This window comes from Trichomycterus rosablanca, chromosome 26, assembly GCF_030014385.1.
Source record: "Trichomycterus rosablanca isolate fTriRos1 chromosome 26, fTriRos1.hap1, whole genome shotgun sequence".
In the NCBI taxonomy this organism is placed as follows: domain Eukaryota; kingdom Metazoa; phylum Chordata; class Actinopteri; order Siluriformes; family Trichomycteridae; genus Trichomycterus; species Trichomycterus rosablanca.
The window spans coordinates 11755845-11872406 of NC_086013.1; the positions used below are offsets into that span (position 1 = coordinate 11755845).

The following is a 116562-nucleotide window of genomic DNA, read 5'->3' on the forward strand; positions in this document are numbered from 1 at the left end:
CTTGGTAGACCTTAGTGGACCTTGGTAGACCTAAGTGGACCTTGGTAGACTTAACTGGACCTTGGTAGACCTCGGTGACGTCACCACGCTAAACACGTGACTGCCAAAGACCAATGAGTAGTGGTGGAAAATTCGGTTCACTCAGTAATATGATCCGGTTCATTCGAGTCACTTGATTCCCCTCCCCATCCGTCCAATAAATAAAATAAACTACCACATAACAAACACCAGTGTGTTTAACCGCTTGTTTATTAGAATATTTATACCGTATATAACTTATTACTTAGATTCACGGACCGCAGTGTTTTTAGTGAGTCGGCTCACTCGCCTTGTGTACTTAGCAGCAGCCAATCAGAACTATTGAATCACTAAACCGACACATCAGCGTATTATAATATTGCTTATTTACATTTAAATGATACATTTATAGCAGTTTCATATATGAAAATAATAATTTGTACTCGTTATTTATGACAGTTTTGATAACAAAGGGAAATTTGACCAAATGAAGCGTTTTCAGAATGTTTGTGATGTTTCTGCGCCATCATGTGGATCTTGAATCGTTTCCATGTTGTTTGAGCACTGATGAATATCGAGTGATTTATGAGAGTAAAAAACAGCGTTTTACTGTCAAACTGAACAGTAAATGTTAGCGCAAGAAACGGGGTGGTTTTATACGAGCTGAACGTGTTTTTACTTCATAAATATGATGTATAAATCACACATTTTGATAGAAACCGCTGAGAGTGCAGTGCTAAAATACTCCTACATGAATGATAAACGTGAATTTGTTATCGACCTAAGTTCCACTTTTCTGGCTTTCTGTAAAATAAACAAAATAAACAAAATTATTAAATAATTTCAATAACTTAATTCATTTTCAGTTAGAGGTTTTTCATACAATCATACACAATAATATAATAACAAAATTAAATTTTCACTGCACTTCTGTGGCTTACAAAAAAATTAAGTAAACAAAAGAATTACTGGAGAAAAAATGTTTTAAACTAAATTATTTTTTATTGTATTTATTTAAAGCGAGGTGATCATGTAAGATGTGAGAGGAGCGGCTCTGTACATACATGGTTTCTACTGGTTTCTACTTTCTTATAAACCCGGAGAAACGTACCGAATGTAGCGGAGAAAAAGTAAAAAGTATTGATATTATCGATATTTGGATCGATCCGCCCATCACTAGTAATAAAGTTAGAATAGCCGTGTGGTGTCAATACCTAACCTAGCCAACCATAACTGTTATTATTATGAAAGATATACAATAAAGACTTGTGCACTGTGTGCAGTACACTAAATATACGAAAGACATTACAGCTGTGAGTTAATATACAAGATATAATATACAGCACCGGTACTTGTTAGCTTAGTCGCTAGTGTTAGCTGCTGAGCTAATTGCAGTGGTTCTGTTTCTATTAACACTCTGTATTTATAATTCTGTCATGGTAATATTGTAATTCATATATTTTTTGTAAGTAGCTGCTTTCAGTGGGGTTGTAAATAAATTCAGATGTTTAAAGCGGTCCGATTTCTTGTTTCTGGTGCTTTATTTTCTCACGTTACTGACCAGTACCATGTAGTTGTGTTTGCTATGTGAATAAATATGTACATTTTAATAGTGACTGAGGACGTGTGTCCTTGTTATAAATAAAAATAGATGCTACTCTGTTTACATTTATAAGCACAAAGTCAAAAGAAAAGAGCTCTTATTCATCAACACACAAACACAGAATAAGAGCCTCACTACGCATGCTCCGTAGGTTGCGCCAGGCACGTAAGGTGCGTTCCGTACTTTACGTAAGTATATTTTACACTATTATTTCCATAAAATTGCCCTTATTTCTGTATGTGCAAAGTAAAGTATTCTAAAACTTACAATCTTTCAATGCCTACCAATGTACTGATGTCTGTTAGGATTGTAACAACATAACAACGTGACGGTCAGGGTTGCCAGATTGGTACAGTGGGATAAGAGGTTTCAAAATCCGCCTAAATGCATGGAAAACCGCTCAAACATACTCATGAAAAACAGCCGATGTTCAGCATTTCAACAATTTTAAACCAGTTAAACACGCCCTACTACTGCTGATATCTTACAAATCAGTGATAATAAATTGTGAGTGGCATTTGACATCTTTTTATTCGCAATGTCTTGAGACTTTAAAACCCGGCAACTATCCTGCCACTTTTAAATAAAATCTGGCAACACTGGTGACGGTACCACAACAAAACACAGCAGAGCAGGAGGGGCGGGGCGAGGTGAGCATGTAAGATGTGAGAGGAGCCGCTGCTGTCTGTACACACATGGTCTTTACTTTCTTATGAAACGGGAGAAACGTGCTGAATGTTGCGCAGAAAAAGTAAAACTGAAGTATCGATCTGATTCCAATACCAACGTTGGTATCGATAATATCGATATTTGATAGATCTTAACTACTAACCCACAACTATTTACAACCACAGCGGCAACGTTGATTCTTTATAGCTGGTTATTCTTTTATTCATTTTACTATCTTAAATGTGTGTTACGCACAAAATAAACTAAATAAGAAACTAAATGCAAAGCACATTTTTGTATTAATTTAACAGCTACACAATTTTATTTAATTAAGGAACAATCCATATAGCAATACATAAGAAGATAGCACATCTGTATATCTATACATATCATGTAGCACTGTTGCCTCACAGCAAGAAGGTCCTGGGTTCGATCCCCAGGTGGGGCGGTCCAGGTCCTTTCTGTGTGGAGTTTGTATGTTCTCCCCATGTCTGTGGGTTTTTTTGTCCGGGTGCTCCGGTTTCCTCCCACAGTCCAAAGACATGCAAGTGAGGTGAATTGGAGATACTAAATTGTCCATGACTGTGTTTGATATAACGTTGTGAACTGATGAATGTTGTGTGATGAGTAACTAACGTTCCCGTATGTAACCAAAAGTGTAAAAACATGACGCTAAAATCCTAATAAACAAACAAACATATCATATAGCAACATATAATATGAATGTGAGATCCTACAACATTCAGAGGGGTGTACAAATTCCAGAAACGGTACATGAAATTCAACTTTAATCAAAGTAACTGATTAATAACTTCAAACACAGATGTACAGCAAGACTTTAGTTACTTGATATTAACAGTGTGGAACAGCTATAAAACTCTAAATACTAGAATTTTAAGATGTGACTTTAGTCACACATGTGACTAAAGTTGGGTGCACAAATTGCAGGAGATCAGTCAGAAAAAGAATCAGTCAAAGCAGCATAATGGTAGCATCTGTCAAACATGGACAAACGGCATCAGCAAATGAAAACAGTGATCACAATTTAAAGCTTATTTAGGGATACTTGGCATTTAGTGCTCTAAAATTACAACCTCAAAAATACACTATTAAATCATCATGTTTACAACCTACTTACAGCTGTGTGTTGTAAGCTTTTATTCCCAGATAATGGTGCCCCCAAATGATGCTAAAAATATTTAAAATGGTTTTAATAAACCACAAGCCATTCAGGACATGTATGCAAACATGATCACCAAGATCATCAGTCCTAAAGTAATTCGAAAGAACTGCTTGTTATTTTTCCGTTATGTTATTCTAAAGGTTATACATGTTTGGGGGGTTTTTTGTTCGTCAATTACATTTCTGTGAAAATACTAACAACTGAACCATGAAATCAAGGTTTCACTGCCTCTTTTTACCATTTCTCTTGAAAGCTTATACTTCTCCTTTCCACCTAATCTGACCGCATTAAAGCCTGGTGAGGCCAGTCTAAAAGAGGAACAGGTTCAGTGGGAGGATTAGCGAGGAGGAGGTCTAACAACACACCTGTACCGAACAAGCCAACACCACCATTATCCCTGTTTAACCAGAGATTTCAATAGAATTCCAGATATCAGTTAATGTTGAAGAGTAGAGTTTTATATCTACATACCTACAATAACTAAGCAGTTTTGTGTAAAATAAATACAAGCGATAGTTTAAGAAGTCTTTTCTGGGGCTTTATTTTGCTTAGTATTAGACTAAATAAGTCTGTATATAAAAGTGGTGGACAAATGAAAGGAAACATCACATTACAAGAACTTAATACAAAACAGGGCAAGTCTAGAATGGTTGATGCTGAGATGTTGGACCACTCATGAAGAACTTCTTTCCCAATTCTTTGAGGGATGAAGAAGATCCACTTCACAGTCTGTGCTCCAGAACTTCCCATAAAATAATACTTCTATTTAAATCCAGTAAATAAGGAGACCATAAAAGACAACTGGTTTTATTCTTGTGCACATTAAAACACCCTGGTTCAGCCTTTTCTTCACTCAGACACAAACCCTTGTGTCTGTAAAGCACCGGTTGGTCTAAGGTGCTTTCCCACCATTTCAGAAACTAGGTTTTAACTTTCAGTGATGGTGGGTTAGCACATTAGACGGCTGCACCAGCCAAACACACCCAAAATGAACATTTTAAACGCTCATAGACAAAAAGCTGTTAGAGCTAATGTTATAACCTGCTTTGTAAGTGTAAATGAGCATTTTAAGAATATTCAGCCTTTTAAAAGTTAAATTGTGCTGTTCTTGTGAATACTCTTGTATTCTAGGAGTTCCATGTGATTTAACCTGAGATAATTATTAACACCAGATAAACAGAAGTAATATTGGAGAGAGAGAGGTTATTAGGAGCCAGGTATGTATTTTAAGTGGGTGTTGGCTCCACATGGGAGATTACTGCAGAAGCCAGGCACCATGAAATTGCATACAAAGTTTTAAGTTGAAAAATTCCTAGATTTTTGTTGTTTACTGAGTAAATCTGACAAGAAAACTACAGGTTTTAACAAATTAACATTAGTTTATTGTATCTGTGTGTCTGCCTGGTGCTATGTTTGCTTTTTGACCTGGCACGCCTGTTTCACTGCACATAACCTGGCACAGAGTCAACAATGCCAGGAGTACGTGGCACCATGAGCACCACCACGTACACTTGGAGTCAAAAGGTTATGTACAATTTTAAGGGATGTACACTTTATGGTTGTGTCAAGTCATATTTTGGGATTATAATTTCTGCAGCAGTTCTTTTTCTGTGGCTGAAGGACATTCAACTATATTAACATTTATAATGTTGCATGACCTCTTAATTTCTTGTTAATGATTACAACAACAAGGCTAGTTTGATTACACCCATCAAACCCTTTTTCACATACATGATACTATATTTGCAAGAAACAAAAAACTCAATGTGCATATGTAGTTCACCTATTAACATATAAATTTAACCCCCCTATTTTTTATTTACCCTACCATGTGCAACATGTTAGCCAATATAAGATTCAATAACTGGAATGTCAGCAATTACAGACAGTAGTCTGACATTTATATTTCCTTACAGACATTTATACGTAGGAAGCTATTTTGGCCCATTTCTTATTACCTCTAAACCTCTGTTGTCATTAAAGATGTTTGATGGGTATAGGGACACTGTGCCACTCGGCAGTGTGTTTTTTGTCATTGTCCTTTAATTTTCTTTGCAGTTTATATCTTATATTACATATTAAAATATGTGTTTCTGAATTTAATGTATTAAATTGTTAAATAATTTAATTGTGGTATTGGGCAGCATAGTGGCTCAGTGCACTGAGTGCACTCAGCACTGTTGCCCCACATCAAGAAGGTCCTGGGTTTGATTCACAGGTGGAGTGGCCTAGGGCCTTTCTGTGTGGAGTTTGCTTGTTTTCCCCACGTCCATTCGGGTTTATTCTGGGAGATCTGGTTTCCTTCCACAGCCCAAAAATTGTGAGGTTACAGAGCATCTACTGATTTTACTTAGGGTAGTGGTAGCCTAGTCGTTAAGGTACTGTTCTAGTGATCGGAAGGCTGCTGATTAAAGCCTGGTTACTGCCAGGTTGCCACTGTTGGGCCCTTGAGTAAGGCCCTAATCTTCAATTGCTTAGACTGCTTAATGTCTTTGGATAATTGTGGCTACTCGTTTTGTTTGATTATTTTTAGATTCTATTTTACAGTCGAATATAACTCTTGTTTGACATTGTTTTAGAAATTTTATTTCCAAATAGAGTTAACAGTAAAGATCAATACAATATTGACCATTACACCTTTAAATCCTCCAGTTATCCTCACCCTCAGCCACCAGCCAAGTCACGTGACCCCAGAGTGCCGCGCTGTGAGTTTTGATTGGTCTGTCTCTTGAAAAGGCGGTACGGTTCGATTGGCGCCCAGGTGGGTGTGTTAGCTGCGAGAGCAACAGCGGCTTGCGCTGTGTTCTAAACCGCGCTACACTTACTACTCACTATTTCAGACAAACGCAATATGAATTAGAGGTAACATATAAGCACACGCCAATGTTTTTTTTATTTGCAGTGCATCCTTGGACATCATGAGTGAGACAAAGCTTGTATATCAGGCTTATGGGCACAAGTTTGCTAAAAATGCAGCATGAAGTGCACTACATAGTGTGTATGGTGCGGATTCGGATACAGCGCAGAAGTCGTAGAAGCTGGTTGGTCTATGAGCTTGGAGTAATGACGTCATAAGGGTGAACTCGGAGGGGATTGGTTGCCGGATGATTTCATGGCGAGTGAATGCGGAAGTCGTGTGGGCATCCTGAGTCACCGTCGGTCAGCTGATTGTTTCTGAGTGAGTAACTGAACTAAATCTTAATTTCTGTGGTATTTGCATGTACCGATCAGCCGCGTGTTTACCCCCGACTTTACCATCCACCCACCCCTCACACCCCACTGCTTTAACTTTGCGTTTGGTTTCATTGTTTTAACAATAAAGGTTTGATCTGCACATCACGGCTGTGTGAATCACATTGTGTTGTAATGAACAGTATTTTAAGATCTTGGGTGGCATTTTTGGTGAGACTTGTTGCATTGTTTGGATTTTAGACTGGCAGAGCAGTTCCAGTACATCAGTCCTTCATGCATCACGTGAACCGGCTTGTGTTGTGCAGTCAGGTGCAGCTGATCACTTGATAGAAATGGTATTTCACTGATTTAGGGCTGGGCACAATCACACACTGTGTGTCCTCGTTTGTTGCAATTACAGACATCCCAAGTTGCAAAAACTCATTTCAGGGAGGTACCCCCGGACCTCGACCCCGACCCCTTAAGCTTAAAAAAAAAAACACACCAAAGGATTATGGGTGATAACAGAACTTTTAGGAGCTGCTGACTGAGCTACTAAGCTAACTGTTCGCGTCACAAACACATTAATGTGTACTACATAGTGCACTAGTTAGTGTGAAAGATAATAGATTTATGTTCCCTACATAGTGCACTAAATTGTATATTAGAAAATAATTTATGTTCCCTACATAGTGCACTAGATAGTGTATTAGATAACGCATTCATGTTCACTACATAGAGCACTAGAAAGTATAACTAGATGATGATTTGTGTTCCTTACATAGTGCACTAGATAGTGTATTACATTAATTATGTGTATCAATATAGTGTATCAATTAATTATGTTCCCTACATAGGGAACTATGCACTAAATTGTATATCAGATAAAGGATTTATGTTGCCTACATAGTGCACTAGATAGTGTATTAGATAACACATTCATGTTCCCTACATAGTGCACTAGATTGTATATTAGAAAATAATTTATGTTCCTTAGTGCACTAGATAGTGTACTAGATAATAGACTTCTGTTTCTTACATAATGCTTTAGGTAGCGTGTTGGTTAACGGATTTAGGTTCCCTACATAGTGCACTAGATAGTATTTTAGATATGAATTTATGTTCCCTACGTAGTGCATTAGATAGTGAATTAGACAATTGGTTTATGTTCCCTACACAGTGCACTAAATTGTATATCAGATAACGGATTTATGTTCCCTACATAGTGCACTAGATAGTATTTTAAATATGAATTTATGTTCCCTACATAGTGCACTAGACAGTATATTAGACAATTGATTTATGTTCCCTACACAGTGCGCTAGATTGTATATCAGATAACGGATTTAATACGTGCGTGCGTGTGTGTGCGCGCTCTTGGCCGCTCGTTCTAGATTCCGGGAGATTTTATCTGACTTGCGGGCATCATGGAGCCGCTATGTATATGCGGAAGACTCCCGGAACTTCCGGGAGACTTGGGATGTCTGCAATAACAGCCTCCACTCTTCTCTGAAGGCTTTCCTGTCCACTGTTTTGTAACATTGCATAATATCACAATGAATGTCTGGCTAAATACTTCTGGTCCAGCAGGTTGGAGAAGAGCTCTACTTAATCCCAGCCTCAGTTAACCTACCACACATAGTATTAAATCCAACCCAACAAAACTCAACACACAAACGGTAGCTTGATTATGACCTACACACATGATCCCTTGCTTAAACTAAGTGAGCATGGTGTTACCATGCCAGTGTCGGAGTATTTCAGAAGATACCCAGCAAACACAACTATCTGGTCACTACAGTGTCACATTCTCTAATTTTAACATTTATATTGTAATGATTTACTTCAAAAGTTGAAATTAAACTATTAGATGTTGGAAGAACACTGTGAAATGTTAAATAGTAACCATCGGAAAACTGTCTTGTTAACTATAACATATGTTGACTTGTTGTTTATCATTTTAATAGAGCCATTGTGTTAATTAATAAATCGAGTTTTAAATTGTGACATTGCGTTTCTAAAGCGTTCAGCTTCTGACCTTTCAGAAAAAGCATTTCATTTTTCACATATTAAAAACATTTTCTGTAGGTTCATGGTGGCTAGGTGGGTAGCACTGTTGCCTCACAGCAAGAAGGTCCTGGGTTCGGTTCCCTTTCTGTGTGGCAGTTGCATGTTATCCCCATGCAACTGTGGGTTTTCTTTGGGAAGTTTGATTTCCTCCTACAGTCCAAAGCCGTGTAAGTTATGCCTAGTTCACACTACACGATTTTTGCCCCGATTTTCGCTCGGCGACTGGTCGGCGCTAGATTTGCCGTCTCGGGAGCAACTCGGTGTTTGCTGAGACCGGATCGAGATTTTTAGCAGGTCAGATATCTGATCTGAGTTGTGCGACTGGCAGTGAGTGCTATGTCCAACAGCCAATGAGAATGCAGGATACAGTGTGAGGGGAAACGCAGGAGAGGAGTGTAAACAGGTGGGACAGGGGTGTAATATAGTTTATATCAGAATACACCAGCACACACACACGTTTTACAGTATTTCTGACCTGATCGTTCTCTACAAAACATAACAACAACACTGCATTGCAAAAATTTTAATTAACCTCCAACTTACTATAGAACAATCCATACTGTTCGTGTTGCCAAATCCACTCAGATTCATTTATTTTTCCTTCTTGATTTTTTTGCTGCACATCAGCATACAAACTTTGAACACTCGCTACTTGTTGACGTGCATTTTTTGACGTGGTATCATTAAACCTTTTGTCAAATCTCACGTTTGTTTTTGTAAAAAAACAAAAAACAAAACGTAGTTTGGGAGACCAGAGAAGCTCGCCTGTGATTCCAATTGGTGATAGATCGTGTAGTGTGAAACCCCCTATCACCGATCAGTCATGTAGTGTGAAATACACACCGACCTGAAAGACTCCCGAGTGCAAAAGATTCAGTCGTGTAGTGTGAACTGTACAGCGACCTGACAACTCAGAAAGTCGTGTAGTGTGAACTTGGCATTAGGTGAATAGGAAATACAAAATTGGCTTGATGAATCTTGTGTAACCTGTAACCTGTTCTGTTAAGTATTGTATCCAGAGTGTTTAACAATGATGTTTAAATGCAAACAAGCTATGCAGTTGATATATACAGTAGTGTTCAAAAAAATAGCAGTGATTTTAAAAAAGTGAATAAAGCACAAAATCATTATAATAACTTTTATTTCCATAAATGCACTGAAAATACTACACTTTTAATTCTAAATCAAAACATTAACAACATTTAGCCAGTTTGTGTTAATCCTTTACAGAAAGTTAAGAAAAATGAATATTAGGCTGTTCAAAAAAAATAGCAGTGCCAGCAATTTTCTTTAAAAACTCAAAAAATGTATCTATAAACTGAAAATGTTTGAGGTTTCACTTTACTTTAAATTACTGAACTAATATTTAGTGGCATAACAATTGTTTCCGAGATCTGTGTTGCATGGAGTCGACCAACTTCTGGCACCTCTGAACAGGTATTCCAGTCCAGGATGATTAGACGACATTCCACAGTTCTTCTGCAATTTTGGCTTTTGCCTAAAAAAAAACGTGTTTCAGACGTCAGCCCACAAGTTCTCTATGGGATTGAAGTCAGGGGACTGGGCTGGCCACTCTATTACCTCAATCTTGTTTGTCTGTAACCAAGATGTTTTGGGTCATTGTCGTGTTGAAACACCCATTTTAAGGGCATTTCTTCTTCGACATAGGGCGACATGATCTGCTCTAGTATTCTGATATATTTAAACTGATCCATGATCCCTCGTATGTGATAAATAGACGTAACACCATGGTATGAAAAACATCCCCATATCATCATTTTGTACCACCATGCTTTACTGTCTTCACAGTGAACTTTGGCTCGAATTCAGTGCTCGAGGGTCGTCTGACATACTGTCTACGGCCACTAGACCCAAAAAGAACAATTTTGCCTTCACCAGTCCACAAAATGTTGAGCCATTTCTCTTTGGACCAGTCAATGTGTTCTTTGGGAAATTTGAACCCATTCAGGACACGTCTTTTTCTTAACAACGGGACTTTGCAAGGAGTTTTTGCTGGTAAATTGGCTTCACTTAATCATCTTCTGTACTCACTGCTAACTTCAGATGTTTCTTGATCTTTCTGGAGGTGATCATTGACTGAGTATTTGCTATTTTGGCTATTCTTTGATCCATTCAAACAGTAGTTCCACGCTTCCTTCTGCATCTTTCAGGTTTTGGTTGTCACTTTAAGGCATTTGAGATCATTTTAGCTGAGCAGCCTATCATTGCTGCACTTATCTGTATGTTTTTTCCCTCTAAAATCAACTTTTTAATCAAAGTACGCTGTTCATCAGAACAATGTCTGGAACAACCCATTTTACCCAGTATTTCAGAAGGAAATGTGCTTTGACCAACATGTGCAACATTTGCCACCCTCCTAAATTAAATAAGGGCCAAAATTGACACCCATTCTTCTGCAGAATGAATGACTTCACCAATTGAACTCCTCACTGCTATTATTTTGAACAACCCCCTTTCAATCAATGCTTTGATTACTCAATGAACGGCATGCATGTCCTAATTGTTGGGTTTGTTTTGTTTTCATTACTCTACTACACTTTCAAGTAAATTTTTTGCAATGTAGAAATAGCATTTCTACTAAAAACATTGATTTATCAAGTTAATGGTGTTAGACTGCTATTTTTTTGAACACCACTGTAGCTGGATACAAATGTAAAAAATAGAGGAAAAGTTCAAAACATCATTTGTTATTTATAATGGCACCAACACACAATCCAAAACTGCAACTATTCTCCACAAGTTTATATGAAGTACACACAATGTTATGTTGTGACCAACCAGAACATTATATGTTGTGGATTCAAGTGGATGTTGTGTGTTGTTGGTACCAACCTAATAAAGTTGCATGGAGGTTGTGTGTTTGCTGATTTAATGCTAGGATTTGCAGTCCCCCTCACCCTGTCAACCTTTCCTCCCTCAGACACGATCAACTCGCACTCGATTTCAAGCTCTCCATGGTGGTGGGCTAGGGTATGAGACCGCTGTGCCACCTGAGCATCCAACAGCTGTTATTTGTTTTCAGACAGTAGTTACAGGTTGTACATAGTTTTATAAAAGTTTGTCATGTAAATGAAAGAATACAGTTATACCACAAGTGGCTTGTTGCAATGCAAAAAATAATGTAATGAAGCCACATTATATTTGTATATAAACTAATCCTGGAAGCCTGTAGCCTGCACTGTAGGGCACACATTGGCATAAACAGGTTTCACTTTATTTGTGGCGTGTTTAACAAACTGCGTCAGATGATAAGGGAACACAGTCATGCCCTCCAAGCTGCAGGACTGCCCTGGCCTAAATATCTAATTGATAGGGAATGATCATGTTACAGGTCAGAGTTCCACTTTAAATAGCCATATGACTCACTCAGCAAGCACACCGAACCATGGGGACTCTGAGTAACCGACACTGTATTGCTCCCCCATAGTAATTACCAAGCTGTGCTTTTTGTTTTTCTGCAGTGTGTGATTACTGGTTGTGGTGTGATGATATCAGTCATGTTCTTTGGTTGGTAGCTTTTGAAAGCTTGCTGAATTAGGTAAACCCTTGTGATGCAATAAAGTCAATACTGTGACTGGTTCCTGAAGTTAATTATCGTAAGCAGCAACTTGCAGTGTTATGAAAAAGTCTAGACACACTTGTTAAAACTCTTTGAAATATTATAAAGACACAATGCTTGGATGGGTGCTTACGCGCCACAGTGGCCTATTAAGCTAACTCGCCACTGGCCATCGGTTGGTTGGTTGTCAGACATGATTGGCTGTGTCTTATGGCAGGACGCTGGAATGGCGGAAGCCCTGATACGGATTGGTATTTTGTTCATTTCTGCTCTGGTCCAGTGTTTTCCAGTTGAACCAGATCTACCGTGATCCTGTTTAAAATAAAGCGCTTGATTAAAATGAAATGAAAGTAAAAGCAAAGCTCAGGTGCCGCAGCAGTATAATGTGTTAGCTCACCACTGTGGCGATCTGAGCTTGAGATTCTAGCCATTCTTCAGGCTGATTTTGTCCTTTACAGAAGTAATAGGCTGTCGGGATGGAAGGCCTGATGGGGTGGGGGGTCTTTTTGCTGATATTTAGATGTCTTGACCATCTTAGGATGTAGTAAATTGCAAATTGAATCACTTATATTACAAATACTGGAGAAGTGCTGCAGATTTAATGGAAACTAAACTTTGTATGTTGGCTTGTGTACCCCCATATGGTGGTCACACTCAAGCCTGTAAAAATGGATGACCTTTGCCCAAAACTCACCAGTGTAATCTGTTATTGAAGGGGAACTTGTGTGTTGTTGTGTGTATTAGGTTGCATTGAAGGCATTTGTAAAATAGACATTAGTTTGGCTCTTAGACACTGTATGGTCAAAATCTATGGACACTCAACCATGAGCTTGTTTAAGAAAACTGTGGTTTTGGAATGGGTTTCTAAGTTGACCCCTATTTGCAGCTATAACTGTCGTCTTCTGGGCAAATGTTTACAAATATTTGAAATGTGTCCGTGCAAAGTTAGTACTTATTTAAGCAGAAGAGCAGCTGTGAAGTCAGGCACTGATTCAGTATGAGAAAGCATGGCTCGCAATTGATGTGTCAATCATCTCAAAGGTGTTCATTGAGTTTGAGGTCTGGCCTCTATGCAGGCCAGTGGACGGGGCAAAATGATGAAACAGGAATGGACTCTCAAATAGAATTTTTGTGAATAGAGTTTGATGTGTAGAGGAGGACTGCTGTGCTTGCCTACATGGCAGTGTAAGAGCAGCAAGAAGTGACAAGTTGGAGCAGGCAGATAATGTTTGTGTAGTAAAATTCCTGTCAATTTTCCTTGGAAATGAAGCAACAGAAAATCCTTCTATATCCTATTCATACTGTAACACCTCATCTGAATGCCACCTTGCAACACTTGTTTTTGGGCGTCTCTAAAACTAAAGCTTAGCACTTATCCTCAGGATGAGTTGGCCCTAGCCTCGACTGGCATGCTGGACATTACTTAGATCATGGGTTATCCAACATGGCTTCTAAATTTAGAGCTAAGTGTTTTTCAATATGTGTCTTCATTAATAGCTTTCGAAAAGCTGACCGACATTAGATGTCTAACCATTGACCAGCTTTTAAAATATTCAACACATCACTCAGTTTCATGTCAGCATGGCTTCACATGGCGGTAATTCAGAACAACAACAGAAGTAGCTTAACAACAGAAGTAGCTTGACCACAGCTGGTTCAGCAAAATAAGTAGCTAACACTTAGTGTTTCATTTTTTTTTGTCATTGTTTTACCACCACTGTATCCACTGATGTCAGTTACTCTAATCTGACCACATTTTTCAGTAACAAGTAATCTAACGCGTTACTATTTCCAATCCAGTAATCAGATTAAAGTTACTTATCCAAGTTACTGTGTGTTACTATTTTTGCAACTCGGAGAGTGAAGTCTGGCCTATGCGACAATTAAGTCACGAGCTGCGTCCGAAATCGCATACTTACAGAGTATGCACTAGATTGGAGGAAGTATGCACTACTCGGCCGGTAAAGAAGTACATACTTTCAGTACAGAAGTGTGCAGTATGCACACAACACCGCTACGTATTACACGAGGGGACGTGATGCCGTAATATCACCATAGTTACGGACTCATTACAAACCCCACTCACCAAAATTTTGGATATTTATCGTCTTTTTGTTATTTATTTGTTTTCCGCGTCTTTCTTGTTTCTTATTCCGCTTCAATCGCCTACGCAGCTCCAGTTGCATTACGGCAGCTGCTGAATGTAACTAATAAAGTAACTTGTAATCTAACTTAGTTACTTTTAAAATCAAGTAATCAATAAAGTAACTAAGTTACTTTTTAAAGGTAACTATGCCATCACTGACTATCCTATTTAGGGTCAGTGTAGGTCTAATTCACTGGGCGAAAGGTAGGAAACACCCCAGCCAGGTCACCAGTCCATCACTGTGTCAGCGTCAGCGTTTCAGTCCAATCTGCTGCCGCTTCTTATCACCTGCCAGCGTTGGGTTCCCAACACAGAGCAGTATCATGTACAGAGAGCCACGCTAAGCTCTGTGCGACCCCCTCACCACACACACACATGCTCAGACAGACCCTCAAACCAATTCAGTCAGGATGTTGTTGGCTTTATCTTTTGGTGTTCCAAAATCTCAACAACAATGCTGCACCTTATGCATTAGTGCCAATACAACGGCATTACAAAGCCATTATAATGTTTGTAATTGCAATGCTGAGAATGATCCACTACTTAAATATCATCTGATCTGTGAGATTGCATTGACGGTCTGTTTCTAGGATGGGGTAGGCGAAGTTGACAAAGTACAGTGTAAAAGACTACAGTCAGTAATTGTACACTCAAGTGGATCTATATGGTTAGTTCAGCTTATAGAATGGCCAATTAAAGTAAGTACAAATGGGTAAACCTGATTACATGTAGTAAATAACTTAACAACACAACGTGAGAAAGGTGAGAATGTTTTATATGTTTGACAATACAGACTTCTACAGTACAATAATGGCCAGGTGCTGTTTGTATAAGGGGCAGTTGTAGCCTAGTTGGTTAAGGTACTGGAATAGTAATCAAAAGGCCTCGTTACAGCCCTAGTATACAGTGATATAAAGATGTATCAAATGGAAAATCTACCATCCAGTTATATTCAATATCACATTTACTGCATGTCTGTTTAAAATTAATCAATGGAACAATGCCGTCTCTGCTGCTGCTTTTATCACCAAGGCCAAGAACCGGCTCTGTGTGCATGCAGCATCCAGTCACATGTACTCACTTCCTCTGTAAATGCTTCAAATGTAACTGGTTATAACAGTTTATATTCCAGATAAGCCTGAATTCTATCAGCGAATGCAGCCAGACTGTTAAAAAATGGCTACACTTGGCATTTTTATTGTGCTTTGAACTTTGAGATCTGACCGCTGCTATGCACAAGTGATTATGGGTGTTTGTAAACAGTAACCAATGGTCGATTTAACCCGTGAAGCATTAAACCGCCCTCACATCAGTGGTGCATTTAAAGAAATCAGAGCTGAAACTTTTCTTACGTAGGGAAGTGAAATTGACCTGGTCGCCCTGTTTGCTTTTCGTTACAGAAAGGCAATTCACAAAGTGTGCATGTGTGTATAAAGTACAGCTTTATGATCATGCTTGCTGTTTCATTTTATGCTAATGTAACTTGTGTGATATGTAACTTGCATGACTAGTGGACCTTGTATTGTGCACTTGAACTAAGTAAGGCTGGGTGTGTTTTTATGTTATTTGGTTTGGCTGCATGCACCATTAATGAATGTGTGACCTTGTGTTGGAAAACAAGTATTCCACCACTACAAGTGCAGAATGGCAGACATCGTGTGGAAACTTAAACAAAACTACTGTGGTACCTGGGTTTTCATCGATAATCCGTTCGAAAGTCGAAACATACGAAAAACGAAACAATAATTCCCATAAGGAATAAAGTAAATACAATTAATGCGTTCCTGAAAGGCAAAAATATTAACAAAAAATACATTTTATAGAGAATAAATGTAGTTTTAAATACAGAAAATAAGTAATGAAATGGATAAATGAACATTTAACATCACATTTACCTTTATTGAGGAGTCCTGTTGGTGTATGGAAGGTGGCGAGGAAGGCAGAGGGATACCCCGATATGGCCACGCGAGTCTTTGTTCACGTTGGCCCGTACTGAGTCACGTGGGAAATGGCCGAACGCGATCGGTACGGTTCAACGAAAACCGAGTCAGCGTTCGAAACTCGAGGTAGAAAAAACCTGATGAAACTCGACGAAAACCGAATCATACGAAAATAGGGGTTTGACTGTATTTAAAGGCATGAATAAAGATGTATATACAGCTGATCCAGGAGCATTTAGACCCCTTGACCTTGTTTTTGGGGTTTGATTTTAAATGGATGTAAATGCTACTTATACTGATCAATCCATACTTCCAAATCAAATAGTGAGATCTCTTATTCACAAAAATATTCAGACCCTTTATTCAGGACTTTGAATGAAGGGTCAAGGGCAGTTGTAACCTATCGGTTATGGTACTAGACTAGTAATCCAAAGATCAATGGTTCAAGCCCAGCCACTGCCAGGTTGTCACTGTTGGGCCCTTAACCCTTACTTGCTTAGACAAAATACTGTCAGGACAGCACGGTGGGTAGCACTGTTGTCTCACAGCAAGAAGGTCCTGGGTTCGATCCCCAGGCGGGGCGGTCCGGATCCTTTCTGTGTGGAGTTTGCATGTTCTCCAGGAGCTCCGGTTTCCTCCCACAGACATGCAAGTGAGGTGAATTGGATATACTAAATTGTCCATGACTGTGTTTGACATTAAACTTGTGAACTGAAGAACCTTGTGTAAATGAGTGACTACCGATTCTGTCATGAATGTAACCAAAATGAGCAAAACATGATGTTAAAATCCAAATAAACAAACAAACAAAATACTGTCACTGTACTGTAAGTAACTATGGATAAAAGCATCTGCTAAATGCTGAAAATGCAAAATACTTGATAGGAGCCTTGGCAAGTCTTGTTGGATACGTCTCTACAAACGTTGCGTATCTAGATTTTATACAAGCATCTGTGAACTGCTGTCTCAAAGTATTCCACAGATGTTTCCATATACATGCTCTGCCATACAGACTTGATTACTGAAGTGCTGCAGAAATTATTTTCCATCTAACAGGTTCTCCTATCTCAGCACTGGACTTTTAAAGATCTTTTAGAGCGAGTGACTGTTGGGTTCTTTCTTTTCTCCCTGGGCAAGGTTCTTCTTGCCTGGATGCCCAATTAGGCCAGATGGCCAACTCTAGGACAGTTCAAGGTTGTGCTGAGCTTTTCTTCATTTCAAAATTATACTTATATGCCTTGCTACAATTTGATTGTGGATCCACTTTTTTAGTCCTACAATGCAGTGTGTATCGAGAATACCAGAACCAAGATCTGTGTGTGATACACTTTGCTCTAGCTTGGATTCTACCCAGTCGAGTAAGGTGTGGGTGGGGTTTTTTTTTTCAGCGCTATTTCCTTCTTGACAGGTGTTCATGTGACCATCCAGAAATCAGTGATCTGCTGATATTGGTAAAGAAAAATCAGCAAGCCGTGTTTACTTTAAACACAGATTGTTCATCTTTTTTCATTGGTTAGTTAGTGTTCTTACTATTGCAGTTAAAGTAAGATTATTTAGTGAACCTTTAAAAAACCTCTTAAATCTGTTTGTGCCTCTTACAGGAACAGATTTAAGCATACAGTCAGTGAGGAGGAGTAAAAGCTGGAAAGAGAAATAAACAGGACAAGCTAGGGAAGAGAGTAAATAAATGTGAGAGTAAATGTGTGTCACCGATGGTAGGAGTGTACAGAGTAGGAGGAGTGAGCTCACTAGTACTTCGGAAAGGCAGCGCTACTGCTCCGCCGAGAGCAAGTGTTCAGAGTTCAGTCCAACTTTTCTTAAAAAAAAAATCCTTTCCTCAGAACCGAACCCTTTCTCCGATTCATCATCATCAACCAGGTAAGAAATCAAATGTAAATAAAGAGGAGTGTGAGTGTTTGATAACAACGTTAGTAACATGTTAGTGAGAAAGTGAACTGGATTTCCAGCCATTGAGCAAGTTTGCTGTTGAAGGGGGGTGTGTCGTAAGGGGTGTGTGTTGGTGTGCGTTCAAGCCAAGTTTTATCGCAGATGCCAACCAAATGACGCCTACTGCTTCTGCTACGTATTACAGATTGGATCTCCACATTATAGAAAAAACATATTTTAATTATAATGTTAAAGGATGACGTAATCAAACTAGGGTTTAATTTATAATGTTATGTGTGGTAAGGCTTTTAAAGAATCAGTAATGCAGAAGGTAACATTGTAAATTTCCAAAAATGAATAAATGTAGTATGTTTTTTTGTTTAAAAAGAATAAAAAATGGCATAGACTATTTATACCTTACGTTTTGATCCTTAGTATACTTGGTATATATATTAAAGCTGGGCGGTATGACGGTACATTCGGTATACCATCTTTGATTCCTCATACCGTACGGATTTCTCAAATGCCTCCATACCATAGCACAGTTAATACAACAGCTGCAAGCTACAGGCAGCAGATCATATGTTTGCTGCTTTTGAACTGTTTGCTGCTAAAAGTGCTATGGAGCGCTGTGCAGATTAGATACAGCTAACAAGTTAGCCAAGTTGTTAACCAAGCATGACCGTGTTAACAAGTGAGAGAGGCTGCCTCGATGTGGTGGGGGGAAAAAACAGATGGAGGATGAAGAGAGGAAGACCAAATATGCATAGAAAAAACCTGCCAAAGAAATGAGGAGTGTCGGCAGTTTAGAACAGACTAAAACACTATATACTGCATGGTTTGTCGAGCCACAACTGTTTCAAATTTTGAACGCAGTAACAATCCACATATGCAAGGACACGATTCCTCTATAGACAGTCAAGAAATAAGCGTTCAGAGCACTAATTAAAACAGTGGATTCCAGGTACAGTGTATCACAAAAGTGAGTACACCCCTAACATTTCTGCAGATATTTAAGTATATCTTTTCATGGGACAACACTGACAAAATGACACTTTGACACAATGAAAAGTAGTCTGTGTGCAGCTTATATAACAGTGTAAATTTATTCTTCCCTCAAAATAACTCAATATACAGCCATTAATGTCTAAACCACCGGCAACAAAAGTGAGTACACCCCTAAGAGACTACACCCCTAAATGTCCAAATTGAGCACTGCTTGTCATTTTCCCTCCAAAATGTCATGTGATTTGTTAGTGTTACTAGGTCTCAGGTGTGCATAGGGAGCAGGTGTGTTCAATTTAGTAGTACAGCTCTCACACTCTCTCATACTGGTCACTGAAAGTTCCAACATGGCACCTCATGGCAAAGAACTCTCTGAGGAGCTTAAAAGACGAATTGTTGCGCTACATGAAGATGGCCAAGGCTACAAGAAGATTGCCAACACCCTGAAACTGAGCTGCAGCACAGTGGCCAAGATCATCCAGCGTTTTAAAAGAGCAGGGTCCACTCAGAACAGACCTCGCGTTGGTCGTCCAAAGAAGCTGAGTGCACGTGCTCAGCGTCACATCCAACTGCTGTCTTTGAAAGATAGGCGCAGGAGTGCTGTCAGCATTGCTGCAGAGATTGAAAAGGTGGGGGGTCAGCCTGTCAGTGCTCAGACCATACGCCGCACACTACATCAAATTGGTCTGCATGGCTGTCACCCCAGAAGGAAGCCTCTTCTGAAGTCTCTACACAAGAAAGCCCGCAAACAGTTTACTGAAGACATGTCAACAAAGGACATGGATTACTGGAACCATGTCCTATGGTCTGATGAGACCAAGATTAATTTGTTTGGTTCAGATGGTCTCAAGCATGTGTGGCGGCAATCAGGTGAGGAGTACAAAGATAAGTGTGTCATGCCTACAGTCAAGCATGGTGGTGGGAATGCCATGGTCTGGGGCTGCATGAGTGCAGCAGGTGTTGGGGAGTTACATTTCATTGAGGGACACATGAACTCCAATATGTACTGTGAAATACTGAAGCAGAGCATGATCCCCTCCCTCCGGAAACTGGGTCGCAGGGCAGTGTTCCAGCATGATAATGACCCCAAACACAACTCTAAGACGACCACTGCTTTATTGAAGAGGCTGAGGGTAAAGGTGATGGACTGGTCAAGCATGTCTCCAGACCTAAACCCAATAGAACATATTTGGGGCATCCTCAAACGGAAGGTGGAGGAGCGCAAAGTCTCGAATATCCGCCAGCTCCGTGATGTCGTCATGGAGGAGTGGAAAAGCATTCCAGTGGCAACCTGTGAAGCTCTGGTAAACTCCATGCCCAGGAGAGTTAAGGCAGTTCTGGGAAATAATGGTGGCCACACAAAATATTGACACTTCAGGAACTTTCACTAAGGGGTGTACTCACTTTTGTTGTCAGTGGTTTAGACATTAATGGCTGTATATTGAGTTATTTTGAGGGAAGAATAAATTTACACTGTTATATAAGCTGCACACAGACTACTTTTCATTGTGTCAAAGTGTCATTTTGTCAGTGTTGTCCCATGAAAAGATATACTTAAATATCTGCAGAAATGTGAGGGGTGTACTCACTTTTGTGATACACTGTATGTATTACGGGACGAAAATACTTTTTCAGTTGCTAAACCAACGTTATAAGCGAACTGGAAGCGTCCACTTTTCTACAACAGACCTGTTGTCAAGATATGCAACGTCATTTTATTTGTTCGAGGGAAAGATAACGGTAATTGTCTAATTAATAAATATTATATTATATTCATAATTTTAATAAGAAACTTAATATATATTCCACCTGTTTCATGCGTACCGATTCCATCATATATCATTTTGTGTTTTATATATGACGATTTTCTTTGCTTGCCTTGTGACCTTAAGCTAATCTTTTCGTATTCTAATTTCTATGTAGTGCGCTTTGATAAAGAGTAACACTGTTTGTAATACAGACAAGGTATTGTGTTGTATAGTAAGTCATATGATCTGGAAACTTTCAGTTTGAGGAATTTAGAGGGGAATTTGAGTTAAGTACCACTTCCTTCCTTTAGCATTGTGTTGCATTCTGTGATGTTCACACCTCCTACTACTTCTTTCACCCAAAGTGAACTGGATTATCATCTGAGTTCATTTACTGCACTAATGAATGAAAGACTGTGTTGCTTTTCCTCTTTCTTGTCGTGTGCTCGATGTGAATTGAGTCTTTACATGGTGGTGACTTGGAGGGTGGTTGGCAAAGCCCCCATTGTTTCTTTGAGGGTCTTCTGGAGACAGATAGCTGTGCCTTCCAGCTAAATGCTGCTGGAGATCAGCACGTACACCACGCAGTCCACTCCCAAGGCCAACAGGGTCAATGTTTTTTTTCTTTTCTACCAATCAGGTGCAAGTATCTAAATACACAGCATATGTGTGTGTGTGTGTATATATATATAATATATGGCTCCTGCCTGGATGCTATGAAAACCTACAGCTACAACAGTTTTTGAGGGTAAATTAGACCTCACATCTAAATGTTTGGACATGTATTTTAAAAGTTTTCACATTAGTTTGTTAAGAATAATTACCTTAGGAAAGTTGTGAGCTGGTAGTCAATATCAATGCATTGGTGCAAAAATGCCATTACACAAGGTTGTCGTACACGTGTGCCATGGAAAAGTGCATGCATGTTTAGGGGGTGAATTAAGGTATTTACATAAACATGATGGGGGGGGGGGGGTCTGAACAACTTAACCATTGGGAGGTGTACTTGTCAGTGCGCTCTAACTGCTGGTCCCAAGTCCTGATAAATTACGTAGGGCTGTGTTAGGAAGGGCATCAGAAGGGCATCAGAATGTTTCACTATGGTGACTAAAAATACGGGAGCAGCCGAAAGAGAGAAAACAAAACCGAAACTTTCATTGCTATATGGTGTTGATGTGTAATAACGACAGCCTTAGTTTTGCTTTTAATTCAAATATCAACTCTTATTGGTTGAGGCATTTTATAAAAACATATTCATTTGTTATTAAGCAAACATTTAAATATTTATCAGCTAAATGGTTTAAACCTTTAATACATGCCAGTCATTACATTGATTAACACAACAATGTAGTGCTTTTTGAAGATTATATTCAGATAGAGGCGTTTCAAATAAAATTTAAGCAAGTTGCATTATGCATAAAGTTTCATGTGGCTACCATTATTGTCTTTTAAACAAGAAAAACACAAAGTTTGCGGTCAAGTGTTATTTACTGAATTTGCATAATATACTCCATTCCAGATTTCTGGCCAACCAAAGACTCATTTGACTACTAGTTTAAATACATGTGGTTAAGTCATACTAGGATAAAATGCATATATAAGGCTCTGTTTACACCTGGATATAAGATAATCACTGGTCAGTGTTTATTACAAGTACAAAGTGAGCCATGTCTAAGTAATTAATTATTTTTTTTTTTTGTCATATTTTCCTTTTGCATTCTTTGTTTTAATGAAATATAAATCATGTGCTAGTGGCTTCTCTGGACTGGCTTCTTATTTAGTGTATTTGCCCAAAATAGTTAAGGTAAAAATAGAAAACTTATGTTAATATTTCAGATGGTACTTTTCTGTAATCACCTGTTTCTATTTTGTGGGAGAAGCTGAGGTGAAAATTAAAACATTAAAAATGTGAATGTTATACATTAAATGAATAATCAATAGTAATTAAGAAGTAGACCTTTTGTCGCATTATAAATAGACGTTAATGGATCGTGCAATCAAACTAGGATTCAAATGACGATTATTGTTGTCTTAATACTTTCCCACTTTCAGTTTCTTTTTGTTTTTTCTTTCAAACTATTTTTTTTAATTATACTTACAAGGTTGTGCTTTTTGTTCACATTTACAACACATTGTTTTTAGATTTTACGTGGCTTGATACAATGGCAGTATGCTAAATAACTAAAACAAAAACGCACTAAAAACTTGTTTTGCCCGGTGTGTGGAGTTCTTGGCTTTCCACAGCATGTGGCTCTCTGGTGAGGCAGCACGTGTCTGGTGTGTGTGTATACACACAGCGCGCGCGGTGAGTGACCACGTGATGAGATTTGTGGATGTAATGAATCAGGTCGCGCTGCTTTTTATATTTATACTTTTTTTAGTGTACTAATTAATACTTTGTTAATGTAGTTAACAAAAAAAGGATAATTTTCAGCGGTAACAATTGATATTTGTGTTAAATTATTTAGATATTTTTTGTACATGTGAACTATGCTAACTCGGCTAACAGGTTTTTAATTTTCCTGCTGTGTTTACAGACTGTGGAATCTGTTTACCAGTTCATATAAGTGCTTATGATTTGTTGATATTTGTTTAACCCTTGTTGCTTTTGTAAGCACGTTATAGCAGATCTTTAAAGAACATACTTTCTGTTTTGGGTTTGTATTTGGGTTAAGGATGTGTTTTTAAATGGTAAATCTTATTATGAAATGAATACACTATGTGCAATGACATCATCTGTGTTTTGCTCGTGTCGTGGCCTTTAAAGTTGTATAAATGTATTTATTTATTAGGATTTAAACGTCATGTTTTACACACTTTGGTTACATCCATGATACAAGATTCATCAGTTCACAAGTTTTTAATATCAAACACAGTCATGGACATTTTTGCATCTCCAGTTCACCTGACTTGCATGTCTTTGGATTGTGGGAGGAAACCGAAGCTCCAGGAGGAAATCCACGTGGAGAACATGCAAACTCCACACAGAAAGGACCTGGACCGAACCACCTGGGGATCGAACCCAGGACCACCTTGCTGTGAGGCGACAGTGTTACTCACCAAGCCATGTGCTGGGGTTTTCATTTAAATGATCATAAAATACTATATAGTACGTACCACATACACTTGATACCACAGGCATTAGTAACAAATTTAAGCTACAAAATGGTACACGAAGATCTTTCAATCAGGATTAAAATATAATGCAGAGTAACTGGCGTTTTATTTATTATCAATCTGATGTTTGCCAAGACATGAATACTGAAATATCTAAAATCATTCTGTTTAAAATACACTAGCACAACAGAGCTGGCATCTTGAACTTGCAAATTCGAATCTTAGCTGTGCTATCGGCAGGCCAGGCGTCCATACGGACAATGATTGGCTCATCTGAGGGTAACTATTGGAATTATGACCTGTGCTTGACTCTCTGTGCGCGATACGGATCTCCATATGAACCCACCTTGTGCAGGCGAAAAAGAAACGATCGGACACTAACACTCGCTCCCTCTGACAAGTATCCAGTCATGGCTCTCTTGGTCAGGAGTGGAGGTCAGCAGCAGTAGAGAAAGCTAAATGCAATTGGGGAATTGGATATGACTAGATTCGAAAGACTGCATGTAATATACATACGTATATACATATATATTAGCTCATTGTGAGCTAGTCATGATTAGCTGCATTTATGGTTTAATAGCTGGTCTACCTGACATTATAGTCTATATGGTTTTGGAATGGACATTGTGTGCTGCAGTATTAGATTAAACTTGCCATGTTTACAGTGCCAGTTGGTTTGGTTACATTAGACTTTACTAACTTATTAATTTATGTATTTGCTTAAAGATCTTGTGTTTGGCATAATTCAGTTTTAAAGCTTTGCTGACTCAAGGATCTCATGTAATATCTGCAAGTAAATGGGTACAGGAAGGATGTGCAAATAGACGAACCACCCAGCTGTGATAAAACAGATCTGCGATGAGATTATATCTCTTTTTTTCTAAATTGCTGTGTTTTACATGAGCATAATGACCTTAATCAGAAGGAAGCAAATGTTGAAAATAAACCCGACCTTACTTGCTGTTGACTTATTTTTATTCGAGGATCCCCTTCTAATTTGAGATGCTTGTTTTAGGCATCATGTGTGTATTTGTAGAAACAAATAGCGACTATGGGGAAGTCCCCAGGTTTCTGTGCAGAGTTTTGGTTTCACTCTTGTCTGCACTGTGGATGTACACTTCTTTCAGACCGGTTCCTTTTGTCAAATCAAGGTCTGCTTTATTGAAATGAAAAGCGCAGAACCGGAGGCAGCATTCTAGTAAAACATGTTACTTGTAAGGTTTGCTGGTGCCCCCTGAGACCTGTTCTCCTGTGGAGTTTTCAGTTTCTCTTTCCTGTAAATTGTGCTCGTTATACAAGAGTTATTAGTGACTGTGTTTTTGAAGATTAATGTGGACCCAGCGGTGCAGAGCTGCGGGTGTTTCCATGTGTCTGTCTGATCCTAGGAAAGGCCCATGCGCCCACTGGCACACATTAACGTGTGTTGTTTATAGATCAGGCAGAGAAGTTAATTTGACATTTATACCAATACTATATGGCAAAAGTATTTGGACACCTGACCATGAGCTTGTTGGACATCCCATTTTAAAAACAAAACAAATTAAAACAGAGTGACCTCTGTGTGATCTCTTCAGCTTTAAAAACATCCAATCCTCTGAGAAGGCTTTTTAAAGACTTTAAAGCGTGTCTATGGTAATTTGTGCCCTTGGCAGTGCCTGCAGCAGACAAAAATTGGCCATCTGTTTGCTTGGTGGGAAAAGACTGGACTAATAACTGGGTGCGGTCTTCAAAACGCTGTGTAAGGACCCTGAATAGTAGTCCGAGGCGCCTGTGCAGAAGTGGAGGAGCGTGGAGATCGGTGTGTGGCTCTCTGTGTGCGATATCTGGCCTCCTATGGGAACCACCCATCAAAGCATGGGTGAATAAAAAGCGGTTGAAAGACTGCACACGCATCGGAGGGGGAGTGGGACAGGCAAATATACCCTCCTTGGACGCCACCGGGGGCAGCTGAGTATTAATTGGCTATACTAAAAATCGGAAGAAAAAGTGAAAAAATACCGATATTATGGACGAATGTAATCTATGAACTGCCAAAAAAACAGGTCTGCCATGCATTGGGACTCAGACTTATATCTTTTATTCTACTCAGTGGTTCAACTCCTTATGTTAACATAGCCCAGCAGGCAACTTAGTGGAATGCTATGGACCATTTCTCATTAGTTTTTTTAAACTTTGCACTACATTAAAGAATTACAGATATGTGTTTTAGCTGGAAATGGGGTTATCAGGATTGGCTCATCACAACTGGGAATCTGGAATTAAAAATAAAACATGAAACTATGAATCACATGATTCTTAAATGTTTTTCACTCTTCAGTCATAATCCTGTTGTTTTTATGTGCTCTGTAGAAGCAAACTCAGCTTAACGTGTGATACTTAGCACATAACAGCCTTGAGTTGTGTGTGCTTCACGCAAGTATTTTGTCTCATGCTGATTTCTCTTTGCTGTTTCAGCAGAAGCTGTAGTGGAGTCCAGAAGACAGAAGAAGGAAAAAGGAGCACTGGAGGAACCAGAGCGGAGCCCCACTTAACACAGCACCTGCAGAAAACATGGTAGGACTTGATTTGTGTGTGTTGATTGATGTGTGTTCAGATAAGTGAGCAGATGTGTACATGCACACACACAACAAAGGTCTGAAAGTGAAAGTGTTTGTTCTAACTCTAATGTAAAAGAAAAACGGACTAACCACATTTTAAAGTGTATTTAACAGGCAATATGGAATGGTAATTAGGATTAGGATTCACTCTGTAGTGGTGAGCTAGTGTACTTGACCACTGTGACACCTGAACCATGTGGTTTATGTAAGTACATGCATTATGAAAGTCTAGTAGAATTGGTTACATTTTGCTAAACAAGCCTCCTTGAAAACACCAGCTTTGGACATGGCAGTGTATACATACTGTCCACCCCTCCAGCAAAATGGCTAATATACCTGTTATTAGGTCCCTCACTCCCGCATTACTCAAAGTGTGACTGCCCTGACGGCACTCAGCTCGACTGTTCCGGGCGAGTTGACACAAAGAATGACACTCTGGGGCCTTGGTGAGGGCACATTCCTGTTCGGTAGCACAACAACGTGCCCAGAATGGACTATTAATCCTATGAATGAAGTTACGATTTAACACACCCACTGATTAATACAGTGAAGTTTCATTAACTCAATTCCTTTCTTTTTATGTCTACAAATGACGACCATTGTTACAGCTTTGTGACAGCTTGTTATACAATAAAAACATTTTTATACAAACTGCATGTGAATAGACTGTCGATACGGTCAATCAGTATTGCCGACACTTTGCATTGATTTCAAGCTTGCCACTCAGCAGAACAGCCAGCAAAAAGCAGATTTGTATTGCCAAGTATCATGTGAAATGTATTAACGCCATGGTAGGCAGCAACATGCACCCAGCCTCCTGGTGAAACTGTGCCAAATGAGGTACGTGTACCAGAATGATTTGCTGTGCTGACCCGTAGATACAGGACCAGCCAACAAGAGAAAATAATAGTCTGCACAGAATACATCAGGATAAAGTCAAGCTCCTTCCTTGGCCTCCCTATTCTTGAGAAGTATTCTTGTGCGGAGTTTGCATGTTCACCCCGTGTCCGTGTGAGTTACCTCCGGGAGCTCCGGTTTCCTCCCACAGTCCAAAAACGTGCAGTCGTTGCAGTTAATTGGAGACATTAAATTGCCCTATAGATGAATGTGTGTGTGCGTGTGTCTCTGTCTGCGATGGACTGGCGCTCCGTCCAGGGTGTTACTGTGTGCCTTGCGCCCATTAAAAAGCTGTGATAGGCTCCAACACCCTCCCCCCAACCCTAATTGATAAGCGGTTAAGAAAGTGGGTGAATGTACTAAGACTAATAAAGCACTGACGATTCTTGATGGATGCACAAAATGCTTGTGTGACAGCTGCCTAAGGCTGTATGCTTGAATTTGGCATAAAATAGCCATAACCACTTGTCTTTTATAACCGAATGTTTGTCCAGTCTTAAAATCCTGAAGGATTAAGCAAAGTAATACATTGTACGTTGTTGGTGTGGGTGCATGTGTGTGTGTTTACATTTTGCAGATGTGCAGCAAGATGATGTAAATAAGTGTTAATGCTTTAAGTAGAATATAACAGACAAGTCTGCCATGTCATCGTCTCTATTACATAATCTCTGACACAGCAAGTTTTTCACTTCACCTGAACTCATACAGAGCTTCAGACTGAGCTTCAAACACGCCGGTCATTGACATCAGCATTCTTACTTCAATGAGCAGGATTTGTTTTGCACCAAGGAATGATGTAACCTAGAGACGACCCAACTGAAATAGGTTTACCCTCTAGCCCAAAGGTCATGTTTTTCACTCCCGATCATATGTGCATGAGTAACCAGCGGCTGAGTTTGCTGCTAATGGTAGCCTGCTGTTCTCTTAACTTGGTGGCAGCAGTTTTAAAAACGTCTGTTTAACACGTTTGGTAATTAATGTTCAACGTAAAATAGTGTGTCACGAAGAACAGTTGTCTCATGTCGAATGCTCACCAAAGGATTTTACATGTACATTTGTTCAAAGTGACTTACAAATATGACCATATACAGTAGTTCAAGCAATTAGGTGGTAATGGCCTCACCTAAGGCGCCAACAATGACAACATGAACCAATGACATTTTGATTACTAGTTCATTACCCTAACCGCTGAGCTACCACCGGCCATTTACTGGGTATATTTGGTACATATTGAGAATACTGTAGTTAGTAAATGATCTAAATGTGCAGCCACAGAATTTAAATGAGCACTTGAAATTTGAATGAGTATGACCCAGTATTAACAACAGCTGTATGTAATGAGCCTATGAAGCTGCTATTCAGAAATTATTTGGATCAAGAACCAGTGCACACAGACCTATAACATGGTGTAAGGAGCTGTTAATGATTGCCTGCTATTCCCTTAACTTAGTGACAGCAGTTTTTAAAAACCTTTAACAGGTTTTGTAGTTATTGTTAAAATGATTTCAATCCCGAGGTCTCATGTCAAATGCTCGCTCACTAAAGGGTTTTCATGTACATTTGTGGCACATTTGTGGTACATTACATTACCATATAGTTCAAACAATTAAGGGTTGGGTTGGGGGGGGGGGTAATAAAATCTGTATTACATTGATCATCCTGCATTGTAAATACAGTGGGGATCCAAAATGTTATGGGCAGCAATCAGGTAGAACTCAATAGATCTAACTGTTTGTTTTGCTTGGTTGTATTACAGCTAACAAATAATAAGAGAATTTAACAGAAAGAAGTATATTCATCATAGGGTGCACCTGGTCCTTTTAATGTTCCCATCTCAAGGATGATATATCCCCGGTATATTCTGATCGAAATGGGTGCTTGGGTGGCGCACTGTTAAAATACAGTATAGGTTGGTAGTAAAATATAGTTTACTACCAAAGAGATTTGAACCCTGGATCTCTCTTGGCTGGTCAGGCGTCTACACAGACATGAATAGCCATGTTTGGGAGATCAGGCTGATGGCACTTGTCAGTGCTCTCTCAGTACCAGCCAGGTCCAAGCCCAGATTAGAAAAAGAGGGTTGTGTCATGAGCCAAATGAGGTACGTGTACCAGAATGATCCGCTGTGGTGACCCGTAAATATGGGAGCTGCCAAAAAGAGAAAAAGCATTCTGCACAAAATACATCAGAGTAAAGTTAAACTTGTTTCATGGCCTCCATATTAATGAGAACAAAACTAATAAAGCATCAAAGTAAAAAAACACTGAAGATTTTTTTTGATGAAGGCTTTAACATCCCACCACCATACATTCAGGACTTTTATGATAGAGTTCAAAGTGTTGCATTTGTATGATTGGATAGAAAGTGATGGACTGAAATCATATTGCTAGATAATTCTGTGATGCTCTCATGTTGGGTATTTTACAACTCATTAAAATGTTAAGCAGTGTAAAGGTCCCTTAGCTCCAGTGATGAGAAATCGTAGTGCTTCAGCATACCAAGACATTTTAGCTCTTCTTTTTACCAACCAGCAGCAGATTTTATTTTGACCTTTTTAAAATTCAATTTGTACCAATAGTACCAATAATTCTGAAGCAAACGTTAGTGATGTTTGCATAAAGTGTGACGCATACGTAGTGGAACTTTCTGTACGTAATAGGACCAGACATTGCAGAGGATCACGATGATGTACTCCACACCAGGTCACGATCAGCACGAGCGGACACGTGTCTAAATGGGGATTACAGAGGGTCTGAGAAAGTCGTACGGGTACGCATTGTCCTTTGAGAGGACTGTGGCTAATGATGCGCTGTTGCCGTGGAAAGAAAGCTTGTGAGCTAGCTGCAGCATCCAGTGGAGTGAGAGACATGGAGAGGATTGTAGAGAGTGGTTTAAAATGATTCGTTGAGGTGTGGGGGGGGGGGGGGGGGGGGGGGGTTCGCTGCTGAAGATTGCTGTGTCATTGGTGCACTCTGCATGCTCTCTCTCTCTCTTGTGATACCTCTCTATGTGGCTCGCTCTCCTGTTATTACTTTACCTCTCTCGACCATCGTGACTGTATGCTGATGCATCCCTCCTCCTCCCTCTGCTACCCAGACGTGCAGCAAGGAGACTGTCTGTTGCAGTGTGTGTGTGCGCTCCATTGTGATGAAGGGTAATCAGTAGACATTGTTGGATGAAAACGTGCATCACCTATTTATACACAGATAGACGAACAGCACAGTGCGAGTTTGCTGCAGTGTTCCCAAAGCCGCTCGGCTCTGATGCTGAGGTGGCAGACCGGCGCAGATGAAATCTCGGTGAAGGGTGAACCCAGGGGGGCGGGGGGGATGAAAGAGGGAGGGACGCGTGAGTAAAAGGGATGCGATTCTTAGGGGCGGAGCTTAGCATCAGGCACTACCCGGTTTCTTCCGCTTTCCGTCTCTCTGTTCACGTCCACCTGCCGCTGCTTTCTTCTTTCCATCTTGCTGTATTACGTTCCTACCAGGCAGTAAAATCAACTGGGCTTGAAGTGTGTATGAATGGGTTCATGCGCATGTTCTTCTTACCAGTTCTTTAGTAGCATCTAGCTGGATCTTCTGACCCTGATGTATTCGTAGATACAGGCATACAGGGGACCGAGGCGTATCTGCGACGGACACTGTGTGTATATGAGAGAGAGAGGAGGAAGGCGTCAGAGAAGGAGAAGGAAGGATGATTTTGCCGATTTCGCTGCCTCTGCCGGTGTGTGTCTCCAGGGCGACCGAGCCCTGCCCCCTCTCGCCATGAGCCGGACCAACCGCGTCTCTTGCTCCATGCTCAACTGCTTCGTAAGTGCTGCGTGTGGGTAGAAGTGACGATTTAAGATGTGAACGAGTGATACATTCTGGAAGTGATGTACTAATGTAGGCAAAGGGCAGTGTCTGTTCTTCAGTCTCCGCTAAAGAGGACACTGACACGTGAGGTTGGCGTATCAGCAGGACTTTCTCTCTCTGTCTTTCAGAGCAGAACGTTCTGAGAGAGAGAGTCCTGTCCCAGTTCTTGATTAATCAGTTTGTTTATCATAGATTTTCAGAATGGGATTTGAACAGGATGCAGCAGCTCACACACTAACCGAAAGCTACATAAATAATATGCAGCATTCAGAACATCACACACAAACCTTTTTGTTTTATTCTTACTATTTTTATCTTTTTTGTCTGCTTTCTTGTTTTTCCTCTTGTTGTTGGTTGTTCTTGACGTTGCCTCTTGTTGGCCTGTGGCCTTGCTTCACTCTTTGCATTTTTTTTTTTAAAGTAGGCATTTTGTAGCCTACTTTTAAATACATTTCTTGATTGCTTTGCACATTTGTGGTCCTATTTCAACTTTAATTACTTTGTTGCAGTTGTTGCTACTGTTTGAGTTTTTGAATTTATTTATTTTAATCTATTTGAATTTTTTTCCTTTGCGTTTTCATTTGTTTTATTTTTTTGTCATTTAACCCAGCCAACAGTCCATCAATCGATTCCTTTTGCTGGTCTTTATCATCATTTAAGATAAATGATCATTTAGTCGTATTAAATGTGTAGTTTTATTAATTTAAAGTTGCACTTTTTAATCACATTGTTCTTCCCTGGGAGTGAAATGCCTAGTCTGCAGCTCCAGCTTTCCTTCCTAAATTCATCCCTTTAAAAATGGAAGAAGGGATGAGTGGAGGGTTGAAACAGAAATGACATTTGTAGCATATTCAATTCAAGCATTAGCTGTGTACACTGTTAGTGGCTCACCTCTTGGGATTTACCTAAACATGCCGCTTTTGGCTTGTGCCCTTATTGGTGGAGTAAGATAATTTTGCGTAATAATATAAAATCAATTATTGCTTCCAATCAAGCTTGGAGAAGATCCTTATTTGTGACACAAAAATTCCCACAGACACACTCCAAATTCTTATAAAAGAGCAATTTTATATTAATGTTATGTCCATGTGTAATGAAATGGTTTTTCCTCACAAATAAAACTAAGCCTTTTACTGGTTGGAAAACTTCTTGGCCAAGTAATTTAACCCTAACACATGTAATCATATCACAATATCATTTGAAGTATTCACGTCATATCACTTATACCGTCAGCGCTTTGCAATGGTTGGCTGCACAGATGGATCAGTTTTCTCCAATGCACTCTGTCTCATGGTGCTTGTAGCAGACTATCTTATGATAATGCGATTCACGTCGTCATGTCAATCCAGCTTATTATTTCTGCTCCTTGTCTTCTGAGTCCCTTCACAAGTCTTGAGTCATAGCACTGAATAAAATACAGAATGAATAAACCATGTGGATGCTGGATTCACGAGTTATTGTAAATGAGCTTGCTTAAGTTTAAGTATTCATGCCAATCGCTAGGGGGTAAATAGCTGAATTTTTTTTATTTACAAGTTAGGATTATTTGAGGAAGCCACTCATTTTGTGGTTTGAGAATTGCATTTACTTAAGGAAAGATGCTTTCTGGTGTGAATTAAAAGGATCATCAGGCATTGTGTTTTGTTTAAGCAATAATGATTTCTCAATGGAAATGTATCTACGACTTCACACACTACCAGTGGCACTCAGCTGAACTCATCAAAGCGGTTGGGGTGATAAGTATATACAACAGAAATCCAGCACAGGTTTGTGTTGGGATTACAGTTGGTATATTGCTCTCTAATAACAACTAAATTGAGGCTCCCTTGATCGTGTAATTAGATTATTTCCCACGGCTGCACGTGGGAAATGAGCAAAGGGCCTGCCTGTCAATTGGTGTCATGGTATTAGTTTTACTGGTAATAGTAAGACTGCTCTTGAGTGCCAGTATCTGTGTCTATGCTGTTATGATAATATATTATTGTGTCAGGCACAAAAAACAACTATAATACTGTATAACAACTATTATAATGTAACTTATAAGAAAAGCATAGGAAATGCTGTAATAGGCTACAGTGAACATGTTTCACTATTTACCTTTCAGTCATGGTAAAAACAACTAATACTGTGGTGCAGGTTGATTGATAAAGTAACTTCATGTTTTTTCTTCGGTGGGTAGCGCTGTTGCCTGACAGCAAGAAGGTCCTGCGTTTGAATATTCACTCCTAATAGGGATGCAAAATTAAAATTTTATAGCAACTCATTGACATTTCTTGAAGCCAATTTCTACAGTATTGGTTTATATATCAAAGTCAGCAGGGTCACCTTCATATTAGGCAAAATATCAGAATCCTCTTTAAAAATACACACACATCCACATTTGTACAATTTACTCAATTGCTATCACAGCGTGTAATAGCATGAGTGCAGATTTCAGCATGACACCACTGTTGGATTTCCCTAGTCCTCAAGCTGTAACATTAATAAAGCTTCATAGACCAGTAGCCACATCCATTATGACTCCATACCCCCTATCTAGTGTGCTAAATTTAGGGTTTGGGATAAGCTTTCCCAGCCTTTAGTGTGCACTGTGTATTGTATTGAACCATTGTGGATTAACTCCAGTAGTAAGATTGAAATGTCATGATGTGTCCTAGTCTGAAAAACTTAATGTAGGTTCTTATTAAAAGAAACAATCATTAACTGCAAAGTGCACAAACACACACATCTTGTTTTTTGTATTTTAGCACTGCTGACCTGAAATTAAAACATTGCAAGTATAACCAATTAGTTCTGCAGTGATTCTTTGTCTGTGTTCTGTGAAAAATGAATATACAGAGACACTAGCAGAGGATCAGCAAGTTTTATGTTGCATTATAAAAGTAGAATGGCATTGTGAAGATGAGATTGTTGCCTCTGTCCCCTGCTGAGATGGATGCTTGTTTTTTTAGGGCTTTAAATAATGGCTGTTTGATCCTCAGGGAGAACTGTATAACACACTTATTGATTAGTGAAAGCTTTCTTTATCTCTCTGATGCCATTACACCAATCGGCTAATCAAATCAAGCTAGCAACACACACTGTGGACCTTCTTTCACATTCACAACAGCTTTTAGATCTGTGTGTCTGTGTATCCTGCTGCTCTAACGCCTGTGGTGGGGGCCCACGGGTGGTTCAGTGGTCTGTTACGCTAACCTTCCATCACTGGCCGGCTTATTTCTAAAGAGACACTAATGTCTGAGAGGGAGGGGGGGAGAGGGGTGGATGGCCCAAGTCCTGCAATGAATTGGTGCCCTGTCGTGGGTGTTCCTGCTTTGTGCCCAGTGTTTCCTGGTGGAACTGAACCTGCCGTGACCCTGACTAGGACAAAGCAGTTGCTGGAAAACAGCTTTTGACTTATTTACATTCCTTCTAAACCACTAATTGTTTGTTAATTATTTTTATGTAAATTATATTTGTTGTGTTGCATATTAGTGCTTCTTCTGCTTGTCACTGATCCAACTCAATCAGTCTTTTTGTGAGTGATCTGTCTGTCTTGTCTTTTTATAATCAAGAAATTGTTACATTTTACTGGTTATGAGTTATTGTAACTGGTTTACTGGTTTGCTCTTGTAAACCTGATTGAATGTGCCATGGGACTTTATGTTTAAGCACCTTTTTGCCACTTTAGGAGTTTTTCCATAGTCGTGTTCAACCAAGTGGTGGTAATGCAAAGCCTAGACCCATTTTTCAGCCAGACCAGAGATTAAGCTCACACCCAGCAGTAAAAACTCCAAATGGATTCTGGTCTAACCATAAAGTGGGAGAAAATGGGTGGCCTAGTGGCTCTGTGGGTAGCACTGTCGCCTCACAGCAAGAAGGTCGTGGGTTCAGTTCCCAGGTGGAGTTAGCATGTTCTCCCAGTGTCTGCGTGGGTTTCCTCCGGGAGCTCCGGTTTCCTCCCACAGTCCAAACACATACAAGTGCGGTGACTGTGACATTGTACAGTCTGAGCAGTTAAGGGTTAAGGGCCTTGCTCAAGGACCCAACAGCAGCAACCTGGCCGTGATGGGGCTTGAACCAGCGACCTTTTGATTACTAGTCCAGTACCTTAACTGCTAGGCTACAACTGCCCTTTTTCAGGCTTCAGTTTGAAAATATTTCATCTTGTTATTTACACTTGTACTGCTACGCGATTGACATGACGGTGGTGTTCAGAGGTGTGAATTGGTGTAAATGTTGTGTGGTAAAAGTGCCGAGTAGGTGTTGTGAGCAGTTAATTGGTGTTGCAGACCCCTGCCTTTGTTCAGACATAAACGTACATGTTTACACACAGCCTAACAATCCTTAATTAATTTGATTGACGGCAAACATTTCTACTATTAAACAAGATCTACACACTTCAATAATTAATTACAATTAAGAATAAGCTTCATGTGATTAATGCTTTCAGACTAAACTTCAGCCAAACACTGCATAAACATTTGGAAACCAGATAAAGGAAAGGGTTCTCGACGTCAGCACGATGAAGATGTTTTTAAATGTTTTAGATTCCTGCGTGTACTTTGTTGACTTGAGCATTGGACTGAAGGACATAGGACTCTGTGCAGTTAGACGCACCAGATTGATTGCTGGACATCAATAAACCATTTTTAGTCAGGACACAGCATCTTTCAGAGTGAATGATCAACACTTAACCTAAACTAGATGGTTTGTCACTCTTCAGAATATGCTGTTTAGGAAGCAGACACGAGAAACTGGTTTACTTGCATCTACTGCACACACACACACACACACACACACACACACACACACACACACACACACACTAATTTTTTTAGCTCATATTTAGTGTGTTTATATAATTTCCACAGCAAAAGAAGCTGGACACTAATACTTGTGCTCACTATTCTGTGCGGTGTGGTGGCTTCCTTATTACAAATTAGACTTTATTAACTGTACCACACTTGGTCTCAACCATCTCATGATGGTTATGATCTTGTGCGCTCAAGAGAGAAATAGAAATATAAGCGTAATAATACATGGTCACACTGTTACATTACACTGTAATAATATCTACCATAATTACCATACGTATCACAGACTTGATTAGCTCAAACGGCTCCAATCAGGTGATTATTGAAGAAATTGAATTTAACTTGCGACTGTTCCTTGATATTGTGATATTGTTTGCTAGTAAACCGTAACCTTTGCCGTATTTGCCGTGACTGTGTGTGTGTGTGTGTGTGTGTTTTGAGCTGCCTGTGATCCCAGACAGATAATCTAATTCTGAGCAAAGCACTTTATCAGATTAAGTTTCTTCCCTCTGGCAGCTCCACGTGGCAGTTTAGGATGAAAGCAAAGCAATAGCAGACTGGAGGATGTGCGAGGAAACCAATAGAAGTGTGAACCTGTTTGAGAAAGGGGCCCAGAAAACTTGAGGCGTTACCATAGAAACAGGACTGCGATTACTATGTGTGTGGTAGTCTGAACGTCCTCCTCACTGAAAATGAATGATATGAATACAGAATGGTCATTTCTCTGGCGTTTTTAGGTTATGCCGGTCTGTAATATGACTTGAGACTGACTTTAAATAGAATTCTTATTCTCTCACGGTTAATGAACCTCTTGCTTTTCTCTTACCATATGTGCAACAGTAATCTCTGACAGTAGACACGCTATGGTATGGATTCATGCTGGGCGAGTGTCTTTGCACTCCTTGTTGTAGTTATGGCTTGTAGAGGGTTCTTTATTATCACTGCTACACCTGATACACTACCATGTCATCATTGGGGTCCCTTTTGATTGGTAAATGAGGTATAGAAAGGGCGACAAAGTGTACAAAAGAACAAATAGGCTACAGTCAGTAAATGTATACCCACAGTTATTACATGTAGGGTCCTAATATGATATTAACATGTGCTGTGATTAGATTAAAGTTAGTAAAAACATGTGGTAAATGCAATAGCTGATTGATTATGCAAAGACAGTCGAGGTTCCTTAAAAGGCTTTTAATCTCCCGCTGGATGTTTTTGAGCCATTTTTAAACACTTAGCACTCTTGGAAGAATTCACTGATGATTAGTCTGTGTTGGGCAGCTGGAAAGTGTGAAGCGTGTTCAATTATGGTTTAAAGCTTACAATAAGTTGAGGAATGTGTTTTAAATTAAGGAAAAGCTTGTGTGTGTGCTGCCGCTTCTCACTATCAAATTAGTGTGAATGTTTGCCTTGTTTTTTAATGATAAGGCTGTTTTCTGGTCACAGATGGACCCAGATTGCCTTGAGCCATGATACCCCTTTTCCACCGACGCAGCACGGAGCCCGTTCCGGTTCCCGAACTGTGTTTCCACCGGAATAAAGAGGTTCCAGACAGTGAACTAGCGGGCCAATCTGGCACCACAGAATACTTGGTTTTTCAGCGCGAACCGTGACGTCCGTCCGTGGGCGTGTCATGTTATACAGCATAGCGCGTTAAAAAGGTGAATTGTGTGATATAACGTGATAAAAGTGACCCGGACAGAACGAAACACGCTTAACGTGAATAATAAAGCGTGAAGCTTTTTCAACTCCCCGAGCTGCATAAACACCACACGTGATGTCAATCCAGTTAAACACAGATACATGTGGTATTTTAGAGTGGATTTGATGGTTACTTCACACAGATGTTTGTTCGTGTTGTGGAACGTTAATGATGTTTTATCGCTCAAGTCGAGCGATGAGTAAACCGGCTATCTGCGCTGAGAGTCGCAGTGAAAACGAAGCGTAAAATGCTTCTCACGTCAATAAAGTAAAGAAAACAACAACTGAGACAAACGCAGATAAATGTTCGTGATGTGGAACTTTAATGATGTTTTATCGCTCGAGTCGAGCGCTGAGTAAATCCGCTATTTGCGCCGAGAGTCGCGGTGAAAGCGAAGCACAAAGCGCTTCTCACATCAGTGAACTAAAGAAAACAACAACTGATACAAACACGTCACGTCTTCTTATCACCGATTGTTAGATCGCTGCTTTTTACATAAAAACAAACATCTGTAACAGCAGCACAAATGCTCGCACATAATCCACACACTTCGCCATGATATTACTTCTCTTAACTCTTAGTAAGTAACGCCCACCGATGATGACGCTGCTTGGTTCTCAAAAACTGGTGGAAACGCGCGTCGGTTCTCTACAGAACACCAAGGTTCAGAGAAACCTGAACAGAACCGGTTCTAGAACCATGTTTTTTTTGGTGGAAAAGGGGTATTAGTGTTTCTGGGTGAGAATGAGCTTGGTGTCGGCTTTTCGGAACGGTTCTGAACCTCCTTTGCTGGCATTCATGAATGGGGGTTTCCATGCTCAGTTTGAATGGATGCCGTCACCATCATTCCTGATCCAACCTGCTTTACTGAAACTAAGTGTGGTTGGGGCGTAATGAAATTTGAGTAGCGTAGTAACTAGCATAGCACAGTTTTTGAGGTCTTTGTTGACTGTCAAGTGTTGTGTGTGTGTGTGTGTGTGTGTGTGTGTGTGTGTAGGGTGGGGGGTGTTTGCTTTTATGCTGTGTCTTTGTTGTGTCTTGAAAATTAAGTTTTAGATGATAAAAATGGCACCTTAAAAGCACCTTAAATGTTTTTTGGTACTCATCGTTATGTGTATGCGCGAACAGGTCAGAATGGTGCAGATATGCTCATAGTGTCCTGTATTTTGTGTTTATAGAAATTGGCGCTATGGTAGATCCTGGGAAAACCAGGAGGTTAATGCTAATGTACATTTGTCCTTTACACTGAGCATAAAACTCCCATTTAACTCTGAAGTTTGGAACTTTGTAGTGATGCTTTTAATTTTGCAAGCATGTGTGGCTTACTGCTTTGTGGTTGGGCTGTTCTTTTTATGTTACAAGTAACCTGAGAGCTCTTGCTGGAATTGGTGCATTTTTGACATTATTAGATAGACAGAATCCCAAAGGAAATTGTTTAAATTTAGATTGCATAGCTGTAACTGAACCATTCATGATTGGGTTTCGGAGTATATCTAATCGATCATATGATGTAGTTAGTATGATGTATCTAGTTAGCAGAGTGGAAATCATCACACTGGCCAGGACTCTAACCCAAGTCTGACTAACAGGCAGTTTGGTGTCCGTTGCCAAAACATATAAATAAAATAAGTTAAAAAATGGTAATGCTGGAGATTTTTTTCCAGACACATTTGAAATCATTAATTTGCTTAAGTAAGCACTTGGGATTCTGCCATCCCTCCGAAAATGGCCTCATTCCAAGCCTAAATGGAAGGACTGGAATTCCATTCATCAGCCTAATGGACCCCTTGTAAGTAGGCGGGTTGTTTATCAATGAGAGGAGGAGCGTGAGCTGAAAATAAAAAGATTGTATGCTGAATGTATTAAGGAGGAAGTTTAACAGTGTGTCCAATAATAGACTTTACCAGAATGGCTCATCATGGTCTTGAGGACATTTGTCAGCTTTTCTGACTAATCGGGAGACTTTGATATACTTAGTGAAGTAGCATCAGCTCAACCAGAGAGAGCTTGACCAGCTTGATTATTTGTTTAAAATATTCTATGTTAAATACCTCTGTATTGCCCCCTAGTGGTGGACAGATACAGTTTTCATTAGTAACATGCCACCAGACACTGACCCCACTTTTGTTACAAAACCTTGGCCTTATTACAGTATAAGTATTTTGAAGTGAAATTGTATCATTATCAGTAATTATGGAGGAATTTTAGATGTTTCATACAGTTAGTATTGATATTAATCCTCAGTTTTGACTGTTACATGACCATATAACAGAATTTGAAGACGAAAATAGCATCATGCCCAAAGTAGCTGTTGTCCAATTTCCAATTTTGATTGATTGCACTGTCCGCAACATGCACAAAACCCTTGCTGCCCTCAAGACACCAGTAAAGCCATCTAGCTGTCCTCTCCACCAGTCAGCTCTGAACTCCTGTATAGGCATAACATGCCTGGAGGAACGTGCTTTTCTTAGCCTCTTGTGCTGGTGCCTCTACTAGACAGTAGGGGTCACTGTAGCTGCCACAGGTGATACATAACTGATCGTGTTTGAGGAAGGTAAGGCCAGATTGGGTCTCCCTATCTAGTCATATCCAATTACCCGATTGCATTACGCGTCCTCTCTACTGATGTTGACCTCCACTTCTGACTGAGGAGAGCCGTGACTAACACCCCCCTCCGACACGTGTGCAGTAGCCGACTGCTTCCTTTCATCTGCACGAGACGAGTTCATATGTGGATCCGCTTTGTGTATGGAGAGTCACACCCTGACCATTATCCCATATCTCTGTGCAGGCACCATCAATCAGCCAGCAGATGTCGTAATTGCATCAGTTATGAGGAAACCCCCCTCCGGCACCCTCCTTGCAAATCAGTCAATCATTGTTCATGTACGAGACCAGACGGCTGGTAGCAGAGGTGAGATCTGAACTGACAAGTTCGAGATATCAGCTCTGGTGTGCTAGCATGTTTTACCACCGTGCCACCGGAGCGCCTTAGTTGACACTACTGAGACTGTTTAGGTTTATATAATCCTTAATTTAACTTAATTACAGTCTGCATCAATAAGTTAACAATGATCTCACTGCTCATTTTGTGTAGAAAGGACTGTATTGATATTCACTTTTAGTCTTGCTGTGCTTCACAGACACTTGGTTCTGCTCGTTCCTATGACCCGTACGTAATAAAGCTGGTCGATCTCATTCTCTGAGCTCAGTAGGTTATGTCTGGCAGGTCAGAGCTATCTGTTGCTAGACGGTCTCCGGGCTGTCTGGATGCTGGCACTGATGGATGCGCAGAGCTCTGCAGCAGCCTGAGAATAGAAGTGATCTTCTAGGTTGGGTTGTACAATCAGATGCTGTTAAAAATGGGCCAGCATTTTGATTTTAGAAGGTTAGAGTAGGTCATTCAAGAATGTTAAGTCATTTATGTCATTTTTAAGGCAGCAGAGACCTGTAGGTGTTTAAGGTTTTATAAATTAAATCCAGATCTTGTAATCGGAGACGGAGGATATCATATGAATTATAAATCCAGTGTAGTTAAAGTTTAATGAAATGGCTCTTTTTTTGTACTATAGCAGAGTGTGCTATGGTACGGCACGTTTTCGAATCTGTGCTCCCACATTTAGGGCAGTTGTAGCCTAGAGGTTAAGGTACTGGGCCAGTAATCGGATGGTTGCCGGTTCAAGCCTCACCACTGCCAGGTTGCCACTGTTGGGCTCTTGAGCAAGGCCCTTAACCCTCAATTGCTTAGATTGTATGCTGTCATAACTGTAAGTCGCTTTGGATAAAAGCGTCTGCTAAATGCTGAAAATGTAAATGGCTTCATTGCTAGGTGACCTGTACTGCCATTAAGTACCCACGCTTTATTTGGTTACCCTTCTTTGCCAGGGACCAAGTATACTGGAGCAGTCTGTATGGGTGGACTGAGAAACAGTGCAGGTTGTTAAAGGATCAAATGCAGTACTTACAGAATCGCCAGTGATTTATGCATTTTCTCCTGACTGTTTTGTGTATCCTATTACCCGATTGCATTACGCTTCTTCTCTACTGATGTTGACCTCCACTCTGATTGAGGAGAGCCGCGACTAAAACATGCCCCCTCCGACACGTGTGCAGTAGCCGACTGCATCTTTTTAGGTGAGTTCATATGCGGATCAGCTCTGTGTACGGAGAGCCACACCCTGATCAACACATTATCCCTTGTCCCTGTGCAGGTGCCATCAACCAGCCAGCAGAGGCCATAATTATATCAGTTATGAGGAATCCCCAACCCCCGTATAAACAACAAGCCAATTGTTGTTCGTGTGGGCGCCCAGCCCGCCGGTAACAGAGCTGAGATTCGAAATGACAAGTTTTGAGTTGTCAGCTCTGGTGTGCTAGCTTGTTTTACAGCTGCGCCACCTGAGCACCCCAATACTTCTGCAGTACTTCTAAGTGATAATGGGATTAAAAAAAACAAACTCCAACACAGCAGGCACAACAGGGCAGACCCATAATTTTTCCTGTTGCTGCTATTGGAATTGTTTACAGTTAGCGTGGTGTATTTGCTCTCAGCATCTGATGGAGAATGCCATCACAGCCTCACCTTAAGCAAACTCCTCTTATTTTCAGGAGTACCCTTGTGCAATTGGAAATGCACAACAGCGCATCAGACTTGGCAAGTTCATGTTGGACCATAGGGCACTGTGCATTGGAAAAGAAGCGTTAAGAGAATTACTTCTAACCTTATTAAACCCTTTTAATTCTAGAGAAACACATACTTATAGAATGCCCCAAGTACACCGGTGAAAGACTAAAAGTACACATGCCTGGAACTGTAAAGAAACTCTTACACAAGACAACACAAAAATAAAATGAAAATATATAATAGCTTAAATTATAAAGACAAGATAAAAGACAGAAACATAATATCTATCTTGCCATAACAAGACACACATGTTAAACATGGCCTTAAAATCCAAATAAATTAAATAAAATAATCCAGAGATCATTAGTTGCAGAAGTAGTTCTTGGTCAACGTAACAGAATTGTACAATTCAAATCAATGACAGCTGAATAATTTGTAATCCGGCAAAGTGTAAAACATGTTGTTAAAACCCTAATAAACAAACAAAGCAACACATCAATGAGACACCAAGTGTTAAGATAGATGTCATTGATTTGTCAAGGATCATCCTTAAAAGATCAATTCCTATTATGCCATAAGGTTTCGCAAGGGTGCACATCACACACTATGATTCTGCCAATGAGTTACAATGATTGTGGCACCCAAGATCTTGTGAAGTTACATGGAATCTGTAATAGTTTGAGATAGTGTGTGTAAAAATGCTATTCAACATTTTGATTAGTCACTGAATGGAATTCAGGGTCTGCAAGACTTGTATTCAGTAGAATTAAAACAGGCATTGTTCACATAGATCTACCTACGTGTTTATTATCCATTGCCAAACCGTTTTATTGTAATGCACTCTACTGTTTGCAGTTTGTCTCGTATGACACTGTCGAACAAGCTCAGTTCTCATAAGTTAGTGGTCATTAATGCATAACAGATTTCTTTCACGAGACATTGGGTTTCTCTGCTGCAGTTTGAGTCGTGTGTTTAATATTTACGATTTTAAATCTCAAGGACCCAGACTGGCCTTAGTTATTTGAAAAGATTATTGATTAGAAGCCAAGCAAAAGAAAAGGCCACTGCAAAGTCGTATCCTCTTCACATCTGTTCACGCCGTCTACCGCCATCTGGATCACTCTGTTTGGGTGTCTGGCACCATCATAACCTGCTGCTTGGGTGTGTCTGATAAAGAATATCTATTTTGTCTCTTGAGTATGTTTGTGGAGTGCAAATGGAACGCATACAATCTGGTATTTGAGGGAATCAGAACACATGAATGGTCTTGGACAAATTAGGAGCCGTTATCAGACATCCGCCTTTCACTTATTGTCTCAGTAATAACGCAAACAGCAGAGGAGTGCAGACACAAACTGTCCCAAAGTTAGCAAGTTTGGTTTCAGATGTCTTATTACATTGGTTGTTTTTTTTACCGCTGGTCAGGAGTCGATCTCGGCATAGCTTGCTTAGTTTTTAGCGTAGCCAATCCGCTTCTAAGGACCCCGATGGCATCCAAGAAGGGTGTATAATTGCCCGAGACACACTCCCTCTGACGTGTGCACAGTCCACCAATCCCTTCTTGTTCTCCCATACTTTGGTGGATTTGCACGTGAGGTCCGCTTCGCATACTCAGAGCCACTCCCCGATTTCTGCGGTCTTCCACTTTCTGTACAGGTGCCCTGGGCAACCAAGGTCCTTAGAGTGTTGATAAATAGATAGTCCGGTCTTTCCCACCCTGCTGACTGGAAGCCAATTTTGTCTGCTGCAGGCATTAGCCAACTGAGAGCCGAGATTCGAACGCTGGTGCGTATTATCCCATTGTGCCACCTGGGCGCCCCAGCTTGCTTAGATTTAAAGCTGTTCTTCAACTACACACGTTTTTAGTTTGAACTACTTACCTTGTTTGTTTGTCCAGCCAGTGCATGTCATTCGCATCATTACCCCTCCATACTGGCATTAGACCCCTTGCTGGTCCTCTCTGACCTTTAACTTCTGTGCTGACATACACACAGCACTTATACTGGGTGCCCAGGGAGTCCTGAAAAATGTGTTGTGTCTAAATTTGGCTGCCACATCTGGTCATTAAATTACATCGTCCAGTCCTAAAGTGATCACACACGCCCATCGCGAGAGCAATGGCACCGTTTTCTGGTTATAGTTAGCATGACGCTTTCTGATTTATGGGTTCCGATACCTGAATGCCTGCACGTATGCAATTGAGAATAGGAACATGTTAAACTGACTGGCCTGATATTCTAATTAAAATAAACTCCCCATGAGATTAGAAATGAGGGTTGTTTTATTTTTATTTTGCCAGTTCTTGAATTGATTTGACTTAGCATACCAGTCTTATAGAAAAGCAGTTTCCTCTTTTTTTATAATTGTTTTAATAAAAAAATTTTTTTTTTGCTGTTTAGAGTGATTGTTTTGCTTTTCTGGCCTCGTTATTCTCTCTTCCCCTTTTTCTCTTGCAAGTAAAAGGCCTTTGACTTCATCCTCTATTGCACTATTGCTCAAGGTCTTTTTTGGTCAATTTTTAATCTGCCACATGATGATTGCTGCTGGGTTACGTGCAGATTAGCACAGGACTTGGATGGCAGTGGCATGAGGAAAAATCTGCAAAATTTGCCATATCTGCAAAACAAACTTTTACATGTACGTCTTTAACTGTTAGTGAAACGTACTTGTTATAAAGTAGGCTTGAAAATTATGCAGTCATTAAGGTTAATTGCACTACAATATTAAAAAAAAAAAATCTACCTTTTATTTAAAGTAAGTATTTTAAAATAAATTAGAAACTGAGGGCATATTAAATGTGTGGATTATGATAAAGCATTGGATTATTATCGACACCCCTGCATCTAGAACATGTATGATGCAAGTATGATGGTTGAAGGGCCGGCGCGGTAGCTCGGGTAGCACTGTCGCCTTACAACAAGAAGGTCCTGGGTTTGGTTCCCAGATGGAGCGCTCCTGGTCCTTTCTTTGTGTAGTTTGCATGTTCTCCCTGTGTCTGTGTGGGTTTGTTCCTGGAGCTTTTTGCATTTTTTTCCTAATTTAGCGTAGTCAATTTGTCTTCCGCTGCTGGGCATATATTGCTGCTCACCCCCACCCTGACCCATGCACAGCCCTTAGCGGAACCCTTTCTCACCTATGCACTTTGCACAGGCGCCTCTCTATCTGCCAATCAGGGTCCTTACACAGCGTTTGAAGACCCCACCCACATAGTTCGGTCATCCTGCCCTAGCAGAAACATGTCTGCTAAAGGCACTACCAGTTATGCCCGCTAGATGGCGCCCAGCCGTCTGGTGGCAACGCCGAGTTTCAAACCGAGGAGTCCAGAATCTCGGCGCTGGTGTGCTAGTGGAATATCCCGTTTGCCACCTGGGCACCAACATTAAACTTAAACTGATGAACCTTGTGTAACCAGTAACTACAGTTTCTGTCATGAATGTAACCAAAGTGTGTAAAACATGATGTTAAAATCCTGATAAAATAAAATAAATAAAATGGTTGAAGTAAATCTAGGGGAAGGAAATCTCTTCAGAATTTCCTGACTTCTAATGTGGGTGTTGCACAACCTTTTTTTTTTTTTTCTTAGAATAAAAAGATTTTTTTTAAATGTTCCACATGTTCTTGTATTACACTTTGTTTTAGGAACTGATACTAGTTACCATGACAGAAAAAAACAGAGGGGGAATATTTTAAAAACTGAAAGAAAAAAGCTGTACAGCTCTCAGTTTATTAGAAGTTCAATTCAGTTTGTGTTTTTATTGTAATTATTAAATAAAAGTAATGCTTTACTAGTAACACTACATTAATACAGTTTCTGTTGTGTTGCAGGGTGAGGAGGGGCCTCCCAGTCTGGAGTACATCCAGGCCAAGGATCTGTTCCCCCAGAAAGATCTGGTTAAAGAAGACGACAGCCTTCAGGTGAACATTTTCTCCTTTTCTTTTTCTTTCTTTTTTGGTAGTATGCCTTGTGTGGTGTGGTGTGGTGTGGTGTGGTGTGGTGTGGTGTGTGTGTGTGGTGTGGTGTGGTGTGGTGTGGTGTGGTGTGGTGTGGTGGTGGAGAAGCTTGAAAGAACACACGTACAGGAAGCTTACATACAGTGAAAAGCTAACCTTTGGGTGTGCTGAGTCTTACATGGAAAGTATAAGAACATGTATTATTTAACTGAAGGTCAGGTTTGTCGCAGGTCTGGTTCCACCGGGGATTACTGGATGGAAGGCAGGAATATCTAATCGAATCAGAGCCAATCGAATCCTTTATCCCTTTCCTAAAAAAAAAAAAAAGAAGAAGAAAATCCTGGAAACACCCTTCTGTTGCATATGTTTTTCATTTACAAGAAAATATGAATCATTTCTTTCAGCTTTTTAAAAAAATCATGTCTGTGTAATTGGCTTCTTAGTTACAGTCTGTTTTTCCTTCCCTCAGTCAGTAATTCATGTTTTCTGTAAATTTGCGCTCCTGCATTAATATTCATATTCTTCAAAGAATTAATGTCCTTTGGTGATAGCTGTCATACATTTTTTCTGTCCAAGAAATAGCTGTCATACATGGTTTATTTTCAAAGGCTGATTGGCTGTTTGAAGTGGCAAAATGAGCAGCCCTGCTGTCAGAATACAAGCGGTTTGAAGCCGCAGGAATCTTTTACCTTTGTGTGCTTAAGGTTTCCTGCACACGCTTACACAGCAGTAGCCGTCTGCTTGTCATACCTTAGTGCCTCTCAAGTTGTCTAATTAGACACAAACTCAAAGCTGCTAGTGGGGTTTTGCTTAGAGACCGAATCATGTGTTAGTCAGCAGAGCTTTATTTATATGGGCACAGAAAAATCACCAGGTTTAGTTGATCATACTTGAATTTTTTGGGCAGTTGTAGCCTAGTGGCTAAGGTACTGGACTAGTAATCAAAAGGTCACTGGTTTCAACCCCACCTTTGCCAGGTTGTTGGGCCCTTAAGCAAAACCCTTAACCCTCAATTGCTTAGACAGTATACTGTCACAGTACTGTAAGTCGCTTTGGATAAAAGCATCTGATAAATGCAGAAAATGTAAAAGTAAATGAATGTTAGACATTAGAACCATCCTAAAAATGTGCATGGCAATGAATATTTATTAACAAGGACACTGTGGCTCCGCTACACTTCCCCGCTCCAACAGTGTCCTTACCCACCATCTGATCTTGGACCAGCCATAAAAGCATACACCACAGAAGCTTGGCAAAAAAGTAATGGAACCATGGGAACGTTTACCACCAACTGACTTGGATGAAAAGGTACAGTGTATCACAAAAGTGAGTACACCCCTCACATTTCTGCAAATATTTCATTATATCTTTTCATGGGACAACACTATAGAAATAAAACTTGGATATAACTTAGAGTAGTCAGTGTACAGCTTGTATAGCAGTGTAGATTTACTGTCTTCTGAAAATAACTCAACACACAGCCATTAATGTCTAAATAGCTGCAACATAAGTGAGTACACCCCACAGTGAACATGTCCAAATTGTGCCCAAAGTGTCAATATTTTGTGTGACCACCATTATTATCCAGCACTGCCTTAACCCTCCTGGGCATGGAATTCACCAGAGCTGCACAGGTTGCTACTGGAATCCTCTTCCACTCCTCCATGATGACATCACAGAGCTGGTGGATGTTAGACACCTTGAACTCCTCCACCTTCCACTTGAGGATGCGCCACAGGTGCTCAATTGGGTTTAGTCCATCACCTTTACCTTCAGCTTCCTCAGCAAGGCAGTTGTCATCTTGGAGGTTGTGTTTGGGGTCGTTATCCTGTTGGAAAACTGCCATGAGGCCCAGTTTTCGAAGGGAGGGGATCATGCTCTGTTTCAGAATGTCACAGTACATGTTGGAATTCATGTTTCCCTCAATGAACTGCAGCTCCCCAGTGCCAGCAACACTCATGCAGCCCAAGACCATGATGCTACCACCACCATGCTTGACTGTAGGCAAGATACAGTTGTCTTGGTACTTCTCACCAGGGCGCCGCCACACATGCTGGACACCATCTGAGCCAAACAAGTTTATCTTGGTCTCGTCAGACCACAGGGCTTTCCAGTAATCCATGTTCTTGGACTGCTTGTCTTCAGCAAACTGTTTGCTGGCTTTCTTGTGCGTCAGCTTCCTTCTGGGATGACGACCATGCAGACCGAGTTGATGCAGTGTGCGGCGTATGGTCTGAGCACTGACAGGCTGACCTCCCACGTCTTCAACTTCTGCAGCAATGCTCGCAGCACTCATGTGTCTATTTTTTAAAGCCAACCTCTGGATATGACGCCGAACACGTGGACTCAACTTCTTTGGTCGACCCTGGCGAAGCCTGTTCCGAGTGGAACCTGTCCTGGAAAACCGCTGTATGACCTTGGCCACCATGCTGTAGCTCAGTTTCAGGGTGTTAGCAATCTTCTTATAGCCCAGGCCATCTTTGTGGAGAGCAACAATTCTATTTCTCACATCCTCAGAGAGTTCTTTGCCATGAGGTGCCATGTTGAATATCCAGTGGCCAGTATGAGAGAATTGTACCCAAAACACCAAAATTTAACAGCCCTGCTCCCCATTTACACCTGGGACCTTGACACATGACACCAGGGAGAGACAACGACACATTTGGGCACAATTTGGACATGTTCACTGTGGGGTGTACTCACTTATGTTGCCAGCTATTTAGACATTAATGGCTGTGTGTTGAGTTATTTTCAGAAGACAGTAAATCTACACTGCTATACAAGTTGTACACTGACTACTCTAAGTTATATCCAAGTTTCATGTCTATAGTGTTGTCCCATGAAAAGATATAATGAAATATTTGTAGAAATGTGAGGGGTGTACTCACTTTTGTGATACACTGTATATGCTTATTGCTCAACAATTGCTTAAGGGTTAAAAGAAATTGGTATCATTTGCATCCTGGCTCTCTCCTTTTTCTTGCTATTTTTTAAACAGCCATAGCTATATTCTGACTTTCACCTGATCCCTTTGAAGCTTTGAAGCTTTTCAGGCTGCTCAGGCTTCCTCTGGTCAGGCTGCATCTACATAAAAAATGAATGCACTTCCACTGAGATTGGTATTATAATCAGGTCCACTGCAGCAACTACATGAATTTCATATATTCGGACATACATGTGCATCATCCGTTTGGCTTTTCTGACACACAAATCCATGGCAGTATTTTCTTCATCAATACTTTGATTTGGGCCTTTTACCTGATAATATCGGAGGAATTAGGGTGTGTCAGGTTTTTAATTAGATTATGGCCATACAGTAAATCTTCATGTCTTTTTTGTGTGGCTCAGGTGACCTGGGGGAGGTGAACATGAATTAGTAATGAGGGAGATGAGCTGTTTTTGGCTGACTGCACTGAAGACTGATTTACAGGATGAGAAGCCGTACTAAATAGTCTCAGCTCATAGTGTAATAGTTAAAACTCTCGGTTGTTATTAACAGACCACTTGAGATTCATCAAATAAGTCAATGTTTGTCATTGTTAATGAAAATATCTTTTAAATGTGTTTCCAGCAGCTGATTGTTAATATTTAAACTGACAGCAGAGCTGCTTAGCAAAAATCTGACGGCCTCAGTCCACATAACACTCAACTGATGCGTTCCCTTTTTTGAAAACAGCCGTAACAATTTGAGTTATAAACATGGAATCAGAATAGTATTTCTCAACAGAAAAGGTTTGGCCAAGTATAAAAGTAAGATTTCTGTGTTTGTTTTATTGAGCAGCTATGAGGTACCTGGTTGCATCACTGTTACGTATTTAACTGGCTTATTTAAATCAGATATATGTATAAGGGATCTTCAAAAAGTTTCCATACTTTTATATATTCACTGGAAACGGTGAGGGTGGGAGGAGTAGTAATCGGTCGTGTCTGAGAGACAGAGAAACGCTTGTAGTCTGTATTTAGCTCAGATCAGATTTCCATCTTTTTGGACGCTCAAAGAAGCTTAAAGGGGAAGAAGATTTTCATGTGATGATGATGTGAAAGCAGCGGTGCATCGGTGGCTATGCGCTCAACCAAAAACATTTTTTGCTGATGGCATTGAAACGTTGGTATGATGCTGTGCCATGAACTGCCACTAAGTTGCTGGGTGGCCCAGACTTACTGATGCCAGAGGACACGATGGCTAAGATGTCTGGTATGGACCAACAAAAGAGCTACTGTGGCTCAAATTGCAGTTTATTTTAATATTGGTGATGCAGTAAATGTGTCACAACAGGCAGCCCCATAAACCTTGCTGTGTATGGGGCTGCATAGTCACAGGCCAGTTAAAATTCCAATGCTTTTCAGAGGTGGAAGCCCTGTGATGGATTGGCACCCTGTCCATGGTATTCTTGCCTTGCGCCCGTTGTCAGGGTGGATTCTCGCCTTGATCGTGCCTAGGATATTGTCATGTCTCTGTATAAAGGCAGAAATCTGCTTGTCATGTAATCACTACACTGCTACACTATTGTTGCCAGTAATATTTAGTAGCATGTTTAGCTCTAGTAATGAACAATTGTGCATTTTGGGTTGACTCCTATATTACTCCTATTTCACATGTTGAATGCAGCCGATATGGTCAGGCTTAAAGACAATGAATAGCCTTCATGTTTTTTTGGCATCACTAAGTCTTGGTTGCTCAACAACCTTTTGGAGGTTTGTGGCTTGTCCCTCCTTGGACCACTGTCATTGGGAACTCCACATGGCTCCCTGTACACACTACTTGTTGTTTTGGAAATACTTCAACCCAGTGGTCCGGTCATAGCAATTTAGCCATTCCGTGTATGAGGCTGCATCATAGTGCTAACTCCTGTCCACTGTCGAAAGCGCCTACAACGGGCACGCAGGCATCTGAACTAGACATCAGAGCAATGGAATAAAGTCAACTCATCTGATGAATCCTGTTTTACAGCATATTAGGTTGGCAGTCCTAATGTCTCACCAGAGCTTAGCACAGCTAATGGACCATTTCTGGAGCAGTAGCAGTAGCTGCCATGCTGAAACCATTTGACTAACTAGCACGATGATGGATATTCAGACTGTACTGAATCATACACTTCAAAAAGACAGGCTGGAGGAGGAGAGAGAGTCGGGCAGAGCTAGGATGAGAAATTTCCAAGATGGGGATGAGGATTTCCATCCAGGATGAGGATTTGTCATGGTGACGAGGATATGAGTTTCCACTGATGCTGCACAGCTTCTCCAGTTTAATCCGTCCAGCAGTGGCTGAAACGTTCCCGACCAAATGTTTCTCAGCCCTGTAAAGCTCTGTCGCAGTCTGTGGGTGTTCGGTGCCATCAGGGGGCCTACCTCACACCCTGTTGGCAAGGATGGCACCAAGTCAGGGGTAAATTGAAACCAGACATACTGCACTCTACTATACTACACATTTAGACTGAATTCTGGCACCTAATTTTAAGAAAATCACAGGAATGGATAAATGGGAAGTTGTAAAGCTGCCTTTATTAACTATTAACTCCAGCAGAAAGTAATTAAGAGTTTGCTCGGTGAAATAAAGCCCATTTAAGCAAAAATGCTTTCGCAAGGTCCGGTTACTACTGTTAGACAAATCGCAACCTACGTTCCAGTTCATCCCACAGCTGTTCATCAGGGTTGAGGTCAGAGCTCTGTGCAGACCACTGGAGTTCCTCAATACCAAACTCATCAAACCATAGCTGTGTCCGAAATCGCATTCTTAACCAGTATGTACTAAATTCAAAGCAGTCCGCAAGTCTTTCAGTACGCAAGTGTGCAGTATGCATGCAACCTCGTACGTACTACATCCGCCGTCTTACCAACGTCACGTGATGCATACAGTTATAACAATTTTAAAATCGGACCAAATTAATTCTGTCGCTCACCACAAAGCTACTCATAACGTTATTCAGGGTTGTACTTAATCCTAACATTTTTAAAGAGTCTTACTTCAACTCCCCGCTTGCCCCCATCTTGCTTCTTCTGCTTCGAACGCCTTTGCAGCTCTAGTTGAATTATGGGATAGATTATCGGACCGTAGTGTGCTGTGTTGGCATACTCAAAAATGACTACCCATACATCTGGGTACTTTTCGGGTACTGTTTGACTACTACTACGTATTCAGACACACTACCCACTGTTGCATACTGCTTTTGCATACTGTTTAGTATGGAAGTATGCGATTTTGGATGCAGCCCATGTCTATAGACAAAAGGAAATGGTTGTGAAGGCACTGTTCATCATTTGACCCCAGTTCACAAAGCTTTGACAAATGTTGACGAAGCATATGACTGAAAACCTGTCAATAATAGTCCTAGAAATTAATAAAAGTGTTTAATATTAGAACACAGGAGCCTGAGTGATCTGGTGAGATTCTTCCATACCTTACTCTTTTTTTGTGTGTGTGTTCTTATCTTCAGCCCACCCTGCTGGTTTTTAATTGACTTTATTTCAGGGACCTGGGATGACCATGTCAAAAGCTTCAGTGTATGGTCATTTCTGTAGGTGAATTTGAATTATTGTTTTGATTGATGGTTCAACCACTGTCCAGTTTTAATTTTTAGCAGACACGTTCGGATTCTTATTTTAAATCATCTGGTACTTGAGGCTGCATTCGCAGCATAAGTGGTAAAACCGCTTTGCGCTGACTGTGCTCTTGTTTTCATATGGAGTGAAGTGGTACCACTTACTTTTGGCGACGCAAACTGTGCGGATTTACTTCTATGCTGCTCTAATTGAACTTTAACCCAGTTTGCTGCACCACAGAACAACTTTTCTTACTACATAACAACAACAGTTTGATAATGTAGAAATGCTTAAGCACCGTGGTAAGCCGCATCAACCTAATTGGCATAACTCCATATTGATGCAATTTTTTACACATCTTTACCAAGCTGCCTGTACGTCTTGTGCTGACAGTACATTGTACGTTGTATATAAAAAGCACCTTTAAGCTTTCCAGTTCTTATTCAGTGCTAAGTTTAATTTGTATGTATACATGTGTCTTAGGTGCCTTTCCCAGCTCTTCCAGGTGAGGGGGTGGAGTATCTGGGCCGTGCCGATGACGCCATCATCGCTATCTCCAACTACAGACTGCACATCAAGTTCAAAGACTCCATTATCAATGTAAGCGCAAACACATCACGTGCAGTGATTATTCAATCTGTTGCTCAAACAGTCTTACCTTTGGTCAGTGATTCCTGTCTATTGAAGTATTTAGCTTATAAAAGAAATATGAATAATAATTCATATTTGCATACATGTGAAATGAACGTATAGCAAATTGCTTTTAAATTGGTTATTGTTGGGGGGGGGGGGGGGGGGGGGGGGGGGGGGGGCATTAGAGGGGAAAAGGTGTTATGTAATTTTGGCTGCCATATGATCACTTTTTGGTGTACATCTCTTTGGATAGAGATGAGCCAGACTAGTCGTTTCTGGCTTAAATGCTCTGACTCAAAAGTGTGGCAAAAGAAATGGTTCTCAATTATCAACTGTAAAATTAGGCAGATTTTGTCCTCACACAACAGTTTGATTAGGGCTGCTCAAAGCCATTTAGTCCAGTCTAACTACTGGACTAATGAAAACTACTGAAACTCTCTCTTGGCAGGTCTTCCTACTATATCAATTATCAGAGCGCTGCAACTGATTTAAAATGCAGCTGCTTCCTTTACTCTAAATCTACACAAAGGCTTTCACGTTGCCCCACTCCTGCTCTCTCTTTACTGTTTTCCTGTAGCTGCTCACATTCAGTTTCACACCTTGCTGAACAGCCAAATAGCCAAAAACTGACCAGCCTCATCCTACCCAACCCTGTACCTCATAAATTCACAGGGAAATGTGCTTAATTTCACAGATCTCAGTTTTTTTAAATTACAGATTTTACAGATTTGTAAAGAAAAGTGCCACATTTCACAGCGGTCTTTAAATAACACTCATAAATCAAATGATAGAATAAATACAATACACAGCACAGCCTACCTGGTTGAATGTAAACCTAGAACACTCAGCAACAAACACAAAAATAATCACTCATGTTTTACACCCCCCGCGTCCACAAAATTGGTTGGAAGTTTTCCAAACTCAGTTACCTGAGTCGAGTGTTTAGCTGCTTTAGACTTCGACATCTTGGACGTTTTGTCTAACCGATTGCTAACTAAATTGCCATAGGATTGCTAGGACCGTAAGTATATTATCCATATAATCGAAGTCAGTCAAACCCCTAATACCTGCGCTAGCAATCATTGTACATCATTGAACTAGCACCTGCGATGTACAGTGTCTCTTCAGTGTCAGTCTTGACAGCTCAACCTTTTTGAACCCTAGAGCCAGTTCCACTTGAAATGACCCAGAATCCCTGTCGGTAGGTTGGCTCAAACTTTTACTTACTTGGCTGACTGACATTGTCCTTTTGGACCTGGTTGACTTGAATATTAAGTCAGGTTAAACCCTTGCTGTAATTTATTTGATTTAAAAATGCCCAACATGAGCAGCTAGGACAGACAGTTTTGTCCTTGTTACGGTGTCAAGCTAACAGTTAAAATAAAAATGCTAATGAAAATGATAGTTATTAACAAAATCATAAGTATATTTTTGCCACTATATATTTCTTTAGCAACATCTGCACATCCCAACTTTTGTGTTTTTTTTTTTTTTCATTTAACTTGTTTTTTTTGCTTAGTCTTTATTTCCCCCTACTGTTTTTCTTTTTTTCTTTTTTTATTCTCTCACCTACTTTCTCCCTTTGTTTCTTCCTCTTTCTTCCTCTTTGTCTTTGTCCTGGTGTTAGATGTACCCAGGTGTGGACACTGAGATTTCTGTGAGTACTTTGCTTTTCTCCACCTCATTTATCCTTCCATTCCACCTTTTATTTATTCCTTCTGTTTTTTCAATATATGATGTACGATTAAAATAGGATTTCTTAGAAAAAATGCTCAGTGAAGTTAAAAAAAAAATTAAGTAAGAAACTCTGCAATGTTTATACAACTAGTTTTTATTTACGATGCATTACGATGTCATACAGTGATACATCAAGAGAATAACTTAATCTATGAGTTTAAGTTTTTAAATTTCCGAATTTAATGCTTTAGATTTTGCATAGAATTTAGAACACATAGAATATACTGTAGAACGCATCCAGTGAGCAGCAGTTTCCAGAAGAGAATCCCCAGTCTGTCTTAAGCTCAAATAAGGTGCGACAGCAGAAGACCACATGGGGTTTCAGTCACGTCAGACATGCTGTTTGTTCCAAATTTGGACTCCAGTCATATGCTGCAGTAGAAATTGCAGTTTAGCAGACCATGCAGCATTTTTAATTCTTCAAATGTCCACTTAATCTAGTGGCTGGGCAGCACGGTGGCTCGGTGGGTAGCACTCTCACCTCACAGCAAGAAGGTCCTGGGTTTGTTTCCCAGGTGGAACGGTTTGGGTGTTTGCGTGGGTTTCCTCTGGGAGCTCTGGTTTCCTCTCAGAGTTCAAAGACATTCAAGTGAGCTTTATTGGAGATACTAAACTGATTAATCTTGTGTAACCAGTGGCTGTCATAGCCTCAGATTATTATTCTCGGCTGACATCACCCGTTGTGGTTTTTTGCCTTTTTAACCTATTTACTCCAAAGGGTGATGATCAGTGCTTTCTGTGATGTTTTTTGTTAAGTGTGGTTATTTTAGTTACAGTTCCTTTTGAATGGATCTCTGGTAGATATTTAGAGCCACAATGTCTGCTTCCAGCTTGGTGGATCTGTAATGGATTGGGCAGCCACCTAATGGAGTTAATTAAGTCCAGTGACGGCTCTGAACAGTTATTTAACATCGTCAATATGAAGTGTACAGAAACTTTCCAGGATGCCCCCATACATGCTGCTGAAAGTATTAAAAACATATTTGTTAAATACAGCCTTCTACAGCTGAGCTATTTTCCAGTGCTGTTTTAAGTGCAGGGCAGCAGCTGGCATTATGGTCTGGAGGTCAGGGCTTGAATTCGGACCAAAGCTGCATCTAATTCTCTGTGATTTCCTCTGCACACGGGATTATTTACTTCCTACTCTTTTTATTTGTTGTGTTGCAGGTGCCTCTCAGGCTGATTGAAAGTGTGGAGAGCAGAGATATGTTCCAGCTGCACATCGTCTGTAAGGACTCCAAAGTTGTGAGGTACGCACACAGTGCTTGAGGTGGACAATCTAAACCCTGTTTCTAACACCCCCCACCATCATCATCACCACCCACACACACACACACACACACACATACAAATATGTACTTAAAACTTCAAAGTGCTCAACTTCAAAGCTGTAAAGCCACACATTTTGGTCCATGGAAACATTTCAGTCTGCATCTTCCACTTACTGTTTATGCAGTTTATGGGTATAAATGATGAACCCTTTAAATCAGAAGGAGACAGTGGGTCTGTCTGAAAACCTAGTGAGCTCTCTACATAGACATCATCCCATGTGTGCTCTTAAGAAGAAGGCTGTCAATTCTTAGATGCCTTAAAATGCTGCCTACTAAGGTGCCTTATTTCGAAGCTGTAAACTGACTGAATAACAATTTTTCTCACAAATAAATTCTCATTCATGCCTAATTAGTACAAAGGCACACAAATGTCATTTATTTGCAAATGTGGGTTTGTCAGTGACAGGAGGGAGATGTTAGCTTCGTGCTTGCGGGTTGTGCCACCTCAGCCCATTGGTTTAAGTGGCCTGAGGCTAACAGTGTTAGCTTAATAAGTGAAAACTGTGGTGGCCTTATCGCTGTAATCACTGTCTAAGTAGTGCGTCTAAATAATCTGCCTTATAAGTTTGATGTCTTATTAGAATCTCTACTTAGGGAGCTGCCTAGGTAGGCTGTAGGCAGCAAGGCAGCTCACTAGGTTTTCGAACAGGCCCAATGTGTCTATGTTGAAATAGAAATACACAATTTGGCAAAAGTATGTGGACACCCTGTGGAACCCTTATTAAGTTCAGGTGGTTATTTTCTCTTGACGTTTTGAGTAAATCGACTATGTGTTGTGTATTGTATTGTGATCATTGTTGTTTGTTTTCAATGTCTTATGTAAATTTGTTTGTATGATTGTTCCTCAAGAGGCTTTGCCTTTTGCCAGGCCGCCATTGTAAATAAGAAGCAGTTCTTAATAGGGCTGGGTATCGCCACCAATTTCCTGGATCGATTCGATTCCGATTCACCAGGTCCCGATTCGATCTTCGATTTTCGATTTTCGATTCGATTTTCGATCCAATTTCGATTCAACACATTTAGGCATATTTGAGTTACATTAACAGGTTTTGTTTACATATGTACAGATGTTCAGAGAACGAATGTGATAATTGTACAAAGAACACTCATTATTAAAAATATTTGTGTATTTTGTTTACATAAATAATTAATCCAAAACAGAAAACAGTAACATTCAACAGCCAGGTGTATGTTTACATTACATTTACAATGTTGTAGCATGTCAGACAAATGAAATAATAATAAAAAATGAATGTTACTGTTTTCTTCCATTTGTCTGACATGCTACAACATTGTAAATGTAATGTAAACATACACCTGGCTGTTGTACAGCTTATGCCAAGTTTACACTACACGACACTCTGATTAACACGTGGTCACTGTAATGTTCACACTACACGACTGATCGGCGATGGGGAGTTTTACACTACACCATCCATCACCAGGGGGAATCACAGGCGAGCTTCTCTGGTCTCCAAAACTACGTTTTGTCACGAAAACACACGTGAGAAGTGATGAAAGGTTTAATGATACCACGTCCAGACATGCACATCAACAAGTAGCGAGCAATCAAAGTTTGTGCGCTGATGAAATAAATGAATCTGAGTGGATTTGGCAACACGAGCAGCATGGATCGTTCTGTAGTGAGTTGGAGGTTAATAAATATTTTGTTTTGTAGAGAACGATCTCGCGTGTGCTGATGTATTCTGATAGAAACTATATTGCGCTCCACCACCTGTTTCCAACCTCTCCCCTGTGTTTCCCCTCGCTGTTTCTCACATTGATTGAGAGCCGAGTTTTGATCGCAGAGCGAACACCGAGTTCCTCCCGAATCCAGAGCCGAGCGAAAATCAGTGCAAAAAGTTGTGTAGTGGTCATAACTTGAGCTTCTGCCATGCTAAACTGATGTGCAGGTCAGACAGTGGCTGGTCACGCGAAATGTAAGGGGGTAACAATAGTAATAGATTTCCGTGTGCACCGTAAAAAGGGGCGTATTTAAAAAATCGATCTCGCATTTATATGAATCGATATCGGATCGTTCAAATAAAGATCGATTAAAATCGAAAAATCGATTTTATAAACCCACCCCTAGTTCTTAATGACTTGCCTGGTTAAATAAAGGTTAAATAAAATAAATAAAAATTGACTGTAAACAGATGTCGACTCATTTCTAAGGTTGCTGTTATTTGTGCCCTGGCAGGTGTCACTTCTCCACATTTAAACAGTGTCAGGAGTGGCTAAAGAGGCTACATCGAGCTCTAGCTCACCCCACCCGACTGGAGGACCTGTTTGCCCTGGCCTATCACGCATGGTGCTTGGGGGGCTGCACAGACGACGAGGACCAGCACTTACATCTCTGCAGACCAGGTACACACAGAACACACACAGTAATAATCTCATGCTTCTGAACTCATTCTGATGCCTGTCATATATATACTTTTAAGGACACATACAGAAATGTCTGTTTTACACTTAATAAGCTATTAATGGCTTTTTCTTTGAAGCTCTTGATTTTTACATTTACATTTTCAGCATTTAGTGGACGCTTTTATCCAAAGCAACTTACAGTACTGTGACAGTATATTGTCTATGCAGTTGAGGGTTAAGGACCTTGCTCAAGGGCCCATCAGTGGCAACCTGGCAGTGGTGGGACTTGAACCAGGGACCTTTGGAGTACTAGTCCAGTACCTTAACCACTAGGCTACAACTGCCCTATTTGTTAGCTTGTCATAAAGTTCATTTTGTTGCGGCACCCACAGTACCAGCTATGCCACCCTGCTCACTTTTAATACAGCACTTTAGGAAATATAAGCAAATTAGGTATACTAAAATGGTGTATTACTGGCATAAACATTATGTTAAAAATTGTCTCTCATTTTTTCTGTCTCCTCTAGGCGATAATGTTCGTCAAAGGATGGAGCTGGAGGTGAGGAGAATGGGCTTCGATATGCAGAACGCGTGGCGAGTGTCCGACATCAACAGCAACTTCAAGTATGCTCATAGTTTTTTTTTTTTTAAATACGTCTTGTTTCCAGTAGTCACTTTTTCTGCCAGATGCCTAGTTTATACTTCTCTCTGAACAAGCTTCCAAAGCTTTCAGGTTGTTAAACAGGTGCTTAGGGTCAGCAGGGATTAGTCACTTGAAATGAAAGTAATTTCCTGGACAGGAAACATACAAACTTACTGCCAACAAACATATGTTTGGCCTTAAAATATGTACGAATGGCTGTTGGTAGAGCTCTGATGGATCTCCTGCTATAATGAGTTCCTGATTAAAGCAAATATACTAGATCATACTAAGTACTCATCTTAATAGTATGTGAAATACTTAAACCACTGATGCTGGAGTTTTTTTTTTATACAGAATCTCTTTAAATACCTCCAGGTCCTAGGTCCTCCCTAAAAGGTTAGGGGACTGGACCGCTAAGAGAGGTCTAGTCCCCAAAAGGCCAGCCAGACTGGCACAGAACATTTGAATTAATCACAGAAAAAGAATTATCTGATACTTTAAGTCCATGGTGCCATGCATTTTAACAAATCTGCCAAGACATTTGGATCCAAAACACCAATGATCATTCATTACACCTGGAAAAACCATCCAGTGGAAATTAGGTACAGCACACCTTAAGTGTTTGTTGCCATAAAGCTTAATACAGAATCCAGTTTTAATCAAAGATCTACTAGTGATAGTCTCATGCAGGCTTTGTGGCAAGATTAAGTTCCTGTTCCTGTTATTAAGATGACAGCATGGGAAAACGTTAGGAAAATACCCAAATACATCAGACTAGCGAAATGGGTAATACTTTAGTAAATAATTTATAATTATAACATGTTTATAAGCTTATTAACACGGGATGTGTCTTTAATGTGTTCTTTTGCTTTTGGCTGTTTCCGTTTTACCATAAAATTCTTGTTTCCTTTTGCTCCTATTAAAAAGCTTGTGGATTAAAGCGAAGGAAGGAAGGAAGGTAGTGTGCCAGGGCTAAAATTACTATACAAGTCTGTTATTAGACTTCTATGTGGTTCAGTAGTATATACTGACACAAAACTCTATACACACTGTTCAGAATACACAACCACATATATGTGTGAGTGGAGATCCACAGACAGAATAGGAGAGCTGATTAAGGGAGGTAGCTAGCTAGGGTTGTGTGTGTGTGTAATAGAGAACAACAATCTCTCTGTTAAGGAACCGTAGAGCTGTATAATTACAGCAGGCTCAGACCTGCTGAGATCTATGAGTCAGAAGCAGTGTGCATCAGTCAGTCGTGCCACTTTTTCTGTGTTCCTGTATGTCTCTGCCTGAACATCCTTCAGGACACAGTAATAGAGGTGATTCGAAATGAAATAAATACTGTCCTTAAGAGAAAAGGACAGAAAGTCATTATTCAAAGTCAATCTGAATGATTTTACTGTAGAAGGACAGTTGGGGAAAAATGAAATGCGCCTGTGCATCCTAATTTTTGTGCCTGGCTACACATGACACGGGTTTTTAAATGTATTTATTGGGCATATCTGTGGGAGAAAGCAGTAATATCTGGACGAGATTGAAACGCTTGGCACCCTTAACAACTGCAGCAAAACCGTAGATAGTGTTTTATATTTTGAAATATATAGTCACCATCTATGCTCATAATACCAGACACCACATATTAGGCTGGTAATCCTAATATTTTGTCATATCTGTTAGGTTTAAGTAGTATTGAAAAGAATGAGAAATAGGAACATAGTTCTTGTCATTTAAAACTATTTATTCAGTTTTGCAAGTTCTTAGATGCTATTATTGATCTTGGTTCAGCTTATAAATATCCTAGTTGTTTTCATACTGTTTAATTGTTTACACTCCTCATGTTTTCAGTGTTTATATATTGTGTGTGTGTTCTTATTATCTCTTTTTGTCTCTCTCTCTCTTTTACATCAGGCTGTGCTCCAGTTATCCCCAAAAACTGCTGGTGCCAGTGTGGATCACTGATAAAGAACTGGAAAGTGTGGCCTCTTTCAGGTCCTGGAAAAGAATTCCAGTGGTGGTGTACAGGTAAAAGACTTCTAGTGATACATTGTCCACACTTTTCATGCTTTAAAACTTAAGAGATTGGCCACTTTATTTGAAACACAATTGAACTGTGTCCCTTGTGCAGAGAGGGTTAAGGGCCCAAAAGTGGCTGCATGGCTGAACCTTTTGATTGATAGCCCAAAGCTATACCCAGTCTGGCCATTGTCCTCTCACCTCCATCAACAAGACTTATATAACTAATAAAATAAATAAATTCTGTAGATTGTAAATACTCTATATGGCCAAAAGTATGTGGACGCTCCTTCTAATTGGTGTACTTAGTGGCTGGGGTAGTAAGCTAACTTATTTTACTTCTTTACCTCCCGAGCGCACTGGGCTTCTAATAAGTTGAGATCATTTTGGCCCTAATGCTGTTAATCATTTGTTGTACCAGATAACACTGCAATACGAGCGCCAGCTATTCTGAGGGAATCTACCGGCATTCATGTCATGAAATAATGTGTTTACAAAGTTACGTCTAGAAGTTAATACAAAATGTCTGTCTCTGACTCAGGCATCAGAAGAACGGTGCTGTGATTGCACGCTGCAGTCAGCCTGAGATCAGCTGGTGGGGATGGAGGAACACTGAGGATGAGTATCTGGTTACATCCATCGCCAAAGCTTGTGTGTTGGATCCGGGATCTCGAGTATCTTGCAAGACACGAGGGGAAGGAGCCGACACTTCGGACTGTGATTTTGGTAATACCACTCAACATTTATTTACTAATTTAATGAACAAATGCACAAACCCTCAGAAGTAATTTTTCTGTTGCAGACGTGTGGGTGTGTCACTGTGGCATGATTCATTAAGCACATGCTGGTTCCTCGTTAGTTTTTCTCATTTTAGCTCAGACTGATGACTTTAGTTATTTTGAGATTTGGTTCGATCCAATTTGAGCGTTGTGAGTGCATTTGTGTGTGGGTGTCAGGAGAGTCACACAGATCCATCCTTTTGGAACGAACATTAAGATCAAAGGGAGTTGTCAGCAGTTTCATTATTCTGATTACTTTTGAATATGCTGTTATTCACTTTTTAATACAAGCATATAATTTCTTTACATAATTGGTTTATATATAGCTGTTATGCCTAAAACACATAAATTAAAAAATTAGAATGGGTGTCCTAATACTTTTGACCATATAGTGTATGTGGACACCTTTAGATACAGATTCCAAAACTGTGGATAAACTAAAGTGTTGTTATGGAGTCGGTTGTGCTCTCTTTACTGTCTTAACAGCCTCCACTCTTCTGGAGTGGCTTTCTACTAGATTTGGAAATATGATTCCCTCCTTTTTAACCATCAATGAATTCAGGTGCTGACTTTTGACCACCTATGAGAAGGACTGGAATGCAAACAGCATGCTATACGTTATCAACAGTGTGACTGAGGTCATGGATCTGTTCAAAGCGTTTAATTAGTTCCACCCTAAAGCAGCACCCTTGAGCTGAGCTGAGTTCAAGTATTCAGAGTTCTGATGACCAGTGGCACTTGGTGGTTCTACTCTTTGAGCTTGTGGGGCCTACTGCTTTACAGCTGATCTGCTTTTGTTGTTTCTAGGGATTTGACATTGTTTTATTTTAAGCTGCCAAGCAGCCTGTACTTGAACTGCAATTAAACTGAAGTATCAGAGGTAATGAATTCTTTAATGGTCCCAGTCCATTAACACATTCACAGAAGATCAGGCAACCAGACGAGCATGATAATTTGGTAAGGAGCCAGAAGTAATTAGTTACAAACACAAGCTCTTTTTGGAAGAAAAGACAAACTGTTTTTAATTTGGCCCGGATGCAGGAGACCAGAACCAGACTGGTTCTTTTGTTTCTTACACTGTTTTGTGAGGACAGGAATTTAGGAGTGTTAAATGAGAACAGTCATCATTTGTTGTGTTTTTTCCCATGTAGAAATAAAAGGAGCTGCATGAATAGAGCTATAATTATCTAATACAAAATAGTTTCCTTGGATAAACTTTTGCCTGGAAAAGTTGTGCAGTTCATGAGGAAATTATTACTTCATGAAAGGAGGGCATCTGTTTGTTTGATATTTTTCCGCTTCTCTGCGCTCTTGTTTGGGGGTATTTTATCTGAATTCTGCACCCCTGATGTCAGATGTGTTCTCACTTAGGATTAGGTACATCAACGCACTATTAGGCGTTTTAATAAAACAAATACTGTTAAAATGTATTTTCCATCAGTATGGGGTTTCTGCATTTGGACTGATTTGGTTCACTGTCCTGCTGGAATATCCTAGTATGACACGATTTAAGATGTGATGCATCTTCAGGGCCTTAAAGCCCAAAATGTCATAGATTGTTGACCAGTTGGTGGTGGGAGTAACTAAAACCATCTTTTTTTTTAATGCCAAACACACGTTGGTTTTCCAGAAGAAAGCATATACGTAAACATCCAGAGTTTACTAAACACTACTGGAAACACTCAAAGAGATGGCATCTAATTGAAGAATTAAAGACTTGGTGACCACAAAATGCCACGCTTCTGCAAAGAACTGTCCATGATCCTTTAAGAAGTTTGTACTTTTAATTAAATGTCAAACGTTTTTATAGAAATATTAAGCTAATTACCCACAAAGTTTTACTCATATTATTAAGCTATTCATGAGCCTCTTTAAACACATCTTTACCTCATAGTCTCTGGTATATTGACATTACATTGTTTACTTCAACTGACAATATCTGGTAGTGTTCACCCCCATTAAAGTTAAGCATTTTCATGCAATTCATAATTTTCATGTTTTACCATAGCTTCATCCTGGTCAGACATGGTAACACCACGTACAGGACAACAGTAGCGTAACTTACCGTTGCGCCACTCAAGCTTTTGTCATACTAAAGCTAAATTGTAACCACTGCAACATTCTCATAAGCTAGAAAGTTTGTTTTTATTTGTGGGTTCTGAATGTTTTCATGTTGTTCATCTATCGAGCCATTAAAATACCGTACTTAAGTGTGTATGTGTGGTGTCACACAGCACTATAAGGGAAACACTTATTGATTTCTTAATGGCCCTGCTCTTTCTCTCTATTCCCTTCGCTTTTTGTTTTCAAAGACTCATCTTTGGCTGTGGGTGCCAGTCCTGATGCCAACACCACACCTCAAAAACTGCTGATCCTGGACGCCCGCTCCTACACTGCTGCAGTGGCCAACCGTGCCAAAGGAGGCGGTTGTGAGTGTGAAGGTAACCGATGGACTTCCTCTCCACAACACACACACACACACACACTCTTTTCTACTATTTTAGAACCGTGTACAGTACATTGATGTATACTGAATCATAATGGTCATATTTAGTAAAGGGATACAAGTAGAAAAAACTTGAGGAATTGATTGGATGCACCAAGCCAGCAGCCAAACCAAAAATTAAATGCCTACTGAACTGGATTTTTTATTAAGAATTGAGGCTGTAAGGCAATCATTTATATAAATGCAAGAAAATGTGTCCCAGTGTAATACACCGTACAACATGTGGTCAAAAGTATGTGGACACTGAGAGAGGTAAGTTCCAGTTGGCCACAACTGGATTGGGTGCAAGTCGATGCACTTTCTTACAGCATGATATTTAAAATTCAGATGTACTCAGGCGGCACAGTGGCTTGGTGGATAGCACTGTCTCCTCACAGCAAGAAGGTCCTGGGTTTGATCCCCAGGTGGGTGATCCGGGTCTTTTCTGAGTGGAGTTTGCATGTTCTGTCAGTGTGGGTTTCCTCCAGGAGCTCCGGTTTCCTCCCTCAGTCCAAAGACGTGCAAGTTGAATTGGAGATACTAAATTGTCCATGACTGTGTTTGACATTGAATCGATTAAAACTTGAATCGATGCACTACCTGTTCTGTGATGAATGTAGCCAAAGTGTGTAACAAAGTGCACCTTAACCTTAACATTCAGTTAATCGTTGTGTGTGTGTGTGTGTGTGTGTGTGTGTGTGTGTGTGTGTGTGTGTGTGTGTGTGTGTGTGTGTGTGTGTGTGTGTGTGTGTGTGTGCATAGAGTACTACCCCAACTGTGAGGTGATGTTTATGGGGATGGCCAACATCCACTCCATCAGGAACAGTTTCCAGTCTCTTAGAGCTGTGTGCAGTCAGATCCCTGATCCTGGCAAGTATGTATGCAAAGCTTTCACTATATTTCTTATTTATTCACCCTCGTTTTTCTGCCTTTTCTTTAAAGAACAACACAAATTGCCTGATGTTAATATTGGTTAAATCTAGATTAAAGCAATAAGCCACGAGAGGCCGTACGTTACTGTGATTTTAGCACGGGGATGACGTTTTTGGCACGACGCGAAGCGGAGTGCCTAAAACTTCTTTCCCCGTGCTAAAATCGTAACAGTAACGCACGGTCTCGAGTGGCTTATTGCTTTTATAAAACGGCGGTCAACATAAAATATAATAAATACAACAATGTTTAATCATAAATGTATTTATTGTGTATAAACGTACAATAAGCATTCTTCCGCGACGCAAGGTAATCCGATTAACAGTGTTGCTAGGCAACGTGAGGGCGAAAATAACATTAACTTTCTCTATTCAGTGGCGTATTAATATGGAATGATGTGAGGTGGTCCTAGGTGTGCGTTTATCGGGGATTTTACAACGGCTTCGAACGCGGCTCAGCCAATCAGATTTTAGGACCGGAACTATCCGTTTTATAAAAAAGCTAATTGCTTTCACTAGTCTATCTTTCAAAAAAACGGGCAGCATTTGTAAGAAGAAGGTCCTGGGTTTGATTCCCAAGTGGTGCGGTCTGGGTCCTTTCTGTTTGGAGTTTGCATGTTCTCCCCGTGTCTGTGTGGGTTTCCTTCTGGAGCTCCGGTTTCCTCCCACAGTCCAGAGACACGACAGTGAGGTGAATTGGGGATACAAAATTGTCCATGACTGTGTTTGATATTAAGACTTAAATAATTACTTAAAGTAATTACCTGTCCTGTCATGAATTTAACCATAGTGTGTACAACATGACGTTAAAATCCTAATAAATAAATCTCTCAAAAAACAAGATGATTTAAGCTTAAAGGACTAGTATTAGAGCTGTAAAAACACCTGTGCTGTATTCCAGACAAAATTTGGTGATTTATTTCCATTGGTGAGAAACTATCTCGCTTTACTACTCCTACTGGTTTGCTCGAGCACACTGTACCTGGACCGCTGAAGCCCGTCATAGAATATATTCATTTAGAGATTGTCAGTTGCTTCAAACTTCTTTATAGTAGTTAAAAGAAGTGCCAATTCACCTGCTTGAATTTAGACAGTGTTAAACATAACAAGCTGTAACAACACAATACACTCCTTATTATTTTTTCTGGGTGTGCCAGTGTTTGTAGAGGGCTCTGTCTCCTGCCGGTCATAACTGGGTCAGGCTTAAGTTATTTTAAATGTCATGGTTATATGAGACTGTTTGTCTTACTGGTCTTATAGGTTACAGTGCTGCCTGCATGCAGAATTAATCAGGGATTTCTAGGACATTTATATTATACAACTGAGTCATATTACATTTCCATGCGAAGAAACATCAGTTTGGTCTTAAACTGAATGCATATTTGCATAGTCTACTTTCTGGCTTTTAATTTAATGGCTATCTATAAGGTAAAGTAATAGCTTAGTGGTGAGGTCACTGGTCCATGCCCTTAACCCTCAATTTCTAAAGAATCTGCTAAGTGTACGATTTAATTATTCCTCTGGCTTGGGAACATTTCCACCCAACTGTGACTTGTACCAATCCTAAACATTTATCTGGTACTTTCTGTCTCCAGCTGGCTGTCTGCACTAGAGAGCACTCGTTGGCTTCAGCATCTGTCCGTCATGCTGAAGGCAGCTACTCTGGTGTCTTCTGCAGTGGAGAGAGAGGGACGTCCTGTGCTGGTTCACTGCTCAGACGGCTGGGACCGCACACCACAGATCGTGGCGCTCGCCAAAGTCCTGCTCGACCCCTATTACAGAACAATCGAGGTAAAGTCAACTCATGTCTGTTTTATGACATTTAAAGAGACAGAAAGAATAGGATTAATGTGATTCTTTATACACCGAACTACATGACTGTCTAGCATGACTGTGTAAGACATCAAAAATAGTAAAAGGACAAATGCTGCAAAAAATCTACCAATCTCAGCAATGTTTGTAACTTAACACACTGTAGATCACCAACAAAAATTTACTTCTAGTATTCCAGGAAAGGACTGTAGTATAATAATAGTAATAATGTTCATTCTAATTAACTAACCCTAACCCTAGATCCATGATCATGTTTTGGATGCTTGTTATATTATTAAGTCTGATAGTATAGAGTTTGATTCCTACCTCTGATTAAAAACTAGTATTCACATTGGTATTGATTGATTTCTCACTTTAAAATGTTTTTTTTTTCATCTCTGCAGGGTTTCCAGGTGCTGGTGGAAACAGAGTGGCTGGATTTCGGCCATAAGTTTGCAGACCGCTGTGGGCATGGCGAGAGTGTAGAAGATGTGAACGAGCAGTGCCCAGTCTTCCTGCAGTGGCTGGACTGTGTCCATCAGCTCCTAAAGCAGTTCCCTTGTCTTTTTGAGTTCACCGAGGCATTTTTAGTATGTGTCTCTCTCATATTTCATTTCATTTTTCGCATGAAATTAATAATCATTTCCTGATTCTGGTCCCTAAATTATCTTTTGCACAATTTATTTATTAAATTACCTCCTGCATAGAAATTTCCTAAGTCTTAAATTAGTTTCTTTTTAACTTAAATGCTTCATTTTTTATCTTTAGGCTGTTTTTACCTTTTATCACCTACCAGTGTTGAGTTGCTACACAGAGCCGTATTGTGTCCGGAACACCACGCCAAGCTCCGTGTGACTCCACCCAACACTTGTGCAGGTGCCTTGGGACAAGGACAGCTTACAAGCATTGAGGGAGCAATTCATTCATTTTGTTTGATGAAAGTGTATTGGAGAGTGTCATTGCACTCAAAACCTGAAACATGACACAAGTAAATCAACAAGAATTAACAAGTCTGATCTGACAGTGTTTGACATTGAACTTGAACTGATTAATCATGTGTAACCTGTAACTACCTGTCCTGTCATGAATGGAACCAAAGTAAAAAATCTTTATAATCAAACAAACACTTGCACAGGATCCCAGACCAGTCCTGAGATTGTAACCAGCCAGTTTTAACACATCACATATGGGATGGACCTGGTCCTGGGTTCGATTCGCAGGTGAAGTGGTCTGGGTCCTTTCTGTGTGGAGTTTTCGGTGCGATAGACCGCTGCAACACTGAACGCCCACCCAAGTTATATCTAGTAAAGAAATGGGAAGGTGTATTTTGTCAGGACTATAAAAACTATAACTATGGATTTTTTCTTGTTTGCAGGTCAAGCTGGTACAGCACACATACTCATGTCTCTACGGTACGTTTCTGTGCAATAACGCCCAGGAGCGAGAAGCTCGAACCGTCTACAAGCGGACATGCTCTGTCTGGTCCTTGCTGAGAGCCGGCAACAAAAACTTCCAGAATTTTCTCTACATCCCATGCCATGACATGGTAATGACCTTAAAACACATATAACACAATGTTAAACTTTTAAATGTAATTATAGCCTTAAATATTAGTATTAATGCACTGTGATAATAGTAATAATGACCTTGTTATGTGTCTCTTTCTATATTGTATTTAAACTTGGGCACCCAGGTGGCGCAGTGGGATATTCAGCTAGCCACCGAGTCTGCTGGTTGGGAAAATGAAAAAGTTGGTGGGGTCCTCAAAACGCTGTGCAAGGACCCTGGTTAGCAGACTGAGGCACCTGTGCAGAAGTGGAGGAGCCTCATGTGCGAATCCACCAAAGCACAGGCAAAAAAGAAGGGGTTGAGGGACTGCTCACACGTCGGAAGGGGTGTGGAGCAGGCAAATATACCCCCAGCAGCGGAAGACTAGTTGGCTAGGCTAAATCGGGAGAACAAGGGAGAAAATGCATAAATAAATACAAAAAAAAAAACTTCATTACATTTTATCTGAGCGGTTTTAATGCTGTTTTAGAAGCAAATAAATTGCCCAAGAGGAGGAATTTACCTTAACAATTCTAGTTTTTCTAATAGCTCATGTTAGTGCTTGATATTTGACAGACATAGCTAATTGTGAAGTACAAAATGATTATCATACACTAGGTGCAGGGCAGGAAAACCCTCAAAAACCTGGCCAGATCTCAGCGATGGTGGGCTACAGTAATAGACTGCTGTGCAATCGAGCGTCAGGAGTTATTGAAAATCAATCCCTAAATTAACACATGATCTTTTATACATGCTACAGGTCCTGCAGCCAGTGTGCCACACCCGGGCTCTGCAGTTGTGGACAGCTGTTTACCTGCCCACCTCCTCCCCGTGCACTGCAGCCGAAGACACTATGGAAATCTACCTAAGCCCTTCCTCCCAGGGAGAGGAGCTCACCTCACGCTCACTTGATAGGTTAGTATGTCTGGCTGGCAATGAGCTTTTCAGGTTTTATGAGCAGAGGCTGCCCTCTCTTGGAGAGTCTAAAGTAATTGAAGTTACAAAGGGTTGTATCCTGAATGGTAAATGTATGAAAAATATTGCTTCATATTTCAATTGAAAACTTACTGATAATTACTGAATGATCATTTAATAGAGTTGAATCTTTTTCCATAGGCTCCCTAAGACGCGTTCTATGGACAACTTGGTGTCCGCTTTTGAAAACGGTGTGGCCCTCACTCGAACCTCCAGTGACCCCAACCTCAACAAGCACTGCCAGGAGGGACGGCCCACTCTGGAGACAGTGATGGGCCAGGCCGGCAGTTATACCGACACCTCAGATGTCACCTTTGACACCAGAGTTGACAGTGAGGACCAGGACATGGAGACGTGCGAGCAAACCGCACTTTCATCTCTCAAGTCGGAACAGGGTGGCTGCATGGATGACAAAGTGGAGTTTTGTTTCACCACACAGCCATTGCCAACCTTGCCTCACCCCTTAACGTTAGACTCGGCCCTGCCGCAAACCCAAGCTCCACCGAATTTAGAGCAGGCTGTGCTTCAAATCACCAGTCCTCCCTTCCCATCTTTACCGCAGGAAGTGGTAAAGAATAGTAGGACTTCTGACACCACTCCATTGCTTAGTTCACCTGCTGATCCACTTGATAGTCCTGTCACCAATGGCACTGAGAAGTTAAAGAGCACCATCAACACACCTGACTTTTCTTCTACTGCTGCTGAGCTTTTAGAGATCAAAAAACTAAATTCACTTGTCAAGCTGGAAGATTCGACTGAGACCATCAAGGATGAGAGTGTCACTGACCTGCCTTCTGTTCAAAAAGTCATCAGTAAGGCTCAGGCTTCAATCCCAGCTGCAAATGACGATAAGTGGGCGCAAAGTGTTACGAAACTTCTACGCGCCCAAGCGGGAAGCGTCAACGGCTTGCATCGAGAGCCCCCACGGAGTCTATGTAGTCCAGTCCAGCCTGCTTGGATGTCAGCAGTAAAAAACGCCACATTATGGAATTCTTCTTCCTTTTCCTCTGCCCTGGGACCGGCATCATTCCGGCAGGGTCCTTTAGCGGCCCACTGCCTGGACGATGACGGCCTGCCTGTGGCGCTTGACGCTGTGCAGCAACGCTTACGCCAGATCGAGGCCAGCTACAAGCAGGAAGTGGAGGTGCTGCGCCGTCAGGTCAAAAAGCTGCAGATGAAGCTTGAGAGCAGGCAATGTGGCTCGCCTCCTTCAGAACCAGACATCTATGATGAGGATGATATAGTAAGTGACATTCCAGATGATGAATGGACGTTTGAGCAGTCTGTTTTGTTTCGGTCTATTATGTGACCTCTGCTGCCTTTACTTTGTTATCACAGACGTGCCTGCGTGAGTCGGATGATGGTGATGAAGAGGACTCTTTGTCGGCCCACAGCGAGGACCGCCTCAGTGAGGGCAGCTGGGATCGTGTGGAAAGGAGGGATACCGAGGTAAGCTTCTGTCAAAAGTATGTTGAAGGACAACACAGTAATGTTTTTGTTAGGTGCCAGAATGTAAACAATGAAAATATAACCTAATAAGGGGTGCTTGGGTGGCACAGTGGAAAATTATATTGGCTTAAATTACTAATGCTGGGATCCAGGGTTTGAGTGGCTATCAGCCGGTCGGGCAGCTTCATAAAGATATGGTTGGGGTTGCAGGGTGTGAGGATATTGCAACACCTTGTAAACAACCCACAAGTAGCAGCACAGTGAGCTTTCATTTCTTGTTTAATGCTATGTAAGGATTCGGGGCAGCACGGTGGCTCAGTGGGTAGCACTGTCGCCTCACAAGAAGAAGGTCCAGGGTTCGATTCCCAGGTGGAACGGTCCGGGTCCTTTCTGTGTGGAGTTTGCATGTACTCCCTGTGTCTGCATGGGTTTCCTCTGGGAGCTCTGGTGTCCTCCCACAGTCACAGGTGAATTGGAGATATAAAATAGTCTATGACTGTTTGACCCCTTTCTAATAAATTAATCGATCCAGAAGCCCCAGAACCATTGAACTGGACTAGTTTATTTTACGTGCCTAAACAATTAAAATTAGAACCGTCTCCTTCTATCACACAGGTTACCAGGTGGGTTCCAGACCACATGGCATCACATTGCTTCAGCTGTGACAGTGAGTTCTGGATTGCTAAGAGACGCCATCACTGCAGGTAAGAATTACAAAGCAAAAATGGTGTGTGGGATGTACAGGTATGAGAGTGAACTTTATGAAATTGTAAATATTTGGACTGTTAACATTATGCTACATTTGAAACAAAACCTTTATACACAGTTGGCCAGCAGTTCTCAGTTTCCATAAACAAATAATATAATTCTTGAACCATACAGCAGTGTCCTTAAAGTTATTAATGTCCCCCGAAGGATGGGTGATATGTAAGAGATACTGCCAAGCAAAGTGTACTGTTTTGAGAAAATAGAGGAGGCTGAGTCATAACACAAAACACCACAAGCCCATCCAAAGTAGTGTTTTATTTCCTTATAACAGGACAGTTTGCAGGGTATCTGTCTCATACCATGGTCACTGAAACATTTGAAAATTAAGGTTTTGTTTTGTCTCGTTTCTTATAATCTTTTTAAAATATCAAAATTTGGTGATAATGATTGATAATTGACAGAATATCTGTCATCAATAAGTCTTCACAGTTTTATATTGACATGTAAACCAAATAACAATGTGTCTGTCTTTAAAGGAATTGTGGGAACATTTTCTGTAAAGACTGCTGCCACCTGAAGCTGCCCATCCCAGATCAGCAGCTGTACGATCCAGTGCTGGTGTGCAACTCGTGCTACGACCATCTGTTGGAAAGCCGAACACGAGAACTTAGCTCGCAGCAGCTCAAAAAGCCCATCGCCACAGCCTCGAGCTGAGCTGTTAAATTAGATTCCCACTCTGTGGGCTACCAGGCCCTCTAGGTGCCCAGTGAAGCACCTGCTTATTTTGCCAGAAGCGCGATGCCCACTTGAGGAGGAAGAGGAGGACGAGAGGGATTGATGGGTCGTTGTGAGCTGGACCACTTCAAGAAAGAGGGCAAAGACTGGACTGGACTGGGCTGAGTTAGGGACTAAATAGAGTGTGTGCGTGAAGGCTTTTAATCGCAGAGAGCTGAACTAATGAACTTTTTCTTTAGTTGGGAGAGGAGCCGACAGGCAAAAACTGTCCAGCACTTGCTGGTTAACGGCATTAGACCAGCACTGGGTGCTGTGATTGCAGAATCCATGCTGTGAGACTGCTCAGTGTTTTCATTTTAAAAGCAGACGTACTTATCTATTACTGCATATAAATCTGTTCATCGTAGTATGGTCACAAAGATGTGGATATATACACATACACACACATACAGTCCTACAATACACACCATGGACAATCTCTCGCCTGCCCCTAAAACCAATGATTTAAAAGCTTCAATGTTTAAAAGGAAGTTAGAAAAGAAAAAGATGCTGCTACAGTGTTTAAAATAATTCTAATTTTTGTATCTTTATTTTGTGCACTCTAAGCTGTTGTAAATTTGAGGGAAATTCGAGACCAAACCAGGGCCAAAGGGAGAGAACGCATGGTTTGTTTACTTGCTGTGGTCTGGTCTGATGGGCTGTGTCTGTGCTGGACTTGAATGCAATGTGATGCCAGTTTGGTATGTTTTTAATGGTTAAAATTATTGCTGGAGGAGCTTGTCTCAGATCACTGTAAAGAAAAACTTCTACATGATGGAGACCACTGGGTTGTGTGCTTGTTACTGCACTTTATAAGGGCAAAAAGTTGTGCACATTATTCTGGACATTAAATGAAACTGTAGCAATGCTGTACTTCCAAACAGAAGTCCTGTTGCAATATTGTGTTTACCTAGTCCTCATGCATTTTTTCCTTGGCATATCCACTAGGGGCAAACCAGTCACCAGCTTAATCTAAAACCTACGTGAAGTTTGTGATGTTAGCTTTTTAAAACCTGGAAAATTAAATGGTTGCAATTTTACATTGCTTAACAAAAATACAGTAAATCCTGACTATGCCGGAGTCATCCGCTTGAGAATCTGTACACAAGACTAAAATCTATACCGAAAGTCTGGGAACATAAAATATATGTAATGGAATTACAGAGACACTTTTTTTTTTAAATATTAGGACGGTCATTGCATTAAAATTACCACTGCATTCATTTCCCAGCAAAACCTCCAGTGCTTCGAGCGTAAATCTATTATACGGGCTAAAGTTAGTGGATAGAATTATCCTGTATTTAGTCCATTTGGTTTTCCTCAGTGACTTAATAAAGCACATTAATTATAGTTTAACCTGCTTTACAGGTACAATAATAATAATAAAAAAAACTTCCATGACCCCCAGTCACAAATGTCATGTGACATTAAGCCACTGTTGCTTATTGGCTGGTGGCACCATGTGAGTTTTTTTCAGTAGCTTTCCCAAAATAATCACTTAATAGACTTTCATTTCAAATGACAAGCATTTTGATGTATTTTTTTTAATTATCAAATATACTTTTTGGTGCCACTTAAATACATTGTTTGGCCAATAAAGTTAGCTAGCTTCAACTGTCTGTGAGAGGCTTGTAATCCTACAGTCTGACCACATATTTAACGCACAGGTTTTCTCCCTGTTTCACTTTGCAGCTGTGTTCCCTATAATGTTAAATACTGCCACATGTTTTTATATTTGCGTGAGTTGGTGTGCACACATGGGGTGTTGCATCAAGGAGGAAAAAATAAGTTTCATTTTGATCATGTAAGCAATTTGTTTTCTGCATTCAGTTTGAAACAGTAGTCAGAATTAATGTTTGGTTTAGTGCATTGTAATAACAGGTTACACTTATCATGACAGTCCTAATAAGTGTCTCTAAAAACACAAATAAGTCTGTAGTTATAAATGGTTTGTTTATTACCCTCTTTAGACTCATTTTTTGGGATGTTGGAGGCCCTTTTGAGTTCTTTTTGCTTCATGAATGGCTTGCATTGTTTTTTCCCCTCATTAGCGTCATTTTGAAGTATTGATGTTAATAATGATTGAAAGAACAAATATGATGAACCACATAATTGACCGATGCACAGATGCTGGTACCTAGAGGACGTCCAGTGTCAACTAATGTCAATTGTTTTTCCTTTGAATTTTACCACTTTACCCAAGTTGGATTTACTACAGTCACTCCAATTCCATGTTTATTGTACAACAAGCCAGCTAGTTAATACGCTAGTTAGTATGTTGGTATCAAACCGTATAGTTCCAAGGAAAAAGTCTGCACAGAAATTGGTTTCACTACATAGTTTTTTTTCTGCCAGGGGAAGTCTGTTCTCTCAGTGTGATATACTGTATGCATTAGACACTTACTAAATCAAAATGCGAAAATAAATGGATTTTAAATATGAGGAAAAAGTAATGACTGAAAGAAAACAATAAATAGTTTTGCCCCAAGTATTGTATTTAAATTATGTTGTTTTTTTGTTTTTCAATTCAGAATCCTAGCATCACTGAACAGCATTACATACAAAAACCCTCTTTCGATTGTTCTAGCTAAGATGTTTTCTTGTTGTATATGTATTGTTTAACTGTTTCTCAAAATAGTAGTGCCATTTATTTTGTTTTGTATATTTGTGCCTTTTATTATGAAATACACTGTTTTATGTTTAAGGGTACGAATAGTTAGCAGATTATTTTCAGATGTTCTGCCATGTTTAACACGAAAGGTTTTTTGTTTTGTTTTGTGTAAATGGCAAATAATGAAGGAACATTTTGGATTTAGAAAAAAATACAAACCTCACTGTACTATAGTTATATCTGTACTAGTGACTAAATCATGTCACTTAGTAAGTTATTGTTGTAAAGAAATGCACTGGTCAAGTCAAAACTCATGGGTTGAATAAAAACATGTCAGTTAGATCTGTTTCATTTTTATTTTTAAAGCAAAATATTAAAATGCCCTGGTGGCACGGTGGCACGGTGGGTAGCGCTGTCGCCTCACAGCAAGAAGGTCCTGGGTTCGATCCCCAGGTGTGGCGGTTGGGGTCCTTTCTGTGTGGAGTTTGCATGTTCTCCTCGTGTCTGCGTGGGTTTCTGCTGGAAGCTCCGGTTTCCTCCCACAGTCCAAAGACGTGCAAGTGAGGTGAACTGAAGATACAAAATTGTCCATGACTGTGTTTGACATTGAACTTGTGAACTGATGAACTTTGTGTAACCAGTAGCTACCGTTTCTGTCATGAATGTAACCAAAGTGTAAAACATGACGTTAAAATCCTAATAAATAAATAAAATAAATGATCAGATTAAAAGCAAGATAAACAGGTACATTGACGTACATCCTGTGGTGAATGCTCTCAAAAAAGGCGGGAAGAAGAATAGACTACTGTTCGTCTAACCGTGTGTTGCCAGATTGACAAATTACCTTACTTACACGTTTAACCACATGACTGACAAAGATGATCAAAAATGTGTGTGTGTGTGTGGTTTTTTTATTATTATTATTATTTTTATCAGCGTCTGTATATGTATGCAGCCATTCTAAATCAGTGTCTGATAAATTACCAACACATGCACACCATATACTGATTAATTTATTTAATGATCAACTGAAACACATCTTATTTAACTACAAAAATATATATCATAAATCACTACTGTGGTCATTATCATGCATTAAGACTAGCTGTGTGGAAAAAGCAGTACTAGAAATACCCTCGGTAAGTAACTTACTTAAGGAATCAAGGAATAATGATTGATCATGTCGAAGAGTGGAAAAGAAAAGTCCTGAGTGACAAAATGAAATGTTTAACTTTGGCTTTACTTAAAGACGGATGCAGCGATGGTCAGGTTGATTCCATACTTAAAGTTTCGTTGGTGGTGGTTCATAAGAACAGGGTCAAGCAGCAAATACTGGGGACAACAAAGCTACAGACTAACCGAGGGTGAAAATAACTTTCCACAGACTTGTCAAAGCTGCTCAGATCTTTATTCTGGCCTGTTTTTACTGCCTCTAATACATCAGAGTTCTTACTGCTTTAAGCACTTAGAGCGGACTGTTTACTGGCTGCCCTTTATGACAGGTGCCATTGTATATAGGCAATCACTGTTACTTACTTCACCTGTTGGTGGTTTTAATTTGTTTGTTACTAAATGTGAAATGTTAAAGCACATGTTAAAATCCTTACAGACAGTAACTGGAAGCATGCTGCTGTTGAGATTATGGTGCAGCTGGCAGCTTGGATGTTTTAATATCTTCCAAATTGTACTGGTATTTAATTGGCCACTTAATTAGAACCAGTGTGAATGAGTGAGTAAGTTTATAATGCACCGTCCAGGTCATCTTTCATTTTCTTTGGGCTCAATAAAGTAACTTCTCAATCCCATTCATCCATCTACCAGTAAGGCTATTTTTTATTTATGGAATTAACAATTAGTAAAATGAATGAATTATATAAGTGTCTGCCTTTTGTGAGAAGAAATCTGTAATAAATATAATTCCACTACGAGTTTAAATCAATTAAATGTACATTTGGCAACATTAGCCTTGTTGAGATTTTAATGGTTAGGGTTTCTGGAGTAGACATTTTGAGTTTGTACTGCGAGATACTTTAAGGATTTTATTGCGCTTACTTGGCAACCCTGATTCAACGGTTTGTGAGGACCGTAGTTTAAAAAAAAGCATTCTGTCAAGACAATTTGTTGTTTGTTGGCTTTTTTCTTACAAAACATTACAAAATGAAGAGTCTGGTTTTGTGTTTTATTCTGATTGTAGTTTTTACAACATGTTCTAGTGAAGGTAAGTTTGTTTTATCAATATTCAGCAACTCGGTCCCTGAGGTAAAATTAACCTGAGTCGAACTAGCTAGCTCGCTTTTTATGGTCGTATCCCAAATCGCTTACTAACACGGCAAGTTCACACTGCCAGATTTAGTGCACAATTACTTATTTTATAGTGCTATTTTGACTTCTTTTTGAGATATTCACATTTAAAAGTCGAAATATTCCCATTAAAATACACTGACTGGAATTTAGAGTTAAAATTTCAACCGTCACTTTTTACTCAGACAGCGCGCGCTGAATTTAGTCAGATAAACTCATACCTTAGTAACGTCCTGGTAACCACTTCTATTGCCACATCAACCTGTTAGAACACCAAGGCATTGTAATTCTTTAATGTATTAACTTATTTTTCATCGGTGATGTAATTACATACATTTCAATTAAATTATATTCCACTTTTAAAAATATGTACAGCAAGAATGGCCTGGGTTTGATTTCAGTATGGATTTTGCATGTTCTCCCTCTGTCTGCGTTTATCTGGGTGCTCCTGTTTCCTCCCACAAGTCCAAAGACATGCAATCAGGCCAATTAAAGCTACTAGAAATTGCCCTGAATAAACTGCATATGAATAATTTGGTGCTAATGTACTTCAGCAGGACAGATTTAGTTTTTAGGCTGTTCATATTACATTATAATTACGTTCATATTATTTTAATGTGTTTTAGTGTATCTGGCATTAGTCTGAATTCAAAAATACATGTTTAAATATTTAGCATTTTTTGTGATTTGTTACCATTTGACCATTTGTATTAAAATACATTTCCTTTAAGTTTTAGCCAAGCAGCCCTTACAAAGCAGGGGGTGTAAATAAATGCATGCTGATTGATGCATGTTTTTATGCATAACCTTATTTTTGCTTACATAAATAGTAATTATAGAACCACTAAAGAACACTGGCTTAATATTGTTTTCCTAAATACATTCCCTCCTTTTAACATGTTTTATTTGTTTTCCTCTAATAAATAAACGTGGGGGTTGTTTTTACTGATTCCTAATTTAAAAAACGCAAGCTGGTATGTCATAAGCTAACACCTCTTCTTCACCCAAAAGTAATATAAAAAACCTACAAATTACACCAACGTGAAAAAATTGTATTAATTTCTCAGTCACTATGATTGTTTATATGTTCATGCAGATTGGTGCTACGAGTCTCAACTGATCCCTGATGCAACATGCAAAGGTAATAAATAATAAGTAGGCATTACATTTAAAATATAGTAAATTGATGGTTTGTTTATTGAAGTTTGTAATCACTTTGTTATATAGTACAGTATTGATTAAAAAAACCTTAATTAATTAAACATTAATGAGGTTTTTTTTTTTTTTTTTACTGATTAACAAACAATGTATGTCCAAATTGTACATCCAAATACAGTGGCAATATTTTGGAATTGATTCAAACTTCTTTTGATTTGCTAAGTTTATTACCGCCTGAATGAGCTTGGAATTTAAAATAATGTTAACTGTAAAATTTACACAATTCAAAATGTTAAATTCAGCAGATAAACAGAATTACACACTTAAATGTGAATGTTTTAAACATGCATCAGTAATCTAAGCTATTTTTTAAATGTCATGACTGGAGGGCCGGCGACTTGGACAGAGGTAGACCCTTTGTGTGATGGTAAGGGACAGTCTCCCATTAATATAGTGACCAAGAAAGCCAAGAGAAGTTACAGTCTCACGTCATTCAAATTCACTGGCTACAAGGAGGCCTTCACCAGCATGTTAAAGAATACTGGTCAAACTGGTAAGACTGAACTTTTATTTGCAATTCCTCTACTTTGGTTACTTATTAGTATTTGTACTAAATATGTAATAAACCAACATGTTCTGTCACCATGGGCATTATTTTTTCATAAGTTTTTCATTTATTTTAGATTCTTGCAGCAGCTTGATTACTTTCAGCTCAGATTATTTAAGGTTGTTTCCATGCAAATGTACTTTGATCTGTCCAAAAGAAATGAACTGAGTTCAAGAATCTCTTGTGTAGAAAGATCTATGTAATTGACCTTTTTGATCTGGCTTCTTTATTTTTTTTTTTAAATAATTATTGATAATAATTTATTACAGTTGGTCTGTAATAATTCTGTGTGCTTATATAAAAAGATGAATTAGCCAACGTCTAAGGAGCTCTGTACAGATATAAGAAAGTGAAGCTTAGTTTTCTGGAATGTTACTTGAAGCCATTGTAAAGAAACTTTAGACCCCAGGATCATCTGTATGATGGTTTTATAAGAACAAAATATGTAGAACATTGATCTATTTGTCAGTGTCAGAAAAAAACCTAGACTATCATCTTATTCTTAGTGGAAATTTGTCAATGTCCATAATAAAGTAAACTTTACAATGCCATGGGCTTAAAGATGCAGTGTCATGCCAGAAGGAAGCACCTGCTCAAAAAAGACTCCTTAAAGCTCGACTGAACTTTCATGGACAAAGAAAAAACCTTCCGGAAGAAAGTTCTGTAGTCAGATGAAACAAACGCAAAGTTATTTGGCAACAATGACCAGAAGTATTTTTGAAGGTTAAATGGTGAGACATTTTAATTCAACAACACTGTCCAGTCATGCAGGGTGGTTGCAGTGTTATATCTGGGTCTGTTTTGCTTCTGCTGGTACTGGTACATAATGACAGTTTTTACAGTTACTGTATTTTGGACACGATGTCTGAATGTAACATAAGCCTTTTGAAATTGTCTTTTTAAAGTCCTTACCTTATATGTGGGCATTGCTGAAAAGTCAAGTTTGTATGATTACAACACTGCACACCTGTATTTGTTTTTTTATGTGTCTGTTGGGTTGTTTCTTACCTAACTGACTGAGGCCCTTCCTGTCCGGATGTCCATCTTGACTGGGCAAGGTTGTGCCAAGCTTCTTTCATTCACTGTGGTTCTGGAAACACTCAAACCATTAGATATTGTTTTAGGTCCTTGCCTAGGTCTTTGACTTGCCGCAGTTTGAGACCCATAGACAGTTCCTTGGACTGTGTTGCAGGCATGAAATTCAAAATATGTTTACCAATACAATTAAGTTAATCAGCCTCTATTTCAGTTAAAAAACGTTTAAGATTACGTCACAGATTTTTGTTTTTATTGCATTTTACAATTATAGATGGGCTTTGTATTTATTTATTTTAAAATAAATGTAAAAATGAAACGAATGTCTTTGTTATTTGCAGTCGTAGTGACCATACCTGAGGGGGCCACAGTGAGTGGTGGAAATCTTACTCAGACCTACAAGGCCATCTCAGTAGAGTTTCACTGGGGCAAAAATGGCACCTCTGGGTCTGAACACACCATTGATGGAGAAAAGTACCCAATGGAGGTATAGTGAATTTATTTTAAAATTTGTATATATATATATATATATATATATATATATATATATATATATATATATATATATATATACATATATACATATATATATATAACAGACAACACTATCAAAAGTATTTGTGAAAAATAGTGAGTGATGGTATATTATTTTTAGTTTTTTACCAAATTTTACCCTCTGCCAGATGCACATTCAACATATCAAAAATTCATACGTTGGACTAGAAGATGCCCTGCCAGACCAAAGCGGAGTTGCAATGCTTTCATTCTTCTTTGTGGTTTGTTGTTTTTCCTTCTTTCTAATTTTGAGCAGGTGAAAAGAATTTACAGTTAGTGCATGCAATGATGAGCCAAAAATGTACAAACCCCATTTTCAAAAATGTTTAGACATTTTGTAAAGATGCCAAATTTGTAAACATTTTGTAAAGTTGTAAAATGTTCTATTTTCTCAAATATTTTATTGTTTATAAACTAATACAATGAAGTGAGATTTCTTGAATTGTGTTGTAATTTTTGGTTACAGGAGTCAGCCATTCCAAATAAGCAGTACAGCACATTCATTGAAGCTCTGAAAAATGTGCAGGAAGCAAGTAAGAACTATCTTATTTATTTATTTCTTCTTCTTCTTTTTATTTAAACCAAAAAGCCAAAAACTCCTGGCTGTATTGTGCATGATTACGAAATTAAGATGTTTAATTTCTGAAATGAGCAGACATACACACTTAACTATGAACAGACATAACACCATAGAACTAAAATACATTTAGGGATACACTGAGTACTGCAGGAGCATAAACATTTACACATATTTGTGTAATAGGTGTGATTTCAACCTGTCTACAACAGTGAGCAGACTAGATCATTTATATCTGTCCCCACAATGATGTTGAATATGTAACTGTAATCCAGGGTTCTGATGGACACACTTAAGGCCATTTTATACGTGCACATTTCCTACCAGTTTACCCTGTGTGAGAGAAATACCGAAGCTAGTTATTTAATATATTAACACAGTAAAGTGGTAACCGGAGGAAATCGGCTATTAATATGTTGGACACTTTATTGTTTCGACATATGGTTTATAAGTTGTAAATGTACCAAATAAAGAGAAAAAAGAAAAAAATACACATTCATTAGGATTTCTATATATATATTTTTTTTTTCCATTGCTTTTAGAGGCAATAATACTAATAGTTTCTATTTAGTTTTTGTTTTTGATCTATATTATTTATTTATTTATATTGTACAAACTCCATTTTTGGTGAAGTTGTGTCTTTTTGTAAAATGCAACGTCCCAAATTTTATCTTGTTTTATTTTGAGTTTTTACTAAATATAATAACTGTGGTGTTATTAATTTATTTGTGCTTCTTTCTTCTGTATAAAGGCACAGAGACAGAATTTAATGTCTCCCTAGACAGTCTCATTCTACCTATGAATCAGCTGAGTTCCTACTATCGTTATGAAGGCTCATTAACCGCCCCCAGCTGCAATGAGGCGGTGGTCTGGACTGTGTTCAAGCATCCTATTCCACTCAGCCACGACCAGGTACTACTAATGCTGCTTTCAAATGATCAGCATTTTGAAGTTTGCTCGTTGCAAGGCTGGGTACATTTTAGGCCTGAATGATTTCGACCCAAAACATGTTTTTAATCAAATTGCTTGATATCCCAATAACAGTGTTAAATAAAATATTTATTAAACTCGAATCTCAGCTCTGCTTTCGGCAGGCCTGACAGCTATACGGACAATTCATTGATTCTGTTATACATTTCTTGCCTCTTTCTTTTTCTGTGATCTTGTACAGCTTGCAGAATTCTTCAACCTGAAGTTCAGTGATGGTGAACCAATGGTGAATACATTTAGACCAGTGCAACCTGGTAACGGCCGTACTGTGTATCATTCCGGCAGTGCTGTAGTTGTGGCCAGCTTTACTCTGGTGTGTGTGAGTACAGCTCTAGGTCTTTTCCTGCACATCTAGAGAAAAATGAAGAAGTCGGCATGAACGCAGACAAGTGTTTTAAACATACAGACAGAAACATATCTAAGTACAGGGTTTTTATCTTTAACAATTCCAAAATAGTTGGATCTCTACAAATCTAGCATGTTAGCTTTTTAGTAAATCTATATCCCATATAACCTATATTCTAGTTAAGAGATGTTTGTTTATTTTAATTGGATGTATTACCACACTGTTCTGATCTTTTTGTTATAGTAATCTAAATGTCCAGGACCACTTTTAAGCCTAATTTGTTATTACGAACTAAAAAAAACAAATATGTAGACAAATGTTCTGTGATTTTAGTTGTTTGGTGATTTTCTGTTTTTCAGTGTTCGGATATTTTAATGTTTATTAATGTGTTCTGTTCTTTGTCATGGTTATTCCTTAAAAGCTTTGGTTCAAGCAGACTGCACATAAAATGTTAATGCTCAAACAGAAATAAATGACTGTTTTTGTTCATTATGCTGTAGTGGGAGTTCACTTCATAAAAGAAAGCTGTTAATAAATGACATGTACAGGACATGGATGGGATCATTGATCCTGAATGGCCAAAACTGTTATGGTCACCATAAGGTTCTTGAGCTTAAGTGTTTCAGCCTCACTTCTTGCTTAACGGTGCAACAGTTGCAACAGGCTGTTTCCTGTTCTCCTCGTGCACAAAGTGACAAGTTTGGTGTGAAGTCCAGTTGTTAAAACAGAAAAGGCTGACTTGTTTTACATCATTTACATCATACAATGTGACATAGAACAGCCACAACAGAAGTAGTAAATTGGTCTAATGATGAAGCAGAAATTAAGCCATTTTGGATGCATTTTCTGTGCTTTACTAAAAGGTATAATAGATTTTTGACTCCTTGTCATGTCTAAACCTGGGATCAGGTTTAAGAAAATCAGAACTTCATTTGCAACTAGGTCCCTGCCCTAGCATTTAAGCTGCTGTGTTGTAGTATTGATGTATTGTGAATGGAAATTTTATATTTTATTAGTTATTTGCATCAAACTTATACGTTTCTGCTTTCTTAGTTCAATTAGCAGAGGTAGAAGAGACTTTTGGAAGGTTACTTAGGGGCAGAGATATGTTGACCTTGGCATGGGCTTCTTGCTTCCGTGGGAATGCATGGGTGTCGGGACTGTTTGTGCGGGGGTGCACGCAGGGTTTTGATACAGGTGCATTCTTGTGGAAGTGCGCCATGTTTTCTAACAAACTGACTATTCTTGTAGGATGATAAGCAAGTTTGGTGTGGAAAGTTGACCTTGAGTTGGGTCGCTGAGAAGAGTTAGCCTGAAGGGGCAGTAAAGCGGGGTATAAATACTGCGATACTACAGATGGAATACGCCTCTCTCCTCTGTAAAGCTGTGTGAGCGTTTGCATTGAGATTGGCCCTCAGCTGAGTAATAAATTGATTATTTGCTTTTATCACTATCCCGGTTGTCTGTGTCAATCTTTAAGGGTTATTTTGAATTCCCACAACATGTATACTAGTGTAAAAAGACAAATGGGCAAAACCAGTACAGAATATATGAAATACTACGACATGGTTATGCATTGTTATGCACAACAGTACACCTCCAACTACTTTTAACTCGCTATAGAAAAAGTAATCACTATTAAACAATTCAGCTATTTTTATCATCAAAGTTGATAAGGTTGTTGCTGGCCTACCTTTATCAGAGTTGTGAGTTGCAGGTAGAGTTAAGATCCAAAATGTCAGTCAAAGACTTGCTGCTGTTTTGTTTTGCCCGAGTTGCTACAAGATCAAATCTCCAGGATTGGCGAGGAAATTCACCATTCTTTTGTTGTGCCAATACAAGATTTTTACATGTAGACCAGTACAACCTGGTAACGGTCGTGTATCATTCCGGCAGTGCTGTAGTAACGGCTAGCTTTACTCTGGTGTGTGTGAGTACAGCTCTAGGTCTTTTCCTGCACATCTAGAGAAAAACTAAGAAGTCGACATGAACGCAGACAAGTGTTTTAAACATACAGAGAGAAACATATCTAAGTACAGGGTTTTTATCTTTAACAATTCCAAAATAGTTGGATCTCTACAAATCTAGCCTTTCATTAAAACTATATCATATATACCCTATATCCTAGTTAAGAGATGTTCTATTTGTTGTTTTAACCTAAATGTTTTGGACCACTTTTAAGCCTAATTTGTTATGATGAACTAAAAATACAAATATGTAGACAAATGTTTTATTATATAATGTTTACTTTACAAATATTTTTATTTATCCAAAATGTCAGTCAAAGACTTACTGCTGTTTTGTTTCACCTGAGTTGCTACAAGATCAAATCTCCAGGACTGACCAGGAAATTCACCATTCTTTTGTTGTGCCAATAATAGAAAAAAATAGGAACCAACTGGAGCGTGTTCTTTTCAAGACAAAGGAAAGGAATGTTTAGTAAGGGAGGACGATAAGGAGCGGCATTTTCAGTCTGACTGATTAACTGAAATACAGCAGTGATTATTATGCAAGCTGTCTGTTGATGTAAACAACGCAAATGAAAAACACTAAGTCTGCTTGTCCTGGTCACCTACTTTTTGAGGTCGGTGTACATAACTGCCTGCATGGGTGCACTGCAGAAAGTATAGGCTACACGGCTCCAGGGTCCTGAAAACCTGGGATCTAAATCTAAACACAAATTATTTTGTACCCAACCAAGAAAACAATTGATATTGTTTTCTGACCAGACACTGTTTGTTAAGTGACCAGATTGGATAATGAAATTTCAATCAGCACCTTGGACTTGGATGTTCTCATTAAGTGGAGACAGGAATTTCCCCATTTGTGTCCAGAAAGTTCATGGTCAGTGTCTGTCTATGAATAGATTGTACAAGTTGGACTTTGAGTATTTAGAGGCATATTTAACATCTAACATTACTGGACTTCAGCATTACTGGCTGTTCAAGTTGACATGGAACCAGCGTTTTCTGATACTTAAAATAGGTGCAATATTATTACCGAATTTACATAAATGTAATAAAGCTATTTGGATTGTAGCCCAGTAATCGGGAGAACATTTCCAACTGGATTTATTTATTTATTAGGTGCTTGTAAACGCACTTTGTGAACAGCACAGGTAAAGTCTCGATTTCATTTACAACTGTTGTAATTTCTACAGTTGACCAACAGATGTCAGCCAAGCCACGTCGGACTAAAACTACAATCAGAATCTCTTGATCCCTTAAACGCCCATCAGCCTACAGCCTTTACTTTTGTCCTGCTTTATGAATTTTGCCACTTGTTTTTACTTTGTTTGTTTTCCCCAGTTATTTATTCAGAATTAGAAAGCAGTGGTACCTGCTTTGGTAATAGACGTGCCACCTGAGCACCCTGGTAAGAGACATTTTTACATGTTGTATGTAATACTGGGCTGGACTCACAAATACAGAAGGGGCATGGCATTGTGAGAATCCTTCCATTGGGGGAACCCATATCAGTGCAAACTTAATTCCAGATAAATAGGAGGGTAAAAATAGGCCAAATCAAACATACGATCAGATTATTGTCCGCTGTGGCGACCTCCAAAAGGAGAAGTGTGGGCCACACTTATATGTGTCAAGACAATATAATCAAAATGTATTTTCTATTTTATTTGACTTATTTACAATTTAAAAGCTTAGTCACTAGTAACCTATGTCCTAAGACCTACTTGGCAGTCATCATGCAATAATACTATTACTTTTGATAAATAGACATTGTTGACATTAATAACAGGCTAGTGGATACAGTAAGCATCCGTGTAAGGGTAAGGAGACAAATGATAAAGAGAAAGTACATGCTTAAATTGTCAAACAATATTCAATCAGCATTAAACAGGTAAAAAAAAGTACTGTTTAGTGAAGTTTTCACTTTTCTGCAGTTAATTTCCCTGCAGACTCTTTAGGACCCCTGTATATTCAGGTTGGTGTAATAAGCAACACTAGTCTTTTAGTTGCACATTTGGTAATAATGAGGATGTTTTTAGAGCTTAATATACATTAAACTTCAGAATAAATGTCAAACAAAAATGTATAACAGACCTTTAATTTTAATTTATTTAATACAAATATATTCAAATATATATATATTTTTATCCAAGTATGGGTTGCTATACGTTTATAAGTTATTTTTGGATTTTAACTGCTGGTGGGGCAGCATCCGTTAACGAACAAAATGCCCTTGGGAGGAAACCGGAGCTCTCAGAGGAAACCCACACGGATATGGGGAGAACATGCAAACTCCACATCCACAATGATCCCAGACCACTCTATCTGGGAATCAAATACAGGACCTTATTGCAGTGAGGCAACAATGCCACCCATCAAGTGAGATGTTTAATGAGAAGTAGTCTGTGTAACTGGATTAAACGCCTACTGAAGATAATCAGAGGGCTGGAAATGAAACTGCTTTTTAAGTTCCTGAAAGGTCATACTGACTATTATTATGCTTATTAAGCATATCTATATTTAGAAATATTCTGTTGTGTAATGAGCACTTGATGAAGGTCAGTGAATCTTATTATTACAAAAACATGACATTGCGTGGAGTATCATTATAAACAGTTTAGACCAAAAGGGAGAGATCAAGGAAGGATGTTTGAATAATAGCACCCAGCAGGATGTTCTAATGCAGTAACACCCATATAGATTGAAGATGGATTGGCAGACGGCTCCAATTTTAGACACAAGTCGTGGAGGAGGGGGGAAACCTGTTAGGCTATGTCACCAACCTTGAATGCCACCATTCTTATTCAACTTTTTCAAATGAGAAGGAAGGTGTAAGACACATGAAACTGGTAGAAAATTTCATTTTATTTCACATTAACAATGATTTTTTATTACTTATCTTAGTTTATTGTATATTATTCTATATTTTATTCTATTTTATTTTCTTCATGTCACACACACCGAGACCTGGGAAACTGTATTTCGTTCTATCATGTACGTGGTTGAATGACAGTAAAGCTGAGTCTGAGTCTGATTTTTCTTCTGTACAGACAATTTAAATGATAAACAGTAAACAAAGCACACACGTCATCGCAGAATCAGAATATTTCAACCAGTGGTATCCAAACAGGCCTCTCATTACCCACAGTGCAGTTACCAAACTTCTTACTACATTCTGAAAAAAAAAACAGGTTCTGTTGTCAACCAAAAACTGCTACTGATGTAGCAACAGCAACCGCCTCATTCAGCAAGAGCCTGCAAAACAGTGCTCGTCATCTGTCTCTGGAATGTATGATTAGCCATGCCTTAATTCAGGGAATACTGACTACCCATAAATGGCACCCTTGCCAAATTCAAATGCTGCATCACCTGACCGAGGGCAACCCAGACTGGGATAGAATTTGCACAGTGGTTGACTCAGCAACTTCCTATGAGGTGCTGTTCAGTGATGAAGCAAATTTGTTTATGAATGTTGAGTCATGGTATGGTGTGGTGAATGGGGTGCCGAATTGTGTGATCATACTTCATCGATGGAACATGAGAGCAGAACTCTATGCAATGTTGTTTGATGAAGATGTGTTTCCTTTATTGTTGTCAGAGAATGCTGCGCGATGGTGTCCTGCCTGATTACAGATGCATTGTCAGAGACTATCTTGATGTTTCCCAAAAAGTGGATTGATCGTAGGGGCTTAATCAAGTGACCACCAGGTTCTCCTGAATTAACCCCTTCGGGTTAAAATACAGAATGTTGTTTATCTTAACGGCAGAATTGTTGTGAATTGCATTGAGCCAGATGTTTTGGTGACAGTTCATCAGAAATGGGAGAAAATTATAGCTTTAACACTCAAAAAAATGGTGGACAACATATCGAACACATTCTGTTGACCTTTTTTTTTTTTTTTTGGTTTCATTTTTGACATTTAGCAGATGTCTTTATCCAAAGCGACTTACATTACAGTTACAGTATACAGTCTGAGCAATTGAGGGTTAAGGGTCCTGCTCAAGGGCCCAACAGCAGCAACCTGGCAGTGGTGGGGCTTGAACCAGTGACCTTTCTGATTACTAGTCCAGTACCTTAACCACTAGGCTGCAGCTTGCCCACACAATCACTGATTTAACATGATCATCATTGTTTTTTTTTCTGATGAATTTCATGTACTGTGGTGGGTCAGGTGCCACCCGAAAGCACGGGCTGTGAAGCTGAAGCGTTCTGGCATCCAGGGTGTGTTCTTGTACCGAGTATGTTCTGTTTCCATGTGGATCCACCACTACACAGGTTAGATTAAGGCAAAACGAATCCTGTAGAGCAGCCAGTCCACATTTAATAAGAAACATGCATAATAACACTTTACTGACATTGACGGGGGTCAAAGAACAGACCCAGAACACCAGGACCCGTTTTGGTCCCATCACCCACTCTCCCAGTTGTATTATTCCTTTTACTCGAATCCTGTTCACCTTCACTACATTACCATCAACTCTAATAAAAACAAAAAAGCGCTCACACAAATACACCCGGTGCGCGCTCACACAAATACACCCGGTGCGCGCTCACACAAATACACCCGGTGCGCGCAAAGGGAGGGGGGGGGGGGGGGGGGGGGGGTGTACTTAGTGCAGGATGTGATGGGATGCTGTGGATGGAAGGAGGGGCCACCGGGGACCCACTAACGCCTCATAAATAAGCGCGACACCCCTGAAAAGACGCGACCAGGATTAAATAAAGCAACAGAACATTTAAAGGTTTAATTGTGTTAGTGAAGCTGGTAACTGTGCACAATGCGCTTCTTCATTTCTGCTCTTCTACTGACTCTGCTTTACAGCATATGCACTGGTGAAGGTGAGTATAGCTTTTATTCATTATAAAATGTTTGTAATGCACTTATCTTCAACAATTAATTCTCATAATTTGCTTTTTAATTAGAATTTAAGTCCTCCTACGTTTTCTTGTTGTTGATATTGTCTAGTTGCGCACTTTTGCAATTAAAAAGTAATTAGGGTGATTATCTACTCTGATAGATATCAGGGATTATTTTAAGTTTTTACATTTTAAGTCTTTTTTTTTCTTTAAATTAAGAATTTTTATTAGCATTTTTCTTTCATTTATAGATACCAGGTTAGGCTATAATCCTTTTGAATGTATTTATCATAAATAGCTTAAAGAAGTTGTAAAATTATATTGTATTGTTTTGGACGACTTTTTAAGGGTTTAAATTTACATTTACATTTTCAGCATTTAGCAGACACTTTTATCCAAAGCGACTTACATTATACACTCTAAGCAATTGAGGGTTAAGGGCCTTGCTCAAGGGCCCAACAGTGGCAACCTGGCAGCGGTGGGGTTTGAACCAACAACCTTCTGCTTACTAGTCCAGTACCTTAACCTCTAGGCTACAACTGGTTTAAATATTTGGCTTTATTATTATTATTATTATTAATTAATAATAATTATTATTGTTATTATTATTGGTATTATTATTGTTGTTATTGTTATTATTATTATTATTATTATTATTATTATTATTACTGAAATTAGTATTATAAATTAGAAATTATCCTATAGGCTGGATAACGGTCGACGCACCTGGGCTTGTCCTTCAGACACAAAAACACGCTCCTCTTATCTCCTCCCATGATTCGATCCACAGCACTCCAACCGATTATTCCCAACATGTTTCTCATATTTGTATGAGCGAATTCCTACTGAGCCAGAAATGATAGAGGAAAGTGCTCGTCGCAATGCGCAGCCTCTGTGACCGCGACCAGATCACCGCTGAGCGCCTCCGCTGCACCTGCTCTCGCTGTTCTGGGAAGCCAAACAGCCCATGACCACTTAAAATGTGTCCTGACACAGAAACGCAGATCCCTATAAAGAACAGGGTTATAATTACAAAAAAACCTAATAGTAAAGCAGTTTTAAATTCAAATATAGTTTATATTTTTCCATAATAAGGTAAATAAATAGAGAAATAGAATAACTCTCCAAAATGAAATCAACATTATATGTACTATTCTTAAAAGCTTAGGCATGTCCAATGCAGATGCAAAGTTTATTAATTACATTATTGTTCCTTAAAACTATTGGAAAGCTTTTAATTTTGGACCAAAAAAACAGCAGACATGTTGTTTGGGGTATCTGAAAGATTATGTACATTATGCAAATTCCTTCCTAAAGTGTTCTTTAATATTATATAAAATTATTTATATACTATTGGATATTTTTATACCTGTGTCAAATACATATTTCGCCATTCTGTAAGCCCATAGTGTTAAAAAAAAAAATTTAAAAATATAAAAATACACACACACACACCGTGGAAATCCAATGGAATGTATTTGCAATAGCAAAGTTGTTATTATTCAAAAAATAATGCATTTTTAAACCTGGTCTTTATAGTAGTTATTGAGTCTTAAATGAGTAAATATTATATTTAAATAAATAAATATTTATTCCTATGTAATGAATAATATAATAAATACAACGAATATAAATATAATTATTTCTTTTTATCTGTGTTGGTGCTAGTTGTCAAGTTATTAAGCAAACAAAGACCATTATTTTTTAATTGTAGAAGATCTTGAAAATCGGTGTGTGTGTGTGTGTGGGGGGGGGGGGGGGTAAACAACATAATTACATTCTATTATGTAACTGTAATAACATTCTATTATGTAGCTGCTATTCCTTATTTCACATCTAGCCAGAAATCAAAACAAAAAAGCATTATATTGTAGGTTATTTAAATAATAGGCTTAAGATCAGCCTCCTACATAGTCAGAGTTTTATGAGCCATTTGGCTTTCCATAAGCGTGCCACTCGCTCCTGAGGCAGGCAGTGTGTGGGAATGAGAGGTTCCTCTGACTTGGCTCAGATCAGCACAATCTGCGCTCCTGAAGGAATCCACGCATCTCTCATTATTTTTCATACCTGCATGACTGCGTGTTTCCGAGGTGTGATAATAAACTGAGATTTCTTTGTGAGAAAGACAGTGGAAGGAATAAAGCGAGAGAAAGAGTCTTTTAATTCAGTACTGATGAGCAGACCTGAGTCCTGACAGGGAAACAATGTCTTCAGCTCAGTGCTGGGGTTTCACTTTAAAAATCAGGTGGTGTCACATTCTCCTGTCTGTCCTATCGGCTGATGGAAAATGAATAGATGGTCGTTTGTATGTCTCATATTATATAGACCAATAATCAGTGGCGGCTCCTGCCAAATCTCTCAGGAAGGGGGGGCAATTGTTGCGATGATGGCCAAGGTGACCCGTTCAATGGGTAAATTAAAGCTTAAATAATTAACATCTTAAGTCATCTGTCAGTTTGCCCTCACAAATAACTTTGAACATGGAGAGAGAGCAGCTTTACCATTAATCATAAAATTAAGTAAAGCCTTCACCCTAAAAATTTAATTCAGTCTTCATCAGATAGCATTTTATTTTAGGTGCAGCAGATCCAGAATAAAGATTGGCATCGGGGCTGATGTGCAATGAATAAAGAAGTACAATTAAACAATTGAGGAGATACAATAAGTGCAATCACAATTCACAATGTAAACATTACATTACTTACTTGTAATTTACTTGTAACTTATATGATTTCCCCCCCTTTGTAGATACTTGATGTTTAATTTTGGTCTGGGTGGCCCTAATTCTTAAGTTGCTAATTTCTCCTGATTGATGGAGTTGCTCCGAACTGAGGTGATTGTACTCATGGTGACGACATCGTGACACCAGGTTATGTGTGACGCAAGCATGTAAGTGCGAGCCCTCCCGGAAGCCATTCAGAATGTATTGCAGTGCCTGCTGTTTGAAAAAAAAGAGCATTAAGGAATGAGCCGCCCCTGCCTATAATGTATTAAAATGGGCAGTGTGGTGGCACGGCTGTCAGAGTGGGTGCTGCAAAATAAACTGGGTCCTTAAAACAACTGCGTCTACAGTCACCCCCTGTGAAGATTTTCATGTCCTTCAGGTGTTCTCTTAGGCTACCTTCAAAAAACATGCACATTGGCTGCTTTGAATTGCCTCTAGGTGATCAGGGTGATCTGATGCTGCTTTTACACCCTGGATAGGGTAAAACCACCCTATGTTATAATGAACAGGGTTAATTATATAATAGATATAAATAAGAGTGAATATTGCTAGAGTGGAATGCATAAACAATCTCTTGATACCTTTATAAGAAAGTCACACTCTGTCACTGATGTGAAGCATCTTTGTATATGTTGGCAACATTAAACCCACATTAAAAGTCTGTGAGACTGCACGTCCTCCTGGTTGCATTTTGCCTGCTTTTCCTCTGGGTACTTTTGTTTCCTGTCACCTCCGAAACACATGCAAATTGTTGGTTGGCTGTATGAAATGACCATTGGCATGTGTGTGGGTGGGTGAGTAAGTGAATGTCATAAAGTGTTTCCCGGTGAAGTACTGGTGCATTGTATCTAGTGTGTTACCAGTGCCAGTGAACCCAGAGAGCACCAGTAAGTGTCTGTGAGAAATTTGCATGTCTTTGGGCACTTTGGTTTCTTTTTACCTTTAAAAAACATGCAAAAGGCTGGTTGGCTATTCTAAATTGGCTATGCCCATTTGTGTGTGGGTGTGTGTGGGTGTGAATGAGTGAATGTCTTTCCTGAAAAGGATTGATACACGGTGTTTTCCTGTGGCAATCAACCAAGCGAGATCCTAAATGAGATGAGGTGATTAGTGAAAATAAAATAATGAATATAAAACTGTGAAATCTAATTGTCATACTATTAAAATGTAAACAATAAACAACAACTGGATAAATTATATATAAACAATTTTTACTCACTTAACTGCTTGTCCAATTAGGGTGGCGCGGGGGTGCTGGAGCCTATTCCAGCTTTTCAATGGGCGCAAGGCACACAGTAACACCCTGGACAGGGCAACAGTCCATCACAGGGCAGACACATACACACACACCCATTCACCTATAGAGCAATTCAGTGTCTCCAATTAACCTGACTGCATGTTTTTGGACTGTGGGAGGAAACCGTACCTCCCGGAGGAAACCCACACAGACACAGGGAAAACATGCAAACTCTGCACAAAAAGGACCCGGACCACCCCGCCTGGGGATCGAACCCAGGACCTTCTTGCTGTGAGGCGACAGTGCTACCCAATCTTTAATGAAATCCAGTTTAAATGAATGAATATGCCACCTTACCCTTTACACATCAATACACAAGTCTATACACACTGTTTCCAAGCTGGCATGATTCATTTCTTACTTGAAATCATAAATTGCTCACCATTCATTAATTTTGAATAAGATACATACATTTAGTTTCAATTATTTTCTGTTGGGCAAAGTCATTTTTCACCTTAACAGTTTATGTCCCTTGGTTGTTTATTTATTTATTTTTTAATGTTTTTTTAATGATTAATGGATTCATTTATTTATTGTCCTAGTCAGGGTTACCACGAGTAGAGAGGTAACCAGTCCTAATGCTGGTTCTACTTTTATTTGGATATTTTCTCCTTTTTCTAATAGCCTTATTAATATAACCAGATCCGATAAGATATTTACCCAAAATAATTGATAATAATAATGATCATCTAATACAAAATGTAAAAATTGGTTAAAAAGTGCTGAAAATAATAATCAAAATTGGCATAATGACTAATTACTACTTGTGGGAGTTAATTTGTACACGTGTGATGACTGCGCTTAAAGAGAATAAACACTGTGGAAGTGGAACTGTAGAATGAATTTTGCTGACAGAACTTACTCTTGGCTGAGTGCCAATCAGTCCGATCAGATTTCCTGAACGTTAGGTGAAGGGCAATGAAGGGTTCAGATTAATTCATTCTAATGTCACTGACCACACTACATGCTGAAGGACTAATGAGTTCTCCTGTCTAATCCATCCATCATATATGTTAAAACTGTTATATATGATAATAGCTTGGTTAGTTGAACATACCTGTATTACTCCATATCCTGGCGCCTCACAGCAAGAAGGTCCTGGGTTCGAACCCCAGGTGGGGCGGTCCGGGTCCTTTCTGTGTGGAGTTTGCATGTTCTCCCTGTGTCTGCGTGGGTTTACTCCGGGTGCTCCGGTTTCCTCCCACAGTCCAAAGACATGCAAGTGAGGTGAATTGGCGATACTAAATTGTCCATGACTGTGTTCGATATAACCTTGTGAACTGAAGAACCTTGTGTAATTAATAACTACCGTTTCTGTCATGAATGTAACCAAAGTGTAAAACATGACGTTAAAATCCTAATAAACAAACAAACTCCATGTCCTGGTTCCTAAGCAACAGTAATGCAAACTGGATAGTTTATGACTGGACAGTATAACTTGTTTGTCATTCAGTGCGTAATTTAGTCTGACTGTGAATGATGTGACATTAGTAGGGTAATTTTAGAACCTGTCATTGCCCTTTATACAACATTTAGGAAACCTGGCTCAGAGCCCAGTGCAGAGCCCAACATCAACACCATACTATAGCAAGAGGAGAAATCTAGTTCAGTGTTATGCTGCATAATATAAAAGAAGCATCAAACAGGAATCTTGTTTTTTGCTATTGGAATGGCTTGTGAAAATGATGTTTAGCCTGTTAGTTTGCCTCTATCAATTTAATTACAGTAATCGGTCTGTTTGGACATGTCACTACCAGCTAGCACACCTAGATTGGCAAATATTTGTCCATTCTTCCTTGCACAATTGTTCTAATTCAGTCAAGGTTTGTGGTGACCGGCAACACACTGCTGACCATTTCATCTTCCTATCATTAAGCCACTGCTTTTTTTTTTGGCAGTGAACCTCCTGCCTGTCTTCACCTGTCTGGCAGAGGTCAGCATGGTTTCCTCATGAATGGGGATGTACTTGAAAGTATACATTTTTCCTTTAATTCTGGCCATTTATGTAGTTTCTGCTTAAATTATGCAATACTACATGCAGCGTAAACAGGCTGTGGGTTGGTTGTTTGGGTTTGAAAGGATCCATGTTGATTCTCCTGGTGTAAATGTAGTGAAGCGAGAAAGCTCAACTCCAGGGATTCTCTGGGCTGTTTGTATAAATAAAACACATTTTCATCGTTAGAAACAAAGCCAAGGTAAAAGACATTCCTGAAAAGCCAGAGTTAGAGGAAATCCGCGGTTGCTCATAGAGCATATTTTTATCTGCTTTTAATGAAGGGTCGACGTGCCGAACAGCGTCTGTTTTCTTTGCTTTTTTGTTGTGTTTATTTCTCTCTGACACCGGTGGCCTGCTGTGATGCATGGCCGCATTGTTTCTTATCCTTCAACATGAAATATCAAAGCATTGAATCATCAGACAGAGTTCATAGAAAGAGGAGATAGGTGGTGGTGATAATTCAATGTGTTTGACACAAGCTACAAACAGATGCACAATTTCCTAATGAATTTGGAAATGATAATAATACATATGCAGAGAATGTTAGAAATACTGTGTGCACTAATATATTTATGGTTTTTTTTAAAGTATTTTCCCCCTTTTTCGTATGACTTTTTAGCATATCCAATTACCCAATTGCATTATGCTTCCTCTCTACTGATGCCGATCCTCGCCCTGATTGAGGAGAGCGAGACTGACCCATGAGACTGACCCACACCCCCTCCGACATGTGTGCAGTAGCCAACTGCATCTTTTCACCTGCACGAGGCGAGTTCATATGTGGATCAGCTTTATGTACTGAGAGCCACACCCTGATCAACGCATTATCCCTTGTCTCTGTGCAGGCCCCATCAATCAGCCAGCATGGGTTGTTATTGCATCAGTTATAAGGTCCCTATCTGGCTCCCACCCTGTATGAACAACAAGCCAATCATTGTTCATGTTGGTGCCGACGAGTTCGAACTGACGAGTTCGAAATGTCAGCTCTGGTGCGCTAGCGTGTTTTACCGCTGCGCCACCTGAGCGTCTGTGTGCACTAGTAAAAAAATATGAATTGTTTGTTGTTGGTGTAGTCCCACAAAACTAAGAAATGTAAAGAAATAAGTATGTAAACACTATTTTCTTAGTGAGACCATTAAAGGGTTAATATAGTGATATTAAAAATACAATCAGGTAATTGGGATGACCTGCAATTTTATGTTGCACAGCATTATTTTGCTTTAAAACTGGTCAACAGTGGTCGTTTAATGATATCCACTTCCTTGGTCTGAACTAAAGCTGAGTTCTAATTGGATTATGCAACAGGACAGTGATATAAAATCAGACCAAAACCAAGTTCACATCCAAATGACTGAATATAAACCGAATAAAGGTTTTGGATTGGTATAGCAATACCTATGTTTGATCTTTTTTGGGGTTTCAGTAGATATGTTGGGTTTACATTGTGAATACAATGGTGAAATGGTTCTAAAACTGTATGAGAATGATGTACACTTGTGAACTTTGTAGACAAAGCAGGAAAAACTAAGAATCAATGTTTCATTTACTGAATGTTGTGATGAAAACTCAAGTTTATTGTGGGTTTCCAGTACTTTAGACAGAGGGGCTTTCCTGTTTCCTGGTCTGTGCCCCTGTGCACAAAACCAGACACAGTTTGACTAGTTTGCCATTGAAAAATGATCCATTTACCCCTCTTGACCTCAACTATAAAAACACCACTAGGATGAATTGAAACATTGAATGTTAACATCAGTGCCTGACCTTACAAATGTTCTATTGACTAAATGGGCAGAAAATTTCCCACACGCATGGTCTAAATCTAGAAGAGAAGACCATAATTTTGGAATGGAATGTCCAACAGGTTCATGGTCAGTAAGTCCACAACAATAACTAACAAAAACAGGAACAATACTGTCAGATTACAAAATGACTCATGACCTATGAGATTTCATGACACATTTATGATGCAGTTTACTTGTTACCAGGAATGCTTTTATTATGCTAGGATTTCAAAATAAAATGATTCTTTGTATTGCAGACTGGTGCTACCAGAGCCAGGTGGACTGTCAGTCACACTGTAAAGGTAAGAGCTTACTTTACTGTATACTTAAGCATTCTTCTTTACCAACATAGTAATTTATAGAGGGCAGCTGTAGCCTACCGGTTACGACCAGGTTGCTACTGTTGGGCCCTTGAGCAAGGCTCTTAACCCTCAATAGCTCAGACTGTATGCTGTCACACTACTGTAAGTCACTTTGGATAAAGGTGTCTGCTAAATGCTGAAAATGTAAATGTAAGTTTATTATGTTTTTCATGTTTTCTGCAGGACCTGATCTTTGGCATGAGGTCCACACTGACTGTGAGAAGAAAAGACAGTCTCCCATTAACATAGTGACCAAGAAAACTCATCTGGACTCAAGACTCACACCTCTTATATTCAGTGGCTACCAACAGGCTTTTATTGGCAACCTGACAAACAATGGCCACTCTGGTAAGTGAATCTGAGAAGCTAGAACTCCAAGTGTTCAAGTGGATGGCAGTACTACCTAAGCTGTATGGTGGGGAAGCTGTTAGGGGGTGGCAGGGGTGGCCAAAGTTTATTTGAAGTATATTTAAAGGAAAAAAGTGTGCAATCTATTTTACTCACCCACACATGTAGTGATAATGTTGGTTGTTTTGGGTTTTGTCATAAAGTTTGAATAATACTCATGTAAGGGAGGGCAGTAATTAATCTAATACACACTGGTGTTGAGTTGGACCTTGCACTCAAAAGCTGTTAATCACCAGGTGCTGCCGTACAGTGATTATGTTCACATATTTAAGCAGATTTACTAGTTATTGAAGAAACACAGCCAGAAATTACTACTGTAGAAAGTGGAAAAAGCTGGGTACAAAAACATTATTATTTCAATGTCAGTGAGTTAGCGTAATGTCAGTGAGTCAGTGTTAGAAGGAAATGAAAACAAAAAAATGGAAAAGACACAGTGACTCTGAGAACTGAGGACTCGTTTCCAAAGTTTATCCTGTTCCTCAAGGAAAGACGTGAACTGGCAGTCCTCCAGTACAGAGACCTGTGGCCTGTGATGCAACTCCTGACCTTACTATTATTATAGTTGATAAAGATGACCCAAGATGTTAAGTTTCCATCAGTGGTCACTGTAACCTTTGAATACACGTCATCCCTCGGACACTACGGCACCTCTGGCTACACTGGAATAGGACTTTTACAGCAGTGCAACATGGATAGTTGATTGAATTTAAAATTACAAAAACGAAATTAATGATTAATGATGATTTTATGCGAAGAGGGACAATGAGATCGACTATAGGTTGGGTGCGGTGCCTGCAGTAATGTGATCACTTTCCCGGATCACTGAGGTAAAGAGAGAGCTAAGCCGCAAAGAAAAGCTCTGAATTTACCGATCGCTCTATGTCCCTATCCTCACCTATGGTCACGAGCTTTGGGTAATGACCGAAAGAACAAGGTGGCTTCCATTCTGTGTGGAGTTTGCATGTTCTCCCCCGTCCCTTGTGGGTTTCCTCCACGAGCTCAAGTTTGCTCCCACAGTACAAAGACATGCAGTCAGGAAAATTGGAGATACAAAATTGCACTTAGATGTGAGTGTGTGTACTTACAGCCCTGTCCTTCTCTACTACAGTGCAAGTCGGTGTGCAAATTCATGCAACAATCAGCGGCGGGAACCTGAAACACACCTACAAGGCCGTGCAGCTACATTTTCACTGGGGAAAAGATGGTGGCCCTGGGTCTGAACACACTATTGATGGAGAGCAATACCCAATGGAGGTATAATCACCTGACTCTAACTTCAACAATAAAACATGCTACAATGTCAAGAATGTAATTGTAATATTTCAGTAATAGTGAAATCCCACTTCTCTTCCTGTATCTGTCATCAGCTGCATATCGTGCACATGAGGGAAGATTTCAAGAGTTTATCAGACGCACTGAAAGACTCGAGTGGAGTGGCAGTGCTGGGCTTCTTTTATGAGGTTTGTGTTAATTCTTTTTTCCAACATGGTCAATAATAAGGGGATATTTTACTTGTGTCTAAACTGGCATTATGTCTGTTTATAAAACGGACAGTTCCGGTCCTAAAATCTGATTGGCTGAGCCACGTTCGAAGCTGTTGTAAAATCCCTGATATACGCACACCTATGACCACCTCACATCATTCCATATTAATACGCCACTGAAAAGAAAAAGTACAACTTGGTTGAACACTATTTTAAGTCATGTACTATACATTGAAATGTCCAGATTAATATAAACAGTAATCCTAATCATTAAGCGGGTGTTTCGTCCAAGAAATAGTGTAACAGTGTTTGTGGAGGAATGTTTATTGCGAATGTTATGTTCGCCCTCATGTTGCCTAGCAACACTGTTAACGGACTACCTGATTTCGCGGATGAATGCTTTTTGTAAGTGTTTTTGTAAATAAAAACGTTTATAAATTGAACATTGTTGTATTTATTATATTTTATGTTGACCGCCATTTTATAAAAGCAAAAAGCCACTCGAGACCGCATCATGCCAAAACATTCTTCCCCGTGATAAAATCGCAGTAACGCACGGTCTCTCATGGCTTATTGCGTTATTAAACCATTATGGGATATTTTGTAGAATGATTAGTAAAATATTATAACATGTTTTTAATTAAGCACACAAAACTTCATAATTAATTTGTATGTGTGTTTGTGCACACCAAATTAATCAGGTATGCCTGTTTTAAATAGACAGACAGAGATAGATAGATAGATAGATAGATAGATAGATAGATAGATAGATAGATAGATAGATAGATAGATAGATAGATAGATAGATAGATAGATAGATAGATAGATAGATAGATAGATAGATAGATAGATAGACAGACCAACAGATAGATAATGTTTGTTTATTAGGATTTTAACGTCATGTTTAACACTTTGGTTACATTCATGACAGGAAGGTTGTTACTCATTACAGAAGGTTCATCAGTTCACAAGTTTATATCGAACACAGTCATGGACAATTTAGTATCTCCAATTCACCTCACTTGCATGTCTTTGGACTGTGGAAGGAAACCCAGAGGACGTGGGGAGAACATGCAAACTCCACACAGAAAGGACCCGGACCGCCCCACCTGGGGATCAAACCCAGTACCTTCTTGCTGTGAGGCGACGATGGATGGATGGCTGGATGGATGGATGGCTGGCTGGATGGATGGCTGGCTGGCTGGCTGGCTGGCTGGCTGGATGGCTGGATGGCTGGATGGATGGATGGATGGATGGATGGATGGATAGATAGATAGATAGATAGATAGATAGATAGATAGATAGATAGATAGATAGATAGATAGATAGATAGATAGATAGATAGATAGATAGATAGATAGATAGATAGATAGATAGATAGATAGATAGATAGATAGATAGATAGATAGATAGATAGATATTGGTAGTTACTGGTACAACTAGTAGTTGCAGGATACTACTATCAGAGTTTATTTAATTTTAATACCAGTCAAACATAATATTAGATGTAACTTTATAAAATGTCTCTACAGTGTGGATTTTTTTATGTGTGTCTCAAAGGTAATCAACATTAAAAATGGTACTAATGCACAATCATGATTAACCAAAACATAATTTCATCAGATCAAGCTTAGCCACTCAAGAGGAGCTTTTTCATTTTAGTCTAGTATAAAAAAGTTAGTACTACTTTTCCCATAACAAATACTTAAATACATATTTTGTCATTTCTCATGACAGGAATCAAAAAGTACAAACCGAAAATATGACCAATTCATAAACGCTCTGAAGAATGTGAAAAAATACGGTAAGTACTATTTATATTCCAGCATTTCTTTGGCACAAAACATGTTATTTAACATATTACAGCATATGTGCATATGTTTTTTTTGTCTGAGTAGAAACGTCAACAGCCATTGACAAATTCTCCTTAAGCAATCTCTTACTTTCTGAGGGGAACATGACAAATTACTACCGGTATGAAGGCTCTTTGACCACCCCTCAATGTACTGAGGCAGTAATATGGACTGTATTTGAACATCCCATTCCACTCAGCAAAGAGCAGGTGAGACTACTACACATACCAAAAGTACTTTTATTATATGAAGTACACTTATCATATAGATACCGGTGGAATGTACTGTATATAGTCTTTTGAGATTGAACAGAAACTTTGTGATGGATTTTAGCCTGAAAAAAGTCTATTATTTACCCCCAGACCATTAGTGAGATAAAGTAAACACAACCAACAGACTTATTATTGTCTCATTGACATCCTTGTTTATGCTACTATATTACATTGAGGAAGTAAAATCAGACCCTGTCACACACAGTTATGTCATTGGTCCAGCTCTGACTTTTTTATATATTTGATATCAGATAATATTAAGTTTAACTTTACCAGGTTATTTGAATTAGCTTATTTTTTTAGCTTCATTAGTTTGTGTTGTAAACTTATGCACATTCGCTCCTCCCTGACTCTACAGTGTTTCTAACCTTCATCATCTCCATGTCTAATTCTATAGCTCTCAGAATTCTCCAACCTGAAGTTCAGTGATGAAAAGCCTATGGTAAACTCATTCAGACCAGTCCAGCCACTGTGGGGACGTTCAGTGTACTACTCTGGCACCTCTGCGCTTGTAGCCAGCTTCAGTCTCATCCTGGTGTGTGTGAACGCAGCTCTGGGTCTTTTCCAGCCCAACTAGAGTGGACCAAAGGACCAATCTACCGAACCCCATCCAGCACCTCCATGCATGAGCACGATGAGCTCTTATCAGATCAAACAGCCAAACAGTGAATGCACTTGGTCATTTTTGTATTTGTGGTTGAATGCACCTTGTTTATTTTCATAGAGCAAGACTTTATTTTCATATAGGTGAACAATGTGGTTTGGATGACAGTGTGACTGGAATGAGGAACTGCATTCAACACTATTAATAGAACAAACTGAGGGGCAGTGGAGAGGTTATACATGCATGCCCTTTATTTATCAGTTAAGTAGAGAGGGTCATATGCACACACACAAACACACAAACACACACACACACACACACACACACACACATATATATATATATATAAACACTTTGGCACATGGCTCATCCAGCACAACATAGTTATATTTATAACACAGGAGTCATTTGTCTTACTATTTAAACTACAGGGTATGCATGCACACACACACACACACACACACACACACACACACACACACACACACACACACACACCCACACCCACACCCACACCCAAAGCTAAAGAATGATGAACAACTGATGTGCATGTTCTAGTGTCACTTTCTAAGGACTTGGGTTCTGGGTTCAGGCCTTGTTTTCTGACTTCGCTGAACATGTATAACATTCACGATACAGATTATACGTAGCACATGTTATAAACACACTACTTTAAATCAGTGCCAATCAAAAGTGCACCATTAAGCCCTTTTTGAATAGGATAACTGTTACAAGGAGACCTAAAATATTCTCAACTTTCTTTCATGGAGTAAATGACACTATATGCCCACTGTTTTATAAAAATATAATATTGGACAAGGTTGTTTGGAATGCCTAGTGCTTACTGTATAACAACTGAAGGGAGTTTTTAGTTTAGCTTAAGTTATGGGCTCAGAGACTTACAATTCTAAGCATATTAAGACAGTATCAGTGAGCATCAAGACTTACAAGCATTAGCTTGATAAGCATTTTAAAACTTTTTTTCTGTAAATCTACTGTATATTTCTGAAAGCTTTTGGTTTTCCAGGTCATTGTTAATGTCCTATAGTAGTAAGTCAAGACAGCTAGACATGTGCTTACTGATCTGAGGGCTGTCGTCATTTCTACTGTAATGTTTGAATGAATAATTACTACTGCAAGACGGTCTGAAATTTATATATATATATAAAAAAATTATATGTGTATGTGTGTGTCTAATTGAGTATGTAACTCAGTGGTTATGGTACTAGTAATCAGAAGGTTGCTGGTTCAAGCCCCACCAGATTGCCACTTTTGGGCCCTTGAGCAAAGCCCTTAACCCTCGATTGCTTGGACTGTACTTGGTCACAACTGTAAATCTCTTTGAATAAAAGGTTCTGCTAAATGCCATAAATGTAAATGTTTTAATCTCACTGCAGGAATTGGCAGGGAAATGGAATACAAGACCAAACCAGGAATCTGATATTAAAACGCACATTATTCTTAAAAATCGTGTATGTTATTGTATGTGTATGTTATATTATTCTAATGTCTGAGCATAAGTTTGAAAGTCTGTATATCATGGAAATACGAGACTTAATGAAAATAAAAAGAATACTAATGGATCGTTTTGTTTGGCTCATAGATTATATTTGATTATATTTGCCATAAATATGTATAATAAATATTAAGTTATGAATGTAATCCTGTTTATGTTAATGCAGCTGATGCCAAGTTCAAAAGTGATTGCGAATGATGTAAATAATGTGTCCTTATTCAACAATAAACTACTGAATTGACTTTTTATAACTACAGTATGATTTTCTGTTTTGATTCTTATGAACCAGCTGGAATAGTAAAGGTTTGGTTTTGGAGGTGATCCAGTGGCCTGCACAGAGCTCTGACCTCAACCAAGTTGATATTTGGGACCTTCTCATCCAAGATCAGTTCCTTTTGACTAAATAAGTACAGATTTTCACAAACACACATCAAAAGTCTTTACAAAACATTAAGGCTGTTATAGCTGCATAGGAGGGCGCTTTATATTAATGCCCATGATTTTTGAACGGGAGGGTTTTTTCAATACAAGCTGGCTGAACAATATACACACATAATTATTTATGTTATTTAACTTTGTAGCATGACCTTCCTTTAATTCATTTTAATTTGCATCTTGTTTAATTGATGGTAGATTTGTGTTTGGTGGTTCCTGAATTCAAGCTGACCTTTCAGGATAAAATAACAGCGTGGTTCTTTTCCTGGACTAGTCAAAGAGACCACTGTTCCATGTACATGTAATCAATTCATTTAAACTAGTCATGAGTATATTATACATCTTTTACACTGTAAAAGTTAGTTAAATTGTGTGTTATTTTGGATATGGCAGATTTTTAGACAATTCACAATAAACGTAATTCACAATAAACGTTAAACTTAAACTAGTTTAACTGTGTTGCAATTATTAATTCAGAGAAAATAAATTCTATCTTAAAAGTGTATGTAAACTTTTGACTGCAACTGTATATCCCAGAGCACTTTATTCTTAGTTATTCTTATTCTTTAGTAGGTATTTCCAACTATTAAACAAAGAGTAGAGTGTTGCATTACCATGAATGATCGGTTTTCACTTAAATTGATATATTCACTACATTACCCATCATGCCATTCTCACTAAAAGTGCTTTGCATGGTGGAGTCTGATGGTTGTTGATTTTCTATTTCTACCCTAGATTTCCTGTTTGAGTGATAATGAAGATCAGTAGAAGATGGTGAGTGGAAGAGATAACACATGTTCTTTAATCTTATCAAGGCTAATTTTATCATGTATGTTTTAAGTCTTTGGGGTTTTTTTGCCTACTAAAGTACCCTGATTAAAAACAATTGCCAATATTTAGAAACTCTATTGCCATACATGGATTGATTTTTGGGTCAAACTAGTCATCATACTGTAAATGTTACATTAATTAAATTAAACAAACCAAACAAACCAACCAAACAAGCTAATTTGGGTGATGTAATCTAATTAAGGTCTGTGTGACTGAACAACTTTCAAAAGTATGAGCCAATCACCACTTATATTCACATTTATATTAAAGAATTACAAACTTTAGTCCATGGAAACTCAAGGGAAAGGATTTTTACTCTGCTTAAGCATAAGCTTGGCTAATTAGCCAGTCAGCTAATCAGTCAGCTTCTCTCTGAACATGGTAATGAAATACTTTGGCTAGCAGGGGTGTGTTATGAAGTACTTTGAGAATGTATTCCTTGTCAAACACTGAAAATACATGGCTGTCTTTTCAGTCATAACAGTTCTGTGTGTAAAAGTATGCTATGCAGAAAATTTCCATGTGAGGCAGCATGTCTGAATGACACAAAGCTGTAAAAGGGTATTGCTTGTAAAAAAAAAAAAAAAAAAAAAAAAAAAAAGGGTTAACTATCTGGCAAATATTTATTAGTGTCGTTCAGTATTGTGTTTGTTCTATCTTTGCACTGAAGTGTCTATAAAAGGTGATGTGAAAAAAATAGCAAAGCACACAGCAAACTCTCAGTTTTGGTATTAGCACCAGTTTAATCAATGTGGTTTCATATTATATGTAAGTGAATTATCTTGTGTCGTGGAAAGATGTTTTCTGCACTGTCAACCATTAAGAACCAGATCAGACGAGTTCGTCTTAGGAATAAGGAATAGCCTTTATTCTTAAGAACGTTACATCAGTGGGAAAGCTTCAGACCGCATCTGACCAAACCTTCCCCGAAATGTTAACACTGTCTCATTTTATACTCCCAAAAACCCATTTCCACATGAAATGCATGTAGCTCGAGGGGTACATGACCTGTCCCATGGTGTAGTCTCATTAGTTACCCCAAATGTCCATGTTTTAATCTTGCAGTGTTCACATGATTCACAGGACCCTTAGGCTGAGCCCAGTTATAAATTCCAACCATTTGTGCATTCCGGCTATTATCTGGACGCCCCCACCCATACACATCACAAAAATACAAAAATAAAAGTTCATGAAAATTAACGTGAGTTAAAAGTTAAATGAAACAAATATATATCCACACACAACATATTATATACATAAAGTTCCACCACATTTGTTTTTGTAGTTCTGTTAACAATGTACTATTTAGTTGGTTGGTCCACACTTTTTTTAATGACTTGAAGAATGTGGGATTAACAGAATAACTCTGGTCAAAAATATCTGGACACCTGACCATGACCTTGTTCTATATCCCTTTTTATAACATGAGCATTAATATAGGGTTGTCCTATCCCTTTGCATCTATTAGATCCTCCACTAAATTCTGGAGTGTGTTTGTGGAATTTTTGCCTGTTTTGTTTATAATAGGATTTGCGAGTTCTGGTACTGACATATGACAAAGCCTAGTTATCAATTGACAATGCAATTTGAATGGTGCAACCTGAATGATTTAGATTTATTCTGAGTCACACCCTGGACAAAGTTCCAAACTATCAAACCGATCCAGATTTCTCGTTTACTCAAGGGCGTGTAGGAGTTTCTGAAAGGTGAAAATATCTCAGGAGAACATATAAGGATCAAAATCTGGTTTGCAAACTCAGAACTTATGTTTAGTTGGACTGTGCTTGTACTTGAGCTAAATGAAGCATCTGACCTTTTAGTGCTCATCAGATAAAGGGTCTTGGCACTTCTAGAACCTTAACTGACTTTCCTGGAAAGACTGACATCACAGTCTGTCATGGGGCTATAACATTTCTACTTTATTTAAACTGAATTCATGAGGGTATATAAAATGCTTTATAAAATAATAGCAAAAAAAGCTCTGTGTGTTGGGCATTAAGCCAGGGGGTGAAACTGAGACCTGTGTGTGTCTGTTGCCTTTCTCACTGAGAGGTCATTCTGATTCCTTCTTCCACTTTGTCTATTTTTTTTTTTTATTATTCTTGTTTGTCATGGTAACCAAGCCTTAAAAATTCAGATATGCTTTTAAGATATAAGAATGTATTAATGTTAAAATTATTAGGGACCCCTAGTAATAATGTGAGCTGGTTTGATTTTGAAAAACAGGAGTCACACTCAATGCAAGCACCTGTGAAAAAGCCTATTTAGTTAAATGAAAGCAAAAAAAAAATGAAAGCACTTTTGGAATGTACTCACCAGCGTATCCAAATTTACAGCCATAAAATAGTAAACAGCACAGACACATATACTTATTCTATATTATAGATTCATCCTCTGGGCCGAATACAGTGTGTGTGACTACATTTTTAGGAAATATATTTAGAGCTTGTTTGGGTTGCAACATAGCTTCATCATAACTTTATATTCATAATAATAAGCTAAGATAACTTCATTTGAAGCCATAATTAGACAACAGGAAATAAACTTGCAAATGTCATTCTGTAATTGATTAATGTTGTACACCAGCATATATGGATGTCTGGCTATGAGCCTGTTGGGTAACCATTTTAAAACCATGGACGTTAATTTGTATTTGGTCGCGTTTTCTCTTCTGGAAAGGTTTCTTTTATACAAGAATCAGTCAAAAAAGCATTTGTGTGGTCAGGAAAGCACTTGTGATGTAATATGTATGTTGGACAAGGCCTGGCCACAGTCAACATTTTAATTCATCCCAAAGATGTTTAGTAGGGTTGAGGTCAGCGTTTGCGCCAACCATGTTTTTATGGAACTCACTTATTTTTAATACTTTACAGTATTTTATACTACTTTCTTTTTTCAACTTTGTGGATTTGTTTTGTTTTTGTTTTAATCTTTTGATCAATCAAGGTTGTTATTAATGAAACTATTTAGAAAAATAATGAAAAATAATAATAATAAAAATAATAATAAATAATAACAATAATCATTAAAATTAAGAATCAATCAAATAATCAAAATTATTAATCAAAACAATTCTGTCAAAAGTTCTAATAAAAATTGATAATTCAAATCATCAAAATTACTAATCAAAACATTCTGTTAACTGGTTGACTGGTTTTTACACATGGCTAGTTGGTGTTGGATAACTTTTTAAATAAAATGAAATGGCATAATTATTTAAAAGCTTTATTTATGTTTAGTCAGATTACTGTATATTTGTTTTATATAAATTTCTGTTTAAAGATACTGTTATGTAAATGTGAACAATATGCCACTGTGATGTAACAACAAGGAAATAGTAAAAATAAAATTATGTACACCACTAATTTAATAATAATAGTTGCTGTATTGATATATCGAATAAAAAATTTAAATAAACAAGACACCCTTTAGTGTTGGCTGATACACAGAGAACAGGTTGAGCTTCCCAGCTGAAAACCTGAAAGAGCAAGTATATATATATATTGAGTACTATTACAGCAATGCAGATTGTTTACAAAGGTCAGGTCACTAACCTCTGACCTGTAACTGAGATTATCTACACATCAGATACTTCTTTGATCAGAACAAACACAAGGTTTTTGCTTTATTGTATATTATTCCTTATCTCCTGGTTCAGATTTAACATATATAAGATTATATGGTCAGTATTAAATGACATGGTTTTAACAAAGTGTTTAAGGGCAGTTGGAAAATATTTCTGAAAATGCTTGGTGAGTATAGATTTAATTATGCTTCTTGTCTCTGCCTTTGTGGTGACAAAGAAGATTGGAAAGCAGTCAACAGCCTGTCAACAGCTACAGTAGAAGATAAAACATGTACACAGCTTTTCCATGGCACTGTGAGGTTATGACATTGCATTGATACAAATCCAGGCGCCGACATTTAGTTCACTGCTAAGAGACCTGTATCATAATTAAGTAGCCATGCTAAAGTTACAGTGCTGTAGCTTTTGTTATTGCCTCGGTTATTGCATATTTGTCACACTCGATTTCAGATCATTACAGATAATGGTTTTCAGATAAATAAGACATACATACTACACAAAGAACCAAATGTGGGGAACCTGACAGGGTGACGAATCTACCAAATAGTGACCATTTTAAACATTTTATTTAAACCCAGATCATGAGGGTATATACAAGTGCTTTATGAAGGAAAGGCAGGAAAGCAAAGTGTGTTAGGCACAAAGTCAGGGGATTAAACATAGATCTACTAGAACATATTCAGGGGCTTAGCAATATCTTATTCAAATCTGAATGAATGTGTGTTTCTCTTGCGATGGACTGGCAGCCTGTCCAAGGTGTTTTCTGCATTTTGCCAGTGAATAGTACCCAACATGACCCTGAATTGTAGAAGCTAACGAGACATAGTTACACAGTACTTATTCTACACTTCATAAACGAGACCAGACATGAATGAGTACAGGGATATCTGTTGAAAAACACTGTTGTTATTATTAATACATTTAAGATAGAATCAAGGTTTAAAGAACAGACAGCCAAAGTATGTCTGTAATTTTCGAGGACTTAATCTGAGACTGATACACAGAATACACCATCTCCGAGTGGACTGAGTAGAGAACGAGGGTTTAGGTAAAATGATCCAGATTAGAATGTGATGACAGATGTTATTGCTTGATTTAGTGACATATGAGGTAAGAAATATAATAAGGCTGGTCTCAAATAAGCAGAGACTTAATTAGGAGGCGTCTGTTTTAGTAAGATGGACCAGTGGGAATAGAGTCTGAGCTGGAGAAAGTAAATGATCTAATCCACATTCCTGATCTAATTCCTTGTTCTCCAGCAAAGATAGATTAAAATGAGTGTGTTAAAGTACATAGTCTACATAGTACATACATAGTCAACTTCCGGTGCATTTTTCCCAGCATTAAACCAACTTTTTAATGCCATCAGTTGAGCGTGTAGCCGCTGATGCACCGCTGCTTTCACGTCGTCATCACATGAAAATCTTCTTCCCCTTAAAGCTTCTTTGAGCATCCAGAAAGGTGGAAATCAGATGCTGCTAAATCCGGATTATATGCTCTCTCTCTGTCTCTCAGACATTCTCAATCAAAATATAAAAATGCGGAAACTTTTTGAAGGTCCCTCATATTTTAAACACTGTTATGCGGTGATATGTGGCAAGATAATAATAATAATAAGAAGAAGGTTGTCTGGTTAACTGGTTGAAAAATCACTGTGATCACCATGAGACAAAGGTCACTTGTCCACAGAGCCCGCATGAATAAAAAAAAAGCATGCAATTAAACACACAGCACTAAAAAAAATGCCATGGGTATTAAGTGAAGGGGCAAACTATCTGAAGGTTAGATTACAAGATAAAATGCCCTATGGGTGCAGAGAGAATATAGAACAGAGAGAAATACACAGCACTGAGAGGGTCACAGCTTCAGGTCAGTAGTCCGCGAGTGGCTTCGAAACAATTCACACCATTTTACACCCTGCTCATATCACATGTCTCACCTCTGCAAAATACTCCCTGACAGCACCATACTGGTACGCGTACCCAGAGGTGACCTGCAACACATGGTTAATATTTGGCAGGATGCTTGTGATTGTCCCACCAGCAGAGAAAGATTTAAATAAATAAAATCAAATTTTTTTATTTATTTTATGCATTTTCCCCCGATGTTCCTCCCGATTTAGCGCACTTAATATTTTGTCTTCCACTGCTGAGAGATACCAGATCGCATCAAAGGAGAGCACATCTCTGTATACGCCTCTTCCGACACATGCACAGTCCTCCTCTTTTCGCCCCTGCATTCTGCACAGGCGTCTCTTCTGCCAATCAGGGTCCTCGGTGGCAACACCGAGTTTCGAACCGAGGAGTTCAGAAACTCGGTGCAGGAATATCCCGCTGCGCCACCTGGGCACTAATGCTCCCATATTTTATCCACATCCCAGACTTGGCACAGTTTTTATGCTAGACACCCTGTCTGATGCAACCCTCCTATGTTAATTCAGGCTTGGGACCAGCACTGAGAGCGCACTGACAGATGGGCGTCCCAATGGCTAGGCTGTTGCGGCCCCACACAATCACTGCCCGAGCACACATTCTTTTTGGATTTCCCCAGACACACTCATGTTACAGAAGGCCATTTCAATAGAGCGGAGGCTTCTTTAGGCACAAACTGTGGTGGCATATTAATACCCATGATTCTGAGATGGAGTGTCCAACAAGCTCATGTCAGGTGTCCATTATCCTTAATCAGTTGTTGTATCTTAGTGTTTCCCCCTGCTGGATATTGCTCAACAGATAGAACAGGACGAGTAAAAGAGCCGAGTTATTTAAGGTTGTGTTTTGAAATTCGGATCCATTTTTAACACTACCAATGAAAGCAGAAGGATAAGCAGCTTCTGTTTCCACAGCAGCTTGGACTCGGAAACAACTTAATGAATCCGGGCTCCACAAACGACTCACCCTGCACAACAGGATGCTCCCAGTCTCTGGGGTCTGAAACATGAGGCCAAACAAACACGGCATTCTTGTTCTATTTTGGACAACATGGCTATTGTTTAGGGACTGAGAGGGTGGTCTGTTTCACTGGGTCTGATGCTGTATAGATAAGGTAAACTGATAACAGGTTGTGGAGTGGCATCTCCTGAAGTTGTGGTCATTCTGTTGCTTGGGTTTGCACATTAAAGCTAGTGATCCCATGATGACTGATGTTTTTGGCAAAGTTTCAAACAGCAAAACACAACTTTTTACTGTATCATCGTCCTGCAGCGGCCACTGTATAATATCTCGGGATCGTTCAGATCTTAACATTTTTGGTTAAGATCAGATTTTTTGGTTTATTTTTGGTTGGTGGACTATTCTCAGTCCAGCAGTGACAGTGAGGTGTTTACAAACTCCATTGGCATGTCATTGTCACTGCAGTGCTGAGAATGATCCACCACCCAAATAATACCTGCTCTTTAGTGGTCCTGTGGGGGTCCTGACCATTGAACAGGGTGAAAGCAGGCTAAAAAAAGCATGCAGAGAAACTAACTACAGTCAGTAATTGTACAACTACAAAGTGCTTCTATATGGTAAGTGGAGCTGATAAAATGGACAGTGAGTGTAGAAACAAGGAGGTGGTTTTAATGTTATGCCTGATATATATATATATATATATATATATATATATATATATATATATATATATATATATATATATATATATATATATGGACACACAGCATGCTGGTCATTTTCTACTTCATCGTGTATGATCCATAGTGTGTAACTACATTACTGTCAGTGCACTTCTAGACTATATACTACAGTAGGATGTGGTTTGAAAGTCTTCAGGAGGTATGGATCGACTTTGGCCCTGTCCTTGTAAGACTTTATTTCCATCAGCCTGAATCCCAACACACACAATTACCAGGAACATACATAACCTCCAGGCCACCTGCAGTGTACTTGTGCTGTGTAAACACCCTGTTGGTTTCTTAACTTGATATGAATGAGTCTTTAATGATAAAGTAAACAAAAGTGCTGCAGTGTCGGAGTGCCCGGTACATGATTTAGAAAAGCAGGAAGACAAGTGAGTTGTTCCTACTTAAGAAGTTATATTTAAATCTTTGGAGGAATTACTCGCCTGTCCAGCACTCAGAACACTTGTTCAGAAGCTGAAGGACCTGCAGATTATGCCCTGATGTCAAATACCACGGGACTCCTTCAGATGTCTTGTGAAATTTATGTATCTGCAGCTGTTTTGGAGCTGTTTTAGCTTGTCAGTTCGAATCTTTTGGCCTATCGGTGTATTTCAATGCCTTAACTAATAGACTTCCGATTCATAAGTTTTTGCTTGCATCTGTTTAGGCTTCTGAAGCCTTTATGTTAACGGTTACTTACTGTCCAGAAAATGAATTGCTTGAATCGAAGACCCACATCTGTAATAATTGCCCGATAAAGATGTGTTGAGGCGCAAGCTCTGCTACAATCCAGGTCTGCCTCTGGATATATGACTTTCTAACCAGTTGTAGTCTAGAGGTTAAGGTGCTGGACTAGTAATCGAAAGGACATGCTTCAAGCCCCACCGCCGCCAGGTTGCCACAGTTGGGCACTTGTGCAAGGCCCCTTAACCCTTAATGTACTGCCACAATAATGTAAGTCACTTTAGATAAAAACATCTGCTAAATGCCAAAAGTGTAAATGGTGGTCACATCAAATCCCCGTTCACCTCAGTGCTGGTCCTCCTCAGGGCTGGAGGCTTTTCCTATTACTGTCCACACTGTCCTGCAATGACTGGACCTCCTACAGATAATTTGTCAAACTTAATATGATGGATGACCCCGCCCTTGTGGTCATGTTTGGACAACAACCCATGATCTTAGATTTCAGGAAGAACCCCTCCTCACTTGTTTCCCTGGAAATATGTGTTTGCACCGATATTTATCAGGATTTGCAGTGGAACTGCGTCACCACGACAATAACAAAGAAATTTCAGCGATGGTTGTACTGTCCTTATCAGTTACAAAACACAAATATCACAGCGCCACTGCTGGCTTCATGCAATGCAGCCTTAATACAGGCCTTAATAGCATTGTATTCTTCAGCCTTAAATGTTGGAGTAATCTTAATCAAACATTTAACTGGTAATTGGGTTTGACTGAACACAAACCCTCTATTATTGCCAGCCTGTTAAATCTAAATGGACTTAAATAGAACTTTTCCAGTAGATAAAAAGAGATTTAAAAGGATTGAATAGTAAATCCTTCAAGAGATAAAAAGAAGCTTATTTGAAATGTATCTGTGTCTGGAGGAGGTTGCAGAGAAAATTTTAATCCAAGGCAGATCCAATATCTTATCAAATTAAGAAAATGTGTTTATTTATTTATTTATTTTTATTTTATTTATGCTTTTTCTTCCATTTTCTCCCAATTTAGTGTAGTCAGTTTGTCGTTCGCTGTTGGGGGATCCCGGATTGCAGTTGAGGTGGGTATATAGCTGCTCACGCCTCCTCTGACCCGCGCGCAGCCCTTTGGGGAACGCTTTTTCACCTTTGCACTCTGCACAGGTGCCTCTCTATCTGCCAATCAGGGTCCTTACACAGCATTTGAAGACCCCACCCACATAGTCCGGCCATCCCGCCCTAGCAGAGACATGTCTGACACAGTTGTACATCATGCCCTTATTAAACATATTAGTCATTGATAATCCAATTAATGAGTTAATCTCATTAACATAAAAATTAACATAATCTGTCAGGTGTAAAAAATCATTTATATGAAACAGTTTATAGCCTTTATTTGTTTTGTGTAGAGAAACTACAAAAAAAAGGCAACTCCAAAATCCCATGAAAGCCTTATCTAAAAGAGTAGAGGACTTCCAACTTGGTCATGGTCATACGTCCACATATATTTTGCCAGTACAATGTACAACAGAGGAAGCAAATCGTTCACAGCCCTGCAGGATGGCACAAAATTGCTCAGGTTGAAGTACACACCACCCACATGGAAGGCTGCTATTGTTTTCAGTAAAGACAGGGTCAAGTGGGTGCTACATAAAGTCAAGTGTATACTTTCTACCAGTACAAGAATGGTTGTCGTATATCATGTGGTTGTTTCCCATATACATAGTAAGAGTGTATAGTCAATAGTCGTTGTAATTTATTACACCCGCATGGGTTTAGGGCTTAAATTATCAAACACAAACAAACAATTTAAAGTGAAGATTTGATAGAATACATTCCCAGTCTAAATTATAACATTAATACAACGGCACTCTTTCCCAACAGAACTTCAATTGTATTGCAGTAGCTTTAAAAAACTGATATTTTCACTCAATTTGACAGGTGAGCAGAAGTAAACGTTCAGACGATTCTGTGGAAATCCAGTGTAAAAGAATTAAACTAGGTAGTTTGCACAGTTTGCAGACACAATCGTTTGTAATTTGCACTTTCAGTGTTTTACACTCTTTCTTTTTTTAGTAAAGCAGAGCCTTAATGTGTCATTATACATGTTCATATCCATCATATAGTGTCTCTAAACAACGTTCCCTCAATAATACTAAATACACAATATTGTCTAAATTATGTGGAACCCACTTTTAATTGGGTTCAGGTGTTTCACCCACACCTACTAATATCAGGTGCAATAAATTATTGGGTTTAATTTTATTTGTACCATGACTGTGTGCCTGTAAACAAAGCAAAGTCCATAAAGTCATGGTTTGATAAGTTTGGTGTGGAGGACACAGAGTTCTGACCTTAACTGTTCTGAATAAATTCTCAGTCACGTCTTTTTTAGTAACAAAATGTTTCATATTTAGCAATAATAAGATGTTTTATATTTAACAGTAAGAAGTATAGAAGACTGTTGTAAGTGCTGCAACTGTAGACATGTTTGTTTTTTGCAGTTGAGCTGTTGTTGCTTCTTGTTATTTCAGTTTAATCACATTACAGTGGTACCTTGTAACTCGTCCCCTTCATCAAGAAATTCGTACCTTTAAATTCGACGTTAACCTTAAACTTCAACGTCAACGTAAAACATCATTAAAGTGCGAATATGAGACGAATCTGCATTTGTGTGGAATAACAGTCAGATTCACTTTAAAAACATCCACATGTACCGAATACGGTATTCCAAGATCAAGCATCTCCACGATTAAGAAGCATAAGGAAGCAATAAATAGTTAAAAGTAAAGTGCAGGTTTTA

At 39.2% G+C, this 116562-nt stretch overlaps 3 protein-coding genes and 1 long non-coding RNA gene across 5 annotated transcripts; 3 read left to right on the top strand and 1 right to left on the bottom strand.

Moving 5' to 3' along the window:
• The first annotated feature begins 18171 nt into the window (after positions 1-18171).
• mtmr4 (myotubularin related protein 4) lies at positions 18172-76235 on the top strand. Of its 2 annotated transcripts, XM_062989115.1 has the most exons (20): positions 18172-18258; positions 26592-26690; positions 46433-46522; positions 53582-53698; positions 55359-55388; positions 56636-56718; positions 59000-59166; positions 59694-59790; positions 61721-61834; positions 62367-62551; positions 64917-65045; positions 65852-65963; positions 67614-67809; positions 68235-68420; positions 69206-69376; positions 70139-70293; positions 70495-71596; positions 71692-71802; positions 72418-72506; positions 73047-76235. In XM_062989115.1, the coding sequence occupies exons 2-20, from the start codon at positions 26688-26690 to the stop codon at positions 73222-73224; spliced, it is 3315 nt and encodes a 1104-aa protein (XP_062845185.1). In that variant the 5' UTR covers positions 18172-18258; positions 26592-26687; the 3' UTR covers positions 73225-76235. The 2 variants fall into 2 exon arrangements, with proteins under 2 accessions (XP_062845185.1, XP_062845186.1); XM_062989116.1 differs by lacking the exon at positions 55359-55388.
• On the bottom strand, positions 76233-81204 carry LOC134303648 (uncharacterized). Its single transcript, XR_010007683.1, has 2 exons — positions 80970-81204; positions 76233-76465 (listed from the first exon to the last, which is right to left on the bottom strand). It is a non-coding gene; the product is annotated as an uncharacterized LOC134303648 (long non-coding RNA).
• LOC134303647 (carbonic anhydrase 4-like) lies at positions 77984-83956 on the top strand. Its single transcript, XM_062989117.1, has 8 exons — positions 77984-78113; positions 79293-79337; positions 79743-79907; positions 81338-81483; positions 81680-81772; positions 82018-82084; positions 82880-83040; positions 83300-83956. The coding sequence occupies exons 1-8, from the start codon at positions 78053-78055 to the stop codon at positions 83471-83473; spliced, it is 912 nt and encodes a 303-aa protein (XP_062845187.1). The 5' UTR covers positions 77984-78052; the 3' UTR covers positions 83474-83956.
• A 6234-nt stretch (positions 83957-90190) lies between these two features.
• LOC134303685 (carbonic anhydrase 4-like) lies at positions 90191-104843 on the top strand. Its single transcript, XM_062989160.1, has 8 exons — positions 90191-90271; positions 98346-98390; positions 98634-98798; positions 99967-100112; positions 100226-100318; positions 102080-102146; positions 102241-102404; positions 102865-104843. Exons 1-8 carry the CDS (start codon positions 90211-90213, stop codon positions 103042-103044), a joined length of 921 nt encoding a protein of 306 aa, XP_062845230.1. The 5' UTR covers positions 90191-90210; the 3' UTR covers positions 103045-104843.
• The last annotated feature ends 11719 nt before the right edge of the window (positions 104844-116562 follow it).

What these genes read in the sequence shown, in the direction of transcription:
- LOC134303685 (XM_062989160.1), top strand. Translation starts at nt 90,211, where the DNA reads ATGCGCTTCTTCATTTCTGCTCTTCTACTGACTCTGCTTTACAGCATA. An exon ending in CAGCATATGCACTGGTGAAG is followed by an intron (nt 90,272 to 98,345) that starts GTGAGTATAGCT and finishes TTTGTATTGCAG; the next exon opens with ACTGGTGCTACCAGAGCCAG. An exon ending in CTGTCAGTCACACTGTAAAG is followed by an intron (nt 98,391 to 98,633) that starts GTAAGAGCTTAC and finishes TGTTTTCTGCAG; the next exon opens with GACCTGATCTTTGGCATGAG.
- LOC134303647 (XM_062989117.1), top strand. Translation starts at nt 78,053, where the DNA reads ATGAAGAGTCTGGTTTTGTGTTTTATTCTGATTGTAGTTTTTACAACA. An exon ending in GAGAAAAGTACCCAATGGAG is followed by an intron (nt 81,484 to 81,679) that starts GTATAGTGAATT and finishes ACCCTCTGCCAG; the next exon opens with ATGCACATTCAACATATCAA. An exon ending in TTCCACTCAGCCACGACCAG is followed by an intron (nt 83,041 to 83,299) that starts GTACTACTAATG and finishes GATCTTGTACAG; the next exon opens with CTTGCAGAATTCTTCAACCT.
- mtmr4 (XM_062989115.1), top strand. An exon ending in AGGCGGTTGTGAGTGTGAAG is followed by an intron (nt 65,046 to 65,851) that starts GTAACCGATGGA and finishes GTGTGTGCATAG; the next exon opens with AGTACTACCCCAACTGTGAG. An exon ending in TCTATGATGAGGATGATATA is followed by an intron (nt 71,597 to 71,691) that starts GTAAGTGACATT and finishes TTGTTATCACAG; the next exon opens with ACGTGCCTGCGTGAGTCGGA.